The 106,175-nt window shown below is 41.1% G+C and overlaps 1 protein-coding gene across 1 annotated transcript; it reads left to right on the top strand.

Moving 5' to 3' along the window:
* Window positions 1–5,476: 5,476 nt before the first annotated feature.
* Window positions 5,477–102,580, top strand: HOOK3 (hook microtubule tethering protein 3; the record flags this gene model as incomplete). Its single annotated transcript, XM_079726530.1, has 22 exons — window positions 5,477–5,533; window positions 12,486–12,571; window positions 37,035–37,107; window positions 40,097–40,147; window positions 41,730–41,862; window positions 45,190–45,257; window positions 52,122–52,184; window positions 53,411–53,494; window positions 59,858–60,021; window positions 64,057–64,197; window positions 66,166–66,367; window positions 70,878–70,988; window positions 71,741–71,828; window positions 78,804–78,873; window positions 81,988–82,128; window positions 86,698–86,785; window positions 91,263–91,297; window positions 95,603–95,685; window positions 96,783–96,883; window positions 98,122–98,226; window positions 99,048–99,119; window positions 102,185–102,580. 22 exons carry the CDS (start codon window positions 5,477–5,479, stop codon window positions 102,323–102,325), a joined length of 2,157 nt encoding a protein of 718 aa, XP_079582656.1. The 3' UTR covers window positions 102,326–102,580.
* Window positions 102,581–106,175: the final 3,595 nt, after the last annotated feature.

Genomic DNA, 106,175 nt, shown 5'->3' with positions numbered 1-106,175 from the left:
TACACTAAACTAGAGGAAAATGGTAATACCCAATTTCTATAGATATGAGGGGAGATGGCCCAACCACATCAGAGTCCAAATATCACAGGTTATTCCTACTTTTTTCTGATGGCAAACACTAAAGTTACTTAAAATCTTATAAGACACCTAAAGGGAAATAAAGGCAATAAAATTCAATTAAATATACATGACTAATCATAATTAATCTGTATTTATGTAATGTCCTGCACTGAAAACAGTTTTATTCAATATCATCATTAATCAGGTGAGTTTCTGTTCAAAGGAAACTTTGAGTGTGAAAGTCTAACACCTTTGAAAAGAACCTGAACTGGCTGCTAGTAAGAAAATTACCTCTCATGGAAGGCACTTAAGCAAACAAACAGATCAAAGGTGGCTTTCATCAGCTTTACACATGGTAATGGCCTGATGTATCAGGAACTTTCTAATGACAGGTTTCAAGTATCCTTCATGAAAGCACACACCAGGAACTCAGAGAAGGAGCTCTAACCTCAGTATTTTATTCAAAAGAAGAGTCAAATGAACTGCCAAATGAAACTGAAGAAAAAAGCCTCAAGTAGTCTTGGGGTGGGCCATGTAGTCAATCTAGATTTTTATGTTGTCAGGTTTCCTCTTTTTAAATTGAAGATGCTGTGGCTGTCAGAAGTCCTGTCAGTGAGAACTACTTGCATCTGCTCAGAGATAAGCAAAATGTTATCCTGTGTGGAGTCCCAGCCTCCAATTACTGAATTGAGTTCGAAGGATTTTCTCCTAGCTGTACATTTAGGGATTCACTACTTTGTACTATTCCTTTTCTTAATGGGTTACATTTGTTTCTATGTCCTTCCAAGTGTAATCAATGATCATGAGACTAAATTCTACTCTATACATCTTATATATATATATATTCTTATATCACTGAATCACTTTGCTGTACACCTGAAACACAACATTGTAAATCAACTATAGCTCAATAAAAAAATAAAATAATCAAAATTATATATATATATATATTCTACTGTATAAAGACATACTTCTACCAATTACACCCTTCAGATGCTGCTTCATTCACATTTCTAAGAGCTCAGAGATCCAGGAAACTTTAAATATCGCAGGACCATGTAATGTTATTTGCATCATTTTATAGCAAAAGTTCCCAATGTTGTTGAAATGAAGAGTTACTTTTTATTGCCACAAATTCTAGCGTCACTGAAGGAGGTGCTTGGGCTGAGAGAGGGTAGGAAGGGAGGAGACTGCTGGTAAGTCTCAGAGAGGAACAGAAAGGTCAGCTGCACTTCCCTGCCACGTGGAAATCCCAGCCCTCACATGGATATCTACTAATGGTGTCTGACCAACCTGTTGGGGCTTCAGTAGTTAACTTCCGCCAGTAGTTTTTCTTATCACAGGAGTCCAAAAAGGAACTGCAGGCGCTGCTGGCTCAAAAATGAGGTATTATGCCACCACCTCAGTTTGGAAAGAAGCCAATCTAAGATTACAGGGGATAAACAATAAAAAGAAATAAAATTTTCTACTTGAGGAGTTGACCTTATACCCCAATCTTGAAAATGAATTCCAGTGTCAACCTGAACTTCAGTCCTCCAACCTCTGCTCACCTGGAACAAATCAGTGCTGCTGATTTGGACCAAGGGCACAGGCTCTCGGCGCAAGCCCAAGCCCCGCTGCATGGCACACAGGCCCCGGAGTTTAGCTCCAATTCTGCTACCACAACTGGGACCCCGCTTAATCTCTTAGGACCCCTCATGTTCTGCAAAATGTGAAAGCTGGATCTGAAGATTTCTTAAGTTCCCTCCACCACTACATTTCTCTGATTCAGAGCTTTCTGGAATTGAAAAAAAAAAAAAAAAAAAAAGGCAGGAAAGCTAAATAACCAAAGGTTAAAATGGTTACAAGTGGGAAGCAGGCCTGGGAGAGCCAGATCCTCACCTTTCCCAGGATACAGTTCTATAGTCTGAATTCTTTTCAAGAACGTATTACTTTAGCAATAAAAATAGAAGCCAGTGCCTGCTTCCTCCCTCCAGAGATGAAAATTAGACTTCAGTGCTCAAAGATTTAAGACGTCTCTCCCCAGTCCCATTCTTACGGAGCACCCTAGACCCTCCCAGCTTCCTGACGGTGCCCTCTGAAGACCTCAGTGACTGGCACTGGGATGTGCCCACGCCAGCCACCTCTTACCCCGCTGAGCAGCGCACGGGGGATTTTACATGTTGCAGGGGCCTTGCACTAAATGCTGCTCGCCTGAAACCCCAAAGCAAGGTTATTAAATTTAGAAAACATGGCATCTAATCTATTTCATAGGGTCCTATCAAATGAAAACAAGTTACTAGTACTCTGTTGTTAACTATTTGAGATTTACAGAAACAAAACACCATAGATCTTGGAAACGGTGTTCATAATTGATAGAAAAATGGATAATTGAGAGAAGCGGGAGTGATTTCCAGCACTGGCTTTGTTATTGCTTAGCTGGCTAAGTCTTACTGAGTAGCTTAATATATTGACGAAGCATAAGCTTTGCAGTCAGACAACTGTGTACTTGTGCAAAATCTGGGTCTCAGCTTCCTCGTGTAAAATACATAAAATTAACTTGAACTATATCAAGCAACCACTTTTTTGGCAAAAAAAACACAAAACCACTCTAGTTTTGTGGAGTTCATGAGATAACAAAGGTAGGGCACTTACATATTGCTTGGTACATCATACAGGCTCTCCATTAACGGAAGCTATAATATTTTGATTACTATTATTAACAACCCTCAAGGAATCTGCAGAACCATGATAAGACGTGGCCATGCCTTCCTTACGGCTACACTAAGGAGCATCTCAAGCTCGCTTTGATCTAAGCTCTAAGTATGTATTCCCTGGGAAACTGGATAAACTTGGCATACTACGGTGAAGGACACTCCCCTGTTTACTTGAATGTGATAAACAGCTGTAGATGAGAATTAGCCTCCAACTAACTGGAGTAAGGAGACGGCTAAGACAAGTGCCACTCACCTCTCTTTGGTCTTTTTCAAAGCTTTCAGGAAAAATGAAACAAAACAACACAGACAAATAAGGGAAATATAGGAAATTCCGTAACTTCAAAGGAGAAACTCCATGTCTTTTTACCCAAACTCATGTAAAAACATGATGGCCACATGGCTTCTGCAGACAATTACACACATTCAAGAAGTTTTTAATATAATTTCCTTCATGGAGGGTAACTGGAGCTATGGAATGAAATCTCAAGAACACTGCACATCATGCACAAATGCATTGTGGGTGAGCCATCAAACCTGAGAAGGGAGGCTGAGGTCAACTGTGTCAAAGCCCTAAAAACCAGAGCAGCTGGCCCGAAGGTGCTCACCCATTACAGGCCTTGCAACAAGGCTCCACATCCAAAGACAGGTTACGCGGGCGTCAGGCTGACTTGATGACTTTACATGCCTAACAAGGGTAATGGTCACTTAAAGTGCCAGGGATCCTTACAGAGATAACCTAGCTTGGAATGTAGAAACTCTGGTTTGACAAAGGTCCAGAGGCAACGACAGAGGAAACAAAGACAGAGGAAACAAAGGCGGGTGAGGTACATTTGATCACTTCTAAAGGTTTCTCTGCTCTTGGTGTAGGGAAGAATGTTTAAAAGACCACTGAGAAGACTTCTGGTAAGATCTTCTACATTCACACAATGAAAAATCTGTTAACTGGGACTCTGAAAAGCATCATGAAAAACTCAGTGCTGTCCTGGCAGTTCTGAAAGCTCGATGACAAACCCTAGTCTTACTGGGGAAAGGGGTCTCCAGGAACTGCAAACCACAGAAAGGTGTGTCCTGGTAAGTTAACTTCGTTGCACCCCACGTAGAAGTTTGGCATCATCTGGTAAAGTGATGCACAACCTATAACTCAACAATCCCAGGACTCCAAGGCATATAGCTAAAGAAACTTACACGTTGGCACTAGTCTCTAGGGATATGAATCTCATAGCATTGTTCTTAGTTAGCCCCAAACTAGAACAGCAAAATGCCCATCAACAGTAGCACGGATATACTGTTATATTCATACAGTGGAGTACTAGACAGCACTGAAAATTACCTATGGATCTACACAAACTTACTATGAATGCAAAGCTATAAAATAACACAATAGGGCTTCCCTGGTGGCGCAGTGGTTGAGAGTCCGCCTGCCGATGCAGGGGACACAGGTTCGTGCCCCGGTCCGGGAAGATCCCACATGCCGTGGAGCGGCTGGGCCCGTGAGCCATGGCCGCTGGGCCTCCGCGTCCGGAGCCTGTGCTCCGCAACGGGAGAGGCCACAACAGTGAGAGGCCCGCGTACCGCAAAACACACAAAAAACAAAACACAATGATTCCACTGATAGAAGCTCAACAACAGGCAAAGAAAAACTGTGTTGTTTAGGCATGCATACGTAGGTGGTAAAGAGATAAGGAAAAGCAAGAAAGTGAACATCATAAAAGTCAGTCTAGGGAGGGAACGATGCTCAGAAAGGAACACGAGGTGCTGGAGGAACTCGTGAGGTACGGGCAGTTCTCTTTGTTTTTACCTGCCTGTTTTATTACTAATTACTCTGTCCGCAATTAGTGTGCATGTCCGTTGTGTGCACTTTCCTGCACATGCTGTATCGCGTAACGATTCATCGGTAACCCTGCAGAGGTTCACCCTCTGGAACGGGGGCAGCTCGAGGCCGGTCCCCCTGGCCACTGCGGAAGGAGGGACGGGCCCCGGGAACCGTCGCGGTCCCCCGGGCTGGCCGGCGCCGCACACCCTCCCCCGCCTCCCGGGGCTGCGAGGTCCGCGCGGCCCGAGCAGGAGCGGCGGGCTGCCCTCGGCGCCCCGAGCCCGCCACGTCGGCCTCACGGCGCGGGTGCCCGGGGCCGCCCGGCTCCCCGCGGAAGGCGCCCCGCCGTCCCGCCCAGGCCGGGGCCCCGCCGGCGCTCGACCGCGCGTACCTCTGCACCGCGGAGGACACCTCGCCAGCTCCCGGTGACCGAGGGCACAGATTGTTTCCGGGGCTACCCGCCACCCTCGCGGGCGACCACTGGCTGCCTCCTCCGGGCCGGGAGCGCGGGCACGGCGCACGCGCACTGCCGCGCTTCCGTGAGGGCGCGGCGGGGACCCGCCGGCGGGGAGCGCGCGGGGGCGACACGCAGCAGGCGGCGGGCGCGGCTGTGCGCAGTGCTGGGCGGCTGCGGCTCGGGCCGGGCCGGGCCGGGGTCTCGGCGGGAGCGGGGCTGCGGGGCTGCGGGGCTGCGGGTCCGCGGGCGGGGTGGGCGGGCGCGCGCGCTGCCGCGCGGTCCCGACGGGCCGGAGGAGGAGGGGCGCCGGTGACGCTGCGGGTGCTGCTGCCAGCTCCGGACGGAGTCGGCGGCCGGGCGGAGGACGGACAGGCCGACCCTCGGACGCAGCCCCGGGCCGAGCCGCGGGCTTCCTGGCGAGGCAGGGCGGCCGCGAGCCCGGGCGGGAAGATGTTCAACGTGGAGTCCCTGGAGCGGGTGGAGCTGTGCGAGAGCCTCCTCACTTGGGTAGGTGGCGACGCGGTCCGGAGGCCCCCTCCCCCAGGGCGCCGTCCTGGGATCTCCCCGCGCCCCGGGCGGGCGCCGAGGGCGCCGGTGCCGTCACATCCGGGGCCCGGGGCGGGGGCCGGGACGCCGGTGCTGGCGGCGTCCACGGCGGGAGGCCCGGCTGGGTCCGAGGGAAACTCGCGGGGCCCGCGGGGCCGGGCGGAGGCCGAGGACGGGTGCGGGCGGCGCTGTCACCAGGCGGCTCCCCGCGCCTCCGGGGGGCGGGGGGGGCACCCGAGACCCCGGCCCGACGCTGCCGCCTTTGTTGTCCCGCTCGCCGGGACAGCGCAGCCCTGGAGGATGAGCGGCGCGGGGCGCGGAGGGAGAGGGCTTCCCGGGAGGGCGGAGGGTAGGAGAAGGACCCGCAGCCCGGCCTCCGCAATAGGAGAGGAGAAAGTGAGCGGCGTGGAGGTGCCTAGGGAAGGTGTTCGAGGTGAAAATAAGTCTGGAAGGTGTTTAGGCATCAGTAGTGGGACTCGACATTTGGGGGGCAACGTTGTGCCATTCTAATTTTAAATTATCAAATGCTAGGATTCTCACATGTGCATGTAAATACGTGTTCCGTTCTCATGCCAACTAATCGTGCCTTTAGCAGCCTCTTGTACAGGTGGACGTAAAGCCCAAGCTTGTGTGTTTCCCAAAGTGCGGTGTCAGTTCCTGGGTTGTGCCTGTGTGTGTATCTACGGGATAAACCTGGTGCTTCTTTGGGGAGCTTTCGTTTTACTCATTGCTAAAATGTTAAATACCACTTTTAGAGTGCAGCACTAATCTGTTTAGGGAGGTGACTACAGCATTTGTATTAATGTGCAAGGTGAGACACAGATGCCAAACAGATTCAGTTTAGCGTGCCTTGGGCGATAAGCTTAGATCCCTGGAGTACAGACATCACTGCCCTGTGTGGGGACATTTGGGTGGCATGCTTAGAGGGCCAGTGTCCTAGGCTGGTTGTAACAAACATAATGAAAATAGTCAGATTTTCACAATTTGGCTTATGTCACAAATTATGTTTTCTGAAACAGAATATGTACAAGGGTAGATAGAGCTTGATCTATTCAGTAACTTTTGTATTAAGGCATTCTTGGCATTTCAAATCGTTTGCAATAATATATAGTTAACATACAGTTTACAACTGTAATGGGTTCCGACTTAAGTGGGGAAATGGGTTCCCCTGCTGCATTTTAGAGAAGAGAAAAAACAGATAAGCTGCATAATGTGGCCACAGTTTGACTAGGGGAGAGAGAAAGGAAAGAATTACCACATTCTTTGATACTGTGGAAGGAATGGATTTGGCAGAGGTTGTAAACAGAAGATTGAGGATCTGAAGGTGTGCAGTTTTGAGTCTACCTCCTTCAGTGCTAGAAAAAAAAGGCAAGAGGGCAAAGATGAGGAAACATTGAATCTGAAGTAGGGTTACGTTGTTTAAAGTCTAGAAAGACGAGTCACGGAAACAAAGAGGTGTGTTTGAAGGGCAACTGCCGGAAGGTGGTGGTCAGTGCAGTTATTTGGGTGAGAAATGCTAATAAAAATACAGAGGAAGAATCACAGGGAGACGTCTGAAGGGGTACTAACAGAAGCACACTGTGGCCACATCTATTTAAAATCTGGTAAAATGTTAAGAAAATAGAGGTAATCCAGGTTATCAGCTCTAGAGAGAGGTCAAGGAGTCTGGTTTTGTAGAAAAAAAGGCTTTTTGAAATTTCACTGGAAGGCTCATCAAGGAAAATTTCTGGGGAAGAGATTATCAGTGACAAAACTGGAGGGCAGAGTGCAAACAAAGATATACAATTCTAAAATTTGGAAACATTTTAAAACGTTGTACATTGAAATGTTTCAAAATAAAGTTGAGGTTAAACGCTGGGTTTGTTCTCTTTTCGTTGTTGTTATAAAAAGCAGAATAAATGTCCACGTGGAAAGTGTCTGCCGTAGCTGAAAATGTGCATTCACTCTAGTAGCTCCCCACATAGCTGAAGGCCAGATGAATGCTGAACACAGTTCCAAAACCAGAAGTAAGGGGGGAAAATGTATCCTATACATTCCTAAGAAAGGACCCCCGTTTAGAATCATTTGCTCTGTTTTGCATAAAGTTCTAGCCAACTTGGTTGTGCAGTTTCTTTGCACACAGCCGGTGAGAGGGTGGCTGCCACATTCAGCAAAATGCAGGCAGCTGTCAGTGACAGAGAAGACCCGAGAGGTTCAGCCTGGGCAGTCTTTGAGCTGACAGCCTTGTATACGTCAAGAGCCTCCACATTCAGTTACCGAAGATCATAATTATGATCCTGAATATCAAATAAAAGTTTATTTTCACTACACAGCATTTAGTTTGAGATCAGAGGTATGTAGTACATATTAGAAGTTCTTCCACCAGAGATGGTTAAAATAAGAACTCAGGCACTTAGAGGGATGCCTATTAGCCACCTATGCAGAGTTCATTTCTGTGGAACCTCTCAGTGCCCGAAATGCTGGATAAATTGCTATTGTATCAGAAAGGTTACTAGCCCAAGAACCAAATGTTCCACATTTTTGTTGAAAGAGGAATGCTTGTTAAGAGACAAAGTATCATCCTACCAAGGGAAAATGGTTTAAGCTTAAATTCCGCATCAAAGTTTATGCAGTAAGAAAGTTGAGCAGGATGGGCTGGAAAGTTTCCACTCTTAACCTCTCTCCCCACCCTCTGAGTCAAAATGTACTCTTACCTGTTAGAAGAAATCTGCCCTACCTATTACACCTGTCAAGCCTAATTTCTTGAACGGTACATGGAAAGATTGCTCTTTCCTAGGTTAAAGAGACTGAAAAACCAGAAAGACTCTGGAATGCCGCCAACTAATGGCACAAAGCTAAGTGGAGCAAGAATCATGACCACACAGGTTCAGTACATTTCTTCTGGGAAACCCAGCAACATTAACATATCCTTGTAATTTTCATATTTAGCAGCCTGTAAAATGGCATGTTGGTGTTTACAATTAGGGAGAGTATAATTTTTGTGGTGGTATCTCCCCCCTTCCATTCTCTCTGTCCTTCCTAACTCTTAGGTCCTCTAATGGAGGAATAAAGGAATCAGATGTACAAAAGCATGTATATTTTTTAAAGCTTTAATTTTTTTTTTTTTAAACTGAGGGCCAATATGACATGTTAGCTAAGAGTATAGGTTCTGAAATTTGACCACCTGGGTTCAAATCCTGACTTTGCTTCCTACTAACTGTGGGTAGCTTTGGACAAGAAACTTCACCTATGTTTTGATTGCATTCACTTTAACACTAAGAAATGTTTCCTATGCATTAGTATTGATCAGCATAATTGGAGGGCTTGTTAAAAGGCTGACTGCAAGGCCCTGATTCCAGAGTCTGTAATTCAGTAGGGCTGAGCCAGGGCCTGATAGTCTTCATTTCTAACAGGTTTCCAGGTGACGCTATTAGTGGCCTGAGGCCTACACTTTTGAGAACCACGGCTCCAGAGCAAGGTTTGTGAACCGTAGCATTACTGACATTCTGGGCTGGATCATTTTTGTTCTGGGCACTGCTCTGTCATCCTGGTCTCTACCTACTAGATGCCAATAGCACCCACTTAGTTGTTCCAACTAAAACTGTCTCATAGGGAGCAAAATTGCCCCTGGTTGAGAATCACTACTCTAGAGAGTGTAATTCCAGGTGATCTCATGCTTTACCCTTCTCATGCTTTTGTGGGGGAAGGTGAGGTGGAAGTTGGATGGTGTTAATAGAGCTCCTTGGAATTAAAAGAGAGGTTATGACCCTTCCAGCAGCGTGTCACGCCCTAATGTGGTTAAGTGCAATTATCTTTAAATTTTACTCTACTTATTGGGCTTCCCTGGTGACGCAGTGGTTGAGAATCCGCCTGCCAATGCAGGGGACACGGGTTCGAGCCCTGGTCCGGGAAGATCCCACATGCCGCGGAGCAGCTAAGCCCATGCGCCACAACTCCTGAGCCCGTGCTCTAGAGCCTGCGAGCCACAACTACTGAGCCTGCACTCTGGAGCCCGCATGCTACAACTACTGAAGCCTGCACACCTGGAGCCCGCATGCTACAACTACTGAAGCCTGCACACCTAGAGCCCGTGCTCTGCAACAAGAGAAGCCACCGCAATGAGAAGTCCGTGCACTGCAACGGAGTAGCCCCTGCGTGCAGCAACAAAGACCCAAACACAGCCAAAAATAAATAAATAAAATAAGTACATTAAAAAAAAAATTTTTTTTTACTGCTGTCCTGAAACACCCTGTAGATTTTAACTCAGAATTTATGAGAACTGGTAGGTGATAGATTTTTTTAAAAATTAAAATATACATACCATAAAGTTCTTTTAAAAGTGCACAATTCAGTGCTTTGTAGTATGATCACAGGTTGTACAGCCATCACCACTGTCTAATTCCAAGAACATTTTTATCACCTCAAAAGGAAACTCCATAGAGAGAGTTTCTCTGGGATCTACTTTACTTTTACCTGTTAGAAATGAAGACTATCAGGCCCTGGCTCATCCTCTAGCCTTCATGAGCGACTATTTACCTCAAGAGCCAATTCAGAGAAAATAATTGCTTGGAAGCCACATTTAAAAAATCAAAATGCACATAGTTTTAAGTCCCAAGAGAGAAACAGATATAGTCTTACAAGTAAATTATTTGCATTATTGAATTACCTGCTTTATTGAGCTTTTCCTTATGCTTGGCCAGAGGCAGTTTTCTGATCTTTCATCCTTTACATTTGGTAGTGGGTTTAGATCAGAACCCTTTGGATCAGAGGGTTCCAAGTGCCAAAGCAGTGCCCCGCCACATAGCATTATTTGATGAACTTGTTAAAAATAAACTACCAGCCTTCTTCAACTTCCCAGATGACTCGGGTGTACACCCAGGTCTGGGAACTACTGCTTAAGACTTTTACAAATACGTAATGTCCATTTGTTTTTCATTCTTTAAGCAACACACCCCTCCATAAGGTATTTTTCCCAACTTCTAGATTGAAAAACTGACATGAAATGAGGTAAAGTGGCATATCCAAGGTCACACAGCCAGCCGATTAGGAGCAAAGCTGGGGCTGGAGTTAGTTTACATGCAGAGCGTGTTCAGTGAGGGCTGTTCTGGGCCAGGTCGATGATCAAGAGATGAGTGAGGTGTGGCCCTCACCTCTGCTCGTTTTCATTCTAAGCCTTCAAGAAAGAGATGAATTCAGCAACTGTAAAACGAAAGTGGGTGCTTCTTTCTTTTCACACTGCATTGTTATTACCACAGTACCATTGACGAGGCGACTGGAGAGAGTGTGGAGTGAAATTCAGTATCATTTCCTACAGATGATGTTTATTTGGTCCATTTATTCATTTACTAACGATTTATTGAACCTCTGCATGTATAAGGTTAGTGTCAGGGGGTAGCCTGCAAGGGCCCTCTTTTCATTACCTCTCCCAAGTAGACACCTAAGTAGAAACCACCTGCTATGCGATCTTTAAGGCCATTTCCTTAGCTCCCGCCGCCATAACCATCTCTACCCACAAGACTGTCAGAAATATGAAGAAGCTGCTGACAGCACTTGCTAGTAGTTCTTTTTTTGAAGATTTGATAGATGACACGGCACAGAGAAGTGGACGCTCACCAACTGTTAGTAAATTGCTACAGCACTTGTTCAGGGTAGTTTGGCAATATTTATCAAAAACCTTAAAACGTTCGTACACTTTGATCCAGCAAATTTACTTCTAGGAATATAACCCTGTAAGTAAAAATGTATTGAAGGCAGGTGGTCCCCTGACCATCATTTGCAGGGTTTCCATTGTCATTACCTAGTTTGACCTCATGTGTTAACATACAAACCTATTAACATAGGTCTCCCTGCAAGCCTTTCTTCATAATGCAGCTGCTGTGATCCTTATACGATGCAGATCTCATGGCCTCACCCTCCTGCTTAGAATCCTTTGCTTAGAATCCTTAGAATCTCCTTGCTCTGAGGATGAAGTCCTAATGTGACTTGAGAGGTTTTGCACAACGATGCTTCCTTCTTTAACCCTGTCTTTCCCCGTTCTGCTCTCTTCCCTGTTTTCTCTCTTCCTCTGATTACCATACTCCTCCATTTTACAACCTATAAACTGCAGAGCATGGCTTGTGTCTATCTATTCTCAGTGATTTGCTGCCTTCTAATTCCTGGTTGTGTTCCTGAGTAGAATCATTGCTGGCTCAGCTGTATTATTATCTTGCTCAGAAATAATTTCTACTAATTCTCAGCCGTGTTATGTTAGTTCTGATTCATAATACATTTAAAACCAAAATGAACTGAATAACCTAACTGTGTGATTTCTACATCTGTATAAAGATATTTTGGTTCTGAGTAAAAGAAATCTCAGCTTGGCCAGGCACAAAGAAGAAATGTATCTCACATAATAGGAGGCTTCTAGATTTTTAGTCTAGTGGCTCAATTTTGGCCTCAAGGACCCCGTTCTTTCTGTTCCTCTTCTCTGCCATCCACTGCATTGGCCTCATCCTAACGGTCAACAAGATGACTGCTCGTGGCAGTTGAAGCAACCAGCACGTTTATCCACACCAAGGGGAGGTTGGCTTTTCTTTTCCGGAAGCCCAAGTAAGCCTCTGTTTGCATCTGTTTGGTCCAAATTGTCTTTGCCTGTGCACCCATGAGCCAGTCACTGGCAGAGGGGATGAGGGTACCGTGACTTTCTTAGATGATTTTCTGTGAGGAGGATGAATGCGGAGAAGCCGCCCAGTGTCCACCACCATTTCTCTTTTACCAAAAGGAAAAAATTGCAATAGCAAGCTGTGGGCAACTTCCAGTAAGGGAAAACCTTTCACAGTGTTCTGCTTTTTAAAACTTATTCAACTCCCAGGATGAGGTAGAAGAGGTCTAAGAATTCTTCTATATGGTTAACCATGGAGTCTTTTTTTCTCTTTTTTTTATTTCCTTTTTCCAGATCCAGACATTTAATGTGGATGCACCATGCCAGACCGTGGAAGATTTAACGAATGGGGTTGTGATGGCCCAGGTTCTCCAAAAGATGTAAGAATAAATTGCTTTATCTTTTTGTATGTTATTATACCTGGATATTTATTAGATTGAAAACATGGACAAAAAAATAAAGTGCTCGCATGAAACACGTGTTGCGCGGAGACCGAGAACTGAGCAGCACAGGTGGTTCCGGCAGCCTGTGCTCGTTTAGGTACAGATGGACCAGCTGCCAGGGTAGTTAGGGCTGCAATTGCTGCAGTACTCCAACGGCTTCAGCAGAATTCTTTCTTCCTGTGGTTTTCAGCATAAGCTTGGCAGACATTTTCCTGTTAGCGTCCAGATTTTGCCATCATAGAAGGATCTGAGAGGTCTACTCTGTCTTTAGGGCTCTACTCAGACGTCGTCTTACCAGCGAGACCCTCCCTGCCCACCCCTAGAAAATAAGCGATAGCCATGCCCTGTGCTCCGTTTCCCTTTTAACCTTCCGTATGCTTCTCAGAAGTAGGTAACACCATATCGTATACCATGTATTTTGCTTGCTTATTTGTTACCTGCTGCTTCCCCCGACACCCATCTGCAGACAGACAGACAAACACACACACACATAGTGTAAGCTCCACCTAGAGGCAGGGTGAAAACATAATAGTTGTAAAATTGATATTGTATGGCTGTCTTCAACTTCTGACCTAGGAAGTCTTCAAATACAGGATTACCTGTGAATTTAAGATGTCAGTAAGTTTGATGTGATTTGGGGGATACTTTTGTCTTTTGAAGCCCTGAGCCCTTGTCAGCCTGAGACACTAAAGAATTTACATGGGACTTGCTGAGATTTCCTGCAGCTCTGTTGAGAATCAGTATCATCGCGAAAGGATTCTTGCCGTTGCTCCCCTTGCAGTGAGCTGTGTAGAGCTGCCCGTCTGGAAGCTTCTCAAATGCCTTCATTTCAGAGAACCTACCTGCCTTTCACACTGGCAGTTCATGCTTGAAAACTATAGCTTGCTGTACCTTTCTTCTGCACCTTACATCTCTCCAGACATACCAGCATGCAGACTTTCTGGCAGAGCTCAAGAAGGCTCTCTTGAAACTGACCAGCCCTGGTCTAGCACTGAGAAGAGGGGTCTTGTGATTTTCGTGGACACTTTTGAGTGGTGCTCTAATAACGTTTAGCTTTTGAATGGTCTAGAGCAGCGGTCCCCAGCCTTTTTGACACCAGGGACCAGTTTCGTGGAAGACAAATTTTCCATGGATGGTGGGGGAGTGGTGAATCAGGCGGTAATGCGAGCGATGGGGAGGTTGGTTCTGGCGGTAATGCGGGCGATGGGGATGTTGGTTCCACGGGTAATGTGGGCGATGGGGAGGTTGGTTCCGGCGGTAACGCGGGCGATGGGGAGGTTGGTTCAGGCGGTAACGCGGGCGATGGGGAGGTTGGTTCCGCGGGTAACGCGGGCGATGGGGAGGTTGGTTCCGGCGGTAACGCGGGCGATGGGGAGGTTGGTTCAGGCGGTAACGCGGGCGATGGGGAGGTTGGTTCAGGCGGTAACGCGGGCGATGGGGAGGTTGGTTCCGCGGGTAACGCGGGCGATGGGGAGGTTGGTTCAGGCGGTAACGCGGGCGATGGGGAGGTTGGTTCAGGCGGTAACGCGGGCGATGGGGAGGTTGGTTCAGGCGGTAACGCGGGCGATGGGGAGGTTGGTTCAGGCGGTAACGCGGGCGATGGGGAGGTTGGTTCAGGCGGTAACGCGGGCGATGGGGAGGTTGGTTCCGGCGGTAACGCGGGCGATGGGGAGGTTGGTTCAGGCGGTAACGCGGGCGATGGGGAGGTTGGTTCCGCGGGTAACGCGGGCGATGGGGAGGTTGGTTCCGCGGGTAACGCGGGCGATGGGGAGGTTGGTTCAGGCGGTAACGCGGGCGATGGGGAGGTTGGTTCAGGCGGTAACGCGGGCGATGGGGAGGTTGGTTCCGGCGGTAACGCGGGCGATGGGGAGGTTGGTTCAGGCGGTAACGCGGGCGATGGGGAGGTTGGTTCAGGCGGTAACGCGGGCGATGGGGAGGTTGGTTCAGGCGGTAACGCGGGCGATGGGGAGGTTGGTTCCGCGGGTAACGCGGGCGATGGGGAGGTTGGTTCCGGCGGTAACGCGGGCGATGGGGAGGTTGGTTCAGGCGGTAACGCGGGCGATGGGGAGGTTGGTTCAGGCAGTAACGCGGGCGATGGGGCCGATGGTTCAGGCAGAAATGCGGGTGATGGGGAGCGATGGGGAGCGGCAGATGGAGCTTCGCTCACTCGCCTGCCGCTCACCTCCTGCTGTGCATTCCGGTTCCTAACAGGCCGCAGACCGGTAGCGGTCCACAGCCTGGGGGTTGGGGACCCCTGGTCTAAAGAGTTTCAGTGCAGCTCTTAATAAAAATTATTTGTGGGCAAGTGGGCCTAGCTACGTGAGCTTTCCAGGTATGTGTCATTAAATGAATATTTTGCTTGTTAGCTTGGGTAGGATTTCTATTGTAGAAACCAGAAGAAAGACTGTATGAGTGTATTATTTTACCAAATCAAGATCGTAACATGCATTATATTCTGCAGAGTGGTTATTCTCATTTACCAAAGTCTTGTGGGCATATTTCTCATCAATGTTTAGTTTTTTACATTTTTTTTCCAAAAATGAGTTCCTTTTATCCTTTTGTTGTGGTATAATGTAGACCGAAAAGCATACTAAAAGAAGTGATTAATTTGTGTGTAGTATGTATATATTGTATGTATATGCACACATGTATACACACATCCATGTCACCACCACCCAGACTGAACTGTATGACATTTTGAGCCCCCAAATGGTCCCCCTCATGCCCCTCCCTAATCAATACCCTTGCCTCAAAGATAGCCATGGTTCTGATTTCTACACCATCATTCTTATAAGTGGAATCATGTAGTTTATACTCTTTCGTGTTTGACTTCTTTCACTCAACATAATGTCTGTGTGATTCATTCATGTTGTTTTATATTGTCTATTTAAGTAATTGTATAATAACAGCTTCACAGAAGCTTCCTCCTTTGTCAGTTTGATGTTTATTGAACGGCTACTCTGCATCCAGCACTGGTGATGCAAGGATGAGCCACAGTCCACAGGGTAATTGTGTTCAGGGAGTTTATAACCTGGGGAAAAACGGATGTTAAATGACCAAGGAAACAAAACTGCTAGTATAACAAGCACTATAGAGAAATTGTGAAAATTTCTAAGTTAGCAGTTGTCTCCGCAGGGCTAGCATTCAGAAGAGTCCAAACCAGAGATATCAATTTGGGTGTTTCTTAATTGAAGCCATGAGTGTGGATTAAATCACTCAGGGAAGAGTATAGGGTAAGAAGAAAACAAGCCTGAGCCTTGAAGAACTCTTGACATTTAGTTGTTGGTTAGAACATCTACCAGCAGAGGGGCCAGAGAGGTACGGGGAAAGCCAGTGGAGTGTGGTTGCTGAGAGAAGTGGCAGATCTCTTCATTTTGTCTGAGCTACGTGAGAAACTTGTATGTTTCACATGTGAATAGATCTCAGGAGGCTTATTGTTAGTGTAATTTATTTCTCTCTCGTCTTTTAAGTCATTTTCTGCTCGTCTTCTTTCCTGCTTCCAACATCTTATTGCTGCCTTCTGTCTTTCTGTTCATCCGTGTAGGTTCATGTCCCCCTGGTTTTTGTGTGTTTGTTTGTTTTTAATTAGTAGACTTTGTTTTCTTAGAGCAGTTTTAGTTTCACAGCGAAACTGAGTGGAAAAAAGTTTCAGTACGAGATGAAAAAAAGTTCTGGAGGTGGGTAGTGATGATGCTTGCACAACCATTAAGTACGTGAATGTACTTAATGTACTTAATGCCACTGTACACTTAACAGTGGCTTAGATGGTAAATTTTATGTGTATTTTTTTTTTTTTTGCGGTACACGGGCCTCTCATTGTTGTGGCCTCTCCCGTTGCGGAGCACAGGCTCCAGACGCGCAGGCTCAGCGGCCATGGCTCACGGGCCCAGCCGCTTGGCAGCACGCGGGATCTTCCCGGACCGGGGCACGAACCCGTGTCCCCTGCATCGGCAGGCGGACTCTCAACCACTGCGCCACCAGGGAAGCCCTTTACGTGTATTTTACTACAATAAAAGAAGTTTTTAAAAACTGAGCGAAAAGTGTGGTGAGTTCCCACATGCTCCCTGCCCCCACACAGAACTCCCCCCACTGTCAGCATCCCCCCACCAGATGGTCCATTGGTTACAGTTGATGAACCTATGCTGATGCATCAGCATCACCCGAAGTCCACAGCTTACGGTAGCTGTCACTCTGTGCTGTACATTCTGTGGGTTTGGGCAAATGTATCCTTCCTTGTAGCATCGTACAGAATAGTTCCTGCCCTGAAGATCCCCTGTGCTCCCCCTAGTCATCCCCCACCCCTTCAGTCATTGATCTTTTTACTGTCTCCACAGTTGTGCTTTTCCCAGGTTGTTGGGTAGCTGGAATCACACAGCCCGTAGCCCTTTCTGATGGCTTCTTTCACTTAGTGATGCGCATTTAAGGTTCCTCCACGTCTTTTCATGGCTCGACAGCTCGTGTCTTTTGAGCACTTACCCCCTCCTTTTTTAACAGCTTTATTGAAATGAAACTGACATACAGTAAATTGCACATTTTTAGATGTAGAATTTGATAAATTTTTTTTACCTGTGGAGATGCCCGGGAAACTATCAAGATAATGAACATCCCAATCACTTCAAAAAGTTTCCTGAGTCCTTCCTTCCAGCCACCCCTTTCCCATCCCCAGGGCAACCACGGATTTGCTTTCTGTCGCTGTAGATTAATTTGCATTTTACACAAATTTATGTAAATGGGCTACGGTATGTTTTATTTTTTGAGGGAGAGGGTGTGGCTTCTTTCATGCAACATAAAATTTTGAGATTTATTCATGTTGTTGCCTGTCTTAATATAGTCCATGCATATTCCATTGTATGGATATACCACAGTCCATCCATCCGTTCGGCTGCTGAGGAACTCCTGGGTTATTGTAGTTTTGGGCTGTTACAAATAGAGCTGCTGTGAACATCAGTGTCCACATCTTTGTATGGACATATGCTGCCGTTTCTCTGGGGTGAAGTTCCACCTAGGGGTGAAATGGCTGCAACATGTGGCAGGTGTAAGTTTAATATTTAAGAAACTGCCAAACTGCTTCCAAAGCGGACGTACCATTTATGTTTTTACAAGCAGCGTGTCAGTGTTCCAATTGCACCATGGCCTCACCAGCACTTGCTGGGGTTGCTCTTTTTAATTATAGCCATTCTAGTGGCCGTCTAGTGGTGCTCATTGTAGATTTTATTTGTATTTCTATAATGACTAGTGATGTCGGGAATCTTTTCTTGTATTTCTTGTATTTATATACATTTACTGTATATATATATGTATGTATACATATATATTTCTTCTTTGGTGAATTGTTTGCTGTAATCTTTTTTTGTTTGTTTTTAATTTCTGGGTGTGCAAGCCCAGTGCCCCACCATGACTCTGGGATCTGGGACATCCCTGGGACTGTGGGGCCCTCTGAGGGGCGGCTGGCCAGACCATGTCCACACGCTGGTGGCCACACGCTCACGTCCGCACACTTCCCCACCCGCGGGCACTGGGTCAAGGCAATGAGGCTCAGGTGGGGTTACGAGTTTGTGGCCACACCTGCCTTTGAATCTTGGCTGTCCCTTAATAGGTGCTTGACCTTGGGCCCATAACCTTCCTGTACTCAGTTCTCTTATCTGTAAGTTGGGGAAACTACCTATATTTTCAGAGTACCTGGAACGTAGTGAGCTTACAAGAAATTTTAGCTGTTGGTATTATTTCAGTTAGCTAAAGGCATCATTATACACTGTAAACAGTGTATTCCTTCATTCATCAATATAGGAATTTTGAAAAATTTTATGTTTACTTATTTTTTATTGAAGTATACTTGATTTACAATGTGTTGATTTCTGCTGTACAGCACAGTGATTCAGTTTTACATATATATTCTTTTTCATATTCTTTTCCATTATTGTTTATCACAGGATATTGAATATCATTCCTTGTGCTCTACAGTAGGACCTTGTTGTGTATATACATAGTAGTTTGTCTCTGCTAGTATCAGTCTCCTAATTTATCCCTCCCTCACCTCCTTTCCCCTTTGGTGACCATAAATTTGTTTTCTATGTCTAAGAGTCTGTTTCTTCTTTGTAAATAAGTTCATTTGTGTCATATTTTAGATTCCACTTATAAGTGACATCATATGGTATTTGTCTTGCTCTGTCTGACTTAATTCACTTAGTGTTACAGTCTCTAGGTCAATCCGTGTTACTGCAAATGACATTATTTCATTCTTTCTTATGGCTGAATAATATCCCATCGTATGTATGTACCACATCGTCTTTATCCATTCATCTGTTGATGGACATTTAGGTTGCTTCCGTGTCTTGGCTGTTGTGAATAGTGCTGCTGTGAGCATTGGGGTGCATGTATCTTTTCCAATTAGAGTTTTCTACAGGTACGTGCCCAGGAGTAGGATTGCTGGATCATATGGTAGTTCTGTTGATATTTTTAGAATACTGTTCTCCATGGTGGCTGCACCAGCTTATACCAACAGTGTAGGAGAGTTCCCTTTCTCCACAACCTCTCCTGTTTGCTGTAATCTTTTGCCTATTATTTATTTATTTATTTATTTATATTTATTAGAGTATAGTTGCTTTACAATATTATGTTAGTTTATACTGTGCAGCAAAGTAAATCAGCTCTACGTATACATATATCCCCTCTTTTTTGGATTTCCTTCTCATTTAGGTCACCACAGAGCATTGAATAGAGTTCCCTGTGCTGTACAGCAGGTTCTCATTAGTTATCTGTTTTATACATAGTATCAGTAGTGTACATATGTCAATCCCAACCTCCCAATTCATCCCACCGCCCCGCTTTCCCCCTTGGTATCCAAACATATGTCTGTGTCTCTATTTCTGCTTTGTAAATAAGATCCAGTTTTTTCAGATTCCACATATATGTATTGATATACGATATTTGTTTTTCTCTTTCTGACTTACTTCACTCTGTATGACAGTCTCTAGGTCCATCCATGTCTCTACAAATGACCCAATTTTGTTCCTTTTTATGGCTGAGTAATATTCTATTATATATATGTATCACACCTTCTTTATCCATTCCTCTGTTGATGGACATTTAAGTTGTTTCCATGTCCTGGCTGTTGTAAACAGTGCTGCAGTGAACATTGAGGTGCATGTGTCTTTTTGAATTATGGTTTTCTTTGGGTATATGCCCAGTAGTGGGATTGCTGGGTCACATGGTAGTTCTATTCTTAGTTTTCTAAGGAGCCTCCGTACTGTTCTCCATAGTGGCTATATCAATTTACATTCCCACCAACAATGCATGAGGGTTCCCTTTTCTCCACACCCTCTCCAGCATTTACTGTTTGTAGATTTTTTGATGATGGCCATTCTGAGGTGTGAGGTGATTCCTCACTGTAGTTCTGATTTTGCATTTCTCTAATAATTCATGATGTTGAGCAACTTCTCATGTGTTTGTTGGCCGTCTGTATGTCTTCTTTGGAGAAATGTCTATTTAGGCCTTCCGCCCATTTTTTTATTGGGTTGTTTGTTTTTTTGATATTTAGCTGCATGAGCTGTTTGTATATTTTGGAGATTAATCCTTTGTCAGTTGTTTCAGGTGCAAATATTTTCTCCCATTCTGAGTGTTGTCTTTTCGTCTTGTTTATGGTTTCCTTTGCTGTGCAAAACATTTTAAGTTTAATTAGGTCCCATTTGTTTATTTCTGTTTTTATTCTCGTTACTCTAGGAGGTGGGTCAAAAAAGATCTCGCTGTGCTATATGTCAAAGAGTGTTCTGCTTATGTTTTCCCCTAAGAGTTTTATAGTGTCTGGCCTTACATTTAGGTCTTTAATCCATTTTGAGTTTATTTTTGTGTATGGTGTTAAGGAGTGTTCTAATTTCATTCTTTTACATGTAGCCGTCCAGTTTTCCCAGCACCACTTATTGAAGAGGCTTTCTTTGCTCCATTGCATATTCTGGCCTCCTTTGTCATAGATTAGGTGACCATAGGTGTGTGGGTTTATCTCTGGGCTTTCTATCCTGTTCCATTGATCTATATTTTTGTTTTTGTGCCAGTACCATACTATCTTGATTACTCTAGCTTTGTAGTATAGTCTGAAGTCAGGGAGCCTGATTGTTCCAGCTCCATTTTTGTTTCTCAAGATTGCTTTTGCTATTCGAGGTCTTTTGTGTTTCCATGCAAATTGTAAAATTTTTTGTTCTAGTCTGTGAAAAATGCCATTGGTAGTTTGATAGGGATTGCATTGAATCTGTAGATTGCTTTGGGTACTATAGTCATTTTCACAATATTGATTTTTCCAATCCAAGAACATGGTTTATCTCTCCATCCGTTTGTGTCATCTTTGATTTCTTTCATCAGTATCTTATAGTTTTCTGCGTACAGGTCTTTTGCCTTGTTAGATAGGTTTATTCCTAGGTATTTTATTCTTTTTGTTGCAGTGGTAAATGGGATTGTTTCCTTAATTTCTTTTTCTCATCTTTCATTGTTAGTGTATAGGAATGCAAGAGATTTCTGTATATTAATTTTGTATCCTGCAACTTTACTAAATTCATTGATTAGCTCTAGTAGTTTTCTGGTGGCATCTTTAGGATTTTCTATGTGTAGTATCATGTGATCTGCAAACAGTGACAGTTTTACTTCTTTTCCAATTTGGATTCCTTTTATTTCTTCTCTGATTGCTGTGGCTAGGACTTCCAAAGCTATGTTAAATATTAGTGGCAAGCGTGGGCACCCTTGTCTTGTTCCCTGTTTTAGAGGAAACGCTTTCAGTTTTTCCCCGTTGAGAATAATGTTTGCTATGGGTTTGTAATATGTGGCCTTTATTATGTTGAGGTAGGTTCCCTCTATGTCCACTTTCTGGAGAGTTTTTATCATAAATGGGTGTTGAATTTTGTTGAAAGCTTTTTCTGTATGATCATATGGTTTTTATTCTTCAACTTGTTAATATGGTGTATCACATTGATTGATTTGCGTATATTGAAGAATCCATGCATCCCTGGGGTAAATCCCACTTGATCATGGTGTATGATCTTTTTAATGTGTTGTTGGATTCTGTTTGCTAGTATTTTGTTGAGGATTTTTGCATCTATGTTCATCAGTGATATTGGCCTGTAATTTTCTTTTTTTGTGATATCTTTTTCTGGTTTTGGTATCAGGGTGATGGTGGCCTCGTAGAATGAGTTTGGGAATGTTCCTCCCTTTGTAATTTTTTGGAAGAGTTTGAGAAGGATCTGTTTTAGCTCTTCTCTAAATATTTGATAGAATTCACCTGTGAAGCCATCTGGTCCTGGACTTTTGCTTGTTGGAAAATTTTTAATCACAGTTTCAATTTCATTACTTGTGGTTGGTCTGTTCATATTTTCTAATTCTTCCTGGTTCAGCCTTGGAAGGTTGTACTTTTCTAAGAATTTGTCCATTTCTTCCAGGTTGTCCATTTTATTGGCATATAGTTGCTTGTAGTAGTCTCACGATCTTTTGTATTTCTGTGGTGTCAGTTATAACTTCTCCTTTTTCATTTCTAATTTTATTGATCTGAGTCCTCTCCCTTTTTTTCTTGATGAGTCTGGTTAAAGGTTTATCAATTTCGTTTATCTTCTCAGAGAACCAGCTTTTAGTTTTATTGATCTTTGCTAGTGTTTTATTCATTTCTCTTTCATTGATTTCTGCTCTGATCTTTATGATTTCTTTCCTTCTACTGACTTTGGGTTTTGTTTGTTCTTTGTCTGGTTCCTTTAGGTGTAAAATTAGATTGTTTATTTGAGATTTTTCTTGTTTCTTGAGGTGAGATTGAATTACTATAAACTTTCCTCTTAGAACTGCTTTTGCTGCATCCCATAGGTTTTGGGTCATCGTGTTTTCGTTGTCATTTGTTTCTAGGTAGTTTTTTATTTCTTCTTTGATTTCTTCAGTGATCTCTTGGTTATTTAGTAGCATGTTGTTTAGCCTCCATGTGTTTGTGTTTTTTACAGTTTTTTCCCTGTAATTGATTTCTAATCTCATAACGTTGTGGTCAGAAAAGATGCTTGATACGATTTCAGTTTTCTTAAATTTACCGAGGCTTAGTTTGTGACCCAAGATGTGATCTATCCTGGAGAATGTTCTGTGTGCACTTGAGAAGAAAGTGTATTCTGCTGCTTTTGGATGGAATGTCCTATAGATATTAATTAAGTCTATTGTTCTAATGTGTCGTTTAAGGCTTGTGTTTCCTTATTAATTTTCTGTCTGGATGATCTATCCGTTGGTGTAAGTGGGGTGTTAAAGTCTGCCACTATTACTGTGTTACTGTCAATTTCCCCTTTTATGGCTGTTAGCATTTGCCTTATGTATTGAGGTGCTCCTCTGTTGGGTGTATAAATGTTTGCAATTGTTATATCTTCTTGGATTGATCCCTTGATCATTATGTAGTGTCCTTCCTTGTGTTTCGTGGGTTTTGCCTATTTTTTACTTGAATTGTTTTCATCTTATTAAATTTAGAGTTCTTTATATATTCTAAGTACAAGTTCTTTCTCTGATGTATGTTTTAAAATATTTTCTCCCAGCCTGTGGCTTCCCTTTTTATTTTCTTAATAGTGTCTTTGCAGAGCAAATATTTTTAAAGTTTTAATTATTAAATATTTATTATTTAATTTTTTTTTTTTAGTTCACATGTTTTTTTTTTTTTAATTGTATTAAGAAAGCTTTACCAAACCCTAAGATTTGGGGTTAGAAACCCTAAAGGGTCTCTAAGCTTCTCTCCTCTATTTTCCTCCAGAAGTATTATAGTTTTAATGCTTATATTTAGGTCTGTGACGCATTCTGAGTTACTACTTTTTGTGTATGATATAAGGGTCTCTTTTTTTTTTGCACTATTTATTGCAAAGATTCCTTTCCCATATTTTCAGGATGTTGATTACATTGAACTGTCTAATGACTGGACAGACAGCATTCATGGATGATTAGATTCTTGTTCATTGAAGTAATTTTTAATAATTGATCAGGCACTGAAAACACTTAAGATGTAGTTTATCCTTTTACATCTATATATCAACAAATACAAAATGAAAACCTTTTCTTGAGGGGGGCCTTAAGTTTTTAGGGTGCTGTGACTCTTAATATTATCAAAACTCAAATGTATAGAATTTTCTTTCCTATTTTCTACTTCTTGGTTTGAAGAAAATTAACATTAGCCTTTGTAAAGATTTTTACAAAGCAGCACCCACTTTGGAGAGCGCAGCGTGTTCTGTGTGAGACAACAAGAGCTTGAGTGGACTGTTTATGCTGTAAAACCTGTGATTCTTGGTGAACCTGGGGTACACCTGCCAGAGAACAGTCGCTGCTTTGCACTGATCAGCTTCGGGCCTGAAAGAATCCTCTTCTCTCGTAACAGCACTGCCTCTGCAGGCTTCTAAGTAAGGCTGTTTCTTCTTCATGTACCACTTGGCTCAGCATGGTGCCCCCTCAGTGCTGCTTCCAGACCGTTCCCCTCACAGCTTCCCTAAGACCCCCCAGCTTTGAGTCTTACGACCTCATCCCTCTCGTTTCTCAGCAGCTCTGGATCCAGGCGTCCTGCTGCTCTTCCCAGTAACACCCCTGCTGAAATTCCTGGGGACTTGGATATGGTCCTTCAGACCCTTGCCTGTCAACTCCTTGACTCATCTCCTTTGGCCTCATCCTCTACCCAGTTTCAGCCACTCATTCTGGAGGTCATACCCCGTGGCTTATCATCACCAGTAATCTGCGACCCTCCGTGGTCGTGGTTTGCTCTCTCCCGCCGTCTGACCACCGCCTCCTGTCTTTCCATCTCACGCTCTCTGGCCGCCCATCTCCAGCCATCCTTCAGCTCTCGAGGGCCGCTGGGATCTCAACACTGTCCTTCACCTTCGCCTCTTTCTTTCCTCTTATTCAGCCGAAATTCCGCGGTCAGTCATAATCACTCCCTATGAACATTTTTAGCGCCTCTGCCCCCTTTTCTATTTCTTTGTACTTTTTTAGCTAAACCACAACTTGGTTAAGTCTAATATCCCACCAGTTCTGCGTCTCACCTATGCGTCTGAACCGAGCTGGAAAAGACACAGACGTGCTGGTGCGTCTCATTTTACATTTCCCGGTGTGAACCCCTGGTCATCTGGTACTTCCCCAGCCCTCTCACTACCCCTCTTCCGGGTGACCGTCTCCCACTGTCCTTTCTGCAGACCTTCAGCACCGCTTCCCCACTCTCTCCTCTGATTACCTTCCAAGGTAAGGGACCGCCTACTTCTGAGAAAGTTGAAACACATACAAGAGAATCTCTGTTGACTCCCCGACTACGTTTGCCCCCGCCGGCATCAGTGTGGCCGCCTCGCTGCCCGTTATCGCCTTCGAGCTGTGCTGGGGGCAGTCCTGTCGTAAAGGCAGCAGCTGCACGTTGTCTGTTGGGTCCCTTTGCCTCTCACCTACTCAAGATCTTTGCTTTACGAGTTCTCCCCTCTTGGCTGCACCCACGGCTTCCCGTGCTCTGCAGGGTTGTATCCCCTAGCAGGGAAGCAGGCTTATTTGTCTTTAAACAGACTTCTCAGGATCCCACTCCTGTCAGTCACTGCTCCCGTTCTCCTGCCTGTGCAGCATCTGTCTCAGAGTTCTCCCCCCCACCCCGCCCCCCTTAAACCCACTTCCGTCAGGGTTTCCCCACCATCATGTTAGAACTGCACTTGTTGCTGGTGCTAATGCCCGTTCTCAGTCCTCGTCTGGACTGGCAGCAGCGTTCAGAGGACAGATGCTCATCTGCTTATTACTTCCTTCTTGACACTTAATAAGATTTGGCCTCCAGGATACTGTGACCTTCCAGGTTTCTCTCCTGTCTCACTGGATGATCTGCATTTCCCGTGCTGGTTTCCCTCTCCTGTGCTCTCTCCTAAGGACGCAGAGCTTAAGGACTCAGGCCTGGCCCCTCTTATCTTTTGTTTGCATTCACCCCCTCGATGATTTCGTCTAGTCTCATAGCCTTAAATAGCATCCCTATCCTAATGATGCTCAGATTTTTATCTCCAGCGTGAACCTCTCCTCTGACATCCAGACTTGTCTGATTGTCTCCTTAGCATCTCCAGTTGGGTCTAAAAGACATCTCAGAGTCGTCGTATCTAGAACTAAACCCTGTCTTCCGCTCAGACCCACTCAGTCAAAGCCTTCTCATTTCAGTTGTTGGCATTTCTGGCCTTGAGCTGCTCAGACCTTGAAACCTCTCTTTCTTTTTCTCCACATCCTGCATCCAACCCATCAGGAAATACTGAAGGCTACACTTTTAAAATATAGCTAAATCCAGCCTTTAGATCTAACTTCCAGATTACAGAGGAATAGGTTAAACTGAGTCACAAGGAAAGGATCAGGAAAATCCAGAAAGTGGGATATTTCACAGGATAGTTGACCTGGTCTCTTCAGCAAGTGAATGTCAAGAGAAGAAAGGAACGGGGTGGACTGTTCTAGATCAAAGAGTCCAGAGAGAAAGACACTGACCAAAAGCATCACATGGTTCTTCTGGAAGACCTGCCGTGTGCAGAGTGTGGATGCCCCGGAGGACGTCATGCTACGCGAGAAAGCTAGTCCCGGGGGGGCGGAGTGTACCACTCCACTTCTGGGTGGTGTCTGAAGTGGTCAGACTCATGGAAGCAGAGTGAAGTGGTGGCTGCCGGGGGCTGGGATTTGGGGGAGACGGGGAGTTGCTGTTCAACAGGTAGAAAGTTTCAGTTGCATGAGATGCACAAGCCCTTAGGGCCTGCTGTGCAGCACTGTGTGGTGGTTAATGGCCCTGTACTCTGATCTTGAATGTCTCTTGAGAGGGCAGAGCTCATGTTAAGTGTTGTTACCACAGTTTCAAAAACAAAAACAAAAACAAATGCAATGCATGAAGCTTGGATCTTGTTTGAACAAAGACATTTCAAGGATGTAATGGAGGAAATTTGAATATAGATTGAGTATTAGGTGGTATTCTGGGAGTGTTTCTTTATTATGTTAGCTGTAGTATCAGAACCGTGGTTAGTAAGGCACAGGAAAGTGCCGTACTTATTACGGATGTATAGTGGAATTTTTAGGAGTAAAAAAGTTTATGATAAAAATTATTACCTTTACTGCTACCATATTGGTCTGGCTGCCGTCATCTCTTGCCCGTATCATGTTGGTAACTTCCTGACTAGTGTCGGTGTTTCTGTAGTTGCCTGCCCCAGAGTCTCATGTGAACCCAGCAGCCACAGTGAGGTTTTCTGCTTAGAGCCCTGCACTGGTGCCCCATTTCACTCAGGGTAAAAGCCAAAGGGCTCACAGTGATGTATAAGAGCCCAAGTGACCTGAGCCCTTGGTACCACTCGGACCTCATTCCTTTTTTTTTTTTTTTAACGTCTTTATTGGAGTATAATTGCTTTACAATGGTGTGTCAGTTTCTGCTTTATAACAAAGTGAATCAGTTATACACATACACACGTTCCCATATCTCTTCCCTCCTGAACTCTGACCTCATTTGCTGGCGTTCTTTCCCGCAGCGGCGCCCTGCTCGTCCTCGCACGTCTCCTGTTGGGGGCATCGTGCGTGGCCCGTCCCTCTGCCTCCGGTGTTTATCAGTCAGACATCCACGTGCCGCTCTTCCTCACCAGCTGCCGGTCCCCACTGAGAGCTGTCCGTTTCCCCACCTGGCCCGCCCTGACCAACTGTTGAGTATCGCCGCCGCCCTTACCTTCCAGAGCCCTTGTCCTGCTCTAGAGTAGGTGTTCTGTAAATGTTAGCTAAATGAATGAATATGGAATTATGAACTTGGAAATGAAAAGAAAGCAACTTTTATCTCCTTTTATCCTTTATCTCCAAGAAGAGTTCACCACTCTGTCTTTTTCCGTCAAGAGTTTCCCTGGTACCAACTGGATGTTCTGACACCAGCTTCCCGAGGTAGCTCAGACCCCACAAGTTAAGGTCACAGTCCTTTGATTCTGACACTTGGGGCAGACTCGGCAGTTAAGGCCCCAGTCCCACAAGACTGTCCCCACTACAGACGCCAGGTGGATACGGGTGGGGTCCTTGGGGCACCCACGCTTCTGCCCGGCCAACTGCAAATGCAGGAGTTCCCGTGAACCCCCTCAGGTTTGATATTTGCAAGAATGACACAAAACTCAGGGAAGCTCTATACTTACAATTACATTTTTAGTGTACAGGATCCAACTCAGGAACAGCCAAACGAAGGAGGTGCACAGGGAGGTGTGGGGTAGAGGCAGCGCAGAACTCTGGGACCCTGCAAGCCCACTGCCTTCCCAGCACAGTGATGTGCTCACCCGCCCCGAAGTTCTGAACCCTGTTGTTTAGGGTTTTATTGGGGGGTTTCACTAAAGAGACGTAAGTGAAGTCGTTAGCCATGTTTGAACTCCACCGCCAGTCCCTTCCTGGAGGTCAGGGGTGGGGCTGAAAGTTCCTCTGGGACCAGTCCTCGTCCTGAAGCTGTCTGCGGGTCCCACAGTGAATCACCCTGTTAGCATAAGCTCCGGTGTGACTGGAAAGGGCTCATGATGAGTTATAAAGGACACCCCATCACTCAGGAAATTCTCAGGGTTTTAGGAGCTCAGCGCCAGGATCCAGGGACAGAGGGCAAATATATTTTTTATTCTGCCACAACTGCATATTGATTGAAAGAGCAAGATCAGAAGCAGTAAGTTGTGCCTCTAAGTGCCATTAGGTTTTATTTTCAGAGTTCAAGAAAGAGGGAAAAAGAAAGTAAATGAGACCAAAAGAGAGAAAATGAAGGTCAAGCTGCGGACAGTGGTGGAACGCCTTTTTTTATTTATGGGACCCGATTGCCTGCCCTTGGTTTAGAGCCCGTGCCTCTGCGCCTCTGTTGCTCTTTCTAACACAGCAGGGGCTAAAGCATAATTTGCTTTATTTTTGTTGTCATCAAGGAAGCGAAATATAAATGTCATAGCCAACTCTTCAATACCCATTTAGTGGCCGGGGACCAAAATGATTGTTTTAGGTAATGAAAAGATCATTAGAAAATAGACCTAAGAGGGACTTCCCTGGTGGTCCGGTGGTTAAGATTCCGAGCCTCCATTGCAGGGGGCACGGGCTTGATCCCTGGTCAGGGAACTATGATCCCGCATGCTGCACAGCGCGGCCAAAAGAAAAAGGAAAATAGACCTAAGAATTAACATATCTATTTTAAAAAATAGTAACATTTGCTAATAAAAATGTCATATTAAGAAATTGAGTCAAAATACAGTGTTTGTTTCGGACCCCATCTTCATTTGGGGGACTTCAATAAGAATATTTTGGTACTTAAATAATTTAAGCAGTAGAAATAAAATTTAATTTTTTGGTTTCTGTGGAAGGAGTTGACTGCAGGATGACAGTGTATTCCTGGAATTATGTTACGGATTAAAATTAATGGGCTTTTCCTTTAGCTTAAGCTGTGACTGGTGCATAAGTTACAGCCGAATAGATGTGGTACTGGGAAAGTCGAGGAAGTGGCTTCGTATGTTTTGTGGCTGGTTTGTGTCATTTTCTTAACAGGAGTTAGGACATAGTAAGACGCTCAAGATGGTTTCTGGCTCATGAAGAACATTCCCAGTAAGATTATCCCTTGTCATTTACGTATCTGTGCAGAACTATAATCTGTTAATATTTTGGAGAAAATCACCTTTATGCTGTTTGATCTTAGCCTGAGAACGTTTATTAAGGGGTACTTAGAAAACATTGCTGAAATTGTAAACTACTTAGCGAAACAGAGTTATGGCTAGATGCCTGCATACTGAGTCAAGTTCATGACTAGGAAAAGTCGTATTGGGCTTCCCTGGTGGCGCAGTGGTTGAGAGTCCGCCTGCCGATGCAGGGGACACGGATTTGTGCCCCGGTCCGGGAAGATCCCACATGCCGTGGAGCGGCTGGGCCCGTGAGCCATGGCCGCTGAGCCTGTGCGTCCAGAGCCTGTGCTCCGCAACAGGAGAGGCCACAACAGTGAGAGGACCGTGTACCGGGGAAAAAAAAAAAGGCGTATTGAATGGAAGAAGGCTGTGGACTACTATTCTTTTCTTTTTTTTAATTGAAGTATAGTTGATTTACAATGTTGTGTTAATTACTGCTGTACAGCAAAGTGATCCAGTTATGCATATATATACATTCTTTTTTTAAAATATTCTTTTCCATTATGGTTCATTAGGCGATATTGAATGTAGTTCGCTATGCTCTACAGTAGGGCCTTGTTGTCGATCCATTCTATGTATAAAAGCTTACATTTGCCAATCCCAACCTCCCACTCCATCCCTCACCCAACCCCCTCCCCCTTGGCAACCACCAGTCTGTTCTCTATGTCTGTGAGTCTGTTCTGTTTCATAGATAGGTTAACTTGTGTCATAGTTTAGATTTGTGGACTACTATTCTTGCTGTGTTCCGCCCAAGTAGCAGATTGGAAGCTTATTAAATAAAAGTGCTATCACCTTCCAAATGTATTTCAGTGCACAGGTATCAATGAGAACTGCTGTGTGTCAGACATGAAGTGCTGGGCAGACAGTGGTGAATGAGACAGACACCTGCCCCTATTGACCATAGAACATCGTGAACGATGTGGGTCTTTGTTCTCTGTGACTAGACGGCTGAGCAGGAAGGAGAGAATTAGCCACAGGACCTTGGTGTTGTTTGCTAGGACCAGTATTGTGTTGAACTCTGCTGATCTCTTGTAACAAAAGCGACAGTACCATCAACTCTGCCGCTTAACGGTGTGATTGAACTTGGGGAAATTACTTAACTTCTGAGTCTGATATTGCTCAGCGTAACATGGGGACAGTGATACCTTCCTGGCAGTGTCACTGTGAATGCAGAGTGCCTGGCTCCATGGTTGGCAGGTTACTGGTGCTGAGTACACGGTGGTAACGGCTGTCTTTTGTTGTCTTCCCGTCCAGCTCAGGCACATTCTGAGGCTTTGATGTGGTCATCTTTTAAGCAAGAAGCAAACTGTATCATAGTGATTGGTTTGAAATACTTTATTCAGATTTTTCTGAGTTCTTTGGTTCATAAGAAGTGTTGCTCTAAGTTGTAAATGAAGTATCCCATAATCTTGGAGTTCTCAGAGTATATAATTTTAGACATTTTAATTTTTTTTTAATAAATTTATTTTGGGCTGCATTGGGTCTTCGTTGCTGCACGCAGGCTTTCTCTAGTTGCGGCGAGTGGGGGGCTACTCTTCGTTGTGGTGCACGGGCTTCTCATTGCGGTGGCTTCTCTTACTGCGGAGCACAGGCTGTAGGCATGCAGGCTTCAGTAGTTGTGGAATGTGGGCTCAGTAGTTGTAGCTCACGGGTTGTAGAGCACAGGCTCAGTAGTTGTGACGCACAGGGTTGCTTAGTTGCTCCGTGGCATGTGGAATCTTCCCAGACCAGGGCTTGAACCCATGTCCCCTGCATTGGCAGGCAGATTCTTAACCACTGCGCCACCAGGGAAGCCCTCTTAGACATTTTAAAGCATTCTTTTTCATAAGTTAAGGGGTTTCCTGTTGAAATATAAGTATCTTTTAGCTGTGTGGCCCTGAATTGCCACTTAGCTAGTAAGTTCAGTGCCTTTGGCTTTGGGTAATCATCACCCATTTAGCACCAGACTCACAGATTGCCCTACTTATGATTGTCCATTTTGATTGGAAAGACTGTTACTTGATTGGCAATGATTATGATTTTTAGATTACAGCTTTTTTGATTATTAAAAATATGGAATATTTTCTACTTTCTGAACTATTTTTATAACAATTCTTTAATATTTCAGTAGAATTCACTTAAGTTGTTTTTCTTTACATTATATATTTTCACAAGAGGTTTTAAGCAAAGAGGACACTTTTGGGGGGTTCTGAAACCTGAAGTTGTGGCCCTCCTGCTTGCGGCTCTCCATCCTTTTGGTCACATACAGTCAGACTAGGGATGAAAAACAGACCCTACCTGTATTATTTGGAGTTTCCTGGGAATTTAGAATTGGGATTGAGTGATGGCTGGTCTTCAAAACTATCTTCTTGAACTGGCATGGTGAAGACTTGGAGCGTGTGTGCGGCTCTCTTCAGTGTTGTGTGGAGAAACAGAAAAAGTTGGTCTTCAGAGAGAAAACGAATAGATGGGCAGAAGCAAAGGTGAAAGTCAGAAGGAGAGTACTGTCTGGATTCTTAACAGCTTTCCGGATCCTTATTTCAGTACTCAAGGAGGCCCAGCTATCTTTCTGTACCATAACATACCTCAGTGGTCTTCCAGTAAGTTCCCTTTTTCTGCACAATTTTGCTCAAATTAGTTTCTCTGACTTAACAACAAAAGAACCTTGACTAAAGAAGCTAGATGAAGCTTAAAACAAAAATAGATGGGTATGAATATCTACATGCAGAAGGAGGAAGTTAGACCCTTTACGTACGCTATGCACATGGATCATAACTTCAATTTAAAACTAAAGCTGTGAGAATCTTAGAAGAAAACATAGAAGTAAATCTTCCTGACCTTGGATTAGGCAAAACCTTCTTAGATATAATACCAACAGCAAAAGATAGATAAATGGAACGTTATCAAAAATAAAAACCATTGTGCTGCAAATTATGCCATCAAGAAAGTGAAAAGATAACTCACAGAATGTGAGAAATTATTTACACATCTTATATCTGATAAGGGGCTTTTACCCTGAATACTAAAAAAAACAAGACAAAAAAAACCAAAAAAAACCTCTCACAACTCCATAATAAAAAGACAATTCAGTTGTTTAACAGGAAAGACTCTGAATAGACTTGTCCATACAGGATATACAGGTGGCCAGTAAGCACATGAAAAGATGCTCAACGTTGTTAGTCATTAAGGAAATGCAAATCAAAACCACAGTGAGAGGGACTTCCCTGGTGGCGCAGTGGTTAAGAATCCGCCTGCCAACTCAGGGGACACGGGTTCGAGCCCTGGTCTGGGAAGATCCCACATGCCACGGAGCAGCTAAGCCCGTGCACCACAACTGCTGAGCCCGTGTGCCACAACTACTGAAGCCCGCATGCCTAGAGCCCGTGCTCCGCAACAAGAGCAGCCATCGCAATGAGAGGCCCTCTCACTGCAACTAGAGAAAGCCCGCGTGCAGCAACGAAGACCCAACACAGCCCAAAATTTAAAAAATAATAAAAATAAATGAATTATAAAAAAATTTTTAAAAACACAGTGAGATAATATAATACTTCACACCCACTAGGATGGGCATAACTTTTTAGAGAGATAATAATAAATGTTGACAGGCTGTGGAAAAATTGGAACTGACGTGTTGCTAGCAGGAATGTAAAATGGTACAGCTGCTTTGGAAAACAGTTTGTTCACACTTCAGATGTTAAGCAGAGTTATTATGGGACTGAGCAATTCCACTCCGAGGCACATACCCACATGAAGCATGTATATCAGCTGATGAATAGATAAACAAAATGTAGTGTATCCATAAATGGAATGTTTTTGAGCCATAAAAAGGAATGAAGTGGTGACACGTCCTACAACATGGATGAACCTTAAAAGCATGCTGAGTGAAAGAAGCCAGACACAAAAGACCCCACACAGTGTATAATTTCATTTATATGAAATGTACAAAATAGGCAAGCCCATGAAAACAGAAAGTAGATTAGTAATTTCTGGGGGCTGGAGAGAGAGGGAAATGGGAGTGACAGCCAGTGGATACAGGATTTCTTTGGAGAAGGTGGAAAGGTTCTAAAATTGGATTGTGGTGATGTGAATGTACTAAAATCCATTGCATTGTGTATTTCAAATAGGTGAGTTGTATGGTATGTGAATTATATCTCAATTTTTAAAAACTTAAGAGTAGAGAAATAGACAATAAAGTTAACATGTTAACTTGGATACAGGCTTCAAAAATAATCCTAATAGATTTCTACAGAGAAAACTTAGCTGTAACTTTTTTTTTTTCTTTTTTTATTAGTTTCTGCTTTATAACAAAGTGAATCAGTCATACATATACATCTGTTCCCACATCCCCTCCCTCATGCATCTCCCTCCCTCCCACCCTCCCCATCCCACCCCTCCAGGCGGTCACAAAGCACCGAGCTGATCTCCCTGTGCTCTGCGGCTGCTTCCCACTATCTATCTACCTTACATTTGGTAGTGTATATATGTCCATGCCTCTCTTTCCCTTTGTCACAGCTTACCCTTCCCCTTCCCCATATCCTCAAGTCCATTCTCAAGTAGGTCTGTGTCTTTATTCCCGTTTTACCCCTAGGTTCTTCATGACATTTTTTTTTTTTAAATTCCATATATATGTGTTAGCATACGGTATTTGTCTTTCCCTTTCTGACTTACTTCACTCTGTATGACAGACTCTAGGTCTATCCACCTCATTACAAATAGCTCAGTTTCGTTTCTTTTTATGGCTGAGTAATATTCCATTGTATATATGTGCCACATCTTCTTTATCCATTCATCCGATGATGGACACTTAGGTTGTTTCCAGCTCCGGGCTATTGTGAATAGAGCTGCAATGAACATTTTGGTACATGTCTCTTTTTGAATTATGGTTTTCTCAGGGTATATGCCTAGTAGTGGGATTGCTGGGTCATATGGTAGTTCTATTTTTAGTTTTTTAAGGAACCTCCATACTGTTCTCCATAGTGGCTGTACCAATTCACATTCCCACCAGCAGTGCAAGAGTGTTCCCTTTTCTCCACACCCTCTCCAGCATTTATTGTTTCTAGATTTCTTGATGATGGCCATTCTGACTGGTGTGAGATGATATCTCATTGTAGTTTTGATTTGCATTTCTCTAATGATTAATGATGTTGAGCATTCTTTCATGTGTTTGTTGGCAGTCTGTATATCTTCTTTGGAGAAATGCCTATTTAAGTCTTCTGCCCATTTTTGGATTGGGTTGTTTGTTTTTTTGCTATTGAGCTGCATGAGCTGTTTATAAATTTTGGAGATTAATCCTTTGTCAGTTGCTTCATTTGCAAATATTTTCTCCCATTCTGAGGGTTGTCTTTTGGTCTTGTTTATGGTTTCCTTTGCTGTGCAAAAGCTTTGAAGTTTCATTAGGTCCCATTTGTTTATCTTTGTTTTTAGTTCCATTTCTCTAGGAGGTGGGTCCAAAAGGATCTTGCTGTGATTTATGTCATAGAGTGTTCTACCTATGTTTTCCTCTAAGAGTTTGATAGTTTCTGGCCTTACATTTAGGTCTTTAATCCATTTTGAGCTTATTTTTGTGTATGGTGTTAGGGAATGATCTAATCTCATACTTTTACATGTCCCTGTCCAGTTTTCCCAGCACCACTTATTGAAGAGGCTGTCCTTTCTCCACTGTACATTCCTGCCTCCTTTATCAAAGATAAGTTGGCCATATGTGCGTGGGTTTATCTCTGGGCTTTCTATCCTGATCCACTGATCTATCTTTCTGTTTTTATGCCAGTACCACACTGTCTTAATTACTGTAGCTTTGTAGTATAGTCTGAAGTCAGGCAGGCTGATTCCTCCAGCTCCGTTTTTCGTTCTCAAGATTGCTTTGGCTATTCGGGGTCTTTTGTTTTTCCAAACAAATTTTGAAATTTTTTGTTCTACTTCTGTGAAAAATGCCAGTGGTAGTTTGATAGGGATTGCATTGAATCTGTAGATTGCTTTGGGTAGTAGAGTCATTTTCACAATATTGATTCTTCCAATCCAGGAGCATGGTATATCTCTCCATCTATTTATATCATCTTTAATTTCTTTCATCAGTGTCTTATAATTTTCTGCATACAGGTCTTTTGTCTCCTTAGGTAGGTTTATTCCTAGATATTTTATTCTTTTTGTTGCAATGGTAAATGGGAGTGTTTTCTTGATTTCATTTTCAGATTTTTCATCATTAGTGTACAGGAATGCCAGAGATTTCTGTGCATTAATTTTGTATCCTGCTACTTTACCAAATTCATTGATTAGCTCTAGTAGTTTTTCGGTAGCATCTTTAGGATTCTCTATGTATAGTATCATGTCATCTGCAAACAGTGACTAGCTGTAACTTTTTTCATAAATACTTATGCCTTGGGACTTCCCTGTTGGCGCAGTGGTTAAGAATCCACCTGCCAATGCAGGGGACACGGGTTCAATCCCTGGCCCGGGAGGATCCCACATGCCACAGAGCAACTAAGCCCGTGCACCATAATCACTGAGCCTGTGCTCTATAGCCCACGAGCCACAACTACTGAGCCCACGAGCCACAACTACTGAAGCCCACACACCTAGATCCCGTGCTCCGCAACAAGAGAAGACACTGCAACGAGAAGCCTGCGCACCGCAACGAAGAGTAGCCCGGCTCGCTGCAACTAGAGAAAGCCCACGCGCAGCAATGAGGACCCAACACAGCCATTAATTAACTAATTAATTAATTAACCAAGCAATTAATTTTTAAAATTCTACAAAAAAATTCTTATGCCTAAATATGTATATTTTTCTTAATAATAAATTTTTAAAATTCTACATAGCAGGTTACTTTATTTAAAGATCATTTGACCAAAATTTAGTAGTGGTTGTATTTATCAGTCTGAGTGACAGTGTAAGTTGAAATGTGGATTTTTTTTCCCCTAACATATTTCTCTTGTTGCCATTATGTTTTTTGAGTGAACGGAGATGGTTGCGTTATGGAAAGATCTTTGGACTTGGCACTTGCTAGAGCAGGACAGAGGTGTTCAGTCTGTGGTCTTGAACAAATCATTTAATTTTTTAGAGCATCGATTTCAGGAACTTTAAAGCAACTATCATGCCAGGATAAAAGCGCTTTTTTTTCCTTTCTAGTGTTTATAGAAGTTTTGGAGGTTTTCCTAAGAAAAATAAGCACAAGTATATTCAGCGTCTCTCCTTGTTTCAGTTTGTCCACACCGGTGTTATCTTAGATTTAGGGCGTCTGCAAACAGAAATGGCATCCAACTTTGTCTAATGTCTAGTATTACATAAACAGGTTCTCTGTTTATATTATTTAAAGAAACTGAAATTTTAATAACATTATTGGTGACCTTTGAAGTAGTAGGTGATGGAAGTCATTGAAATATTAACTGAAAAGCTTATTTTAACCTTCTTCCTAATATACGTCTTTTGCCTTTATAAAACTGTTGTCATTGATTTTGACTGTTTTTAGATATTAGCATGGTATCTACTAATTATGTTAATTCCAGATTAGTGTATAATTTGAAAAATATGTATTAATTGTATGTTATCACTTTTCACCTTTTAGCTTGCTTTTGATAAAATTATGTTTTTTAATGAGTGATAACAGTTGGTTTTAGAGATTTCTACTGTAATTGCATTCGATCTCATGTACATGTATTATTTTGTGGCTCATGTGTCAAATACCTTTTTTTGTTGCAGTTAAGTGATAATACAGGATGGGTTTCAATTGTGTGTGTGCCTGTATGTTTGGTTTTGTTTTAGCTCGAAAGCTACATGATATTAACATGCTAGCTTTTTCTTATTTGCAGAGATCCTGCATATTTTGATGAAAATTGGCTAAACAGAATTAAAACTGAAGTAGGAGATAATTGGAGGCTAAAGGTATTTTCTTTTTATTTTCCTATTTGTTAATTAATCTTTTACTTGGGTGTATATCATACTTGTTGACTTTTGCTCTGATGTGTCTAGTGAGCTTTAGAAACTTATAGATAGCCTTTGGTGAAATAATCTAGAATTGAAGATTGGGGTAACCTGGAATTGCTCACCAAGATATAGTCTGAGTCGGTAAAGCATAGTGACTGAGGGCTCAGGCTTCAGAGCCAGACTGGCTGTGTCCACATCCCAGCCCAGCCGCTCACAGCCGCTGGGAAAGTCTTTAACCTTTCAGTGCCTGAGTTTTCCCGTTTGTAAAATGGGGATTGTGATAGGATCTACCTCACAGAGATAAACGAGTTAACACATACAATGTACTTAGGACAGTAATGTTAGTTGCTCGTGTTGTTATTGATCATTATTAACTGTGTCCAGAACACTCAGAGAACGGATTATTTTTATTTCCTTCCTAGTAGCCTTATTTTTCGGTATTCCTCCAGCATCTTTGATGGAAACCCACAGTGAGAAACACAGTTTACACTGCAGCCTCCCACCCGCGTAACTGCATGTTCCTGAATAGTTGAATACGTTTTTAACCTTACTTAATGCAGTAATGTTTTTCGTTTAGTTTTTGAAATATAAATTGCAACCCATCTGTAAATTATTTTATTAACTTTATATCTTGAAACGATTATAGATTCACAGGGGTTGGGAAAAGAAACGTACAGAGAAGTTCCACATACCTTTCCGCTAGTTTCTCCAGGGCTAACATCTTGCATGACTGTAATGCAGTAGCAAACCTGGGGAACCGATGTGGATACGATCCACAGCGTGTTCACAGTTCAGTCATTCTGCACACACCCTTCTGTGTGTTTGCGCGGCTCTGTGTGGCCCTGTCAGTGTGTAGACTCACATAACGGCCCTGCGGTGGCGATGCAGGCTGCCCCATCCCTGCCAGGTATCCCATCAACCACACCACCCTCGCCCGAACCCCTGGCCGCCGCTGACTTGTTCTCCATCTCTATAGTCTCCTTACACCACCTTGATCTGTGGTCATGACTGGCAGCTTGGAAAACTCTGGAGCCATTTATTTTTTATTTTTTAATTTTTTTTGCGGTACGCGGGCCTCTCACTGTTGTGGCCTCTCCCGTTGTGGAGCACAGGCTCCGGACGCACAGGCTCAGCGGCCATGTGGAGCCATTTATTTTTAATACACATTGGTAGGGACTCCGAAATGCAAGTGAGTGAGCGTGTGAAACCCCTGGACTTAAGATGAGCTAAGCTTGGTTTGTCTTTATATTTCCCCATAAAACACGTTTGAGGAAAATATTTATTCACTGACTAGATATTGGGTCTGCCAAAATCTAATTCCTCCTTTTCACTAAGCTAGAGTGAATGGATGCTGTTTAATTTCTAAATAACCTTTCAAGAATAGGCAGTTAAAGTGATGGCTTTTTAACGCTATAACCTGTTTAAAGTCGTGCTGCTAAATCAGCTCATGTTTGCTGCCGCTTCACAAGAGGGAGTTGCGTATCCCACGCCCCTGCACACAGTGTGCGCATAAATCCACAGGGTCTACAGTGTCACCAGGGTGGCAAAGGCAGTAACAGAGAGGAAACGAAATGTTTATTGTACTCTTAATATTCTGAACTGAAAGTAACCATTCCGATTTGCATTCCTATTCTCTATATTTTACCCTATATTATGTTTCTTCAATTTTATTTCTTCAATTTTTAGATTGATTTTAAGATACCATTGATTAATGATAAGATTTGTAGCTTTTTTCAGTGGAGAATAAACTACCATTTTAAGTGAACACATTGATTTTTAAGACTTTCTAATTTAAAATGTTATAATACGAAAAATTGAACACCCTAGAACCAGAGTAAGTATATTACATATTTTCCGTGTCTCCAAATTTTTAGGCATACAAAACATGTTAGTTTTATTTATGAGATTCTTTTTTTTTTAATGTGAAGTTTTCAGTTTATTTTCTCCCTTAAAAATAAGTATGTCTTTGATTAACTACTGGATCCCCCTGCTGTGGAATCTTTTATTTGATAGCTACCACTCCTACAGTCTTCTGTTCTAGGACACCTTCAACTATGAGCATCTGCCTGGGGACAGCCAGGTAGATGATCAACAGCATCATATCGTGTGTGCATATGACTTAACACAAATTCAGCCAGATGAGTTAGGTCAAAAAAAAAGAGGGAAGAAAATAAGTTTACAGTAAGTAGTGCAGGTGATTCTGCCCGTGATTTCACCCAGGTAACACGACCAGGAGCCTGCCCTCTGGAGTTGAGTGAGTGTTGGTCCCTCATCCTGTCTTGTTACTGGGATGCTTTCTATAGCACAAGTATCTTGACAATGCTGAGCGTTATACTAACATTTAAAGATGTAGTAGTATTTTTTTAACCTTACGGCTCCAAAATATTTACTTGGCCTCAGCTGAAGAAAAACACTTTTCTGACCATGGAGGAATTTGGAGACATTCCTTCATAGGTGACTACCTGATTTGTAGGTTGTGTTAGGAGATATCCAAGGGTAATTTTGACTGTAATTTTTGTTTAATGCTCTAACTTTAGAACTTACCCTCTATGTAAGATGCAACTCTACTTTTCTGGGTAAAACAGCACTGAGCTCAAGTCTTCAGTAAGGATGACACATTTTTTCTTTCCATGCAGAAGATCTATATAATTTAATCTTACTGTTAGGCCTTGTTCAGTTACCTTCGAATTTTTGTCAGTGTGGTTAGAACATTGAAAATTTAACATAATTGGATACTTAATTTGCTTTATAAATCTCTTAGATCAAATAAATTAAGCCACTGATAGTCCTTTTTATGATAGTAATTCAAATGTACTGTTGAATTTTATTTTTTATGTTTACTTTATGATTAACAAGAATGATCAGTTGGTTCAGAAATTTTTTAGGTTAAACTATATTTTCATCTGTGATTGCCTTTTACCCAGTTGTTTTCTCTCTCTTTAAACAGATAAGCAATTTAAAGAAAATTTTGAAAGGAATCCTGGATTACAATCATGAGGTGAGGAGTTTTTTTCATTCTGCTTGGAAGTATTACTGTAGGATAGTTTAATCTTACAATATTTTACAGTAGTTTCAAGTAAAGGAGATATTACCTTAATATTAATAATCAGCTTTATCTTCCATTGTATGGTCTCTAAGATGTTGGTTCAAAAAGCTGGTTCACCAGCTATTAGGTGATGACTAGATAATCTTTTTCACTCTAATATGGATAGTTTGTGAGTGGTTACTCATTTATGTTAAACTTTCCCTTCTGCTGTCCATTAACTCTCTCCTTTCTTCCCTTACTCGTGAAGGTGGTTTAGAGTCCACGCATACTTACTAACAAGTCCTGTGCCTACTTCCATTTTATTCCTCGGCAAACCCCTATCCCTAGATTAACTCAGTTTATCCTCTGAGTCTGCATCAGAACGGTCAGGATATCGCTGGGGGAAAAAAATCAGGCAGTGGAACTAGTTTTACTGTAAATTTCATGATCACAGATACCAAGTGGACACAACATAGCCTAGAAACACCTGTGTTATTTCCTTACTGTTTTTTCCCGACAAGCTTACGTGCATTTAAACCTACATCTGTACTTATGTTATCTGTCTTCACCTCAGTATGTGACTCTGCCGTCCACCCTACTATTCAAGTCCAAAGCCTACAGATCATCCTGCAGTCCTTCCTTCATTTGCTATCATCAGCAAGACCTATAGTTAAATCTCCAAAATACAGTTTTCTCTGTTTCTGCTGCCACCACCCTCTACCGAGCCATCACCAGCTTTTGCTTAGATTACTCGCGGAGTGTGCCCTGATTTCAGTCCTGCCCCGCTACAGTCTATTCTCCACTCTCAAGCCAGGATGATTTTTTAAAAAGGAGAATTTATGTCACTCTCATCCTCCAGGTCATCTTCCATGGTTTCCCGTCGCATCGAGAATCAGATCCACACTTCTTACCCGGAGCCACCGGACACCGCGTGACCCCTCTCACCTCCTCTTTCCCTTCTCCTTCCTTACCCATCACACTACAGCCACATTCATCCTGCTCCTGTGCTTTTAGAATCTTCTTTTTTCACTGTAGGGTTATCAGACAGAAACCTACCCATTTGTCTAAATGTGTCATTTCATTTGGGGCCAGTTTCCCCATGAAGGACGCCTCCATTCTCTTTCCTTATGTGGGTGTCTTGTTATCAGTATTTTGGAGTCAAACGGAGTGAAGGTGGCCAGGGGAGTCTTCCTGTTGTGGGCATGAACCTATATTGAACTTCTGCTCTTCCTGGTGCCCCCTGGTTCAGAACCTCTCAGGGTCTACTTCTCTGGAGAGTGCACATCCAGTCTTTCTGGGGGAGGTGGAGGGGTCAGTAGTACTCAGTTTCTTTGCTCAGTATACATACCACATACCAGACGAGGGGCTAAGTTGGTGTGACTCAGGATAGTTATAATTTACGTATGGGAGGTATAAATAGAAATTGGGAGTGAGATTGGCTTAACTGCTCTGCTCTTAGCAGTGAGTTTCTGGTGCTGACAGACTAACCTCTATCAAGTATTTTACTTGGTCATATAGATGTCAATGCAATTCTCATGTTTTCATCTGTGTCCAGATTTTAGGGCAGCAAATCAATGACTTTACTCTCCCTGACGTGAACCTTATCGGGGAGCATTCTGATGCCGCGGAGCTGGGGAGGATGCTCCAGCTCATCTTAGGCTGTGCTGTCAACTGTGACCAGAAGCAAGGTAACTTATTTGATGTTAGTGTATGCATGTAAAATGATTAAGGAAAGTAACACACACTGTATATTTTATATATAAATCACACGTACAAACAATAACATCTTAAGGCCCCCCACAAAGTATGCCATTTTCTATGATTTTTGCTAGTAATCTGTTTTCAAGCTTAAAAGAGTTTTACAGGTTAGAATAAATTTGATTATGATGATGTTCTTCCCCTCTCTGCAAGACTGCATAATTCTTTGAGTAGATTATTTTTAACTACACTGAATGTAATGAAGTTTACTGTTAATTGGACAAGGTCCAGCCAAATTAATTAATAATTAATTAATAATAGTTCAGCTATAGGAATGTAAAGATCGATATTGTAGATTGCACGTGCAAAGGGTTTACTTCATAAACATTTACTGAATTCGTGCATCGCGCTGGGGCTTGGAACACAGTGTCAGACAAAACCGATACAGGACCTGCCCTCACGGAACTTGCACTTGAGTGGGGTGGGCATTTCTAAGTAGAACCCTTGACTTTAAAAGGCAGATGAAAAATTACTTAATGTAGTTCATTGAATTCAGATAAGAATTTCTTATGTATTTATTCTGTTAGGAGATTCATCAGCTCTTGGAGATGTGTAGCTGTTAAGAGTTGGCTAATTACTTATTGCAGGGTGTGCATAGGAGAGGACAAGGATGTTACCTGTATCCGTCGTTCTGTGGGAAGGCAATCGAAACGTTTGTTGAGCTGCTCACGCAGACCAAGTGTTCTGTGTAACACCTAGCTTGAGGTTTTCCCTAAAAGTTACATAAATGATGAAGAATTTGAACAGGATTTTAACCTCTCACTGTCCAGAGGGCATGCTCTGGTCTCAGGAACACAGCAGAGAGCCTGGATCAGATGCACTTCTGAGTTGCCGAGTGTTACCTGTCACTGCCCTGGGGGCCCGGCCTGTTTCCTCGTCTGCAGAGGGAGGGCACGACAGCTGGTCGTCGTGGGGAGTCGGTGAAATGGTGTGTGTGTTTGCTTCGTAACCCGTAGCGCACCGCAGACACAAGGGCTCTGTGTTTAGAGGCTGTTTCTCAGTTCCTAGAAGTGAGGCGTTGGCTCAGTGTGCGTTTCTCTTGGCTATCTGACTTGTCAAATTGGGGCACACAAGTGGTGGTGTATTTGAAAAAGCAGAGATTAGCAGTAAAAACGCACTAAAAATAATATTTACCGAGTTCTCCCTCCTGCCTGGTTAACAGAACAAACAGCACTTTTTACAAGTTAGGAAACTGAGACTCCTGAGTATTGTTTGCCTTGCCCAAGATCTCTTGCCCGTGAGAGGCTCGCGAGGACAAAAACGCATGTCTCCCACATTAGAACTAAACGCTCTTTGTACTGAGCTGAGCTGTAGGCTTTGGACCTAGACGCTCACTTTGCAGGACAGACTCCCAGGCGTAGCCCAGCTCATTCTCCACGGCCTCCTGGATCTGCCAGTAGTCATACGTACTTGGATTTTGGACTTTTAAGATGTAACTTTTTTTTTTTTTAACTTTTCAAAACTAGTACATTAACGCGGTTCTCATCATCATTTTATCATCCAGCATTTTACGGTGTTCGCGGGGAAGGGCCTTGACGTGGCAACACCGCTTCTTAACTAACGCTTCCCCTCTCACACCTGACTAACCTCCGCCCCCTGTCCCCGTCACACCCTTCACACCCACGGGGCTGTCGTCCGTCTTCCTCCCATGACTGGGCCACTGCCTCTCCCCACCATGTTCACAGTCTTTCATTCCGATCCCGGCTGTGCCAGCTGCTCTGTAGCCTGGGGATTCTGTGCTTGGTGCCTCGTACCCAGCGCTCGTAGGACGCGCCTCACTAACAAACCAAACAAACAAAAAGTTCAGCTCAGACTAAAGGGATTCTTTTTTTTTTTTTTTAAACCGGAAAGTGGTTAAGTTATGATGCACAGTATTCCTGCTTTGGGCCTAAGAACGGTGCCTGTGGTTTAAGTGTGTAGTGTATACTTGCATGTGCATCATTGATTGGGTACCAGCATCCTTATGACAATACTTCCTTAAAAACATGCTTTGTTTAACTAAAAGCTTTGGCATTAACAACCAGAATGTCGTAATTTAATAGTGCTGTCAAAATTCTTTTTTTTTTTTTTTTTTTTTAAACAAGTTACCTGTCAAGCAAAGGACTACAGTTTGGCATTCCAAATCCATGAGTTTCTTGCCAGTAGGTCACTGTAACGATTGCACAGTAAGACTCTTTCATATAATATTAGAGTGCTGAGACTATTTTTTTTTTGGTGTTTTTTTGGGTATAGGGTGGAGAGAGGCAGGTTGAGGCTATAATTTCCTAATGACTTTACGTTTTAAAATGTTTCTTATTGGGTGGGGATGGGGGTGTGATGAATTGGGAGATTGGGATTGACATGTATACACTAATGTGTATAAAATGGATGACTAATAAGAACCTGCTCTATAAAAAAAATAAAATAAAATTCAAAAATTCAAAAATAATGTTTCTTATTAAAATATATTTACCGTATTTGTTGAAATCCAGCTGGCCTATTGATTTTTTATGCTTAATACCTGTTTTTTCATCTATTATTGGATTTGAAAATAATGAAAACTACTTCCAGGGCTTTATTTAGAAGGCAAGAAATTTTTTTTTTTTCAACTTTGTCACTAGGAACGGCTAAGGGAGCCTTCTCTTCTTCAGCATTGGTGAGGGTAAAGTTGATGAAATTGATGCTTTAGCTTATTAGAGATTTGGGTCATTATTTTAAAGCCCAGGGTTACACAGTGTTTGTTTAACTATAGCGTCAGTCTCTATCTTAAATGCACCTTAATTCTTTGTCCTGAGCAGGTCTCAGTTTCCCTAAGTTTTTTTTTTTTAATTGTAGAAAATATTAAGGTAGAAATTATGTACAATTCAATACTTTGATGTCACATAAGAATAAAACACAGACATCAAAGTTTTATAACATGTAGCAAAGAATAATGTGAAAGATTTTTAGATTTTAGGAATAGTAATACAGAGTCCTTTCCATTCTGGCCTTAGGCTGTACCGTTTCATTGTTTTACATTCCCGAGATCCTCCATTCCTGTGACCTTTAGCTGTAGCCTCAACTTTATGGGGGGGGGCAGTTATTTTTAAGGAAGGATAAATAATGTGATTTTCAGCCTTTACTTTACCTATGACACATGTATTTAACCATATACGAGGAATTCCGAGGAAGAATCAAAACACAGGAAACTTCTTTTCAGAATTCATGAAGTGTTAGCCTTTACTCCCTTGATTGTCTATAACTTGAACACTGACATTCCAGGTTGTTCTTACTTTCAGAGTACATCCAAGCCATCATGATGATGGAGGAATCTGTCCAACACGTTGTCATGACAGCCATCCAGGAGGTATGTTGGACCTTTGTGCTTACAGTTTGTGAGAAGTTAAAGGAGCAAACATGAGTTTAAGTAATTGAAGTAGAAATTTTAAAAAGAGATTCTCCTACTCATTTTTTGAGAATTTTTTTCTTCGCACTTATGCTATAGCTTGTCTCATTTTTATTTAAACGTTAAATGTTTATCTTGGAATTATAGATATTCCGTAACTATTCCTAATTTTTTTAAATGCTCTAATGAATTAGGAATAGTAGACTAATTCCTAAAGCCATTATGAATAATATCTATCTTAAACCAGCAGTCTGCCTCACACAAGTATTCGTTTCTTATTTGGAAGGAAATGGGTCTTCAACTCCAGCCAGACTCAAGGCAATTTCTAGATGAATATTTATTTGAAACTGTAGGAGGGGAAAAATGTTTTTTTCCTCTACCCTTTCAAGTTTTTAGCTGGAGCCTCTGTTAAAAACAAACAAACAAATAAAAAACAGATTAACAATAGAAGAGCATACAAATGTACTTAAGTTTTACACAACACAGGAGGCTTCATAAAGAAATGAAGATCAAAGAAGTGTTTCTTTTTTTTAAAAATTATTTTATTTATTTATTTTTGGCTGTGTTGGGTCTTTGTTGCTGCGCGCGGGCTTTCTCTAGTTGCGGCGAGCGGGGGCTACTCTTCCTTGTAGTGCGCGGGCTTCTTATTGTGGTGGCTTCTCTTGTTGCGGAGCACGGGCTCTAGGTGCGTGGGCTTCAGTAGTTGCGGCACGCGGGCTCAGTAGTTGTGGCTCGCGGGCTGTAGAGCACAGGGTCGGTAGTTGTGGCGCATGGGCTTAGTTGCACCGCGGTATGTGGGATCTTCCTGGACCAGGGATCAAACCCGTGTCCCCTGCCTTGGCAGGCGGATTCTCAACCACTGCACCACCAGGGGAGCCCAAAGAGGTGTTTCAACCTGAGTGTTTTGATGCTGGATTTGGTGAAAAGTGGAAAGTCTCGTGGAAAAATGTGATAGGGCGAAAAACGGCAAGTCCTGTTTGTTCAGATTCCTTCCGCATCCCTCTGACTTTGGAGATACGGATACTCCTTTCCTCTGAGTATAGGGAGGGTGCCTCTCACGTGAGGGACTTAAGACCTGCTTCAGAGGAAGGTCAGAAAATCTTTCCTGTCCCTGCTGTTTCTCAAATTCCTTCAGCTTGAAACATTCAACCTGCCAAGCTGCCATATTTGGGGGTAGCATGTCCTGAACTCCATCAGGTGTCAGACATAGAACTATAAAAGTGAAAATGACCTTAAGATGGGAGAATTTTTTAATCATAGAAGTAATGGAAGAAATCTTTAAGGGAACTAAAATAGTATAGAATGTAAGTAACAGAAAAAAATGCAACAGACAAACATGAAAAATGCTAAATGCAAATTAAGATAAAGTGTTTCCTTTTTTATTTTACTTTTTTAATTTTTTATTTAAAAAATTTTTTAACATCTTTATTGGAGTATAATTGCTTTACATTGCTGTGTTATATAACAAAGTGAATCAGCTCTATGTATACATGTATCCCCATTTCTCCTCCCTCTTGCGTCTCCCTCCCACCCCCACTTCCTATCCCCGCCGCAGGTGGTCACAAAGCACCGAGCTGATCTCCCTGTGCTATGAAGCATTTCCTTTTAAATCCGACCAACTGACTATGAATCCAGCAGTTCCCACTACCTCCTCAGATTTGATTATTTGCTGGAATGACTCATAGAACTCAGTAACAGTGACGGTTTATTACAGCAAAAGGATACGAATCAGAACCAGCCCCCCACCCCCCGAAATGGAGGTCTGGGAGGGTCCCAAACTCAGTCTCTGTTGTCCCCTCCCCGTGGAATCAAGACATGTCACCCTCCCAGCACATTACTGTGTGACAACACACACAGAGCTGCCACCCAGGGAAGCAAGCTCACCCGAGCTTTCATGTCCAGCGTTTTGTTGGTGTTTCATTTTATAGGTGTGGTTGGTTGGATCATTGGCCACAAGGTTGAACTAAATTTCCAGCCCCTGTCTCCTCCCCAGAGGCCAGGCTGATAGCAAGTGGCTCAAAGCCCCAACCCTCTCATATGCGGTTGGTTTTCCTGGCGTCACCAGCCCCCAACCAGAGTCACCTCCTAGCTTAAACTATCTAGGGACCCACCATGAATAACAAAGACACTCAGCAGAGAAATCCCAGAGATTTAGCGGCTACCTCCCAGTTACTCACTGGGGACAAAGGATTAGCCAAATTCACTATTATGCAGGACATTTCAGCAAAGCAAAGCTTTTAAGAGAGGATCAGTTTGTCAGTCAGCACTGATGGTAGGAGGGTAAACTAACAAAATGATGGTCGCCCAAGCAAGATATGAGTTTAATTTGCTCTGAAGTGGTCATGGGTTGGCTCCGTAGGCATCAGGGACGCAGCTTTCTTGCATCTTGTTGTCTGCCATCCCTACTATGTGATTCCCACCCCGTGGTCAGCCGTGGCTGTTTGGCTTCCAGCCCTCACATTCACATTCCGGCCAGCAGGCAGGGCTGAAGGAAGGTTCTCCACTTCCTCTTAGTAAACTTCCAGGAATTCTCACTTCTGTTATCCAGCTGTTACTCACATTGCCACACAGGGAAGCTGGGAAATGTGGTCTTTTTTCCAAGTGGTCATGGACCCGGCCAAAATTTGAGGATTCTGTTACTAAGCAAAGACAGGAAAAATAATAAGGGGGCCACTAACTGTTCTGCCTTACTGTAATTGATCCTGTAATTTCACTTTTAGGAATTTATTCTGAGGAAATCTGAAATAGAGAGATGGATAGTGATAATCGTACTGGCAAGCGTTTATCTACACCTACTATGTGCTGATGATGCTGGTACTCGCTAACGCAGTACATTTTACGTGCATATTCATTTTGTTTATTTAGTAAATACTTATCGAGCACCTAGAATGCAGTAGGAGCTATAGGAGGCCTTCAGGATACAACTATGGAAGAGATAGACATGGCCTCTTGTCTCACAAAGTGTGATCTAAAGGGAAGAATGGCCAAACGAGCAATTCAAATACATCCAAAGCATTCAGAATGAAAAGTGCCGTGATGGGGAAAAGATAGTGGGACCTCAAAGGAGTGTGTCCCTCAGCGTGGGGATGCTGGGGAAGGGTTCTCAGCGAATGCGGCATCTCGTCTGAGCATTGGAGGAGGAGAAGAGGTCAGGAAGGGCACACGCTTGCGGTCCAGGAGGCAGCCGCATGGCGCGGGGAGGTGTCGGAAGAAGCCTCAGCAGGCGCGGGGGGTGTGGGTGCTGGAGGCAAGGCAAGAGCCGTAAGGCCAGTAGGACGCTGAGCAGCTTTGTGGAAAGAGCTGGAATTTTGGAAACCAGTGAAGTGCTTTTTAAGGAGAAAATACACTGAAGTCTGTATTTGAGAAAATCCAGGCAGTGAGAAGAATGGATCGGAGGAAAACAAGGCTAGAAAAAGGGAGAGCAGTTGAGACCTTAGTAGTTATCTGGTGAGGAACGATGGAAGCCTGAACTAGGTCATGGCGGCTGGGTGGAGAGAAGTGGACAGGTTTGAACATTGTCAGAGCTTTACTTAATAGGCTTGGTGACTGATTGGGCCGTGGAGGAGGACGGGGTGGCTGGATAGAACTGTAGAGTTGCAGAAGGGCTTTTGTAAGATGATGGTCTGTATGTCTTTATTCAACTGCAGCTGACTTTGATTTTTTTTTTCTGTTGTGGTAAAATACACATAACATAAAGTTTACCATTTTCAAGATTATTTTGTAGCATGTGTCAATATCTAGTTCCTTTTCGTGGCTGAATGGTATTCCATGGTGTGGGTGTGCCACATCTTGTTTATCCAGTCATCATTTGATGGACGTTTGAGTTGTTTCCACCTTTTTGGTATTGCGAGTAGTGCTGCTGTGAACCTGAGTGTACGGGGTTGTTTTGAATACCTGTTTTTATTTTATTTTTTAAATAAATTTATTTATTTGTTTATTTATATATTTTTGGCTGTGTTGGGTCTTCGTTGCTGCATGCGGGTTTTCTCTAGTTGCGGTGAGCAGGGGTTACTCTTAGTTGTGGTGCTCCAGCTTCTCATTGCGGTGGATTCTCTTGTTGTGGAGCACAGGCTCTAGGTGCGCGGCTTCTGTAGTTGTGGCACGTGGGCTCAGTAGTTGTGGCACACGGGTTTAGTTGCTCTGCGGCATGTGGGATCTTCCCGGACCAGGGCTCGAACCCGTGTCCCCTGCATTGGCAGGTGGATTCTTAACCACCAGGGAAGTCCGAGCACCTGTTTTTAATTCTTTTGGGTATATACCCAGAAATTGAATTTCTGGGTCACATGGTAATTCTATGTTTAACTTTTTGAGGAAGTGCCAGCACAGGTGTGTTTTCCACAGGTGCTGCACCATTTTACATTCCCACCAGCAATGTGCTAAGAATTCTAATTTCTCTCCCTCATTGTCAACCCTTGTTATTGTCCATCTTCTTGATATTAGCCATCCTAGTGGATGTGAAGTGTTCTCTAATTGTGACTTACTTGTATTTCCCTAAAGACTAATGATGTTGAGCATCTTTTCATATGTTTGTTGGGCATTTGTATATTATCTTCTCTGGAGAAATGTGATTGGTAATCAAGTAAATGATAGTCTTTTAGTTCTTTAAATGCTAATAGGAAGAAGCCACAGGAAAGAGCAAGATAGAGGTTGAGATAACAAGAGAGAGGATGATAAATAGTACAGGGTCTCTGAGAAGCTGGGAAGAGACAGGGTTGAGAGTGTATTACAACAAGATTGAAGAAGGAAAGGATGGGTATGAATGCTGCCAATTTTGTAGGTTAAGGTACAGGAAACTGGGGAATTTCTTATCTGGAGGCAAGGTTTTCTGATGAAGAGTAGTGGGGAGTTGGTGAGGTTTGAGAAGCAGGAAAGGTTTGGAATAATCTCTAAAGGGAACAAAGAGATTGCTGATTGGGGAAGCATAGCTGCACTTTGGGGGCAACTTTGAAGGCCCAGCTGAGATTGGAAACTATATATTATGTTTTATGGTTTAAAAAATATTTACTCTCTCAGTACTTAGCAGTCAGGATATATGGCCAGAAGAGATAGGCAGCTGGATTGGTCTTGGATTGAGATTTTGCCCCAGAGAAGGTATTAAGGTAAGAGAATCGATTATATTGACAAAGTCATCACAATAATAGACCATGAAGTCTAGGCCAGAAAGAGAAGGTAACTGATTAAACAGATGATGAAGTACGTAACCTAAAGTACGGAGTGGGGAGATTTCCAAAAATAAGATGACGATGTTGGCAGAAGAAAGAGGAGTAGGCTTCAGGCAGGCAGAACAGTTACGTTCACCGTGGAGTCTAAGCAAAGTGAGGAAGAATGAACGTAAGATGGTGGGCTGTCAGTGAAGACCAGGGAGGAAGTCGGGAGGTATAGGACCTGGAAACCTCTTCGAGGTGGACATCCTAGCTGGGATTGACTGGGAGGAGGCTGTGTTCAGGGGGTCTTATTCACAGGTGCTGCTGTGTTGTGATAAGAACTAACATGTAACAACGGGGACTGAAAGAAAATACCTCTACTCCCGTCTGCCCCCCCGCACCCCCCGAATTAGATCCTTCCTCTCTTAGTGTCTGTCACAGCCCTCATCACGTGACACTGAATTTGTCTTTCTTACTTGAGCTGTGTGAAACCCATGGCACAGGTAGCTTCTTGAATAGTTCAGAATTATAGACGTGGTTATTTCTGGATGGTAGAATATTGGGTGTTTTCTCTTTGTATTTTTTCTGAATTTTATCTTCTCTACATTGGGTGTTATTTTTTTAATTGGAAGAAAAATCTTTTGAGCATCTTTTTATTAATATTCTTACAATAACAGCGTAAAAAATTGAAGCCAGTATTCTTTTACTCTTTCTGAGATTTGTTTCCCTCCTAATTATGCTAAGGGACCTTCACTCTTGTCATGACATTAATAGAGAGCAGTGGTTCTCAGACTTCAGTGTGTGGTGCTGGGCCCTAACCCTAGCGTCTCTGATTCAGTCAATCTGGGCAGGGACCCAAGAATTTGCATTTCTGACACGTTCCTAGGCAATGCTGCTGTTGTTGGTTTGGGGGCTTCTCAGTCAGTGTTGAGAACCACTGATGCAGAGGAAAAGGTACAGCTGAGCCTAACATTTCAGTCCTTTAGAGAGTGGAGTGAAGGCTGAGATGACAAGATCTCCCAGTAGTCTCTCCCCACGTTTCTAATTGTCCCTCTCTTTTGTCCTTCAGACAGAGCATAAGAAGGAAACAGGAGAAAATGGGGACATTTGAGTCTGCCCCTGACATTGGTCACAGTCAGAATTTTACCCCTTCTCCCCAAACCCTCACACACCCTCTGGATCTTCTCTGTGTGCAACACAAGGGTGAGAGAGGCTGAGACCTAGATTCGTGTGTATGTGCGTGTCATCACTGAACATTAGCAGTTAATTTAGACTGATATTGATGTGACCCACGTTTATTCTTCAGAAATAGTTACTTAGTGTTACTATTTTTTTTTTTTACTGAAAAGTCAATATTTTAAATATTTAGCCACATTTTAACTTAAAGACTTGTCTTTTTGGTGGTAAGGATAAGTAATACTTGAGTCTCATGACTGGCCCTGCTGTGAAAATGCATACCAGAATTACACGTGTGATTTTAAGTGAAGGCTAATCCTGCAGCAAAACAAAGCTCCAGGCTGAAGAGCTTCAGTGTCTAGGAAGATGTTCCTTTTACATTTGTGATTTCATTGTAATTTTTATAATTCTATGGCAGCTGGGTGTTCATGTTTGTTGTTGTAAGTGTATTATATAGAATGTCACTTTTTTCTCGTGGTTGTAATCATTTAAATCTTAATTTCAGCTGATGAGTAAAGAGTCTCCTGTCTCTGCTGGGAATGATGCCTATGTTGACCTTGATCGCCAGGTACCTGATCTTGCATTGTTTTTATCCATGCAGAGATTAAAGGGTGAACTTTAGATATTAATGAAAAGGATTTTTCAGTTGAAATTGCTTATGAAATATATTGGTATAATTCTTTATTTTTTACCTAAAATTCAAGAACTTAAGCCACTTTACTAATGGATATTACACACTTGTAATTAAATTTGTAATTTGTAATTAACATATTATTGCACAACCCACTTTAAAATAAATTAACCTCTTTAGCTTACTATAATTCATGTTTTCTAGTCATGGTTTTTCTTTTTCCATTAGTGATATCTTTCTGTATGCCACGTTTAACACAATAGTTGCAGTCCTGGAAAATGGCATGCATTTAATCCTGTGATTTATTTATAATACAAAAGATATCTTACCTTTTATTTCATGTTATTCTTCCATTGAAGAAGTCTCCTCTACCCTTCATCTTTGTGAAGAAGTGAACTGTCTGGTTTTCACTGACCGCCCATCATCTTAGTTCATTCTTCCTCACTTTGCTTAGACTCCACGGTGAACATAACTGTTCTGCCCGCCTAAAGCCTACTCCTCTTTCTTCAGCCAACATCATCATCTTATTTTTGGAAATCTCCCCACTTCATACTTTAGCTTACGCAGTTCATCATCTGTTTAATCAGTTACCTTCTCTTTCTGGCCTAGACTTCATGGTCTATTATTGTGATGATTTTGTCAAAATAATCGATTCTCTTACCTTAATACCTTCTCTGGGGCAAAATCTCAATCCAAGACCAATCCAGCTGCTTATCTCTTCTGGCCATATATCCTGACTGCTAAGTACTGAGAGAATAAATATTTTTTCAACCATACAACAATTGTGTTGAAATACATTAGCTATTTATTTTAACAATTGAACCCCTGTTCCTCTAGCACATATATATTTTACCAAGGTGAGATTTCTCAGTTATTACAGAATCAACATTACCAAGAACCAAGTATCCCTAGGAGATGTATAAGAAAACTTGATATGAGTAAAGAACCAATTTCCAAGTACAGAAAAGACAAGACTCAGGACGAAAAGATGTCTGCAGTTGGAAGAAACCCTTCTTTTGCCTCGTGCAGAAGGGTTCTTGATTTCTCCCTGCCCCACAGAAAGAACAGGGGGAAGCATTTTAGTTCTGTATTGCACATGTGCGATCATTAGTTGTTGCCACGTCATATTGCGATGTTCACTGTAGCTCTTTGCTTCTACCCAGCTGAAGAAAACTTCAGAGGAACTGAATGAAGCTTTGTCGGCCAAGGAAGAAATTGCTCAAAGGTGCCATGAGTTGGATCTGCAGGTAAGAGATCTGGTTTTGCACCACCTGTTTGCAGCACGGCTCTGCATCCCACCATGTGCCCTGGGTCCCACGTGTGGTACAGTTTGGCTGTAACACAGCCCTAGTTCGAGAAGAAAAAGGAAACAGAGCCTGGAAAAAGAGTGCAGACTGAACAAAGGTCAGAGTTTTCCTTCCTTCTCACAGCCCCATCAAATTCGTAATAAATGAATTTAAAATGGGATAAGCCCACAAGAAAAGAAGAGCAAGAGGAGAGAGATCGGCTCTCAGGAGGGCTGGGGGAGATTTTTAAAAGCCCTGATTTGTAGCGTTTTCCTATTTCCATGGTATAAACACTGTCACAGCGACCAATTCCGACTGTTAATGGCTTAACAGTCGGCTCACCAGACTCCCGAATATTTAGCAAGCAGCTTGGTTATAGCCAGCAACAGCACACCACTGCTCATCATCAACCTCAGAAGGCCAAAAGGCAGTTGGATAAAGTGCCAAACGGCCTAAAAGGAGTAAAGAATGCAGTGGCCAAGAACACCTATAAAGGGGGAGGGAGCTGCTGTAGCTGAACCCCAGAGAGCCCCCATGCTTGGTGGAAGGCTGCAGCGAGGTGTAATGGGGTCTTCTGTAGGTGAGCTCAGCCCCATTGCCCGTCACCCACTGCAGATACCCTGACCTGTAGCTGGTTTCTCAATCAGAGGGTTCTCTTCTAAAGAATTTAGGCAAACAGAAGTACAGGAGGTTAGACTGAGTATTAGTATTGCAGGGTAAGGCCTTTTCATTTTGACCTTTCTGGATTCTCTAATTTACAGAAAACCGATTCTTACATGTGAGGAAAATCTGTGTAACAAAAAAGAGAAGGGTCAAGATAAACAGGAAACTAGCCCTAGAGGAGGTGGAGAAATTGGGGTAGTAGAAGAGATTTTTCTTTTTAATTTTTTAATACCCTCGTGAAATTGGTGAAGATATTGCATCTATAGAATAAGGACAAGATGCTATTTTAAAAAGAAAAAATCAGAGATCAAGAAACACTAAAAATAGAATTGTCAAAGTAAAAAAATTCAATAGACTAATTAAAAATAAAGTTGAAGAAATCTCTCCTAAATTAAAAGACAGAAAATAAGAAATAAAATTGTTTGGGATTTACCTCAAAATCAGGGAGGAGGGGGGAATGGATGGAAGTCCAGATGGATGCATAATTGGCCATGTTTTGATACTTGTTAAAGCTGGGTAATAGGTACACAGGGTTCGTGATATTTTATACTAGAAGCATTTTACCTTGAAAGGCGTAAGAGTTGGTCATTGCTTTGGATGCAGATAGGAAGAAGTGTGATCAGAGCACACTTTCTGGGTTATGTAGTAAATACTATTTACCTAGTCATAATGTTAAGTGCTGTTAATTGCTTTTCAGATTCTAAAATTCAGCTATACACAAATGCAGTATTTTACAATAATGATAAATAAGAGTTGGTTGTTTTTATGAGCAGGATATAAATATTCTGTTTGACGGTGTAACGTTCAAGTCGTACACTGGGATTGGCAGACTGCAGCCGGCCCTCTGTCTCGTGAGTAAAGTGGTAGCGCAGGCGGGCTTGTTCCTTGATGTGCTGTCTCTGGTGCTTTCACGCTGCAGAGACAGGGTTGAGGACTCGCCACGAGACCTGTGGCTCTGAAAGGCTCAGCTGTTCACTGCCCTGTTCCTTACGGAAGAGTTTACCAGTCCCTGGTGGGAACAGATCGCAGAGCTAGTGGGGGGGCTGCAGAGAGGTTATGAGGAGATTGGTGGCAGGGCCGTGACACACTCAGCCCTGCAGAAAGCAGTCGTAACACAGGCATGCTGATGTGACCTCTGAGGTAGCGATGTGAACGTCACTGGTCTTCAGCATCCAGCCCTGCCTGTGGAGAAGCAGTGTTCTGAAAGTAAAGATGCGGGTGCTGGAGGTGAGCAGGAGAAGCAGGGTGAGGCAGAGAGGTGAGGGCCTGGCGGGGCCCCCCATGTTCTCGGCTCACCACGAGGGAGCAGCGGGCAGTACACGGCCGGCCGCTTCTCGCCATCCAGTCTCAGCTCCAAATCACGTGGTTCATCTGTCATGAAATATTCACTGGGCACTTAGGTGTGCCCAGTACTAACCTCAGCCTCCCTGGGAAGCTCCTCGGTCACCAGCCTACAGTCGTCCTCCAGCCCCTCCTCTTAGTCTTTTTTTTTTTCCTTAATTAATAAATTTATTTATTTATTTATTTTTGGCTACGTTGGGTCTTCGTTTCTGTGCGAGGGCTTTCTCCAGTTGCGGCGAGCGGGGGCCACTCTTCATCGCGGTGCGCGGGCCTCTCACTGTCGCGGCCTCTCCCGTTGCGGAGCGCAGGCTCAGTAGCTGTGGCTCGCGGGCTTAGTTGCTCCGCGGCATGTGGGATCTTCCCGGACCAGGGCTCGAACCCTAGTCTCCTGCATTAGCAGGCGGATTCCCAACCACTGCGCCACCAGGGAAGTCCCTCCTCTTAGGAGTGCTTTAACCCTCTGCAGAACACTTTCACTCTAGGTCTCGCATGTGTTTATTAGTTTGCTTTCTTACTTAATATGATTTGTTCTTATTTATATATTTACTATGATGGTTTGTTTAGAATATGTAACACATAAGAACTGTCTCTGCTTTTTCCATCGTGGTATCCCTTGCACCTAGAAAATCGCAGCAGTGCCTAGCACGTGGTAGACCCAGGATGAGTATCTGAGTGAGCGAATGAGTGGGCACGTGATGGAGTGAAACAGGTCAATGAGTAGTTGTTCAAAACTGCAGAGGTGGCCAGTGAAAGGAGGAGGAATAGTGCCATAACTATTTGTGGAAACGGGGGATGCCGCAAGTGGCTCTCATTTCACATGTCAGAGGAGACAAGTCACTAGATCATGTGTAAGGCTGATAAATCAAGAAATAGTGGGTATAACATATTATTGAGAGATGTCAAGTCACAGCCAAAAACAATAAAATTAGGAACATTAAAACTAGTTGTGGGGCTTCCCTGGTGGCGCAGTGGTTGAGAGTCCGCCTGCCGATGCAGGGGACACGGGTTCGAGCCCTGGTCCAGGAAGGTCCCACATGCCGCAGAGCGGCTGGGCTCATGAGCCATGGCCGCTGAGCCTGCACGTCCGGAGCCTGTGCTCCACAATGGGAGAGGCCACACAGTGAGAGTCCTGCATACCACAAAACAAAACAAAACAAAACAAAAAAAACCTAGTTGTCTCTTGGAAGTAGAAAAACTCAATGGGAAACTGTAGCTTTACATTATAAGCCCCTTTGCTTTATTTGCTTTTTTTCTTAAATTGTGTTTATGTATTATTTTTAATTAGTCTCCTTGTTGACTAAAAAAAATGCACAACGTGAGAGTTGTGAGTTAAGTTTTCTTTGGGGCAAAATGAGGGCAGTAGCCCAGGAGACAGCATCTCAGCTCTGAGGAACTGCTCCAAAGAGGTGGGGTGGAGGTCAGTATGTATGTGATTTAGGTGAAGGGGGTCCGTGCAGTGAAGCACACGTCCTGGCAGAAGCTGGCTGCCAGTCACGAGGAGCAGTTGTCCCCGTTGATGATTTTAGTGCTTTTCTAGATATGAGGAGATGCAAGAATTGGGCTCATAAAATCTTCTCCTGAAAATCTCTATCTGAAGGCCTGTTCTGCCAGTTTTCCCAGAGCACAGGGGGCCTCCTTCCTGATCTCTTCCTGAGTACCAATTTGTAGATGACACCTTTTTCTGTGTGTGTGAAAAGGATTTCTGCCAAATATATTGAATTAAAATACTTTAGCAACATTTGCTAGTCTGGTAAGTCTGCTATTAAGGTGCTGCATTATGCACTCAGCCTTCATATAAATTGACCACATACCAGGCTATAAAGCAATTCCCAATAAAATTCAAAGAATCTGTGTCTTTAGATCATGCTTTCTGACCAAAGTACAACTTAAGATAGAAATTATTAACAAAGAAATGAGCTTTTAAATTTTAAAGCCTTAAATATTTATTTTCAAAAGAATGAAGGAGCAGAAATGAATGAAATAGACCAGTGGCACGGAATCGAGCTACTGCTGTACTCTGAGAAAAGACTCGTGCGTTTATGGAAATCTGACGAGTTAGAGAGCTGGCATTTCAGACTCATTCATTTATTCAGCAAACATTGAGCACCCACTCCATTGAGCACCCACTGTTCTAGCTGCTGTCAATACAGTGAAGATAGGGGAAAACACAGAAATGGATAAAACATCCCTGCCCCCAAGGTGCTTGCATGCGATAAAGAAGACAGACAGTGAACAGGATAAGAATACCGGTCTGTCGTGTGCTGCTGATAAGTATTCTAGAGAAAGGGGGACTCGGGGGGGCAGGGGGACCGGGTGGGAGGAACTAGTTCTGAGTGGGTTGTCAGCAAAGGCTGCTGGGGAGGCAGCGAGTTAGTAAATCCTAGAGGGTGGATAAGCGGCCTCCCAGGCTTCCCGCGAGGATCATCCAGGCTCAGCGCACAGGCCTGACGTGCGGGGCAGCTGGTGTCTCCGGGAGCACGAAGGTGAGGACAGCAGGAGTGAAGCCTGGGGAGAGGAGTCCGTCTGCAGAGCCCTGACAGGCCTTGGTACAGGCTGAGTAAATAAATGGGAAGCCGTCGGAGGCTTGTGAGCAAAGACGTCCTGTGATCTGAGTTTTATTTTAATGGATTATGGTGGCTGCTGGGTGGAGGTGACGGCCAACTCAAGGAGACTAATTCAGAGGCCTTCGCAATAATCTGGCAAAAAATTAGGTTGGCTTAAATCAGAATTGAGGGGTGGTGGTAAGAAGTGGCTGAAATCCGTTTGAAGGCAGAGCCGCTGATGTTTGCTGAAAGAGTGGGCGTGGGTGTGAGGACGAGATGGGACGGATCCTGCCTGAGCAAGTGGAAGGACAGAGTTAGCATTGCTGAGACGGGGAGGACAGTGGGAGGGCGGGGCGGGGTGTGGGGGAACGAGAGTCCCACCTGGACAGGTTAAATTCAGACGCCTAGTGGACATCCAGGTGGACGTGATACCCAGTGCAGGGTTCCAGGCTGGAAATAGAAACATGCGAGCTGTCAGTGAATAAATGATGTTGACCGCCCAGAAGCTGGAAGCCATCAGTGTATTTAGAAAGGAAAAGCCATGCGTGTGCCAGAGGCAGGGAGATTGAAGAGGGCTTGACTGGAGTAAAGAGGAGGCACACAGACCACGAGAGGGAGGTGTCCTGGGAGCCACAGAAGCCAAGGTCAGCTGATCCTGAGGATGGTGGGGCAATAGCCCAACTGGAACAAGTTCCAGAGAAAACGGGGGTGGAGAGGGAGACTCAGAAATGGCAGGCAACTTCTGTGTTTACAGTTTTTTGAGATGTAGTTGACATACAACAAACTGCTCATCTTTAAAGTGTACAGTTCTAATACATGTTGACATGTATTCTAATACATGTCTAATACATGTCTAATACATGTCTACGGTTCTAATCCATGTTGACATGTATAAACGTGTGAAGCCATCACCACGATCAGGATAGTGAGTTCTCATGACTCTGTAATCCTCTTCCAGTCGCGGCTCTGCTTTCTGTCACTGTAGATTAGCTTGTATCTTCTAGAATTGCATATGAAAGGAGTCATACACAGTGTACTCTTTTTCTGCCTGGCTTCTTTCATTATTTTGAGATTCATTCATGTTATCGGTATTAATAGTTAATTCTTCTGTATTGTCAGATAGTATTCTGTTGTATGGATGTGCTGTAATTTATTTATCCATTCCCCTACTGGTCAACATTTGTTTTTCTGTATTACAAATGAAGCTGCTGTAAACATTCTACGTCTCTGTGTGGACATATGCTTTTAGTTCTCTTTGGTAAATAAATACCTAAGTGTAAAATGTCTGGGTTATGTGGTAGTTGCATGTTTAATTTTTTAGGAAAATGCGAACCGGTTTTTCACAGCCTGTGGAACATTTCACGTGCTGAACAGGTGTGTGAAGCTCCCATCTGTTTTCAACTTTACCAACACTTGCTACAGCCGGTCTCTCTGATTCTCGGCATTCTAGTGGGAGTGAGTGTATGGATATAACATTGTGGTTTCAATTTGCATTTCCTTAATGAATAATCATGAGTGTCTTTTTGTGTGCTTAGTTGCCATTATGTATCTTCTTTGGTAAATTACCTTTTCAAATGTAAAATAAAGAATGAATTCTTGCTTACTCTTACATACTGCTCTGCCTGTGCGATATTCCAAAATAATGTCAGAGTTTTAAGTGGAGGTTGCTTGTACTTCTTTAAAAACAGGCTTTAATTCGTAATGGTAATTCACAGGTGATTATGCGGATTCCAGTGCAATTGGAGAAAATAACCACTGTCTTCCTATATTCTAACAGGTTGCAGCATTGCAAGAGGAGAAAAGTAGTCTGTTGGCAGAGAATCAGGTATTAATGGAAAGGCTGAATCAGTCTGATTCTATAGAAGATCCTAACAGTCCAGCAGGAAGAAGGCATCTGCAGCTCCAGACTCAGTTAGAACAGCTCCAAGAAGAAACATTCAGGTAAGGGACAACTCACTCAGATCTCATTTTTTAAAATTTGGTAATGTCTCTTTTTTTAATATAAATTTATTTTATTTATTTTTGGCTGGGTTGGGTCTTCGTTGCTGCGTGCGGGCTTTCTCTAGTTGCAGCGAGCGGGGGCTACACTGTTGCGGTGCACAGGGTAATGTCTTTTAAAGTTAAGAATATGGTGTTAGGACTTTCGGGTAACTGCAGACCAAGGAGGCTGTGCAATTAGCCACTTCCCAAAAGTCTTCCCACACGACATGAAATAACTGCTCATTTAGGAAAATCTATCAATGCTCACCCTCAATATGACTTGCAGATAGAATGCCCCAACTGAACAATAACTGTGAGTGAAAGGAAGGAAGCAAACACCAGCCCACCTCCATCCTGCCAGGCACTCTGAGGCAAGTAAAGGCAGACAGAGAAAAAAATCAGAGACAGAGGAAGAACTAGCGAAGGGGCCTGAGGGTGAGTTGGAGCAGTCGCTGGAAAGATTAAATTCACTCAAGATCGGAAATTACTTTAAAACAAAAAAGGAAATTAGATCACAAACTGCAGGGATAGGATTTCAAAGTAAGTGTGTCTTCTTAAAGGGCCAGATGCCAAAAAAATACACAGACACGGAATTTAGAGATTGGTGCCCTTTCCAGAGCACAGTTTAAAGAAACACAAAATAAAGGCCAGGTGCGTGGGTTATAGAGACAAGCCTATTTAAAGGGCGAGCTGATGTAAAGGGGCGGTCTTCCAGACACATCTTCTGGGAGAGGAAAAGGCCAAAAAGAAAGAAGAGAGCCCACTGGCAATTGGATGGTGAAAAGGAAAAGAAGAAAAGGAAAAATTTGGTGTCCTGGAAGACAAAATAGAACCCCAAAGTTGAAGGACTTGGCAGTATGATAAAATATTGTGTTGTGATTTACTAGAAAACATATCCTGGCCTGTTTCTTACCCAACCATAGATTTTCAGTGTCAAAACTGGGAGAAATTAAATATCAATTAGGTTTTTTTTACTTGTGCAGTGACTCAGTCCTTTGTTTCCCCATGAAATGTTTCTGCATTTTTTTTCTTTTTTTGGCCTTGACAGGAAAAAATAAAAAATTTTTCTTAGTCTTCTCAGAAACCTTAGAAAAACAATCCATCCCCTATGGTCTACATCTGTGGTTCAGAGTGTGATCCGAGGACCCTCTCAGAGAGTCTTCAGGGCCCTCTCTTTTCCAACCACATTTCTGTGCTTGGCTGGATCTCCTTCATATACCTCAGCTAAAAAACCATCACAGCAGACCAGTGTAGAAACAGCTATGGGAACCCAGCTGTCTTCTACTAAACCAGGTGATTTGAGTCACAGAATATAAAAAATATTGCTACTCTTCTCACCATTTTTTGGTTTTAGAAAACAGAGTTATTTTTCATAAACAGTATGTTGTCTATATTAACATAATGGGTTTATTACTATTATTTTCAAGTGACTGACATTTATGAGTATTCTTTAAATAATTCCTGAATAAAATAGTAGCAAATTCAATCCAGTACTAAAGTAAGCTTTACTCCAGGATTGTTAACCTGTTGAGTATTATTAAATCTATTACAATAACTATTAAATGTATTATAACTCCTCCAATCCATACGTTAAAGGAGAAAGAAAAATATAAAATAAGCTTGGTACATGAAATTCTCAGTAAAGTTAAGAATGAAATGAGGATGAGTATTAATCTATTATTTGACGTTTTTCTAGACATTCTAAAAATCCTGGCTTTGCCACTTACTAGCTGTGTAACCTTGGGCATGCCTCCATTTTCTCTACTATAAGATGGTCTAATAGTATTATCTACCTTCTAGAATTTTCATGAGCATTAAATCAGTTAATATATATAAAGTATTTTGAGAATATTGCCTGGCACATAGATGCTATATAAGATTTCGCTGTTATTACTTTTCTAGAAAATGAAATAAGAAAAAGAAATGAGATTAAAATATTGGGAAGACAAAAAGTATCAATAAACGATGATTATTTGTAGATAGTATGTGTGTCCACCCAGAAAATATAAGAGAATTAACTCAAAAGTTCTTAGGACCAATAAACATTTAACAAGGAGAGGGTAATGTAAGACTGCTGCATAGGTCATAAGTTTTTTTTACCAATAACTAGTTAGTACCATCAGGAAAAACTTCCATTTATAAGTATTTAAGTGAAGAAAAAAAAAAAAAATTTAAGTACGGGCTTCCCTGGTGGCGCAGTGGTTGAGAGTCTGCCTGCCGATGCAGGGGACACGGGTTTGTGCCCCGGTCCGGGAAGATCCCACATGCCGCAGAGTGGCTAGGCCCATGAGCCATGGCCGCTGAGCCTGCGCGTCCAGAGCCTGTGCTCCACAACGGGAGAGGCCCCAACAGTGAGAGGCCCGCGTACCACAAAAAAAAAAAAAAAAAAAAAAAAATTTAAGCAATATGAAGGAGTTAGATGACAAAAACTTCTAAGTTATACATAAAACATAATACTGTGTGGAGAGAGAACATATTTTTAGGTGTTTTTAATGGAACATTATAAGAATGCCATTTTTTTCTTAACTTATATAATTTGAACTTCATTCCAATTCAAATTTTATGTTCATCTAGAAGTATTAATGAAGAAGAGATTCCCAAAATGTTTTGAGAACAAAGTATAATGAGGGAATACTGGCCACACCCAAGTACTAATATACTAATGAAAATAGGTTGGTACCAGTGCAGCAAAATAGACACCAATGACACAAATGAAGATCCAGAAACCAGTCCAAGTATATATAAAAATACATAATGTGATAAAGATGGCATTTTCTAATCAATAGGGAAAGGTTAACTTATTTGTTAAACAGTTTTGGAATGGTTGGTAGATATTTTGGCAGGAAAAGTTAGATTCCTGTACTACATCATATACCCAAATGAATTCCAGGGAAATTGAAAACGTTAATGTTAAAAATGAAACTGTATAAATACTAACCGATAACAAAGAATTAGAAGGAAAAAGAAGTTCTAATTGCACATTCGAAGTAGAAACTATACTTATATGGGGAATCTAAAAAGAAACGATACAAATGAACTCATTTACAAACCAGAAACAGACTCAAAGACTTAGAGAACTTATGGTTACCAAGGGGAAAGGGTGGGGGGAAGGGATAGTTAGGGAGTTTGGGATCAGTATGTACACACACTGTCATATTTAAAATGGATGACCAACAAGGACCTACTTTATAGCACAGGGAACTCTGCTCAATGTTGTGTAGCAGCCTGGATGGGAGGGCAGTTTGGGGGAGAATGAATACCTGTATATGTATGGCTGAGTCACTTTGCTGGGCACCTGGAAACATCACAACATTGATAACTGGCTATACCCCAACATAAAATAAAAAGTTAAAAAAAATTAAAAGAAGTAGAAACTATAAAGTGTAAAATTCATCAATTGAATTACATAAAAATTAAGAATTTCTGTACATTAAATACATAAATAAAAGTAAATAATCAGTGATAAATATTTGTGACATGAGAAAGAACCTTTTAAATCCAAAGGAAGGATATACGTTAAACAAAACAAATTAATATAAATTAGGAACAATATTATCCATATTTTGGGGGGAAAAGATCTATGAATAGAAATCAGACTGGAGGTTATACTCCAAAAATGTTAACAGTAGGTATCTGTCTAGAGCAATGCATAATTTTTATCTTCTTTGCTTTTCTGCATCTTGTGAATTTTCAAAAGGAATATGTGTTAATTTCATCATTGAAAATAAAACTTTAAATAAATTATAGCTGCTATATTTTGGTGTCTAACTTTCTGAGTAGAGGAATGGCGATCCGTTGTTACCTTTCTGCAAGTCTTGGAGCAGTAGAATCTGTTTCCAGGATAGTTAAAACTTGGAAATACAGTGTATGGTCACAAAAGTAGGAGACAAATCCAAGAAGAATTTATTTTCATGTTTTTTACTTACTTTTCTTGTTCTAAGGAGAATTATTAGACAGTAAATAGTGCTTTCTTGGTCTATTTTGTTTCTGTTACAGACTTGAAGCAGCCAAAGATGACTATCGAATACGCTGTGAAGAGTTACAAAAGGAGATGTCTGAACTTCGGCAGCAGAACGATGAACTGACCACTTTGGCAGATGATGCTCAGTCTCTAAAAGATGAAATAGACGTTCTTAGGTAGACAACCTTCCCATCTCTGTAGAGTCTCACACCTGTGATCCCCCAGAACAGTTCTGCCACCGATGTTACAAACTCTAGGGTCTTTGAGCACAGGAAGATGGGGGAACCATTTTCTCATCTGTAAAATGGAAATAACACACATACCTACCTCAACCGACATGTGGAATTAAGTGAGGTGATATTTGTAAGCACTTGGAACAGTATCTGGCAAATAAGTGCTGTATATAAATGTTTGTTAAATAGAAATTAACCTCTGGCCACCGCTTCATACTTGCGTAGCTCTGAGCTTTTCTCATCACTACTCCTGTTCTTTAATTTTGCATCCTTCAGTCACTTGGTCTTCCTCTTTCTCGGATACCGTCACACCCACACACATGGCTCATCTCCTTGCGGGACTCAACTGTTCTCTCACTGGGCACCTCACTCCCTGCCACCTCGTTTCTGCACCATTCTGCTTGTGTAATCTTTCCTCTGTTGGATCATTCCAACCATCTATGTTTTATGCGTTTGCTCTTTGAATGCTGAGAACAAACAGGGAAAATCACATAGTGAGGTAGTTTTGTCCTACTGCAGACTAGTGATCTTACTCTCCACTGGGCCCCTCCCACTGGTCCACCACTCTACTGCCCATCCGTGTGGGCCCCTCCCACTGGTCCACCGCTCTACTGCCCATCCGTGTGGGCTCCTCCCACTGGTCCACTGTTCTACTGCCCATCCGTGTGGGCTCCTCCCACTGGTCCACCACTCTACTGCCCATCCGTGTGGGCTCCTCCCACTGGTCCACCGCTCTACTGCCCATCCGTGTGGGCCCCTCCCACTGGTCCACCGCTCTACTGCCCATCCGTGTGGGCTCCTCCCACTGGTCCACCACTCTACTGCCCATCTGTGTGGGCTCCTCCCACTGGTCCACCACTCTACTGCCCATCCGTGTGGGCTCCTCCCACTGGTCCACCACTCTACTGCCCATCTGTGTGGGCTCCTCCCACTGGTCCACTGTTCTACTGCCCATCCGTGTGGGCTCCTCCCACTGGTCCACTGCTCTACTGCCCATCCGTGTGGGCTCCTCCCACTGGTCCACTGTTCTACTGCCCATCCGTGTGGGCTCCTCCCACTGGTCCACTGTTCTACTGCTCATCCGTAGATTGCTTTGTCCCCCGTTTCTCTCATAGCTGCTACGTATTTTCATAATTCTTCTCACCTGACTGCCCCCCACCACACCTCTCCTGTGCTTCAGTCTCAGTAGATGACATTGTCTCCTGCACTGAGGAATGAGGCCATGACCTCTGGACCCTCCATGTGCTGTGTCTCCTGCATTCACGCCCATCTTTTCTCTTTTGCTTCTAGAGTGCAGACCTGTTACTCATCCTCCTGTCCAGTGCACATTCCTTCAGTGCTCTGGGTCTCAACCCTTCTTGCTTCTGCAGGGACTGTGCTACATCAGTTATCATTTCCCTTCACATTTGAATCTGCCTCCTTAGCATACATTTATATGTTTCTGTCCCTCTTATCTTAGAAAAAGTGAGAGACCTATCATTCTCTCCCTCCTTCCAGAACAAATTTAGATTACACAAGGTAAAGTTTACATTCTTTCCTTAACCCATTAAAATTCACCACCACCTGCGCCACTGCTCCACCAAAACAGCTATTCCTCTGGTCACTACTAACAGCCTAATTGCCAAATTATTTGGACAGTGTACAATTTATTTTGCTTTTGTGCTACATGTGACTCTGTTGGCTATCCCCTCCTACTTGCATTCCTTAAATTTTATGTTGTCTATTATAAATTTTGCTGTAATTTTGGTCATACTTTTGAACCTGCACAAAAAACTAAGATGGACTCACCTTTGGTCTTATAATTTCATTAGAACGTGTTACTTCCTGGCAATCCGCTTGGTTTAGCACTGTCTACAGCAGCTTTACCATTGCGGATGTGTTTGTGATTTCTGGTTTCCCATCTCATTCTAGACATTCTTCTGATAAAGTGTCTAAACTAGAAGGCCAAGTGGAATCATATAAAAAGAAGCTAGAAGATCTTGGTGATTTAAGGCGTCAGGTTAAACTCTTAGAAGAGAAGAATACTATGTATATGCAGAACACAGTTAGCCTAGAGGAGGAGCTGAGAAAAGCCAACGCGGCTCGAAGTCAACTCGAGACATATAAGAGACAGGTAAGGAGAGCAGCACAATTTCTTAACGCCGTTTTCAGCTGAGCTCTCCAGTGTGACGCTGGCTTATCAGAGTCCGCTGACTTGTTTTCATGGTATTCGGTTTTTCACCTATGTAACTTAGTTCTTATCCAGGGCTTATTGATTGGTCACTATAGCAGATCCTTTTATGATTTATTATTTTTAATTTATTGTGTAATACTTGAGAAATACACAAAGGTAAAAAAATAGTACAATAAGTATCCATGCTTAATAAGCAAAACACTCTCCCCCTCCTCATTGCAGTAACCGCTAGCCTATTTTGTGGGTTTTGTGCCTCTTTATTCTTTATTCTTTATTCTCTTTATTCTTCCCTGCACATACACACACACATACATATGTGTGTGTGTGTATCCCTAAGAACTTATAACACTTTTGACATTTCAAAACTTTATATAATGATATAGTGAAAGTTCTCTTCTGCGATTTGCTTTTGCTCAGTGGTATTTGTGAGATTTGTTTTGTTGATAGTTGTAGCTTTATCCCATTCACTTGTACCGATCTATAGTATCCTGTTGAGTGACAATACCACGTTTATCCATTTTTCTGGAGAAGGACATATAGGATGTTTTGTCTTTTTCTTTAATATTGCAAGAAAGGCCACTGTGAATAGTACTGAACATGTCCTCTTCGATACATGTGTGGAAGTTTTACAACTATGTGGAATATCTTCCTTAGAGAGTCTTCATTTAGTTAGATATTGCCAAATGTCCTACACTGTGATTTTATTACCAGCAGGCAGTTTGTATGAATTCTTGTTGCTCCACATCATCACCAACACATAGTATTATCAGACTTGAAATTTTGCCATTTGAAGGATGGATTTGAAATGATGTCTCCTTATGCTGATTATACTTTGCGTTACCCTAATTGCATATATATTTACTGATCACATTTCTTTTGTGAATTGCCTATTTTTATCTTTTATTCATTTTTAAAGTTGGATTATTTCTTTTATTGATTCTGAAAGTTCTTTATTTGTTCCTGGTATTAATCTTTTGTCACATGTTGCATTTATTTCCTAGCAGTCTGTGACCTGTCCTTTTACTTTTTTTGAGATTGATAATTTTAACATGATGAACTTTAAATACCTTTTTCTTTATGATTTGTGCTTTTTTTAAAAAAATTTATTGGAGTATAGTTGATTTACAGTGTTTTGTTAGTTTCATTTGTATGATTTGTGCTTTTTATGTCTCAGTTAAGAAGTCATTTCCTACATAAGGTGTAACACTAATCTCTGTTTTCTTTACGGAGGTTTAAAGTTTGTTTTGTACATTTAGGTCTTTAATCCACAAGAAATTGATTTTCATATAGGGTGTGAGGTAGGGATACATTTAATATTTTTCGTCTTTGTGGACAACCAGTCAACTTGGCAGCTTTTATTTAATAATCAGTCTCTTCTGCAGTGCCCTGCAATTCTATCTTATCGTATATCTAAAGTTACCATGTTATATGTGGGTTTGTTTATGGCGCTCTCTTCTGTTTCATTGGTCTGTTTGTCTACTCTAACACCAAAACACTCTCTTATCATCTATAGATCTTTAGTAATTTTGATATTTGGGTAGCACAGATACCCGCGCCCTGTTCTTTTTCAAAATTGTTTGTCTATTCTTAGACCTTTCTGTTCCCTTTAAACCTAGAATCTTTGGAAATTGGAATTACATTGAATCTGTTGATCAGTTTAGGGAGCATTGACATCTTTATGACAGTAAATGTTCCTATCAATGAATATAGTATCTTTCCATTTATTTAGATCTTCAGTGTCTTTCAATTAAGTTTTATAATTTTCTTATAAATATCATGCACATATTTTGTTATAGTTACTCTTAGGTACTTTATGTATTTGGTTGCTTTTGTAAATGCAGTTAGAAAAAGAAAAGATACCATTTTCAGTGTGTTGCTCATTTATGTGATTAAATTGGTTTTTATATGTTGATTTTACAATCTTGCCAAATTCCCATATTATTTCTAATAATGTCTGTTAGTTCTTTTGGCAGAAGTCATATTTTGTACAAATAAAAGCCATTTTGTTTCTTTCTATGGCATACCCTTTTTTTCTTCTTAATCAACATGGCTGACCTTTAGTACAGCCTTTAATAGAAGCAATAATAATAGGCAACCATTTCTTGTTGATTTCATACACAATGCTTTAAATGTTTTACCAGTATATTATAAGGATTGCTATAGGTTTTGTAGCCACCTTTCATTAGGATAACAAAATTTCATTGTATTCCTAATTTGCACAGGTGTTTATCTTAAATGGATGTTGAATTTAGTCAGCTACACCTATTGAGAGACTCCTATGCCGCTGCTTCTTTCTATTAATCTGATGAATTATATTAATGGATTTCTATGTTTAAACCATCCTTGCATTCCTGAGATAAACTTAGTTTAGTCATAGCAGATTTATTTGTGGTTTCACATTGTTAGATTTGCTTTGTTCATTTTACTTGGAATATTTTGCCTCTATGATTTGTCTACTTAAAGTTTTCTATCTCGTGCTTTGCTTGTGTTCTGATTTTGGCATCAAAATTGTACTAGCTTACGGGCTTCCCTGGTGGCGCAGTGGTTGAGAGTCCGCCTGCCGATGCAAGGGACATGGGTTCGTGCCCTGGTCTGGGAAGATCCCACATGCCGCAGAGCGGCTGGGCCCGTGAGCCATGGCCGCTGAGCCTGCGTGTCCAGAGCCTGTGCTCCATAACGGGAGAGGCCACAACAGTAAGAGGCCCGCGTACCACAAAAAAAAATAAAATAAAAATAAAAATTGTACTAGCTTAATATAATAAATTAGAGAAGTTTTAGTAGAGCAACCCTGTACACCATGAATGTCTGGCAAGTTTTTTTTGGTGAATACATTTTTTCCCAACATTTCATTATGAAAATTTTCAACATATAACAAAGTTGGACTGAGAAATTACCAAAAATAAATGTAGCCCAAAGAAACTATAAATGTGATTAAAGGGTACAAAATTAAAATAAGAAATGATTTAATTAGAGTTCCAGAGGAAGGAACGGAAAGAATTGTAGGACATTATTTGAAGGAAAGGATGGCTGAATGTTTTTCAGAATTGACGAAGGGCATCAGATTTAGTATTAACAGTGAATTACAAACAGAATAAATGAAAAAGAAATCTACACCTACAACTATTGTAGTGAAATTGCGTAATACACTAATTCTCTATCTGTTTCTGATCTGGAGCTTAATATATTTTATCTTTCAGTATAATATTTTTCTTTCTGCAGTTTCTCTTTGGGTGCTCTTTCAAACCTGCTCGATCATATTTGGTGGTCTTTTATTCCTTTTATAATTTAGATTTCTTTATTTAATTTCTGTAAGTATTAAACCTAGTATTTTATGTCTGATAACTCTTTCAGTATAATATTTTTCTTTCTGCAGTTTCTCTTTGGGTGCTCTTTCAAACCTGCTCGATCATATTTGGTGGTCTTCTATTCCTTTTATAATTTAGATTTCTTTATTTAATTTCTGTAAGTATTAAACCTAGTATTTTATGTCTGATAACTCCAATTTGAAATCCTTAGAGGTCTTATTCTACTATTTTGTTGTTAGTGCTATTAATGTTCTTCTGCTGACTGTTGTTCGTAGTGTATTATTTCTTTAAGACTTTTGTAATTTTAGATTTTGCTCTGTCATTTGGCTCATCTTTACCTTTGGGAATACTGGGGACCTGGTTGAGGTTGTGTTCCTCCAGACAATGGATGTTTTTCTTATGCCAGATTTTCCACAGCATTACCAATCAGGACGACTTTAAATTAATTGCTTGGCTTAGGATTTGCCAGACAAGGCATGTGGTAAAAATTCAAGCACAAATCCATGCATTTGCAGGCTGTAGTTACACATTTTCAAGTTACACTTTTTAAAACCCAGAACATTCACTTTAAGATGGGCAAGTTTCCTTATTGATTTTGCCAGCTGATGGATTTTTTTTCCCTAACCTACCTGTTTACTGACTCACCACCTTTTATCAGAGTCCAAGGTAGTTTAACAGCAACCTGTCTCCCAATAATTTTAAAGGCCTGGGTTCCTGGTATTGCCAGGTGGCATCTCACACTGCCCATAGCATCCTCTCAAACTTCCTGCTCCACGTTTAACCCCTGAGGATTTCCCTTACTTTGTTATAAGCCTAGCAATGCAGTTGTATTCTTTTCCCCTAGCATTTCTTTTGCTTCATGCTAAATGGGTTTCCAGACTGCAGTTTCCTGTGTTACAGGAAGTGGAGGTCCTGTAGGTTTTCATAGTTTTGAACATTTGTTCCTCTGGATGATCTGGTTTTAGAACCCATAGTATCTGGACAGATTTTTGTACCTGGTTCTCTCCATTGGGTTAGGCTCCTGTATCATGTGTATTTTTTTTTGAGTATTTTGGGGGGAGAGAATTTTCATAGATCTGTAGAAGAAAATAATAATAATTTCTAATGTTTCAAATTATAAAAATTAATGGTACTTTTCTGTACAGGTAGTAGAACTGCAAAATAGATTATCTGAAGAATCGAAGAAAGCAGATAAATTAGATTTTGAATATAAGCGGCTAAAAGAAAAAGTTGACAGTCTTCAAAAAGAAAAGGATGTGAGTATATATATTAGGTATTTTGGTTTTGTGCAGTGCTGAGATTAAGAAAATGATATTTAATTCATGTTTTGCCTACATTAATTTCTTCTTCTATTTATAAATTTGAAAATTTGAGATCTTTTTTTTAAATTATAGAAGATTTACATTTGTGTTTCAGAAATAGATCTAAAATAAAAGATTGCTATTTTAATTTCTTTTTTATATATTTAACTTTTCTACCACTGTTGCTTCTTTTCCTTCGTCTTTCTTGTGACTTTCTAGAAATTTATGTAGCTTTTCTGTTTTCTGTATGAAGACACAATTCTTTTTGTTGTTGTTCAGGATATTTTGAAGCTTTTAAAAATATTTTTACTTTGTCGTGACTTATGAATATACATGATTTATGAATATTCCAGCATATTTTGAAGCTTTTTAAAATACTTTTACTTTGTCGTGACTTATGTTGTTTGATCTTTTATGTTTCATGAAAAGAAAGTTATTTACATAATAAGGTACTCGTTAAAGATGGAGTAGGTGGTTTTGTTTCTTAGGATTAACTGGATAGGATCCTGCCTTGCACGTAGTAGATACTCAGTATTGTTAAACAGGAAAAAAATCGTTTCCTTCTGTGATCTTTCTGTAGAAGGTCAAAAGGTGTAACGTGTCCATGTTCACCACTGTCTGTCATTCTGTTAGGTAAGGCAAAGACCACTGATGAGTAAACTCATAAAGCTTGAAGCTAACTTTCCTCATTCTTAATGTCCCTCCAGAGGTTAAGAACAGAAAGGGACTCTCTGAAGGAAACCATCGAAGAGCTTCGTTGTGTTCAGGCTCAAGAAGGGCAGCTCACAACTCAAGGTAACAACATGTCAGTAGCCCAAGCAAGGTTACTCATTTCTGATAGTATCAGGAAAAATATTAGATTCATTTTAAGATGATTGCGCCAAAGACGAGAACTTGAATTCGGTAAAGAGGCCATGAGATTGATACAGATTTTGAACTGTTACCCAGATTTTATGACTGTAGTTACAAGACTGGATTTACTTGCCTACTTTTTAATTTTAATTATATTTAAATGCTTGGGTTTTATTAAATCAAAAGCATAAACATTTGTTAAATCATCTCTGTTAATAATACACCTGAAAAGTTTTTAGTGACCTCTTTAAAAGTGTATCAGACTTTCTAAATCAGGGATTCTTCTCGGCTGAGATGGGAGGTGGGTATCAATTCACTAAGGGACTGAACATCCAAAGTAGAAACCTTCTCCTTCTCACAGGAAAGGAGCAGCACTTAGCTGAGGGTTTACCTTCTACCACTCGAGGGATGCAGGACCTGGTTGCTGACTTACACAGCCTCCCCCTCTGTTCACTCCCACTCCAGCTACCAGCCCTTGGCTCTTCAGTTACCTGAGACTAGAATTTTTCTTCTCCTCTGACTACAGCCTCCTCTTCCCCTCCTCACTCCTTCTACCAAACCTGCTCACCGGCTCCATCCACCTTCAGCCCGCTCTCTAGTCTCTGCTGATCGGCTACTGATCACCGCCTTTTCCAGCTCACCCAGCCTGCATGCCAGCCATTTCAACTGTGTTCTCATCACCACTGTCTTTCCTTATCCCCTTGACTTACTTCAAGCCCTAATTCATTTTATTCTGTACTCCAGATTACCAAGGCCAGCTAAGAAAAATTATGTACCTTTCTGGTTTTTTCCTTTTCTTTTTTGTTTACTGAGGTATAATTGACATATAATATTATACTCTTAGTTTCACATGTACAGTATGATTCGATATTTGTATGTATTGCAAAATGGTCACTGTAGTAAGTCTAGTTAGCTACCATCTGTCCCCATATACAGTTGAAAAACATTTTTTTCTTGTGGTAACTTTTAAGATTTACTCTCTTAGTGACTTCCAAATATACAATACTGTATTATTATGTACACCATGCTCTACATTACATCCACGTGACTTATTGTTTTTATACCTGGAAGTTCGGACCTTTGGATCCCCTTCACCCGTTTAGCCCACCCCTACGCCCCAGCTTTCTTCTCCATAGCGGCTGCACCGATTTACGTTCTCATCAGCTGGGCGCAAGGGCTCCCTGTTCTCCACATGCTCACCAACACTTGTTATTTCTGGTCTCTTTAATAATAGCTGTTCTAACAAGTGTGAGGTGATAGCTCATTGTGGTTTCGATTTGTATTTCCCTGGTGATTAGTGATATTGAGCCTTTTTCATGTACCTGTTGGCTATTTGTGTATCTTCTTTGGGAAAATGTCTATTCAGATCCTTTGCCCATTTTTTAATTGGATTGTTTGGGGTTTTTTGCTATTGAGTTATATGAGTTCTTTATGTATTTTGGAAATTAACCCCTGATCAGATAACTGATTTGCAAATATTTTCTTCCATTCGATAAGTTGCCTTTTCATTTTTTTCATGGTTTCCTGTGCTGTGCAGAAGCTTTTTAGTTTGATGTAGTTCCACTTGTTTATTTTTGCTTTTGAGAAAATTATACATCTTTCTTGACTGTCCTCACCAAAAAACAAATGATTTCTGATCATAATTGGATCCTTGTTGCTAGTCCTTTCACGTATCTCTAGTCAATTCTACATGAGTTTCCCCAAAATTTTGAGAATCTAGCCTTGAACCTTAATGCTTTAATTCTTAGCTCCTGTATCATCAAGAAAAGGGAGGCCATCTTATGTAAGCTTTCACGTGTTTCTTTATTACCTTTAAACCTTATTTGTGTATATATCCTTTTTTTTCTTTTAATATTTATTTATTTGGTTGCACCAGGTCTTAGTGGCAGCAGGCAGGCTCCTTAGTTGTGGCATGCGTGCTCCTTAATTGTGGCATGCAAACTCTTAGTTGTGGCATGCATGTGGCATCTAGTTCCTTGGCCAGGGATCAAACCCAGGCCCCCTGCATTGGGAGCACAGAGTCTTAACCACTGTGCCACCAGGGAAGTCCCTCATGTATATATCCTTGAGCTAGCAGTTTTGCTCTAAAAATTTACCCTATGAACTAAAACATCATCTATAATAGTGAAATTTAGAACCAACATAAAAGTTCAGCAGTATAGGAATGGCATTCTCATTCAACTGTATACTTTAGAGCCATTAAAAAGAATGAAGTATATCTTATATATGCCTGACGTGGAGGGCTGGGTATGTTATATCATTAAGTCAAAAAAGTAGGTGGCACCATTCATGATAAACATTCTTTTTTCAAAAAAATTTTTTAATTGAAGTATGGTTAAATTACAATGTTGTGTTAGTTTCTGGTGGACAGCAAAGTGATTCATTTATACATTTATGTACATTCTCTTTTGTATTCTTTTCCATTATGGTTTATTACAAGATATTGAATGTACTTCCCTGTGCTATACAGCAGGACCTTGTTGTTTATCTGTTTTATACACAGTAGCTTGCATCTGCCAATCCCAAACTCCTAATTTATCACCGCCCCCACTCTCCCCTTTGTTAACCATAAGTTCTTTCTCTAAGTCTGTTTCTGTTTTGTAAATGTCATGATAAACACTCTTAGCAATCTAGGGATAGAAGGAAACTTCTGCAGCCTAGTAAAGGACGTCTATGAAAATCCTACAGCTGACCTCATACTTAATGATGAAAGACTAAAGGCTTTTCCCTAAGATCAGGAACAAGGCAAGGCTGTTCAGTCTTGCCACTTCTATTCAACATGGAGGTTCTAGCCAGTGCAGTCAGGCAAGAAAAAGAAATAAAGGGCATCCGGAAAGGAAAAGAGGATGTAAAAAATCATAGATCTGATAAATGAGTTCAGCAAGGTCTCAATATACAAGATCAGTATACAAATACCAATTATATTTCTATGTACTACTAGTATACAATCTGAAAATGAAATTATAATAGTATGATAAAGAATAAACTGCTTAGAGATAGGTTTAACAAAGAAATGCAAGACTTCTACACTGAAAACTATGAATCATTACTAAGATAAATTAAAGATCTAAATAAATGTAAAGATATTCCACATTCAGGTGTTGGAAAAAGCACTATAGTTAAGACTACAGTTCTCTTCATATTGGTCTAAAGATTCAATGCAATCCCAATCAAATTCTCAGCAGACTTTTTTGTAGAAATTGACAATCTGATTCTATAATTTATATAAAAAAACAAAGGAGCCACTATATAACCAAAAAAAAATCTTAAAAAATAAAAAGTTGGAGAACTTACACATCCTGATTTCAAAAGTTACTATAAAACTACTGTAATTGAACAGCATGAAACTCACATATGGAAAGACATAGAGATCAGTGTAGTATATACCACATTAATAGGATGAAGGGGAAAAAACCACATGATCATCTCAACTGATGCAGAAAAGGCAACTGACAAAATCCAACACCCTTTCATCATAAAAAACTCAATAAAGTAGGAGGAGAACTAGAAAGGAAACTTCTACAACTTGATAAAGGCCATATGAAAACCCCACAGCTAACATCATACACAGTGGTGAAAGACCAAAAGCTTTTCCTGTAAGATCAGGAATAAGACAATGATGCCTGCTACCAGCACTTCTACACTTCTGTTCAATATAGTATAGGATCTTCTAGCCAGAGCAATTAGACAAAGAAAAAAAATCTAAATTGGAAAGGAAGTACTAAAATCATCTCTGTTTGCAGATGACGTGATCTTATATGTTGAAACCCTTTAAAAATTACACATGCACACACACACACAAAAAGCTCTGAGAACTAATAAAATGAATTCAGCAAATTTACAGGATATAAAATCAACCCACAAAAATGCGTTATGTTTCTATACACTAGCAATGAACAATATGAAAAGTAAATTAAGAAAACAATTCCATTTACAATAGGATTAAAAAGAATAAAATACTTGGGAATAAATCTAACCAGGGAGACACTTGTACCTTGAAAACTACAAAACACTGCTGAAAGAAATTAAAGAAAACCTAAATGGGAAGATATCCCATGTTCATTTAACACTTAATATTGTTAAGATGACAGTACTACTGAAAACAATCTACAGGCGGCTTCCGTGGTGGCGCAGTGGTTAAGAATCTGCCTGCCAATGCAGGGGACACGGGTTCGAGCCCTGGTCTGGGAAGATCCCATGTCCCACGGAGCAAGTAAGCCCATGAGCCACAACTACTGAAGCCTGTGCGTCTAGAGCCCATGCTCTGCAACAAGAGAAGCCGCCGAAATGAGAAGCCCGCGCACCACAACCAAGAGTAGCCCCTGCTCACCGCAACTAGAGAAAGCCTGCGCGCAGCAATGAAGACCCAACGCAGCCAAAAATAAATAAATAACATAAATAAACTTATATTAAAAAAAACCCTACAGATTCAGTGCAGTCCTTATCAAAATACCAACAGCATTTTTTGCAGAAATAGAAAAACCCAGACTAAAATTTATATGGAATCTCAAGGGATCCTGAATAGCCAAAACAATCTTGAAAAAAGAAAAAAAAAAATAGCTTGAGTACTCATACTTCCTGATTTCAAAACTTAGTATAAAGTTAGAGTAATCAAAACAGTATGTATAGGTATAAGGACAGATATATAGACCAATGGAGTAGAATAGAGAGCCTAGAAATAAACCCTCACATATGCAATAAATTGATTTTCAACAAGAGTGTCAAGACCACTTAGTGGGGGGAAAGGAAAGTCTTTCAAACAGATTGTGCTGGGAAAACTGTATGTCCACATCCAAAAGCATGAAGTTGGACCCTTACACCATATACAGAAAAGGAACTCAAAATGGATCAGAGACCTAAATGTAAGAGCTAAAGCTATAAATTTTTTTAAAAAACATAGAGGAAAATCATCATGATGTTGGATTTGGCAGTGATTCCTTGGAATTGATACCAAAAGCACAGGCAACAAAAATAATGGGTAAATTGGACTTCATCAAAATTAAAAACTTTTGTGTTTCAAAGAACACTTATCAACACAGTGAAAAGGCAACCCACAAGATGGGAGAAAATATTTGCAAATCATTTATCTGATAGATGATAGATGTCAAGAGTGTATAAAGAACTTCTACAATTCAACAACAACAAAAAGAAACTACAAAAGTCCTTTGCAGTTCACAAAGGACTTGAATAGACATTTCTCCAAAGAAGATATACAAATGACCAGTAAGCACATGAAACAGTGCTCAACATCATTGGTCATTAGAGAAATGCAAAGCAAAACCACAGTGAGATACCACTTACCCATTAGGATGGGTACTATCAAAAGAGAAAAAAAAAGGGAAGTAACAAGTGTTGGTGAGGGTGTGGAGAAGTCGGAGCCCTCTTGCCTTGCTGGTGGGAACGCAAAATGGGTCAGCCACTGCGGAAGAGTTTGGTGGTTCTTTAAAAAGTTACCATATGATCCAGAAATTCCATTCCTAAGTGTATATACAAAAGAATCAAAGCAAGGACTCAGCCACATCCTGGTATACCAGTGTTCATAGCAGCATTATTCACAATAGCCAAAAGGTGGGAACAACCCATGTGTCCATAGACAGATACATGGATAAAGAAAATGTGATATGTATGTATAATGGGATATTATTTGGCCATATAAAGAGATGAAGTTGTGATAAATGGTACAACATAGATGAATATTGAAAACATTATGTTAGGTGAAGTGAGCCAGACGCAAAAGGACACATATTGGTGTGAGGTGTCTAGAATGGGCAAATTCTTTTAGATAGACAGAAATTGGAATTAAAGTTACGAGGAGCTGAGGGAGAAAGTAATGGGGAGTTACTGCTTAATGGTTCCAGAATTTACGGTTTGTTTTTTTTTTAACATCTTTATTGGAGTATAATTGCTTTACAATGGTGTGTTAGTTTCTGTTTTATAACATAGTGAATCAGTTATACATATACCTCTGTTCCCATATCCCTTCCCTCTTGCATCTCCCTCCCTCCCACCCTCCCTATCCCACCCCTGCAGGCGGTCACATAGCACCGAGCTGATCTCCCTGTGCTATGCGGCTGCTTCCCACTAGCTATCTGCCTTACGTTTGGTAGTGTATATATGTCCATGCCACTCTCTCGCTTTGTCACAGCTTACCCTTCCCCCTCCCCATATCCTCAAGTCCATTCTCTAGTAGGTCTGTGTCTTTATTGCTGTCTTACCCCTAGGTTCTTCATGACATTTTTTTTCCTTAGATTCCATATATATGTGTTAGCATATGGTATTTGTCTTTCTCTTTCTGACTTACTTCACTCTGTAGGACAGACTCTAGGTCCATCCACCTCATTACAAATAGCTCAATTTCATTTATTTTTATGGCTGAGTAATATTCCATTGTATATATGTGCCACGTCTTCTTTATCCATTCATCGGATGATGGACACTTAGGTTGTTTCCATCTCCTGGCTATTGTAAATAGAGCTGCAATGAACATTTTGGTACATGACTCTTTTTGAATTATGGTTTTCTCAGGGTATATGCCCAGTAGTGGGATTGCTGGGTCATATGGTAGTTCTATTTGTAGTTTTTTGAGGAACCTCCATACTGTTCTCCATAGTGGCTGTATAGAATTTACATTTTGAGTGATGAAAGAGTTTGGGAATAGATAGTAGTGATGGTTCCACAACATAGTGCCTTAGCGCCAACATGGGACTCAGTGCCACTCAATTGTACACTTAAAAAGTGTTAAAATGATATAATAATAATGTTGTAAGGCAATCATGTAAGGGAACTGTGACATGGTTTTTTACTTGAATTAAAGATTTTAGCTGTTAAAATTAATGCTCAAAGTAGGAGTTCATATAGGAACTAAAGGAGGTAGCTGTGCCCTCTCTTAACCTTGCACCCATGATTGTTTGTTTACAGGGTTAATGCCTCTGGGAAGTCAGGAATCTTCAGATAGTCTGGCAGCAGAGATTGTCACACCTGAAATCAGGTAAGGAGGTGGTGAAGGTCACAGCCACACTGCGCAATATTCTTGGAGAAGACATACTCCTCTGTAACATAGAGGACCAGTTCCTTTTCTTTATCGCTAACACTTTCAACACGAACTCGAGGTTAGATGTCCATGATTTCAGCATGTTAGGGGCTTTCTTCAGCTGTCCCCACAGAGACTTGATTTCTCTCTTTGGGAGGACAGTGTCTCACACATACTCAGTAAACTAATATATCTGTGCTTGGGCATCCTCAGCAGACATTTAGCAGTGAAACCACGTGGCCCAAAGACAAAGGTTATGCTTAGCCATCAGCCTGCAAAATAATTAGTCTTGGGCTTCCCTGGTGGCACAGTGGTTGAGAGTCCGCCTGCCGATGCAGGGGACACGGGTTCATGCCCCGGTCCGGGAAGATCCCACATGCCGCGGAGCGGCTGGGCCCGTGAGCCATGGCCGCTGAGCCTGCGTGTCCGGAGCCTGTGCTCCGCAACGGGAGAGGCCACAACAGTGAGAGGCCCGCGTACAGCAAAAAATAATAATAATAATTAGTCTCTAGATTTATTACTCAAGTACAGGGAATGGTCTGGGAAAGACAGAATGCAGACAGGAGGAAGCATCTCCTCATCTCTACTACTCTTCCCTCAGTAGTACCTTACATTTGTATTTAGTCATAGCATTTTAAATATTCCATTTATTTCAATATATGCCTGGCTTTATGTTTAAGAATGAAAAATTGATAGGTAGCCACTAGCTGTCCATCAGAAGGTGAATGAGTAATCCTGAATACTGCTTTTACCTTGTTTGGGCTAATTTGCCCCCTTTTTAAATTGACACTAGCCTGGATTCTTCATAACATCCTTGGAGGTATTAACGAAAATAATGGTTGTGTAAAAGTTTTATAAACTGTGAAAGTTGCAATAGGCATTGAAATACTTACTGAATAACTGAAGACAATGTTTTTTGTTGTTGGCATTTGTTTAAGAAGGACAGACAAAGGTGTGTAATGGAACCACCAATTCTGGAAGCATCTTGTATACCTTTTACTTTTCTGCCATCTGACATGGTACTTTACTATTGGACCAATAAAGTTTGTTGAATGAATAAATACACTTATTTTTATGACTATTTATAAATAAATGGTTATGTCCAAAAACCAAATTTTAAGGAAGCTTATAGGTAATGCAGTTAGATTTTTAAGTTCTGAGACAAAAGAACAATGATAAAAATTCAACAAATAAAATGGGTTTTATTGAGTATTACTCAATACAAATTAAAATATTCTCCGTGTCTAGAATATGTCTAGAAGAGCTATCAAGAAAATGAAATAGTACAAGGGATGAAATTTCTCAATGTATATCATAGACCATGGGTCAGTATTCTTGATGCATAATGAAATTTGATCTTCCAGCTTGCAAAAATCTGTTAAAAGTGATGATTTTCACTGATGTTAAGGGTGTGGAGAAATTGGAAACCTCATAAGCTAGGAGTAAAAGATTAAAGTGATACAATCTTTTTCAAGTGAGATATAATTGACATATAACTGTGTAACAGCGTTAGGTATGCAACATAATGATTTGCTATGTGTGTATGTTGTGAAATGATTACCGTATTAAGTCTAGTTAATATCCATAACCACACATAATTACCAAAAAAATTTTTTTCTTGTGGTTGTACAACTTTTCTTTTGAGCAGTTTGGCAGAATGTGTATGTTGTCTAAAAAATGTGCCTATCTTTTGACAGAAAAATTACTTTTCTGAGAATTAATTCTGAGGAAATACCCAAGGATATACACAAAAGGATATTTATAAAGCTAATCATTAATAACATGTTAAAGTTCAAAATTGATAATAATCTAAATGCCCAATAATTGGGTGTGAATTAAATAATGATCGTCTATATATTTTAACATGTCATTTAAAATATTAAAGTATAAAATTTAATGCTATGAAAAGATTGTGAAAAGTTAAGTGTAAATAGCAGATACCAATGTAACAGGTACTGTGAGATTCATTTTTACAACTGTTTGCATGTTTGTACGTATGCATAAAGTTAGAAGGCTGTATTTCAGCAGTAATTATTTTGCACTGCAGGGTTATGGAGGGTTTGTATTTTCTTCTCATTTATCTTTTTCACCCTACAATGAGCTTGTTTTACTTTGTAATTGACAAATATGATGAAGTCATTTTTTTCAGTTTACAAAATATATCAAGTTCTGTGTAACTGCTTGAGTTGGGTTACAGATTTGACTCTCATCTTTTCAGTAGCAAAAGTTAAAGTACTTTATAAGGTTTACAGTGTTTACAAAATAAGAGCAGAATGTTTTGTGTGTGTTTGATATTTCGCTTTTGTTTTTTCTTTTTCCATGAGAAGCACAGTTTTTCATAGCATCTGGTATGGATAGTAATATCTTCTTCATGCGGCCCTCTAGAGATGACCCTCTCTAACATAAAGGACTAATTCTATCTTCAAGACGTATATCTTCAATGATATCGTCATGTGAATTAATGTTCAATTATATCATCCCTGCAGTATTCATAGTGGCAAGTTTTGTGTGGCTGTTGCTTTTAGCATCCCTCAGTGTAAGCATGTGGCATCACGCAAAGAGCCCAAAACAATGCAGTCCAGTAACCTGCCTCTGATAATCTGTCTTGTTACAAGACTACAGTTTTACCGTATCTACAGGAATGGATGGACTGCATGTCTTGAAGGCATTCTTCGTTGAATGTTACATCTTGCCACCAAATTATTGGTAATGTAAGAGCATAGCACTAGAGATGATGTTTTGTTGACGAGAACCAAAGAACAAATACATAGGTGCATTCACAGCTTAAATGCTTAAATCATTCACAGCTTAAATGCTTAAATCAGAAAGGAAATAGGATTTTGAAACCTCATTCATTACAAGTCATGCTATATGGGGATTCTGTTATCTTCAGATTGTCCATTCTAAAAAGAAAGTGCTTAAGACCTGAAATATAATGTCTCAGCCAGTTACAACAGGAGCTAAATTCTTTCCAGGTACTTTGTTTTTCATTTCTGCTCTGTGTATTAAATCTATAACAGTGCATAGCTGGATTTTGGTAACTACGTTAATCCGTTTTGCTTCTGCTCTCAGGGAGAAACTTATTCGTCTTCAGCATGAGAATAAGATGTTAAAAATTAACCAAGAGGGTTCAGACAATGAAAAAATCGCCTTATTGCAGAGCCTTCTAGATGATGCCAGCCTACGGAAAAATGAACTGGAGACAGAGAACAGGTAGGAGGCACATGGCAGCAGTTTGGACACAGGTTTTCTCTATTTACCTTGATTTGATTCCCTTAAAGGTTTGAGTTGTGGTTTGAAAAGTGAAAGTGTGTTATTCCATTTCATTTCAAGAGTACTTTTTTCCACTTTTCCACTCATGGGCATATTTGCCCAAAAGTATAGTGTCTCTGTAATAGCATTCCTGTCTTTAGCTCTTCTGGCAAAATGATACCAAAGTCCTACCATTTTCCCTTTTTAATCACTAATTAAAACTAGAGGATTAAAAAAAGTCACGATTTATTCACAGTCTTTCGAGACAATTTTACTTCATAGTCATGCTTATATTAGTAGAGTTTACCCTGTTTTTACAAGCTAATGTTTCAAAGAATTGACTGGTATGAGGAAAACAGTAGGATCCATCATGATTCAATTGATAGGGCTTTTTTTTTTAATCTGTTATTTCTTGTGACTCTGATAGGAAGTCATCCATCTTATGAACAATTCAATTATTTTGAGAATTTAGAATCTGCATATTTAACAAAACATCACTTTTCTGCTTGTAAGTTTTAAGAGTATTGCAGTAGGCAGTTTATCCAAACTACTTTTAAACCAGTAGCTTGCTCTGGCAAGGGCTACTTTTATAATTTATTGTGACAGTCCTCTCATTCTTTTCCTTTTTGGAAATGTTTCTTAAATACCAGACATATGATGTCTTTTCTTTTTCTTAGAGCTGTGATATTCTGTCATTTGTGAGGGATTTGACAATTTTATAAATAGTTTCACAGTTTATGTGATATTACAGATTCTTCGCTTATTCTGCCTGATTGATTTGACATTTCCCAGGTGTGAGTCAGTCTTGAGAGTCAAAATTATTACGATAGTTTTACATATCCTGCCCTTCTTCCTGTAACTTTAATTTTTAAAGCTGCTGAGGGGGAATCAGCAAACAGTGTAAATACCAGGGTGATTATTAGAGCGTAATTAAGCATAAATGTAAGGACACATTTTTATATCAATTCTTTTTTTTTTTTTTTTTTTTTGCAGTACGCGGGCCTCTCACTGCTGCGGCCTCTCCCGTTGCGGAGCACAGGCTCCGGACGCGCAGGCCCAGCGGCCATGGCTCATGGGCCCAGCCGCTCCGCGGCACACGGTATCCTCCTGGACTGGGGCACGAACCCACGTCCCCCGCATTGGCAGGCGGACTCTCAACCACTGCGCCACCAGGGAAGCCCTATATCAATTCTTAGGAGCATAGATAATGAATACTTTTTAAAAATACTTAGAAAAAGTGGAAAAAGAGAAGGAGGAGGAATGGGAATTGTAGAAAACAGCAGGCAATCATGCAGAGCCCATGCTGAGAGCACCTTGAGTTACCCTCTTCATCCTTGGCCTCCACTGTCTTTTAGCATGTTAGTGGGGAGAGCCTTCTCCCAACACTAATTTCTTACCAGTGAATCAACACCTACAACGTTTTCTGTAACACTTTGCCTTGTTTTTCACAGACCTTACAGCTATTACTCTTTCTCCTTCAAAATAGAACAGCTAGCTGTCATTTGTAGAGGACTGCGCATGTGGATGACTGGTTACCTCCTAAATCCCTGTTATTTACAGCTGTGTTTGTTTATTAAATTACAACACTGATGATAGCTTACCTTTAGATTATAGCCATCTGTGGGTATTATGATCTGTAACAGTAATACTAGTAATAAGAGCAGCTAACATTTATTAAACTGCTGTCCCAAACATGTTCCAGTGTTGTTCCAGACATTGTGCTAAGTGTTTTAAACATGTGGTCTTACTTTATTAAAAGTTTTACACATGTAGGAATTTGGGCTGAGACCCAGGCTACCAGACTCCAAAGCCTCTACTTAACCTCTTTCTTGCCAGTTTATCTTCTGCCACATTTATAAAACGTTGTTTCCCCTGTCTTCTCCTCACAGGATGCTTTTTTCTTAAGTGAGTTATATCTTAAGTTTGTTCTTACTGAGTTTAATAAGTGTTTACATTACCTGGTCTGTACCTTAACCTCTTACTCTTTGACACCACTGGGTTAGCACCAAGAAGGCAGAGTTTCAGTTCTAGTTAGTCTCATAACTGTATGACCTTAAATACAATTTGCTCACCACCATGTGTCACCTTAGAAGGAGAGGTTTGTAGTAAACCTCCAAAGTCCTTTCCAGTTAGTTTTCCCAACAAGTTGGTATTTGTTAAAATCTGTAATACCTGTTGACCCTCAAGCAATGTAAGGAGAGGCGTGAGGGGTCGAGAGTGGAGCCGTATTGGCACGGCTTGGGGAGCTCTCTGGAAGCACGTGTGACCTCCTTCCCTTCCCGCTCAGAGTAGGTTGTGATCTCAAGCTCACCCTCTCCCTACACCCCCTTGACAACTATATGTAATTAGACTTGGATTAAAATGTTGATTAACTAAACCCTTGAAGGGGGAGAAAGAAAGTAGAGGCATTTATAGAGTACCTGCTATGTGCACACCCTTTACATATTATCTCACTTAGTTTTCTAAACAACCCCATGAGGTCAGCATTATAATCCTCATTTATTTTGTAGTTGAAATTCTTTAGTATATATTTACATATATTTTTATAGGTTCATACATGTGTGTGTACGTGTATGCTCCATGCTTTAATCGATATGTTAGACTATGTTTTATGACATTTATGATGGCCTCCACCCAGTAACAATATTTTTTGACTGAATAATTTCAAAAATGTCTAAGATGGATAGTTGAAATAGTCTTATAGTTTGATATATTTTTCATATTGCTTCCTGAGAAGATTAAACAAAGTTACAGTTAGCAACGTACTTATGTACCTCTGTTCCATATTGAATATGAGTTTTCAGATAATTCTTTCACTGAGTGAAAAAACAGATTCCTTTGTGTGAAAGACATCAGTTATTATTATAGATTTATTGCCTTTTTACTGTGATTCTCACTAAATTATAGAACCTAGGGGTTTACAGTAAGAATTTCTTGTCACTTGTTGAGTAAAAAAAATTTCTTACTGAACTTCTTGGCTATTTGGCTCCTAAATATTCATTGCCCTGTTTTGTCCTTAATTGGGAGCGATCTGGCTTTTACTCAGGCACTTACTAGCCAGTCCAGTGGGAGCATTTAGGACTTTATCTCTCCTCACCTCTTTACTGCTTTCATTGTGGATCGTGTCCCCGTCCTCAGACTTGTTCTCCGTTTCAGGAACAGCCCTCGCTTGTGTCTCTCCCAGTCCTTGGATTACTGTCCAGGGCGAGGCTACTCTCTCAGCCCTTTGCTTGGTGGTCTGCTGTGGCCCCTCTTGTTCCTCCTCCGAGCCGGTTCACATTCTTTCTGGCCACTGTTACTCATGCTCGTGGCTTCAGTCATTGCCGAACGGTTCTTGGGTCTGGAGGGTCAGCTTAGCCCTCCCGCTGGGCTTCAGGTGCAGGTGTCCAGCTGTTCGACAGGCATCTCTCATCACTTCATTTTCGACAAATACCAAATGAAGTCCTTTGTGCTGCTTTCTCAGCCTGCTCCTCCTGTATTCCCTTGCTCAGTAAATGGTCCTCGGTAGCTCAGACCGGACTCCTAAGTTACTTTTCGCTCCTTGTATTCCTTTGCATTTTCCGTGCACCCGCCTCTACCCGCTTCTGTTTCAGGGGGAGGCGTGATCACTGTGCCGGCCCCGGTGGGGCTTCCCAGACGGTCTCCTCCACTTTCACACCAGCGTGATCTTTCTGAAACGCTGTCTGACCCTTCCACATCGTCCAAGACCTACTGGTCCCCTGAATGTTGCATCCTAATGATCTAGAGAATTTATGGGGATTGAGCTCCAGAATCAGCATTTTTAAAGGCTGGCTGGGCTATTCCCATCCCAACAAAATTTTAGGCCCGATTATAGGATAAATAAAAATACATTTGCATTTCTCAGAGGGGTGTCCCAGCCTCTCCTTTTCCCCTCTGGTTTCATCTCCAGCCTTCCTTCGCCTCATAACTTGGTCTTCAGCCATACAGTTCCTGAACTCTTCGTACCCGCTCCCTCTGTGCGCGCTTTGGACATGCTGAATTCTCGGTCTTGCATCCCCTTTCCACCCTTAACCACATAAGCGTTTTATTTACTGTCTGGTCTCCATTCAAGCGAAGCCCAACTCCTCCACCCAGTTAGGTGCAGTCCTGGCTTCTCTGAGCAGCCGTCACTCCTGTGTGTACCGCTGTGTGCCGTGTTGAAGTGTTGAGCTCATATTTTACTTCTTTACATTTTGTCTCCCCACTAAATTCGAGTGCAAGGGTCTGTTAGCACTGTGCTGAGTGTGGTGCATGGCACTCAGTTTGAATAAACCTACAGTGAAGTGAATTTCAGATAAATATATGTGTATAAATATACCAGCTCAACAAAATGTGTCCACCAGAACACTGCATTGGATGTTATCATAGAAATTTTAAGCAATACAAAAAAACAACCAAAAAAGTGAGCTACTACGAATGTAGCATGAGACTTTTTCTCATTATACTGTTTCTCTAACCAATGTGAAAACCTAAGGCAAAAGGCATAAGTTTAGTCAGAACTTGGAAAATTAATGTACCTTTGATTTCTAGGCTGGTGAATCAAAGACTTCTGGAAGTACAGTCACAAGTCGAAGAATTGCAAAAATCTTTACAGGATCAAGGCTCAAAGGCAGAAGATGTAAGTCTTACTATGTACCAGTGATGGTCCAACAGTTTCATAACGTTAAGAAAAGCTATAACTTTTATTTGATGGTCTGTATCAAAATAATTATAATTATAGTGGTTATAGAAAAGAAACAGTGTTTTCCTTTTACTAACATTCCTTATAAAAAGGACCAGACAGGACTTTATTGTCACTTTCAGATTCACCCTGCTGGGAATTAGAAGTTCACTTGTAGTTATCAGCTAAAGAATTAATTGAAGTTTTATGTTTTACAAGCGCTCACCTCAGTATTCAGAGTATAGGTTTTTGCCTCTGGTCAAAAAAAAAAAAAAAATGCTGATAGAAACTTAACATGTCCAAGTAGCAATGTTTGTTGTAAAATTGATTTTAAGAAAATAGTGCCATTTCTAAAATTCTACCATCTCTAGGTTTATGAAGCCCTCTTTCTCCCCCTGCCCCCCGCCACACACACACACACACACACTCGCACGTGCACACGCACATTCTCACACACACACTCCCCTGCCCCCGCTTGCGCGCACGCGCGCTCTCTCTCTCTCTCAAATAGAAGCGCGCTGCCCTATTTTAAAATCCCCTTAGCACTCTGCCCTTCTGCTCTAGCCCTGCCTGCTTGGCGGGCACTCACCTAGAAAAGAGTAAGTGTGCCGAGGCGGGAACAGGGTCCTCCCCACCGCGCCATGCTCACCGCCCCTCGCAGTGAGCTGCGGCAGCCCGTAGTAGTGAGGCCCTGATGCAGGCGTAAATCAATCATGTTTTGCAGATCCCTTACATTTAATGAGCTGTATACCATAGAGCTGCACCTGTAAAAGGGCTCAAAACCAGTGTGAAGAGGGGATAACAACTGAAGTTTAATCTTTGCTTCAGTCAGGTGGTAACTTTTTTCCTTTTGCCAGAGTAATTGGCTGTGAACTCTGGCTTTTGAGTATAAACCTATTTGGTTGTTTTCATTGTTAGAGTCATTTGGGGCACTCAACGTCAAAACTGTAGACACATCTAGTTCCATCCAGCCTTAGTAACATAAGAGGGTGTAAAAACAAAACAGCATATTACTTAAAACCTGAGAGTGTGAGGTATAAAAAGCTCACTGGTGACCTAATTTTATGAGTTTCTTACGCACCCATCTGGCTTATGTTGGCAGCGTGCTGTCTGAGATGACGGGCTGTAATTTATCCTCTGATGTGGTGGTTGTTTTTCTTAGATCCCCACATTGATTCCCAGTTCCTAAAATTCTCACCAACATTTAAACCACATCATCCCCTTATTAAAATGGAACTAGTTTGAAATCCCATGGTTTACTTTCAAGCATGCCTTTATCCAGAATGCTAAATCACAAGCAAAACCACCTTTCGTGTATGAAAATACTAGTAAAACTAAGAGGGTCTTAGCAGTGAACCAAAGCAGGTAACATTTCTTAGTTCAGTGAAATCACTAGGTCCCTTAAACTGAGGTAAATGTAGACTTCGTTTTGGTCTCGAAAACGTTGAGGAGACTTCCTGCTGATTTGTTACGGTAGAGAGGGGACGGGTGTGCAGATCCTAGGAAGTAAACATGGCGAAACATCAGGATCCACTCAGCCTTAGTGTTAGAGTGTAAGAACCATTGTACTTGCTGTTCTTACTTATATTTAAACATACAGAAAGGTATTTATTCTGTAAAAAAAGTGTTTACATAACCGGATTAGGTATCACTGTGGCTATCAAATCTAATTAAATATGCTGTGTGTCATTGCTTTAAGAGGCCATATTTCAGAAATGAGTTCCCAGGCCTAAAAGTACTATTTGCATAAATTAGTCAATGTATTTGACTGCTCAGATGCTAATGAGATGTGTTGCTCTAAATTCTTGAAAATTCTCTCAGAGCTGTTTTCTCTGTAAAGATTCAGATAGAAACTTGCCTCATTCTGAAGGCGGGCTCAGCATAATGTGGAGAGAAGTGTGATCCACGACGTGTGGTTCTTCCCACAGCAGGTGTTCAGTGTTGTCTCCTCTCTTTTCACCCAACCTCCAGTGTTGCTTCTCAGGAATATGTAATGCACAGAGCAACCTGCCAAATGGAAGTGATCCTCTCTAAAGAACAACGTAATTTCTGCCCGTTTCTGTTATCAAAAGCACAGTCCTTTCATGTGACCTTAAGTCAGAGTAGCGTGAGTTGCACATTTTTATTATTATTTTTATGTCATTTATTTTTAGCTTGGAAGCAGAAAAGCATTGTTATATCCAGGCATATGGATAATTTGAGCTAGCCACAGTGTATAAAACTCCAGAGAACAAGACAGGATGAGGAGACCATAGAAGAAAGAAAAATGTACATTTTTGAAAAAAAATGCGTGTCTTTTACTTCTGTTCATGAATTACTAAATCGTTCCTTCTGTTGGCTGCTGTGTTTGCTTCATACTAATATGTCCTCTCTGTCTCTTGGCATGGTTTCTGCTCAAGGCTATCGTAAGTATGGCTTCCTATTCATTTCTATATATTGAAGAGTTTTTTGATTTATACATTATCTGCCATCATAGTTGATGTGGTTGAAATTTTAAATTAACAGGAGTTTTATGCAAAAGGAATATACCAAGATTACGTATAGGTTTATGCCCTTTACAATTAAGATACTTTAAGGATATCAGAAACCTAACAGGTCAGACTAAAAGGAACTTTGCTCCTTGTTTTTCCCATCCCACTCCTACCCCCATTGTTATACCTAGTTTGTTTTTATAAAGTATTTTGAAGCTAGCTTGCTGTCACAGTCTGGCCTCCTGCTGCCACATTTTATGAGAGTAACAGTCTTCCACTGGAGAGGCTTCACTGGAGGTGAAGACTGTGCATAGACTCCGGGGTCTGGCAGGCCTGGGTTTTAATTTGGGATCTGCCTCTGGAAAGCCCCTGAATGTCTCCCCAGCCTCACCTCCCTCAGCCATGAGATGGGGCTGGTATCACTCACGGTTGTGAGGTTGACATGAGACAGTGCACATGACAAACTTGAGTGAGTGCCTGGCATATTAAACTGCTCATTACATAATCATTTTATTATATATTATCTCAGATTTAAAAATTAATTTCGCTTAGAGCCTAATCAAGACAGAAATGCACAATTAAAGCCAAGGTGTTTTTTAAAGTATTTTCATTTTACCCTGTGTACTGGAGAAGGAACAAGCAGTAATCAAAAGTCAACAGGGTTGAGACTTCCCTGGTGGCGCAGTGGTTGAGAGTCCACCTGCCAATGCAGGGGACACGGGTTCGAGCCCTGGTCCGGGAAGGTCCCACAGGCTGCGGAGCAACTAAGCCCGTGCGCCACAACTACTGAGCCTACGCTCTTAGCCCTCGAGCCCCAACTATTGAGCCTGCATGCCACAACTACTGAAGCCCTCACACCTAGAGCCCATGCTCCGCAACAAGAGAAGCCACTGCAGTGAGAGGCCCGCGTGCAGCAATGAAGACCCAACGCAGCCAAAAATAAATAAATAAAATAAATAAATTTATTAAAAAATAAAAAGTCAATAGGGTTATCAATCTTTCTCTATGTTTGGGGGAAGCAGTGGTAGAGGACATTGTGGTCCACTAACCTAGCTGTAGTTGACATACTCAGCAAAAAAGTGCATTTGAATATTACAGAGCTGTGTCAGAATGGGCTTGAATAAGCGATGACAGTAATCACTATCAAGTCAGGGGACTGAAAATGGAAGAGCCCGGAGCGATGGGTATGTTCCCCTCCGTGCTGCTCTTGACTGATTGGACAGTTTGTTTCCTAAGTCCGTATTATTTGGGTTTGGCTGAATTAATTATGTAACTGTTTATCTCAACGTGAACTGTTTCACAGAATTCATTAGTAATGTGTACCCTGCAAGCACTGAGTTTAATTATGAAACCTGGTGGTCCTGTATAGAATGCCGGTATTCTTTGTTTATTTTAGGTCAGTTCTGATCTCCTGCTTCTCAGGAGACTCTTTTTTTAAATACCCAGTCAAAGCTGCATTCTCCAGCATATTAAATGCTATGCATATCCCATCTTTCATGTTCTATCCTGTCACATAAACTATTTGCAACCTGTGCATATCAGAAACTTCTGATTAATTCAGTAAGTGTTTACAGAAGTTGATCCCATGATGCAAGGAAAATACAGCAGATAAAAAGTGTCTTAGGGACAGTCTATTATTATTAGAGTTCTACTTGCCTGTTGCATCCAGGAATATTAGGTCTGTACGTAAGTGGCTTTTTTATTCATTTCCCTGACTATAAATAGAGAATTCAGACATACAGTTTATGGGTATTTTATACTGATCGCTGTTATCACTTATAGGCTGCTGTCTCCCTTATCAAAGAGAAATAAACTTGGGTACATTGTGTATTTTCAGCTCTTTGACCAGAGAACTTACTGAGGGCTCACTCAGTTATTTGCTACTGTATTCTTAATTTTTTTAATTAGTTAATTTATTAGTTAAAATGTTAAGTAATAAACTATTTTTTATTTTCCATTTTCAGTCAGTTCTTCTAAAAAAGAAGCTTGAAGAACATCTGTAAGTATAAAAGCTATTGAGGCTTATTGTTACATTGTCCAGTGAAACATCAGTGTTTTGTGTTGGTGGTTACAGAGTATCTAGGCAGTGGCGTGGGTGGCCCTGAAGGTATAGTAGATTATAAGAGACATTAATAGTATCTAAAGGGTCATCTTCACCCCAGGTCCTCAAATCAAAACAATTACTGCGTTAGAACTGTTTTCTCAAGTGAGATTCCAGGGTTTTATATCTTCACGATAGTATTTAACGATCCCAGTTAGGGGTGTGGGACCCTCTGGATCAGCAGTCAGAAATGTTTTCTATAAGGAACAGAGAGTAGTTGCTTTAGGCTTTGCAAACAGTGGTCTGTGTCCCAACCACTTAGCTCTGAGGTTCGAGAGTGGCCACAGGCAGTATGTAAACCAGAGCTGTGACTGTCCCAACCAAGCTTTCTATGCAGGAACGGGCCGCGGGCTGAATTTTCCAGCTCTAGAGTCTGGCCAGCTGAAGCTTCCTTTTTATGTAAATGTTTTAAAGTATTATTAAGCTTATCAGTAGCAGATTTTCAAACATTTCCTTGAATTGCAAACATACCTGAACATGACTTTTTGATCTAAATGATTAAATTTTTAAATATTACAGTTGTTTTCTCATGAAGAAGAAATCTTCTTCCATATCTGAGGTTGACAATGTTAGGAGTGTTTTGTAATTTTTCTTGCACCCAGTAACTGCTGTAATCCTTCCTATCACTTTCTGGCAAAACTCTGTTCTTGCAGACATTGAATGTGGCTGCAAATGGATTGCCAGCCTGGTGGAGCGTTACAGGGTTAGACTGCGGTAAACAGACATCCTGGGTACCATAGTGATCACTGGGAAGAATTCTGTAGTCTGGCAGTTTGCTGCATGCTATCCTAATTTCTTTCTTTCTCTTTCCTCCTTCCTTCCTTCCTTCCTTTCTTTCTTTCCTTTCTTATATGGGAAAGTGAGACGCTCCTAGGGCAAGTCCAACACTGGGCAGGTTCTTAAAATACTAGAACAGCACCTGTCACCTTCCAGCCACTGTGAGGTTACCTGCAGTGAGAATTTAGTGTTGAATTCTGTCCTTTTTTCATTTCCCATCCCTTAATTGCAGAAAATAGAATACCTGTGGTTTCATAAAACTACTGTCTGACCATTGTTCTGTGTTCACTTACATGGTAAAAATCTTCATCAAAAAGAATTTATTAGTGAAGATGAGGCCTGTATTAGTTTCCTGTGGCTGCCATAACAAATTACCACAAACTGCAAGGCTAAAAACAACAGAAATATATTCTCTAACAGTTCTTGAGGCTAGAAGTCTGAAATGAGGTTATCAGCAGGATTGGTTCTTTCTAGAAGTTCTAATGGAGAATCTGTTCCATACCCCTCTACTAGCTTCTGGTGGCTGCAGGATTGGTTCTTTCTAGAAGTTCTAATGGAGAATCTGTTCCATACCCCTCTACTAGCTTCTGGTGGCTGCCAGCAACCCTTGGTATTCCTTGGTGTATAGATGCAATCTCTCTCTCCATCTTCACGTGGCCTTCTTATAAGGACACCAGTAATTGGATTAGGGCCCACCCTGATCCAGTATGACTGCATCTTAACTAAGTACATCTGCAAAGACCCTATTTCCAGATAGTGTCACATTCACAGGTTCTGGGGTTTAGGACCTCACCATATCTTTTTCAGAGACACAGTTCAGCCTACCACAGAGCCCACAGACATCTCAAAAGATGAATGACCATGCAGATTTAACACTACAACAAGACTATTTTACACACAACAAATTGGTAAAATTTAAGAATCAGACGTACTAAGTATTGCCAGAGATGTTGAGTGCTGGTAACTCTCATCCACTGCTGGTAGGGATATACATCAGTTTATTTAGTAAACTGCAACATGCATATATTCTGTGACCCATTGATTCTACTTTTCTATGTATACCCTAGATTCCTAGAGATGCTGTGGTCCGTGTTTACCAGGAGACATTTAGAAGAAAGTGTGAAAGAACATCGGGGTTTTGGGCGGGGGTTTATCAGTTTCAAACATTTATTTTTAAAAAGTGACTATAAGGTGGTTTATTTAGTTATTATTCATTTCCCTCTGATGATTTTTTTGCTGTTGTTGTAGGCGGTTGTTGTGTGCATTGTAGGATATTCAGCAGTGTCTCTTTCCTCTCCCCACTAGAAGCCAGTAACAGCCTCCTAAGTTGTGACAATCAAGATTATCTCTAGACAGCCCCAAGAGGGCAAAATTATCCCCAGCTGAAAAGCTCTGTACTTCGAAGTCCCTACCAAATGTCTCAGTTTCAGTGAGAACCCAGCTCTGACTAGTTGGAGCTCAATGTGTGGACTTTTGGGGTTTTTCCCTCTCAGCGCCCCAGTAATTTTCCATTCTTCTGCAGTTGTCCCTTGACAAACCTCGTGGTGTCCATCCCTAGAAACACGCAATTTAGTATTAATCCAAACACTTAAGCGCACCCATATGCCAATTTATGGTGATCTTTTCTTACATGGCTCTTTCATCTCTTACTCTGTGCTCCAGAAATTCTAGCTGCATCTGCCTCCCCACGTTCTAATCTCTTTGTCCTCAGCTCAGTGGGATGGGCACACCCTTCCTGTGATCTCCCCCTGACTGCAGACAGAAAGCCAGAGAGATCGTAGGGGTTCCCACTCTTGTTTTCTTTCTCTGAGGATCAGAATCTTGTACTGCCTATTGTCCACTTTCTGAAACAGTTGTTTTACATAGTTTGCACAGCTTCCTACTTGTTCTTAGCAGGAGAGCAAGTCCAGTAACAGTTATCCATCGCTTCATGGCCAGAAGTAGAAACAACATAGGAGCTCAAGAACACTGGGTAATGTCTGGACACACTTCTATCCTCACAAGTTGTGTGTTTAACAAGAAACAACATTGTTTTTAATCACAGAAAAGCAGAAACAATACAAATATCACCAACTGTAAAATGATAAATAGATTGAGATATATTCAAACAATAGAACACTGTACAGCAATAAAAAGGTATAAACCAGGGCTAACACATGAACATAAATGAATCTCAAGAACAGAGTGTTAAGTAAAAAACAGAGGTCACAGAACAGTACATACAGTATAATTAATGTGTAAAGTAAAAATAGGACAAAATTAAGCCATGTAGTGTTCAGGAATATACACAGAGGCCCATCACAAAAATCATGAGAATGGTTAAAATTCTTGATTTTGGTTACCACTGGGAAAGAGACAGGAACACATGGGATTTTTAAGGTTCTGGGATAATTTTTATTTCTTAACCTTTTTCTTCACTGGGCTTAGTTTTTCTTATTTAAACTGTATATATTTATTTTGTGTAACATATGCGTGTGTGTGTGTGTGTGTGTGTATATACCCTCAACAAAGATTTATTAAAGTATTATGCATAGAAAAGACCAGAAATAGACATAACAAAGTACTCTATTTTTTTCTTCGTGTTTTTCTGTATTTTACAATTTTTGCAACCTTTTTTTCCCTCTCATTTTATAGAGTGCCACGCTAAATAGTATAGAGAATTACACATTATGTAAATACTAGGAAAAAACTTACTTCTGTTCATTCATTCTTTTACTTTTCTATTGGAATATACCTTACAGTAAAGTCTACAAATCCTGAGTCCCTAGGTCTACAGCTAGATGAGTGTTTTCCTACATAGGCAGGTGGCCCAGATCAATATATAGCATGTTTCCAGCAACACCCCAGGATTCTTTGTTCTCTCTTTTAATTAATTGATTCCATCCCCAGACTAGCCACTGCTCATCTCTTATCACCCTTTGTTAGTTTTGCCACTTTCTGAACTTCATATAAAAAAATCATATAGTATTATCCTTTTGTGTCTGACTTTATTCAACATTATTCTATGATATCTCTCCACATGGGTGCATGTACCATTAATTTATTCTTTTTTATTGGCATGTACTGTTCTTTCTATTCTTATTTTAGGAGCTTCAATTTTTTTGCAACAAGAGTTTTGCATTATAAAACCTCAGCAAAGTTTTAAATTTAATTTTTACAATATCCTCATTCCTAGAAACAATAAAGATCATTAAGTTATTTCTAACCTCTTGTGCAGGTTTATATAAAAGAATGACTACTATTTCAAACTCTCTATCTTTTAGTCATTTAGAAAATATGTTTATGTTGGATTAGTCTTTTCATCTTTGTTTCATAGCACTTGTGTGCTATGCTAGTGTATCCCATAAAGAAAGAACTTATATCTTTCATTTCAAGTGAAAAAATGCAAAACAGTAGTAGGTAAGAGTGTTACATATTTTGTCACAGAGAGAAGCTGCACGAGGCCAATAATGAGCTGCAGAAGAAGAGAGCCATCATCGAGGACCTTGAGCCAAGATTTAACAACAGCTGTGAGTTTTCCCAATTAGCACAGTTTTCAGTTGGTTAGCCCTAGTGATGAGTTTAAATAAAATTTGTTTTTTTTTAGAAATAGGCCCTATTATATTTTCTAGCAATTGAGGAATTTGCCCTGTTCACAGAAAGAGTATACACATACACACACATACACATATAATCATCTTTACAGTATTTCTTAAATTTCTAGTTTAGTTGTGAGTTTTTCCTTAACTATGGATGCTAATGCATATTTTATGAAATTTTTTTCACAGTGTCGTTGCAGTGTAAGTCAGCCAGACTTTTCCTTTGGTTGATATTTACACCCGTATGTAGCTTAAATTTATTAATTCTTCTCTGTGGATGTGGGAGCAGGACACAGACTTTTACCTTTTTAGTATTGTGGTGAAATATACATAACATAAAAATGACCATGTTAACCATTTTTAAGTATTGGGTTGGCCAAAAAGTTCGTTCGGGTTTTTCCATGCGATGCGATGAAAATCCCAAACTAATTTTTTGGCCAGCCCAATGTATATAGTTCAGTGACATGTTAAGCACATTCACACTGTTGTACAGCCACTGTCCATCTCCCGAACGTTTTCATCTTCCCAAACTGAAACTCTCTACCTGTTCACCACTCCCCTTCTCCCCTCTTCCCAGCCCCTGGTAGCCTCTGTTCTGCTTTCTGTCCCTATGCACTTGACTCTTCTAGGTAATTCATATAAGTGAAGTCATACAATATTTGTCCTTTTGTGTCCGGCTTGTTTCACTTCACATAATGGCTTTCATTTTCACTTAGTATAATGTCTCCATATTGTAGCATGTATCAGAATGGAGGCTGAATAATCAACTATTTGTGTAAATAGACCACATTTTGTTTATCCCTTCAGCCATCCATGAACACTTTTTAATTTGTGTATTTCCATAGTGTAGTTTTTGTTTATTTCTAAGAAAAGCTTTTTGTTTAAAAAAATTGTGAATTTTTAAAAATAAAATTATATATATATATAGACAAAACCGTCTCTCAAAGCTGTTTACTATTTTGTCAGTTGAAATATTTTCAAGTTGTTAGGTCTAAAAAATTTTTAATTTTTTACTGTCTCACCGATAGCCTTAAAAATTGAAGAATTACAAGAAGCTTTACGGAAGAAAGAAGAGGAAATGAAGCAAATGGAAGAAAGATATAAAAAATACTTAGAGAAAGCCAAAAGTGTAAGTGTGAGTCTGCGGGCCTCTCACTGCACTTTCTCATAGTGTTTCTCTGATGTTTCAAAATACAGTGCCTGAACGTGACCTCTCACACAGAAGGACATGAGGAGTAAAAGAGCAAGAGGCCGTGATCAAACAGGTCGCCCCCGCCCCAGGTTACTTACTCGTTACCAAGAGGGAATCACATTTCTATGTAGGAAATGGGTGGCAGCCGCACCTTGCCTAATTATCAAAATCCGCTGTGCCTGGCGGGAGGGCCCGCCTCTGTCTCCAGATGAGCCTTGCTGTCGGCAGTGCTCAGGGCTTCTGGCCTAGCTCCAGTTCCCAGGGAAAAGGAGGTTACTGGAACAAGTTAAGTAACACCTTCAGGAAGGCATCAGATAAATCCAGACTTTGGGATGAGAATCCACATTATGAGAGCAGAAATAGGCACTGGAGCGTCACGGAACACCAGAAGCTGTTCTCCTGTAAAGGAGCCCAAAGGGACCTCCCTGCCAAATGCAGCGATCCTGGACTGGGGGCACCTGTGGAAACGTGGATTTGGGCTGAATCATGATGACTTATAGAGAGGTTCACTTTCTTACAGATGATGTGGGAGGATGTCCTTAGTCTAAGGAGATGCGTGTTGAAGTGCTTGAGGGTCACGTGTCATGAGACAAAGGTGGCAGTGCTGCAGTTGGTCAATCCAGGTTAAAGGAAACGGGTTTTTATTGTTCTGCTCTTTCAAGTTTTCTATGGGGTTGATCATTTCTGATAGTAAAACTGCTGAGCCAAAAAGCAAAGACCCTTCCCAGAAGCCCTCTGGTGGGCCAGCTAGAATTGTGTCACCAGCCTGTGTGTAAACCCAGCGTCTGGCAAAGGAGGAGAAGGACCACAGAGACAGGCTTGTGGACCACTGGGACCCGCTCCATCCTCGCACACCTGGTCAGAGGCAGAGGCCCCTGAACCAGGTCAGAGGAACGGAAAAGGGAAGATTGCTGTCAGTAGTGTCTGCTGTAGTGTGATTAATTTTAAGCCAGAATTACTTCTTATCACTGACTCTTTCACATAATTTTAAGATTTTATATAATTAAAAATTGTAACAACTGAATATCATTTTATACATTCAGATTTTAAAGTGTCCACGTAAGATAACTTTTGAGTCTCATAAGGTTTATCTTTTTTTTAAATGACTGCTTCCTTAGATATTACACTCCTTGGGTTTGAGACTTTTAAAGTTTTTCTTTTATTACTTTTTGTAGGTTATCCGTACTTTAGATCCTAAACAAAATCAAGGAGCAGCACCAGAAATACAAGCTCTTAAAAATCAGCTCCACGAACGGGATCGGCAATTCCATTCATTGGAGGTAGTTTACTGTAATATGATAAGACATTTGATTTTTTAATTTTCAATTCTAGAAGGCTTGCTATGCACAGTGGTCCCTCAACATCCACGAGACACAGTTACCAAAATCCACGGATGCACAAGTCCCTCGTAGAAAGTAGTGAATGTGGTTATTTGCATAAAATCTAAGCCCATCGTCCATGTGCTTTAAACCATCTCTAGATTACTTATAATACCTAATGCAATGTAAATGCTATGTAAATAGTTGCCTATGGGGACTTCCCTGGTGGCGCAGTGGCTAAGAATCCGCCTGCCAATGCAGGGGACACGGGTTCAGTCTCTGGTCTGGGAAGATTCCCACATGCTGCAGAGCAACTAAGCCTGTGCACCACAACTACTGAGCCTGCACTCTACAGCCCGCACGCCTAGAGCCTGTGCTCCACAACAAGAGAAGCCACCGCAATGAGAAGCCAACGCTCCGCAATGAAGAGTAGCTCCCGCTCGCCGCAACTAGAGAAAGCCCGCGCATAGCAACGAAGACCCAACGCAGCCAAAAATAATTAATTAATTAATTTTAAAAAAAGATATCCATACTTTAAAAAAAAAAAAAATTGCCTATGCGTGGCAAATTCAAGTTTTGGTTTTTGGAACTTCCTGTTTTTTGGTTTTTTTTTTTTTTACCATTTTCGATCTGGGGTTGGTTGAATCCGTGGATGTGGAACCCATGGATATAGAGAGCTGACTGTACAGTTGTGCCCGTGAACTTAGATAGTTTATTGTGAATATTTTATTTATGTTGAATTGTTTTTCATCTTAACATGCTTACATGTGCTTGCTTTTTAGAAAGAATATGAGAAAACAAAGAGTCAAAGAGAGATGGAGGAGAAATATATTGTTAGTGCCTGGTACAATATGGTAAGAAAATAACACGTCAAAACATATTGCAAAATGCAGTGAATATGTATCATTTATTATACTCCCTTTACTGTAGAAGTAATTCTACCAAATGAATCTGAAAGTAATTACTGTCCTAACACACACTAACAAAACCCTAATGCTGATCTTAGGGCCAAACAACAGATACAGGAACCACCGTAAACGGGGCTAGAACATTGTGGACACATCTTTATCCCTGTCCTAGAGGATAGAAAGGTTTCTGTCTCTCAGGACCGTTTTATTCTCGGGGGGTAGGGACTTTAATAATATCTAAACACAGATACAGTAGCTTTTGTTCTGTGGGACTGTTTCAGTGCCTTTGCAGGAGCGGTACTTGTAATGAAAATAGTTTAACTGTCTCTCAGGTTTTGGTCAGTGTTCACGGTCTTAGACCCTGAACAGCTGAAGGTTTTGAAATTGAATTTTCCAACAAAAAATCTTAAACGTATTTCAGGGGAAAATAAATGCTTATCAGCATTTTGGGCTTCAGTAAGACTTATCTGGATATGAAGAGCTATGGATTTTGAAGAATGCTGTACTTTTTTCAATATTTTTTTCTTAGACCTTTTCTTCTTTTTCTGCTTTGTTCTTCTTCCCAATAAGACCACTCCACCTTTTCAAAGTGTTAGCTGCCTGAGATAGGAGGTTGGACCAGATTCCTTTCATCATACCCCTCTGACCCTATAGTTGTGTTACTGGCACAGTACCGTTTTACAATTACAATTGTAAATTATACCATTTTACAGTTATAATCGATACTGTGTCTGAAAGGTTTGGGTCCCAGGTCTCCTAATAATGTGATTTGAACTTTGTCAAAATTTCATACAGTTTTATGACATGTCCACATTTATATTTGCCTTGGTTAAAACTACATATTTAAGGGCTTCCCTGGTGACGCAGTGGTTGAGAGTCCGCCTGCCAATGCAGGGGACACGGGTTCGTGCCCCGGTCCGGGAAGATCCCATGTGCCGTGGAGCGGCTGGGCCCGTGAGCCATGGCTGCTGAGCCTGCGCGTCTGGAGCCTGTGCTCTGCAACGGGAGAGGCCACAGCAGTGAGAGGCCCGCGTACCGCAAAAAAACAAACAAACAAAAACTACATATTTAAGATTTTTATCACAATTTTAAAAAACAAAAAAGGAAATCATACTGGGTTTACATTACCATTACTGTTAACAAATATAGATTAATTGAAAATTAAAATGTAAAAAATGGGCTTCCCTGGTGGCGCAGTGGTTGAGAGTCCGCCTGCCGATGCAGGGGACACGGGTTCGTGCCCCGGTCCGGGAAGATCCCACATGCCGCGGAGCGGCTGGGCCCGTGAGCCATGGCCGCTGAGTCTGCGCGTCCGGAGCCTGTGCTCCGCAACGGGAGAGGCCACAGCAGTGAGAGGCCCGTGTACCACACACACACACAAAAAGTAAAAACTAAGAAAAGCCCATATTTAAGGAAGCTCTCTGGGAGCTCATCCTGACTCACCCACATTGTTTCCTTTTCGTCCTCCTTCAAGGTCAATGTTAGCAATCTGGGACCTCTGCCCCTCAGTCCGTATTAGTGATTTCATGTACCTGATGGATTTTTATGACTTCACATATTGTGTTTCTTATGGAACAAAACTGATTTGTTCTGTGACATGGTATTAAAGAAGAATCCTGGTTTTCAGCTCTGCAGAGAGTGAAGGAATAACTCCCAGTAGGATCACACAAGTTATGTTCAGATAGGGTAGCCGGTAACAGCTTCATACATACATTCAGAAAGTTCTGCATCCCAGACAACCGAACTGGAAGTGAGGATGGTGAGTGCTGGGAAAAGGTATTAAGTATCTCAGGGGATGGCCTCATGATGGATACTGAGATCTTGAAGGGGAGCCTAGACTTTGAATAAGTTGTTTAGAATGGGAAAGTTAAAAAGGTATATTTTAAATAAAGTATAATTGTTAAGTTATGTAGCCAAATTAACAGATACTACCAATAGATATTTGTCCATTTTATTCACATCCTTAAATGCTTTAATTCCAAACTGAGTAAAAAGCACATCCTGGGTTTTCTCATGGGGAAAGTGGAGAATGTTGTGCATTGGGGTCTGTTTGAAACGCAGAGCCATGACCCCAGTTTCCCTGGAGGTGACGGGAGTTGGGAGGTTTGGCTTGCCTTCTGCCTTCTGTGCGGGTTTGCCCAGCGCCTCTGGCGCCTGCCCCGCGTCTCTCCCGGCTCTGTTTCTCCTCCTTGCCTGTGGCCGGCGTCCGCTTGCTCCCGTCATGTCGCGTCCAGTCACCGGTGAGACAAAGCTGCCGCTCCCAGTTCTTCCTGCTTCTCTGCCGAGGGTTCTTCGCTAGCTTATTAACTGAGAACCGAAACCCCTTTTTCCGGCTCTACTCAGGGTCCTCACTGTTTACTCCTGCGCGTTTAGAGAGCCCCGCAGGTTCTCCCCCCTGTTCAGGTGCCCTTGGCCCGGCAGGTGGGCTCGTCCCCCTTCTAAGCGGGTAGGCCTCCTTCTCCAGTCCTGCGCTCCTTGGGCCCGCTGTGGGGGCCAGCCGTCAGGAACTTCCCTTAACAAGTCTGCCTGTGAAGAAAAGCAGCGTGGTGGTATGTATTATACCTGGTGTGACTTTCCACCCTAAGAACGAACAAGTGCTTTTGTGGTTTTCTATTCTAACTAAACCCTCTGATTTCCGTATCCCCACGTGAATCAACTGCTACCAATCAATTGCCCTTTTTTTCTTGGAAAATCACTTTATGCATTTGATTCGAAAGGGAAGTATGTATGATTGAGTATGGATAATGTATTCCAAAGATCATTCTCTATTATAATCTACTGTTTGGGTTATTGTAAATTCAGAAAATTAAGCCTTAATTTTTCCAAAAGAAGATCTGTACCTAATTGTTGGAACTTAAATGTCTCTAAGATTTTAATCTATCATGAGCAGAGTTAACATTCCCAATCGTGCCGTATGCCGTCAGGTAACAAATTCTGCGTGATGAAATTTTCTTTTGTGAGAGTGTGTTCCGTTATTTTTTCACTGATGACTTTTTTTCCGTGTTATATAGGGAATGACTCTGCATAAAAAGGCGGCAGAAGACAGACTTGCTAGTACAGGTTCGGGGCAGTCATTCCTGGCGAGGCAGAGACAGGCCACCAGCACGAGAAGGTCTTACCCGGGCCACGTCCAGCCAGCCACAGCAAGGTAGACAAGTCCTGCGATTAGAATAAAAAACACCCTGCATTCAAAGCATACTTCTGTTACATATAACATTTCAGGAAATTCAGCCAGCTTATATTTTGTCTGTATTTCATGTTACTATCTAGTTGTTTCTCATTTGAGGACTTTCTCTCTTCTGTATCTGTAATGTTTTAGTCTCTTGGTCCTTTATTTTGTAGTCCTTTTGGTTCCTTTTAATGTGCCAAAAAATTTTTAAATGCCCAATTAAAAGTGTTGTATATTAGTGTAGTACTTTTCTTTGTATGAAAATGTCCTTTCCCCAATGGTGTAGGCTTTGTAATGATTTAGATTTTCTGCCAATAATTGATATACAATTTATATTCTTTATTGTGCCTCTGTGTTACCATGCTTTCTAAGAATGTCTTTGTTTAAAGGGAATTAATCTTTTTATGATGTATTAATCTGTGTTTTCAATTGTTTTCCAAATGCACTTCAGATAACTTGCATACTTACTATGTAAAATGGTTGGCAAGTGCACTTTTTGCAAAGACATAAATACATTGGCAGAGGTGCTACTCACATCTTACCTAAGGCACCTGATAGAACTATTTAGAGGGAAAAACTGAGTTTTCACATTGTTTTATAGGAAATTAAATTTGTCCAAAGATTTGGAAACTATTTTTAAAACATAAATAGAATTTCATTATTTCCTACTATCTTATTTGTGGGCAGAAGTGAATGCACTGGTTAGGTTATTTGGGGAGAAGTTACAGAAGAAAAAAAATCAGGCAGTGTGTTCATTTTTTTTCTTTTTTTGGAATATCACAGTAACTGAGGATCAGATTCTAGCAATGGGCTGACATTTCGTTGCAACTGCCCTCCACATATAAAAGTATATAAAAGATGTATTTTTTATATACTTACGAGTCATAGGTGGCCTTACCTTTGGGGTAATTTCCTTGTTGACTTGCACCTCATTTGTCTTACTTATTCCTTAACATAAAACCTTCTATTTCTCAATAATTCCTAATACTTAACATCTTAGTATCAGTCGTTAGGATCAATAAGTGACTTCTTGTGTCTGATGTTATGACAGGTGGCTGTCATATTTTTTCTTAATTCTATGTACTAGTCTAAATAAGAGTTTGCTACTGAGTAGATTCTCTTGGGTATTTGGTTGCCCCAAAGTGCTTACATTTGTTGACAGATTATAAACTATGTTTATTTACATTGATGAATGGCTGTCAAGTAATAATGATTGTAAAGCACTTTGACTATATAAGGTGCTATATAAATGCAAAATGTCATTCATTTGAACACGAAATGTCTCTGCCTAACTTTCCATATTGACCCCAAATTATATTTAAGTTCCCCTCCAGCCTTTTTCTTGCACCATAGCCCATAGCCCAGTAAAGCAAAAATTTACTGAAACTAGGTCGATTATTTGTTTGTTTTCGGTTTTGGATAGGTCACCTATTAAGAAGATTTTATTTCCTATACTTGCTATTTAGAAGTTCAGGTTTCATTTAGTTTTGTGTATTAAATACAAATGAGTAACTTTAAATCAAGCTAAACATAATCAAGAATTTTCAGAAACTATATTCCAGTGTTTGATTTTAAATCCTTATTTCCTTTTTTTATAAGAAATTGACCTAAATTCTATTTTAGGTGTTTTCATGTGTCCTCAGAAACCGTACTTGAAGAAAGGTATTAGGATATACACAGAAAGGACTCCATGCATTGTGCTAATTTTTTACATTAAGTACAGAAGTCTGAGCTCAGTGTGAGTGCTTCTGCCTGGTAAGAAGAAAAGCAGGAAGACTTAGTAGTAATGGAGAGAACCAGCGAGTGGAATGCATCGTGGGGTTTCAGGAGGGCAAGCAGACCTAATCAACGTAGAAAGTTTTGACAATGAAAGATTAAAAATGATTTAAGGTGGGTAACCCCCGCCCACCTCCACCCCTCCCCGTCCCTTTATTTCATAAATCAGAGTAAGGATCCAACAGTTCTAAAACAGAGCATGAACATTCACCTTGGTAAAATTAAAATGATTGGGAAATATACCTGCAAAATAAGATAGATGAAAATCAGAGTCCATGAGCTGTTTCTTAAATGGATTATATCCCATGAGAGGAGAGGTTTTGACTTTAGTTCTCTATTTACTGTCCCGGTCCTGGTCTCCTACCCACCCCCCTGCTCAGATATGTTTCTCTAAATGGGAGAGGAAAGTGCCAAGTTTTTAGAAGGAAGTTTTCCGTCTTATTTTTCTTCAGCATGCCATTATTTTGGTGCTTACGTTCGTCAGTTTCACTCACCTTTACAGTATCTTTAAATTTTAGTATATTGCTTTCGTTCCATAGCAGAAACTTTATTTCTAAACATTCTGTGATGGTTTTTTAAAAATCAGGAATAGAACTTAGCTGTCCCAGTGAGGACCCCGTTTCCTTTGCTCAGTTTTGGACAGGATTTTTACATTTCTCTTTCTCTGGCTATGACGCTGGGCACGCTGTGGAGTCAGCACAGAGTTACTGTGCTAAGGCTGGGGTTGAACCATCACCCCCTGTCTGAGTTCTTGTGAACAAAAAGCTTATGTTCTGTTTTCCCTCTAACCAGGGTGAGAAAATACAGAGTTTAATAACTAAAGACTACAAAAGCATGAAATTTATATTCTGCAGTGTGTATTTAAGAAGTTTGTAATGGGGAAAACAAATCCAGCAAATATTACAGTTTACCTCATCTTAAAAAGAGAGTAAATAATGCAGCTGTACGTATCTTAAAAAAACTTGCAAAAACCCGATCATACCTCTTTTAGTATTTGTCTGATTATTTAATAATAACCAAGAAAAAGAAGTCCCAAAACAAAGGCTCCATTTTCTAAAATTGATCAGCATTGAGTTATTTCTGTTTGATGGCCCAGCCTGGTAAAATTGGCTAACGAGATGATTCATTATAATAAGGATAATACTGTCCGCTGTTATTTTGTTACAGTCTTACTGCTTTGTCTGTATGATAAAAGCTCAGTTGTACAAACTTGAGCTACATGTTTCCAGTCAGAAACATCAGCCCATATATATCAGCAGTCTTCAGCAAGGCGTGAAAACCGGTGCTGTGCAAACGAACCAGCAGTAAGTGATTGTGAGGGGAAGGGGGATTTAGGTTGAAGAAAAGGTACATTTTATTTTTGAGCTATTTTACTCACACTTCCTTTTCAACTGCAGTTTTATTTATTCATATCTAATGATATGAAATATCTTGTAGTGTCTCTTGCTCTCCAACGAGCATTCATCTTTTAAAGATAACACTGTGTTGAAAACTTGAAAATCTTTATTCTGATATAAGAATTTTCTTGAAATAAAATTCTAAATTTTTGAATTTATCCTAACTCCCTGCATTTAATCTCCAGTGGTCCAGATCTCAGCCTCCAGGAGTGTTACACTTTTCCCCAGTTGGAACACATGAGGTTTATCTGAAAAAGCACCCACAACCCACAGATAGTGTAAACCTAGTTAGTTTACAGCTACTGGGATAAGAACCTGTGATCCTAAAGGGAGAGGAAGGTGCTTGGCATCTTGCTTTTTGCTAGGGGCAAAATAACAGCATGCTTCTTGTTGTCTGTTCATTAAACTATGGGAGCATGTTTTGACTTCTTACCCTTATATTACAAAGTGACTCTTTGCCTAGAAATGGCTGTCGAACTGATGCAGGATTGTACTCCTTAACAGTGAGTAGGAGTCCTACCCTTACAGGGTAGGAAGGACTGTACAGAACAAAATAAGATGGGATCTCAGAATCTTTGAAAATTACTTTAGCGTGTTTTAAAATTTTTCCCTTTTTATATGTTAAACGGGTTTTTCCGTTCAATAATGATTATCTCTTTT

Source organism: Hyperoodon ampullatus (genome assembly GCF_949752795.1).
Source record: "Hyperoodon ampullatus genome assembly, chromosome: 20".
NCBI lineage: Eukaryota > Metazoa > Chordata > Mammalia > Artiodactyla > Ziphiidae > Hyperoodon > Hyperoodon ampullatus.
Note: the sequence above shows the minus strand (reverse complement) of the source record. Positions and strands in the feature narration are given on the sequence as shown.